The sequence below is a fragment of the Nothobranchius furzeri genome, chromosome 11 (genome assembly GCF_043380555.1).
Source record: "Nothobranchius furzeri strain GRZ-AD chromosome 11, NfurGRZ-RIMD1, whole genome shotgun sequence".
NCBI classification, from domain to species: Eukaryota; Metazoa; Chordata; class Actinopteri; order Cyprinodontiformes; family Nothobranchiidae; genus Nothobranchius; species Nothobranchius furzeri.
The window spans coordinates 70680339-70824517 of NC_091751.1; the positions used below are offsets into that span (position 1 = coordinate 70680339).

The 144179-nt window shown below is 46.0% G+C and overlaps 4 protein-coding genes and 1 long non-coding RNA gene across 13 annotated transcripts in view; 1 reads left to right on the forward strand and 4 right to left on the reverse strand.

Annotated features, from left to right (window-relative positions):
* Positions 1-11965: 11965 nt before the first annotated feature.
* Positions 11966-12261, reverse strand: LOC139061892 (uncharacterized). Its single transcript, XR_011515534.1, has 2 exons — positions 12177-12261; positions 11966-12100 (listed from the first exon to the last, which is right to left on the reverse strand). It is a non-coding gene; the product is annotated as an uncharacterized lncRNA (long non-coding RNA).
* Positions 12262-23721: 11460 nt separating this feature from the next.
* LOC107397019 (polyamine-transporting ATPase 13A3) lies at positions 23722-78351 on the reverse strand. 9 transcript variants are annotated; one of them, XM_054734431.2, is made up of 35 exons: positions 78242-78351; positions 75971-76182; positions 75832-75896; positions 75654-75723; positions 73301-73450; positions 69990-70163; positions 69717-69896; positions 69551-69621; positions 66592-66675; positions 66437-66506; positions 66224-66331; positions 65971-66049; positions 65736-65867; positions 60076-60243; positions 59831-59988; positions 59556-59744; positions 57909-57970; positions 45768-45918; positions 45527-45631; positions 35657-35807; positions 35428-35548; positions 34191-34315; positions 33956-34119; positions 30808-30906; positions 30653-30732; positions 30536-30578; positions 30327-30436; positions 30148-30244; positions 29962-30034; positions 29703-29880; positions 27892-28067; positions 24610-24698; positions 24416-24496; positions 24228-24311; positions 23722-24093 (listed from the first exon to the last, which is right to left on the reverse strand). In XM_054734431.2, the coding sequence occupies exons 2-35, from the start codon at positions 76148-76150 to the stop codon at positions 23911-23913; spliced, it is 4050 nt and encodes a 1349-aa protein (XP_054590406.2). In that variant the 5' UTR covers positions 76151-76182; positions 78242-78351; the 3' UTR covers positions 23722-23910. The 9 variants fall into 9 exon arrangements, 7 of the variants coding, with proteins under 7 accessions (XP_054590406.2, XP_054590403.2, XP_054590405.2 ...); XM_054734428.2 differs by having other exon boundaries at positions 66224-66358; XM_054734430.2 differs by having other exon boundaries at positions 65977-66049; positions 66224-66358; positions 78242-78350.
* On the reverse strand, positions 31118-33102 carry LOC139073190 (protein SON-like). Its single transcript, XM_070556141.1, has 6 exons — positions 33076-33102; positions 32077-32233; positions 31844-32029; positions 31536-31760; positions 31264-31488; positions 31118-31218 (listed from the first exon to the last, which is right to left on the reverse strand). The coding sequence occupies exons 1-6, from the start codon at positions 33100-33102 to the stop codon at positions 31118-31120; spliced, it is 921 nt and encodes a 306-aa protein (XP_070412242.1).
* A 13518-nt stretch (positions 78352-91869) lies between the features above and the next one.
* Positions 91870-109502, reverse strand: LOC107397018 (nucleolin). Its single transcript, XM_015976874.3, has 12 exons — positions 109389-109502; positions 109022-109082; positions 108712-108831; positions 107822-107893; positions 107594-107717; positions 107294-107451; positions 99746-99872; positions 99510-99661; positions 99306-99429; positions 99105-99229; positions 98891-99017; positions 91870-92254 (listed from the first exon to the last, which is right to left on the reverse strand). Exons 1-12 carry the CDS (start codon positions 109401-109403, stop codon positions 92095-92097), a joined length of 1365 nt encoding a protein of 454 aa, XP_015832360.3. The 5' UTR covers positions 109404-109502; the 3' UTR covers positions 91870-92094.
* Positions 109480-144179, forward strand: part of gk5 (glycerol kinase 5) — a 35492-nt gene continuing 792 nt past the window's right edge. Inside the window, exons 1-17 of the mRNA XM_015976873.3 lie at positions 109480-109566; positions 109801-110051; positions 113256-113349; positions 114123-114198; positions 114305-114398; positions 118505-118636; positions 122068-122143; positions 122407-122468; positions 122546-122619; positions 126004-126064; positions 127243-127369; positions 127437-127541; positions 127667-127761; positions 138993-139096; positions 139184-139243; positions 139368-139501; positions 144143-144179. The exon at positions 144143-144179 is cut by the window's right edge and continues 792 nt beyond it. Of these exons, the coding sequence (XP_015832359.1) occupies positions 109926-110051; positions 113256-113349; positions 114123-114198; positions 114305-114398; positions 118505-118636; positions 122068-122143; positions 122407-122468; positions 122546-122619; positions 126004-126064; positions 127243-127369; positions 127437-127541; positions 127667-127761; positions 138993-139096; positions 139184-139243; positions 139368-139501; positions 144143-144179 (1457 nt within the window). The 5' untranslated portion in view covers positions 109480-109566; positions 109801-109925. The remainder of the gene's footprint in view (positions 109567-109800; positions 110052-113255; positions 113350-114122; positions 114199-114304; positions 114399-118504; positions 118637-122067; positions 122144-122406; positions 122469-122545; positions 122620-126003; positions 126065-127242; positions 127370-127436; positions 127542-127666; positions 127762-138992; positions 139097-139183; positions 139244-139367; positions 139502-144142) is intronic.

Genomic DNA, 144179 nt, shown 5'->3' on the forward strand with positions numbered 1-144179 from the left:
GGTACAGTACATGCGAGTGAAATTCTTGTGTGCGAGCTTCACAGCAACAGTTGTGCAAAAATACAGTAACGTAAAAACAAGTAAAATATAAAAATGGCTAATCTAAGTAATAATATGTATAGTATGTAAGGTATATACATTACTAAATGTGTGTGCTAGTATTTTTTCTACGTGTGAGTGTGTGTATAGTGTGTATATACATGTTTTACAAATGAATAAAGTAAACAATAAGATGAGAGATATAAAATACACAGAGGCTGGTATGTGCAGAGCAGAGGCATTAATGTACAGTATGGAGTGTGTAATGTTGGAGTTTCAGTAGTGAGGGTGAGGTGTCTGCGCCGTGTTCAGCAGTCTGATGGCCTGATGGAAAAAGCTGTCTGCTGGTTCTGGACCGGATGCTGCAGAACCTCCTTCCTGATGGAAGTAGTCTGAACAGTTTATGGCTGGGGTGACTTGAGTCCTTGATGATCCTCCCCGCTTTCCTCAGGCACCGCTTCCTGTAGATGTCCTGGAGGGAGGGCAGCTCACCTCCAGTAATCCTTTCTGCACACCGCACACCCAAGTGAGCCTAAACCTAAAAAAGCACCTATAGAACATGTGTGCATCTACTATTTTTTTTAGAGATTTTATTTTCTTGACTTCCTAAGTTAAAAAAAATTAATTTTCTTCTTAAACATACCCCACCTCTCCTTCAGTCCCTTCAGGTGTTTTCCAGGTGTGACTGATGCTTTAGACTGGCTTACCTGCGAGGACTCTGGTTCAGTCTCTCTGCCAGAAACCAGAGACCTCCGAGCTTTGGCTCCTGTGATGGAGGTTCCACTTTTATTTGCTCCTGAACTCTTTCCTGCACTCACTGATGGTTTTTCTTTAACCTTACATCCATTATTTTCCCTCTGACGATGCGGGGTTGGCTCGTACGAGATCCCGGAGGACGTGCTTGGAAGAGCTTCATTCACACTTGTCTTCTCATATGAAGATCTTCCGTCTTCATCCTCACCTGAACTCACGTTTTCAACGATGCTTTCTTCTCTTCTCTGAGATGTTTTACATTTGTTCACACAATCCCACAACCTTTTAACCGCATTTGCATCTAATCCTAACCCATTAGCTACTTCTTCTATAATATCTGACCAATTTATGTCTACATCAACCTCATCCAGTTCCTTTCCTGAGCTGGAGGGCGAGCTAGCAGAAGCCCCGTTGTCACAGACCAGATCCTGTAGACCAAGCTCCAACAAAAGTTCATCAAATTCATTTAGCCTCTTTACCTCAGCCTGCCCACTTGCAAGTCCATCTTCCTCACTCAGTTCCTCATCTGAGCTTAAAGATCTTTCATCTTCATCCTCACCTGAACTTACGTTTTCAACGATGCTTTCTTCTCTCCTCTGAGATGTTTTAAATTTTCCTGCAACATCCCACAACACTTGAACTTCATTTGTATCTAACCCTAACTCATTGGCTACTTCTTCTATAATATCTGACCAATTTATGTCTACATCATCCTCATCCAGTTCCTTTCCTGAGCTGGAGGGCGAGCTAGCAGAAGCCCCGTTGTCACAGACCAGATCCTGTAGACCAAACGCCAACAAAAATTCATCTAACTCATTGAACCTCTTTATCACAGCCTGCCCACTTGTAAGGCCACTCGTGTCTTCAGGCGATAAATCCACATGGACCTCTAAAACGGAGCTAATTGTCTCACCTGCATCAGAATCATCAGGCTTGTTATTAAATCTGTCCTCCTTAACCAAAGATGTTTCCTCTTCATCATCATTTAAAGCATCCTGTGTTTCATCCTCACCATCAGAGAGACAAGAGTCGGGCGACCAGCTAGGAGAAGAATTACCTTCATCTGGTTTCTGCTCTGAAACGAACGTTTCAGCCGCAGGGCTCGCAGACGTCGAGTATTCAGCGTGACTTTCGTCTTCAGGCAACGAATCTTTGTCTTCTTGTTCGGAGCAACTAGTTTCGTCTTCATCATAACTTTCAAAGCTGTCGGAGAGCAAATCATCGTTTTCCTCTGAATCTGAAGATGTGTCGCCCTCACTCAGTTCTCCTTCTGAAAAAACGGACGTTTCGTCGTCTACGTCCTCTAAACCTTCATCAGTAGGAGACATTTCCTCATTTTCTTCTAAAGAAACTGATATTTCATCTCTTTCCTCAAAGTTCTCCTCTATAATTGTGGAAAGACCAATCTGATCGTCATCCTGATTCTCCCAAATAATCGTAGTCCGAGACAGACCAACGTCCTCCCCCCATTCGGTATCAGGATAAGAACCACTGAGAGGAGCTCCATTTTCACAATTTAGCTCCCTCACATCTGTTTCTAACCCGAGTTTGCAACCCATCCCTTCGTCCATGTAAGGCAAGTCGCTGTCATCGTAAGGCAACGAGTCGCTTTCTGGCTCAGACCAGGTCTCACCTGCATCATGAGGCATTTCAGAGCCGTCAGACAAGTAATCGCAATCTTCTGCTGAAACCGGAGATGTTTTCGCTTCTCCTTCCATAAAAGCCTCTAATTCTGTAAAACTGGGCGACGTTTCCTGCTTTTGACCTAAAGAGAGCGAGTTTTCATCGTTCTCATCGAAAAGCTCCTCGGTAGTTACAGAACAGTCGCCCTCACATAAACCCATCCCTGAAGACAAATCTTCTGACTGAATTTCTCCAAAATCTTGCTTTAAAGCATCTGTATCTGGTTTATCCCAGGAGAGGTCGTCTTCTGAATGAAATACCGACAGATTACCTTCAGCGGACTTTACAGACGAGGAATAACTCGTCTCTTCTGATGCTAAACAGCTTCCTGACGTAACGCCGTCGTCCCGAGAAGCCGACACATCTTCAAAAGAAGAGTGGAGAAAAACAGCTTCTGGACTAAAGGAATATCCGTCATCTTCACCAGACGTTGCAGACAAGTCGTCAAAGCGTTGTTCAGAAAAGTCCTGAGCAGGGATCGGTATTTCTGCTGCCTGGTCTCCGGACGCCGTCTCTAAAACTGCGGCTAACTGTTTTTCTCTGAAAACCACAAACTTTTCCTCATTTCCAGTCAAGTCTTCGCTGGGAGACTTCGAGCCAGATTCTCTAAATTCAAACACATCCAAGTCTGACGTAGTTACTTGATCTGACGTAAAATCAGAAAATGGTTTTTCAGTCCGTGGTTCTGTGTCTTCATGGGCCACAGAGACGCTTGTCTGGTGGCCAGAATCCTTCTCTTCATGGAAAACCGATGGTTCGACATCTCTGAGTAGACCAGTTTCTAATTCCAGTCCAAAACCACCGTTGCTTTCATATTCTGGTTTCTCTAAAGTGGATGAACCGTCTTTAGTTTCCCCGTAAGGATACTCAACATTCGCTTTCAGAGAGAGAGAATCCATCCCTTCGTTATCTGTAATCGATGGTTCGACGTCTCTGTAAAGACAAGTTGGTTCTTTGAGTTCAGGGCTATTAAATTCAGACTCCGGTTTTCCCAAAGTGGATGAAACATCTTTTATTTCTCTGTAAGAATATTCAACATTTGCTTTCAGAGAGACAGAATTCATCCCTTCATCCTCTGTAATTGATGGTTTGACATCTCTGAGTAGACCAGTTGACATTTCGGGTCCTGGGCTATTAAAATCAGACTCTGATTGTTCTGTAGAGGTTAAATCCTCTTTTTCTGCGTCTCTATGAAAATATCCATAAGCGTTTCTAACCGCTTTAGTAATTAGAACACCTGCTACCAACCCAGTAACAGCAAAAATGGCTGTACGGGTCGTTAGGAGGTTACCGAATCCACGCATCCTTCCTGGAAGCTCTGCTCGACTGACTGATAAAAGGGGTTCTAGCGCGCTATTTATAGGCTGGCACGATGACGTCACAAAGGGACGTGATCAAAGGGTGGAGAGGATCAAAGGGTGGAGACAGTGGCGGTTCTACATCGAATTACTCCCCGGGCGAGGCCCCCTTTGAGCGAAAGCCCGGCCACCAGGCGCTCGCTCACGGGCCCCAACCCCAGGCCTGGCTCCAGGGTTGGACCCCGGTAACCCTCCGGGCCGGGTACTCCGACTCTTCGTTTTAACCGCCATGAAAGATCCTTCGAACCGTTCTTTGTCTCACCCTTCACCTAAGACCAATTTGTCATGGGAGACCCTACCAGGGGCACTAAGTGCCCCAGACAACATAGCTCCTAGGATCATTAGGGCACTCAAACTCCTCCACCACGATAAGGTGACGGTTCAAGGAGGAGTAGTCACCTCGCTGGCGGGGAAGGAGCCGGAGCTTGTGGCAGAGGTTGAGCGGTACCGGCTAGATATAGTCGGACTCACCTCGACACATTGCATTGGCTCTGGAACCCGAGACCTGGAGAGGGGTTGGACACTCTACTTTGCTGGAGTTGCTCCGGGTGAGAGGCGGAGGGCTGGGGTTGGCTTTTTGTTAGCCCCGAGACTCTCTGCCTGTGTGTTGGGGTTTACCCCGGGGGACAAGAGGGTAGCTTCCTTGCGCCTTCGGGTCGGGGAACGGGTCCTGACTGTTGTTTGTGCTTATGGGCCAAATATCAGTTCAGAGTACCCACCCTTTTTGGAGTCCCTGGGACGAGTGCTAGATAGTGCTCCATCAGGGGACTCCATTGTCCTGCTGGGGGACTTCAATGCTCACGTGGGCAATGACAGCTTGACCTGGAGGGGTGTGATTGGGAGGAACGGCCCACCTAATCTGAACTCGAGCGGTGTTTTGTTATTGGACATCTGTGCAAGCCGCAGTTTGGCCATAACGAACACCATGTTCGAACATAAGGATGCCCACCGGTACACTTGGTACCAGGGCAGCCTAGGTCACAGGTCGATGATAGATTTTGTAGTCGTATCATCTGACCTGCGGCCGTATGTTTTGGACACCCGAGTGAAGAGAGGGGCGGAGCTGTCAACTGATCACCACCTGGTGGTGAGTTGGATCAGATGGCAAGGGAACATGCCGCGTAGACCTGGCAGACCCAAACGCATAGTGAGGGTCTGCTGGGAACGCCTGGCAGAAGAACCTGTCAAGACGGTCTTCAACTCCCACCTCCGGCAGAGCTTTGACCACGTCCCGAGAGCAGTGGGGGACATTGAGTCCGAGTGGGCCTTGTTCCACTCTGCGATTGTCGAGGCGGCTGTTGCTAGCTGTGGTCGTAAGGTGGCCGGTGCCAGTCGTGGTGGCAACCCCCGTACCCGCTGGTGGACACCAGAGGTTCGGGGAGCCGTCAGGCTGAAGAAGGAGGCCTACAGGGCGTGGCTGGTCTGTGGGTCTCCGGAGGCAGCAGACAGGTACCGGATAGCCAAGCGGGGTGCAGCAGTGGCAGTTGCCGAGGCAAAATCTCGGGCGTGGGAGGAGTTTGGTGAGGCCATGGAGAAAGACTATCGATCGGCTCCAAAGAGGTTCTGGCAAACTGTCCGGCGCCTCAGGAGAGGAAGGCAGCAACTCGCTCACACTGTTTACAGTGGGGATGGGGAGCTGCTGACGTCAACTGAGGCTATAGTCGGACGGTGGAAGGAATACTTTGAGGAGCTCCTCAATCCCACCAATGCGCATTCCGAGGAGGAACCAGAGCTGGGAGGCCTGGGGATGGACTGTCCGATCTCGGGGGCAGAAGTTGCTGAGGTAGTCAAACAACTACACAGCGGCGGAGCCCCGGGGGCGGATGAGGTTCGTCCTGGGTATCTTAAGGCTATGGATGTTGTAGGGCTGTCATGGTTGACACGTCTCTACAACATTGCGTGGTTATCGGGGGCAGTTCCTAGGGAGTGGCAGACCGGGGTGGTGGTCCCCATCTTTAAGAAGGGTGACCTGAGGGTGTGTTCCAACTATAGGGGGATCACACTCCTCAGCCTCCCTGGAAAGGTCTACTCCAAGGTACTGGAGAGGAGGGTCCGATCGATAGTTGAATCTCAGATAGAGGAGGAGCAATGTGGTTTTCGTCCTGGCCGTGGAACTGTGGACCAGCTCTATACCCTTGCAAGGGTGATGGATGGGGCATGGGAGTTTGCCCAACCAATCCACATGTGCTTTGTGGATTTGGAGAAGGCTTATGACCGTGTCCCCAGGGGCACCCTGTGGGGGACGCTCCAGGAGTATGGGGTGGGTGGCTATCTGTTAAGGGCCATTCAGTCCCTTTACCAGAGGAGCGTGAGTTTGGTCCGCATAGCCGGTAGTAAGTCGGACCTATTCCCAGTGAGGGTTGGACTCCGCCAGGGCTGCCCTTTGTCACCGGTTCTGTTCATCACTTTTATGGACAGAATTTCTAGACGCAGCCGTGGTGTGGAGTGTGTCGAGTTTGGTGGCAGGAGAATCTCGTCTCTGCTTTTTGCGGATGATGTGGTCCTCCTAGCTTCATCCAGCTCTGACCTTCAGCTCTTGCTGGGTAGGTTCGCGGCCGAATGTGAAGCGGCTGGGATGAGGATCAGCACCTCCAAATCTGAGACCATGGTTCTCGACCGGAAAAGGGTGGCTTGCCACCTCCGGGTCGGGGGAGAGGTCCTACCTCAAGTGGAGGAGTTTAAGTATCTCGGGGTCTTGTTCACGAGTGAGGGTAGGAGGGATCGGGAGATCGACAGGCGGATTGGTTCGGCGTCTGCAGTGATGCGGACGCTGAGCCGATCTGTCGTGGGGAAGAGGGAGCTGAGCCAGAAAGCCAGGCTCTCGATTTACCGGTCGATCTACGTCCCAATCCTCACCTATGGTCATGAGCTTTGGGTAATGACCGAAAGAACGAGATCGCGGATACAAGCGGCCGAAATGAGTTTCCTCCGTAGGGTGGCCGGGCTCAGCCTTAGAGATAGGGTGAGGAGCTCGGACATTCGGGAGGGACTCGGAGTAGAACCGCTGCTCCTCCGGATCGAAAGGAGCCAGTTGAGGTGGTTTGGGCATCTGGTCAGGATGCCTCCTGGACGCCTCCCCGGGGAGGTGTTTCGGGCATGTCCTGCCGGCAGAAGGCCCCCGGGTCGACCCAGGTCACGTTGGAGAGGTTACATCTCCAATCTGGTCCGGGAACGCCTTGGGGTCCTGCCGGAGGAGCTGGTGGACAAGGCCGGGGAGAGGACGGCCTGGAGCTCCCTAGTTGGGATGCTGCCCCCGCGACCCGGACCCGGATAAGCGGAGGAAGACGACGACGACTATGAAGTTGTCAGAATGTAAAGCACTATACATTATAAACTGTATCAAAATATATAGAATCAAATATACAAAAACAAACAATAACTAAATATTAAGAATATATGAACATAATAGATAATAAATATTCTAAATAGCAAAAATATTTCACACGTAACAAACTAAAGATAATCACTACAGCATTGCACTTAGAATAGAAAACACAAACTAAAATCAAAACCTAACCTTGATGCAAAGTCATCAATAATGTCATCATATGAAATCTGCTTCCCTACTGAGTGATTGATACTAATCAGAGCCAGGTTAGTGAGCCGCCCCTGAAACATAGGTGACCTCAGGTATGACTTGATCAAGTTTTGAAAAGCTCCTCTCAGCTTGAGCCACAGTGACTGGCAGAGCAGTCCAAAAGTTGGGGTAGATCTCCAATAGATCTCATGATCCATAATATTTTAGAATTGCCTCTGAAATTGTAATTTAAACTGACATAAAAAAAACTGTAGACTACCAAAAATGTCAACTTTTACAGAACAAACCAGGTAAAAAATAATCAGTGCAGCCATCTGCAATAAATAAACAGTTAGTGGTGACTGGGGTGTTTTCTTCTGCTTGTACAGTTGTTTTATTTATTATTATGTGAACATGATCAACTTGTGTGTGTTGTTGTTCAGGCAGGCCGCAGGCTGCAGTGAGCATTTAACAAATCCTAGTTTGAATCAGTAAAAAACGATTCAAGGACTTTTTTCAAACCATTTGAATATTCGTTTCAATATTTCAGCCCTATTAGCTCTGTTAGCAATTAGTTGACTGCATTTAACCGTTAAAATCCCAGTTAACTGGTTCAAAAAATTGAAAACATGCATCATGAGAGCTACATACCTTTATCTTTCTCCTCTTTTTTCTTTTTTTCCCCCTGAATCGGGCACCTGGTGGTTTTAGCCTTTTTATGTTCATCTCTTCAGTTTGCCTCCTGACTCAGTAAGTTTCCTTTAGTCAGGACTAAACTATTTGACCTTGATGGGGGGTGACCACAAAATCGTTTTGTTTTTCCTTTTTTTATTCGGCCATTTCACACAATTCAGAGAAACCTGAAAGAATGATAGGCCTGTGTTTATGATATTATGAATGAAATATGGAAGAACATCAAGATGTGATTGACTTTAGCCATGTTAATACAGTTGATTCAGCCCCTGCACGCTCATTTCATTTGGGAAAGACGCAGAGGTGAATTCCCCCGCCGCACCCCTCCCCTTCCTGTTCTTCATAGACACACGGAGCACGTGAACGTTCTCAGTCAGCAGGAGCGCCTGCAGCTGCAGGGGGCGCCAACTTGCTGTTTCCAATCCAGACACTGTCATATGACAGATAATAGAAAACCTCGGTGCGGCGCAGATTTCCTTTTTTTTTTTTTACTCCGCGCTTGTGCGCCCCTTTTGTGTCATGAAAAAATGCCGCCCCGGGCAACTGCCCTGTCTGCCCGTGCCTAAAACCGCTACTGGGTGGAGAGGAGCACGCAGACGCAGTCAGCAAGCGTCACGTGCTTCAGCGTTTGTGAGACCGTCGTACACGTGACTCCATTTGCTTTATAAGCTTTAAGGAATCACGTGTTAACCTCAGATTGTTTCATGGATTTTTTTTTTTACTTTAAGCAACCGAATGACATGCGCACATTACTATGTAGATTATTAGAATAAACAAAGTTAATTTAGCATTTTTATTAGATCTCATAACTTCCTCGTGAGCATAAAGTGGGTGTAAACTATTAAAAGCGGGATATTTAGGTTAATAAAATAGAACTGAAGTGTTTTCAATGTGCATTTGTTTATAAGCCCGATAAACTGTATACCTTCTGAAAATGTAAATTATACTGTTATTTTAATTATTCTGATTTTTCAGATCACGACCGTTGTTAACAAGTCCCTTTGTCAGACATTTATTTACTGAAGAGTCACATGTAGAATTTACTAGTATTAGTTATTAGAACCAGTGAATCCATAACCCAACTGTCATATTTCTGATGTTGCCTCAGCTGTGACGTTGATGGACGACGCACCGGACAAGGCAGAAGACGGGAGTTGCCGGATTCTGAGGGCGTGGTGATTGGACGCGCTCTCCGCTTTGCGGTCACGACGAGATCCCTTTGATCTGCTCAGAAGTAACTGATGAGGTGAAAAAGTAAGAATCCAGGCAACAGATTTTCTGGAGAGTTTAGAGGAGATGCAGGAAGATGAGAGACAGACAGGACAGGAAATAGTTAAATAAAAACAAGAAAACAAAAAGTGTTGAAAAGTAAAACGTAGGCAGATTTATCTCCACTACACGTTTTTACCAGTAAAAAACAATAAGTTCTACACATGTAATAATTATACATCTGATACAATTCAGATCACCTTCAAAACTCAGTCACACACCCAGGGCCGTGTCAAGACATTTTGGGGGCCAAGGCAAAATGACCCCCCCCCCTCAACTGGGTTCCCCAGAGGCCTCTGTGTAATCCATACCCTCTCCAGGAGTGTTAGTTATACAGTGTTTATAAAAGCCCCTCAGACATCACTGACATGTTCTAATATTATCAGATGAAAAACTAAATTATCAGACATGCTGTCTCATCTGCTGCTTTTCTAAACTTGCAAAAAGTAACAAAACCATTTGAAAGCCAAGCACCGGTAACAGTTAACAGAATAAACAACGTGGGCGCAGCAGCGCGGTGTAGCCTGCACATTTTGTTATATAAGTTGCTCCGGAGTAGCAGGACCGGCCAGACTATGAAAAAAAATGTGATTTATAGTCCGGAAAATACGGTAGTTATTAGTATTTGAGATAAATTAGCAGGCTAAATACATTTCATATATTTCCAAAACGTAATACTTGTTTGTATCTTGTACAGCCAACTAGCCTTTATTCTGGACTCAGTACAATTCACCAAAAGTAAAGAGACATCATACAGATGAAGTAAGCACAAGATAACTTACTGGAAGAAACAGAATTATTATCATCAGAACCAGAACAAGAGAGCCTGATAACAGTCATGTGAAAATAACAGTTAAAAAGTATGTATGTGTAATAGAAATAAAAATATATTAGAATCAGTGTAACTCACTGTGATCCAAACATTAATCAGCCATAGCTGATTAGCAATCATGAAATGAGGTCTGGGAGTTTTTAAGTTTCATTCTTTTATTACATTTTTTTCTGAGATCTGTTAAAAGGTCACCATGGCAACCTGTGTGTCTCCATCAGCTACACAACGCAGCAAGTGTAAGTACCAAGTACCTGCCTCGACCACTTCATGAATGGTTTTGTACTTTAAACAGCTAGGCTCCATAGCCGTTTGGATCATCGGTGACAGCTGCGTGAGCCGTGGTGCCCAGAGAGCTGCAGAGACCCTCAGGCAACCTTGGCCTCCCTGACGTCCGTGTCTCCTGGTTCGGTTGGGGCGGACTGAGGTGGAAAGACCTTCTCCCCTTCTTTTTCAACTCCATGCATGGAAGAGCAGCTCCTGATCTGCAGTGTGAATCTGTGTGACACGTATCAGGTGGTATGGATGGCTTGTGCCACTATTATTAACAGATTAAAATAGATTCTAAAACCAAGGCAAGCAGTGCAACCACAGAAGCAATTTTTAAAAAAAGGGAATTTATTCTAAAAGCTCAGATAATGATGCCCAAAGGACAAGGCAGTCCAGTCCGCCCCCGCATGCACTCGCCAGGTGAACCCTCTACGACCCCGCCCTCCTGCGGTGCACGTCGTCCGCAGGGATCCACAGGCTGGACAGCCGGTGGATTCAATCCTCCTCGGTCCCTGTGGCACACAAAAACCTCCGGCAGTCAAAGGCCCCACAGCAACTCCAACCACTGCCAGGCACTGCTCAAATACTTACTCGCAGGGGCAGAGTAACTCTGCCCGCCTGCCGTGTTGCGCTCCGTGCCTGGCCCTCCGGCCGCGGATCTCTTTCTCCGCCGCTGCTACGGTTGGGTGCGCGCCACACAGGTGTGGAGGGCTGCTGCTTCTCCTGCCGCTGATGCTGTTGTCCGTGCCTGGTGGATCTCCTCCCCTGCTTGCGGGGCTTGCGGCGTCCGTCTGGCTCCGGCGAGTCTTTTTCCTTTCCCCTCACCGTCCCCCCGTCTCCACATCCGCTCGCCTCACTGCTTCTTCACCCTCTGCTCTGCCACAGTTTATTCTCTGCCAATCCACACTCCGCTCTCAGGTGTGGGCAATTAGGGAGGATTAACACAGAATGGGCTGCACGTTGCAGCAATCTTTTAAAACACCCGAACAGTTAAAAATCAACCTAAAAACACCACATCAAGCAAAAAAAACATGCAATATAAAACATAACAGAACAACATTTCCACTCTGTGACATCTGGTGAACATGAAGGAGGACCTGCACCGGCTTCACCTTCTACACCCTCATATCACACTGTTGAGAACTGTTCTTCCTTCACAACCCAATGTTCCACTCACTCTGCAGCTCTCGGGGCCCCTTTTATTATTTTAAGTATTTTTTAAATGTCCCGACTCTTTGTGTCCTGTTATTTTATAAAATGTGACGTAAAAAAATAAATGTTTTTGCTCAATTACTGGAATTTCTTTGGTTAAGACAAAACAGGAAGAATCATTTATGCCAAGTTGTTTCTACAGCAGGCCTGTTTTAAGTCCAACAGTTTCTTAGCAGCCAATAGAAATGTGTTCTTTACTAACTTTACTTGGTTTAAAAATCTTACTAAAATAAACAGAGTGCCGTATTGCAAAACCAAATCATACTTGTTATGTAAATATTAGCTTTGTAGATACTTTTTACAGATAGATATTTGTGTGCTAAAAAAAACCATAAACTTAAATAATTTGTCATTCTTTATTGAAAAACAACAAAATACAGATGAGTGACTGGCCACCAGCTGTTTTTGTTCTCCTGCCAGATGAGATGATGGTCACAGGTGTGAGGATGCACCTTCTGTTAGAGGAGTGCAGCCTGGCTGAGCAGGAGAGAAGGAAAAACCACACAGAGTAGAATACTAACTAATAATTACCATTTCTTGTTGTGTAGCTCACCTTACGTGCACTTTAAAACCTGGACCTGTGCCTGCTCCCAGCATCCCGTTTGTCTGGTCTTTGGAACTGGGCACAGAGAGGTTCTGGAACAGGAATTTTGTCTGAGTACTCCTGATATGGGAGAGGATCCACCACCACCGAGTCGAACAGCAGGTCCATAAGCTTGTGCAGGAGGAGCTGAGGGTGGGGCTGTAAGGCTGGGATCAACTGACGACACCCGGTGTCGGTACAGGATCTGCTCGGGTGCAAGATCGGCTCGGGGTCCTTCGACTGCCGATGACGTCAAAGTACGGCAAACCCACTCGGACAAAATACACTACACACCTATACTGCTGGAAAGAATTTAGCAGTTTCGTTATTAAAATAATGTTTCTTAAGACGTAAGTTTGTGTTTATAATGGTATTTGTAAAATAAAGCACTATATTTTATTCATAATGTTGAAGTCCTCTTTGAGCACATCCCTTGAAGGATCATAGGTATTAGCAACACCTGTGAAATTGTATTTGCAGGAAAGAAGTGTGTCCCGTTTATTGAAGTATTTTGTGTTTAGAGTTTTTGACGTCTTGTCCATGCGTAGTTCAGTTACGCTCATAGCTGCTAGCCAAAACTCTGGAGTTAAAAGTTTTCTGGCTTTACTAAAATACCTGTCTGTACTTATTTGATTGATGGTATTTTTACTTTCTATTAGACTCCAAATGTAATCATTTGGCACGTTTCTAATTCATTATTTGCAATAATGTAATCGGCGATATTAGCATTAGCATTCCTATGGGTTTTTACATGTATATTAGCATAGCGCTAACCACTCGCTGCCAAATTGCAGCCTTTGAGATTAGAAAATCTCCTGGCTTTACTAAAATATCTGACAGTACTTATTTGATTGATGGTATTTTTACTTTCTATTAGACTCCAAATGTAATCATTTGGCACGTTTCTAATTCATAATTTGTAATAATGTAATCGGCGATATTAGCATTAGCATTCCTATGGGTTTTTCCATGTATATTAGCATTGCGCTAACCACTCGCTGCCAAATTGCAGCCTTTGAGATTAGAAAATCTCCTTTTGTCACATCGCAATTTAATTGCACATGCAGTTAATCGTTCAGCCCTAATATACATGCAGCTCTATGCTAAAAGTGTATTTTCAAAGAGGTAATGATGGATTTCTTTGTAAAAGTTGTCCATCTTTCCAATAGAAAGATTTGCCTGGACCAACGTAACGTGATTACGTAATTCCGTAAGGTTCATGTTCAGCCAATCAACTACTTAGACGTCATCGGCAGTCGACGGACCCCGAGCCGATCTTGCACCCGAGCAGATCCTGTACCGACACCGGTCGAACTAGCCACAAGCTAACCTGATGCTAACCTAAAGCTAACACGGAGGTGGGAGCTAAGTTAATGGAGGTAGCAACCTAGCTACAACCGGAGTTAACTGTGCACAACACCAGAGCTTCTGAGTCAGAGATACGCCGGGCTGACCGCTGGGTAAAACCGGGTGGAACACAGAGGTCTCCGAGACCTCCACAAGCCGGCAGCCGTACAGCAGACAAGCGCCGCTGCGATCTGAGATGCGCAGAGCTGCCGCTGGGGAGAACCGGGTGGAAAGGTTTCCATCCCAGAGCTCCACAAGCCGGCAGCCCGCACAGCAGACAGAGATGCGCCGAGCTGCGGGGAGGGGAGAACGGGTGGAAAACATCGGTCTTCCGAGAGCTCCACAAGCCGATAGTGGGAACTCAGCTCCACCAACATGTTATATTTCAGCCCATTTTCTAAAGTGCAGCATTATGTTAAATGCACTGGGTTTTACCCTATTACATTTACATTTCATGGTTAAACAGTACATGTTAAAATCTAAGCTCAGCTCAGCAGTGACCTAAAATACATAAATATAATTTTACTTACCAAAAAAAAAAAAATGAAGTGGAGACTCCTTGGACGCTCTATTAGTGCAATTAATGCCACAGCAAGTCATTTTGTCCAACAATTGCACAAAAAATATCCAAAAAGAACGCACAAACACTACAACTAATGCTCTAAGGTGAGAGACTGAAAATGGCGGAACAGCTTCCAGGCCAGGCCGAGGCTCTACTGAGGCCTTTCCACGGAGCTAGCTCTGCGGTCACGTGGGTCTGATGCTCATTAATTATACAGAATTTTAGGCTTTTAATACACTTAAACAGAAGAGTGAGAAAAAATTCACCCCCCTCAGAGTTGTCATGAGTGTAAACTAGATCATTTAAACCAAAAACATGTTTTGGTACCAGGCTGTAAACATGTTTATTTCTGCTGTGAAATTGGTATTTTTAACATGGGAGTCAATTAGGATTTGCTCGCTTCTGACACCAGCCCCTAGTGGATGAGGGTGGAACTGCAATTTATTTCATTTCCGCGTTGGCTTCATTTTCAGACCCGAATTATGGGGGCTTGGTCCATCCCAGACTAAAGCTGATATATAGTTATACTTATTAATAATGCTGAAATCAGCAGCAACATCAGTGGAATCCAAGCTCCCATAATTTGGCTGCCGCTTGTGGAGGTCTCGGAGACCTCTGTGTTCCACCCGGTTCTCCCCACCGATCAGCCCGGCGCATCTCTGACTCAGAAGCTCTGGTGTTGTGCACAGTTAATTCCGGTTGTAGCTAGGTAGCTTCTTCTGTTAGCTTAGCTCCCACCTCTGCGTTCGCTTTGGGTTAGCTTCTAGCTACATCGCTTCAGTTTGACGGGTGTCATCATTTGATCCCAGCCTTACAGCCCCACCCTCAGCTCCACCTCTTTTCCCTTTTATGGAATTGTCTGGGCTTGACAGAACCTGTAACACAGTCAAAATGGCGGTGGTGGCCACCTCCCTTTTTGGCACAAAAACTTATAATTGGAGCCTATGGACACGAATTGCCCAGTATAGATGTCGATGGTGGAATCAAACGCTCCTGGCTGCAAATGAAGATTAAATACAAACAATGTTAAGATGTAAATCCAATTAGAACTTATTTTTGAAAGTTTAAACTCCACATTTATTAATCATTTAGTCATCAAGAACAAAATTGCAGCTGCAGCTACCGCTGTGGGCTGTGCATCCTTACCGTAAAGATGTCAGTTGTGCACTTTTAAAGTCAAAACTAGGTCCGTGTATTAGGGATATAAATGCTGACGACACGTTTTTCTGAACTTTTGCATTACAACAACCATCAGAGATCATGTTCCCAACAGCTTTTATAGGATTACGTCATGATAAAACTCCTGACTTGGTAAGTGTTGTTCAGCTTAACGCTGACCGTTTCCCACATTCTCCTCTCAGACCACTTTGCATCAGTGAGCCTGGCGCTCTGCAGGCAGCAGCCACAGGCCTACTAAATCATGTCCCATCAGCTCTGTTCGGTGGGCTGGCTGCTCGGCCACAATCAGCCCTTTATGATGCAGGTGGCGATCAGGACGTGAGATTTGTAAAACAATCCTGACGTGTATCGGTGTGGGAACTTTGGGATGGGAAGCCAAGGCCTGACACTAGTGACTCATTCACTTCTTTACATGATGGCTGTAGTTTAAAACTCCCGCTGGAATATCTTCCTGGAGCTCCAAGCCTTCCTTTAATTTACCTGAATAAGCACAGACGAGTTCCTGGGAGGAAGTTCCTTGGAGGGCAGGTGGCAGCAGCCTCCATCACCACCTGGTGTGCCCCCCCTTCCCCTGGGCAGTGAAATGAGCATCCCTATCACCAACTACAGCAGCATCCAGCTTTCAGCTGCTGGAATGACGACGGGAGGGACAGTCTCTCCTTCTCCCATTTTAATTCCTTCATAAAGACGTACTGGGGGGTGGGCAAGGGTGGGGGTTCCCTTAGCAACACCCCCCACTCAGCTTTTGTCCCCCCTCCCCGACAGCAGTTTCTGCTCCAGGAGCCTTAGACAAGGCGTCCATTAATTGTGGGCCTGTGAGGAATACACATTGGACAATAGGTCCAACAGAGTGTCCAGCCCCCAGACAAGGCTGGAAACAAGTGGTACAGGAATCCGGCAGAATGGAGCCGTCCCGGCTGATGTCACTGAATACATTTACCTACCTCACAGCGCATTCACTCCGGGCTTTGTGTCATCTGGGACAAAAATAAAATCGAAGGGATGGGGGAGAGATGTAAAAAGGGTAGAGGGCATCAGATTAAACCCCGGGTGAGATAAGAGAAGGCTGAAAACAGAGGTTCAGCTTTTTCTGTCCTTTCAGCTCTGTTTATATGGCAATGACGAGCGGATAAAGGAAAGTGGGATTAGACGACTCATCCAGGCTCACGTTTGTCAACAACAACCTGAGAAGTTTCAAGTTAGCTTATTCCAAGTCAGTACACCGGCTCCAGAGGGGATGTGTTGGTACGGCAGGGATGGGGCACCATAGCAACTGGCATTTCAGCAGAGCGGCCTGCCATCTGTCACCGAATGTGGTGGGCTCCTTCGTTTAGAAACAAGAAAAGAAAAACAGCATTAAGATGTTAAACTTGGAGGCAAAGCACTGAGACTGAAGTCTGATTAAACTCGGGGTCCCCCCCCCCCCATTGAAAGGAGACGCCCATCCTCGCCTCATCAAACTGAAAAACGCTTTAAGAAACTCCAAGAGGCCTCACATTTAATTTTTAAACCCAGACATGAAAGTGTTGCCTAAACCACATTCAGCGGTGCAGACTCTTCAAAGCTCTAGTTAGCATGTAGATTATATGCATTTTGGTGCATTGTCGAAGCATCTACGTGTATTTACATGTTAATCTGTCCAGGGATACCGGCCGACTGAAAAGGTGTCGGGGCTAAGTTGGTGAACTGGGCACTTTCTCTCCGTGCACTACGGGAATGTGATTTCTTTGTACCGTCGGAGTTCAAACGCATTCCTGTCAGGCCATGGATATTACCAGGACTGATTCCCCACATCACAGCAACCTACAGACCTGTTGATCCGGGCCAATGGAAGACCTCCTTGTCAGCGAACGAAGGCTAAAATAACCCGTCTTCTAGTCGCCACCCTCGTCTGGGGCCCGGCTGGTGCCTTGCCGTGCGGCTCGTGTTCTCGTCCGGGCTCGGTCCAGATCCAAAGTGTGTTTGTGTTGGCAGATATGAATTTGAAGCTGGCCCATTCTTGCCACTCAAGATGACTCACAAGACCAATGTTATGGCCACTTGTGCAGTGAAAGCAGCCTGAGGGATGCCTTTTCAGCTCTGGAGGACCTCTGGCTGAGTCCCATTCAAGCTGCAGATCATCCTGCTCCTCTCAGAGGGAGCTGTCCTTCTGGATCCTTGTCCCAGGGCCTCTCTTCTTCACCTGCCGGCTTAGCGCTCATCACTTATGCACATAATCCCTGGTTAGTGCATGTGATCCACCGGCTTGGGCCCTGAACCACCCCCCAAGCCTCACCAGCACAAATGCTTGCTGGGTGGCCATGGCAACACCCGTCTTCTCATGACAGTTAGGCTTCAGTCGTGGCTCTAAGTCCCTCTCCAGTCACAGGCTGATTGTGTCCTGCCCTATCCCTGGCTTTGCGTTTCCCCTTTCTCCCGTTGTTCCCATGCTTTGGCTCAGCTGATGCCGAGGCGAGGTCGTAACTGTGCGACGGTACGGCCTCACCAGGGGCCACCAACCTGCATCGGCCCGATCTGACTGCAGCTTAAACGGGGGATTTACAATCGCTGCAAATGAAGCCCTGACCTCATTTTATTGTGAGTCTGGTCAGGAGAAGGAGATGGTGAGATACATTTGTGCGCTCCTTTTCAGCGCAGTCGCTGCAAGGCCTCCGAGTGCAGATCACCTTACCCACGATGCAAGCCTGCAGCCTCGACCATCCGTTTGTTTAAAGTGCTGGAGATCGAACGGGCCCTCGAGGGAGAGGGGGCCAAACAGCCCTGAGATGCTGTGTGGCCCCACGCTAACAAGCGCCGCAGTGATCCAAAGCAATCCTCCCCCTGTGTGAACTCCATGTGAGAGGCGTCTCCGTCCATGCCCCCGCCACCTCCGCACAAGGCCCTCCATTGACTTCTAACCTGACGAGAGACCACGGCAGACAAAGAGCGGCGGGGCGGGGCCCGTCCTTCCAACAAGCCTGTGAACAAACGTTAACACGGCTGCAACTGTCCACCCCCTGAATCACTGGATTTATTGACCAACCACAGAGCCCTTTCAGGCCGAGACGGACTGATAAATGAAGGGGGGGGGGGGGGGGCAGTGACGCCACGAAGGCCTGGGTAGGGAGCCCATACTGGGGAGAGGGGCTTTGTGACCGTCTGGTGGGTGACAGACCTTTTACCAGATGAGCGCGCCTTTGTGCTATCTCTAAACTGAGGCCCGCCGTGAGTGAGCATCGGGTTGGCCTTGTGTCCCGACTATTAATCAACACCGAGGCCTGCAGAGTGTCCGGGACTTTTCTAAAAACTGAAGCAAACTTTGGAGGTCCAGAGAGGACCTGAACGCTCTGACTGGAACTGCCGTTAACACAGAAGATGAAACGCTCTGCATCCAAACCCTGACAGCAGGCGCCCGCCACGTAAAACCAGCGTTGGTGACAGAAGGAAGAGAACCGTGAAAGCGCACACGGCCGAGCACAAGCTGGAGAAAACCTTTCTGGGTGAGCTGCTGGCTGCGAGGAAGAAAGAGTGTGTGTTTTAGCTTCTTTATGTCGACCTGCGGTCTCCGTCTGCTCGCCTGACAAAACCAAGAGAATACAGCAGAGTGCACAAAACCCACGTTCCTCTGTAGAGCGGCAGCTCTTTCTGCAAAACTGCACGGCCAAAAGATGATCCTCTTGTCAGACACACATGAATTCATGATGCCTCCTCATCCTCATCATGAATATTCCCCCAGAAAGACTCTTCCCTGATCTGTGGGACATTCCTTTCTTTCTGGTACAAGCGAGGAGCCCCTTCCCTCTTTCAGTCCCCCCTAAATCCAGCCTTTCACAGCCTGCAGGCCCTGATCTCCACATGAAATGATACCCCTCTTTCTCCTCCACTCTTGCACCCTTAAGGCCCATATGCCAGGCAGTGAGGAGGCTGGGAAAGCCCATAATTGATCAGTGAGTCTTGGCTGAAAAAGTGTGACCAGGGTCAGCCCCCCACGACGTCTGCAAGGCGGCTTAATGCACCCGTGTACGTGGATTTCATGGGAGTTCTGCAGAGCAAACACCAAAGCGGTTCTTTAAAAGGAGCATTTCACTGGAATTACAGTTTCCATTAGTTTAAGTGGTTCATAACCGGAGTTAAAATCAGGTCATGGGTGTGGAGATGTCAGATATTTACTCCTGTTTCTGTGTCAAAGTTACAGTCCACCCCAACGAGCTGCTCTAAGACCAGCTGGTAGCTCACCACTCCTCAAGTAACTCAAATTCTCCACACCGAGGCCCTTCACATAGCGGTAATTATCATTTTTACAAAGAAAAAAGCTTCAAAATAATTGGAATTAGTCTTTAAAAGTTTAATAATGCCAAATTTCATGTGATCTCCACAACACAGCAAAGTTTCTGAAGCTAACGGCTCCGGTCAGCTGTTGGCTCTTCTACAGGAAGAATAGGAAACGAAGCTAACGCAACAACCATGTCAGGAAAGTCAGCCTAACGGTCTAGCAGCTGGTTGCATTAATGCAACAATTTTAGAAATCATCCATAGAAAGATCAGTGCCTGAAGGAGGCGACTGTTGGTAAAACATCCTGTTGACAGTCGGCTGTAACCGTTCACGAGACGATAAGAGAATCACAACAGTTCATCCGTTTTACTCAAATATTTCTTGCATCTGAAGTTTGTAGCTCAGAAGAAAGAAGTTGAGATGGTTTCAGCAAACAGGAAAACACACGTGAAGGTGACGTGTCAAACTGTGGAATGCATGACTGACGTGTTTCTAATGTGAAGCTGGACAAAGGAAGCAGGCTTCACATCTGGGAAACCACGATTTCACATATGAACACGACGAACCACCATGTTGAACACTTGTTTAGCACATTTCCATTTGAATTTGATATAAACATTATCCTGGGATGGGGGGGGTGTTAGGGTTGTGAAACGTGCTCTGCACACGTCTGAAGCCTTTTTTGTACAACACACACCATGCCGGCATAGCGTGGCACGAATTTGCGGCATTCATTCCGCCTCGCTTGGTAGTGATATTACGGTAATGGTCTGTCTTATAAATGGCTGTTGCGCCACGATGCAACAGAGGGCGGTGTCATGATGACATGGGCAGTTAATGCCGAGCAACTTTATTAAAAATGAAAGTAAAGACGGGCAATAAGTTTGCTTTTAAACAAATCAGCAGAGACGGCAAACGGGAGCGCCGCGGCGCTCCGTGAGCGTCGCTCTGTTGGAGCTGGAGCTCAGATCTTCAGAGACCGCACAGGGACTGATGGGGACGGACGCCTTTAGGAGCAGCTTGTTACACAACCTAACCATCGCAGCTTCAATCGTAATTAAAAGCACGTGATGTTCAAGATCAACAGAAGTCCATCGCAGTGCTGGGACCGCCCCCACACCCCCTTTATGCCGCCATCGCCTACTCTTTTACAAAAGGACACGATTGTGCCACATTACCACCGTCTGACCACTCATTAACGACATAAGGCGCCCTGATGCCGCCATGGGATTGGGCAAATTGACGGCATTGTTTTGTATAAACAGCTTGAGTGTTTCATGCAGGCTGAACATGAAAATAGTCTCCTACACCTTCCTCCTGCATCAGCTGCTAACAAACGGTGAAACTCTAGGATTAGAAAAACCCGACAGGTCTACGTCACACTGTCGCTTAACATTCATGGGCTCAACCGTCAAGTGTTGCTTTTGGTGGGCGTCTTAATCCTACTCTACACCGGAAGCATCAGCGGCGTGGAACGGTTTACTCGCGACTATCGCTGCACACCAGTGCACACGGGGAGCGTCTCCGCCGCCAAGCGGCTTCTTCGCTGGGCTCCGTGCTCGACTTGCTCGACCCGAGTCAAAGCTATCGTAACTCGGTCAAGTAAAGAAGCTGCTCAAACTACCAGAAAGACTCAGTCATATCTTTCCAAGTCGAGACTGTTCCGGCACAGCCAAATGCAGCAGTGTCACGTGATCAGGGAACCGTAGCTGGACTGGATAAAAGCCACAGGACTTTGGCTTGGGCCACCATGAGGTCACCTTATTATTTTGATGCACTTCTGATGCAGAATTTTTGCTCGTGTCTTTTAAGTTAAAGAAAAATCTGAAACACAATTTGACAGAATAAAAATTCAGTGTCATAACTTCAGCGTGTTGTTGGGAACACGAGCGTCCGTGCAGTGCTGACTCGTGTTTCTGCGAACTTTGAATTTGTGAACTGCACTTGTTCTGTTTTTGTTGTGCTGCATCCTTGACAAGAGGTACTAAAAACTAGACTACTTTAAATGTATATTAACAAATAAAGTGCAATTGACACTAATTCAAATATACCAGAGACAGATTGTGGAAAAGGCTAAATACTCAGAGGAACCTCGCCTTGATGTCTTGGCCCCGCCCCGGTTGCCTAGGAGATACGTCATCAGGTGCCGCACAGACGTGTTCCAATCGGGTCCAATGTTCACGTTCTACCGAGGCGTGTGTTCTCCGTTTGTTAGCCGTTTAGCTAGGTGAATAAGGATACACGGGAGGTGTCTTGTAGCCTAGCCTTGGTCAAAAATTACCCAGAATACACCGCAGTATTTTCAAATGGACGGCGGATCAGAAGCCGGCAGCTACTTCGGGGACAATTTTCAAGTTTAAAAGTAAGTCAGCTAATTTAAAATGTTTTTTTTTAGATCCAAAGACGTTATCTATGGTTGGTTAGTTGTTTAGCAGTTGCAGCTTCAGTGGCTAGCGGGTAGTAACTCACTTATATATTTAATTTAATAAACATATACACAATTCAAAAAGTAAAAGGCACGTTATATATTTATATTGAAACTAATACGTATAAAATATAACGTTATCTCCCGTGTCACGTGACGTTACGTGACTGCCGTGGAAGCCGCGGTCACTTGACGCAAGTCTGTTCCATTCCAATAGAGCTCTGGGAGTTGACGTCACTTCTCCCGGCATGCAACAGTTCAAATCGAAACGGCGCCATATTGGCAGGCAGAAGCCCGCAGCTGGACTATTTGTTATTGTCAGAAAACTCAATCAGACAGGAAATACGGTAGATTCCTGTTGTGCCCCAGGATGCAGAACAGACACGGACGACATAAGGAATGAGTCATCTACAGGATTCCCCAAGATCCGGAGCGCCGCAAACGTTGGATCATTGTAATAAAACGCGCTAGTGACCGGGCTAAAATGAAACTGTGGGATCCCGAGAGTAAAGGTTTTCGCTTATGCAGCGACCACTTCCTATCAGGTACTTAAACCAACGTTTCCTCAACTGTGTATGGTATTTATTTTAAATGCTTTTATTACGATTCTTAGTGGGCTTCCTAAACTTATTATGGCGTGGCTTTTTCTGTCTTATTACTCATAGCAACAAGTAAACATCACGTAAAACGTTGCCTCGTGAGTTCTGCGTGCTGCCGTTTACGTGTTTTATGATCACAGCAATTAACCGGCTAAGCTGTATTTCATTTTTAAGCAATGGTTGATCAATTGTCAGATCACACATAAAAAGCACTTTGGATTGCTATTATCTGTCTCACCGAGACCGATGTCACACAGATCCTGAGACGCTCCTGCCTGACATATTTATTTTATTCACGGAAAAAAATCAGACTAGTGATTTCTCTTGGTGTTCAGTTTATACATTCAAACAGCACAGCACTCTATTTAAACTACTTACATGTAAATCTATGTTATTTATCCATCCATTTTCATCCGCTTCTCCGGAGTCGGGTTACGGGGGCAGTAGCGTCGAGAGGCCCAGACTTCCCTCTCCCCAGCCACTTTGGGCAGCTCCTCCAGGGGAATCCCAAGGCGTTCCCCGGCCAGGTCCGGTAAGAAGTCCGCTCCGACAGCTTCTGGCATTTTTCAAAAGTATCCCAGGGGCACGGTAAGGGTCGGAGATGTTTAGTCTATTTAATTTCTGACTATATAAAACGATTTCTTTGGTTTTAAAGTGTGAAGTAAACTCAGACGAAGTAAAATCCAAGCCGATCCCGTTCATGTTTACGATCCGTGTTTGTTTACCCTTTTTGACTGCCAATATGGCGTCTACTGACTGAGAGTCACGTGGGGTCCAGAGCTCTATAGTATGAATGTCGATGGTTCCATTTAACTGTTTTCTTTGGCCAAGAAGGACGGTGTCCTTGTATGCAAGGCGCCTGACATCGAGAAACGCCCAGAGTTTCAACGCCGTGTAAGATGTTGATTTTATTTGTTTTTATCTTTTTTCTTCAGTTGTTTTCTCTGTTTAATATATTTAAGAACGGTCTGTTTCTATGTTCTATTTGTATGTGTGTTTTTATTCTCATTTATGTGCTGTTTTTGTTTACCCTATTTTACTGTGTAGCACGTTGGACCTGTGCTGGGTGCTTTATAAATAGAGCTGGACTGGATTTGGGATTTCCAGATTGATATTTTGGGTTAGTGTAAAAATTCTCCGGGGATGAAACTGAAATGTTTTGCCACAAATAACCAGACCGACGGGAACCCTGAATGTTGTTGGTGATGGGTAGAAATATGAACATTTTCTTATCTCCAGCTTATATTTACTGAGATATGAGATGTCACATTAAAAAGTCAAACGGGAGAAAGGGTCAGAGCGAGGGTCAAGTCGCTGCTGCTTTTCGACTCAGTCGGGGGTCACAGCAGGTCAGAGACACGAGACGGTGGCACGGCGGCGTAGGTGATGGTGGAGGGTTTGGGGGGCCAGTCGGTGTCCTCCTGCAGCTCCAGAGTCAGACGCCTGAAGAGACCCCTCGGGGACTTTTTCCTCCGACAGAACACCCGGGAGAGGACGGACGCCCCCCAGCGGTCATTGGCCTCCTGTAAACACATCAAACGTGACAACAAAGAACAAACTAGAACCTTCAGTGGGAGGTTCTGTAGGTGTTCTGTAGGGAACACGATGGAGAAAAGATCAAAGCTCTAACATGCAGAGAGTCAGAGATCAGCATCACCTGTGGCGTGTCAGCAGAGCAGGACTCTGGCCCCTTATTGTCTCTGAAAACAAGCCTCCACAAGATGATGTCAAGGATCAAAATCTAGTGGGATTTTAAAAATCGGCTGATCAGGAGGACAGAAAAAGCCTCAAGAAGGAGTTTGATTCATTCAGACAGCAGCTAGAAGGAGCGCGACAAACGCTTACCTCCAACAGGAAGGACACAACCACATTGGCTGCAACAATGACGACCAGAGTCACGCGCCAGTCATGGGGAACACACACGATCTGGGGAGGAGGTCCAATGAATGCTGCATGAATAATCCAGCAAAATGCTCAAATGAACATGTCTCCAGGGTTGTTGGTTCAGGAGCAAAAGGGAGCAGGAACGTAACGTTCACCTGTAAGAATCTGTCGATGGCGGGGATGGGGTACAGCATGATGAAGAGGAGGAACGCGTAGAGACCGACACAGGAACACACGAAGGGCCCTGATGGGAGAAAACCACAATCAGACTAAATACGCCATTATTCCATCTGATAAACTGGGATCACAAACTAGTGGGAGACTCTGATTTGCACCAGAATTCCCAGGAAAACCCACTAAGGCTGCCTCGCCGAGTAGGAGCTCACTACACGTGCACCACGCATCAGACGGGGAAAATTCTCCTGTCGTTGCACGAACTCTACAGGCTTTTCGTTGGGAAACGTTCGCACAACCTACGGGAGAATCTAATTCATTGTGACTCAACAATTGTGAGCGTTTGTTGTACAAGTGTTGCATCAACAACAAAAGTAATGTGTGCGCCACAATTACCCTACAATTATAACTGAGAAGGTTCTAGATGTCCATCCGCAGCGTTCAAACGTGCAAAAAGCTGAAAATTTCACAAGACTGATTTCTTCCCTCCTCACATCTGGAAGTCAGAGAGAGAAACTGGAGGCAGCTTTGGGAGGAGATGGCAACAGAAGTGCACACAAAAGCTTTTTACCTGGCCGTCCCACTCGACCTGTGCATAAATAACACGTCTCACTCCTCTGGCTCATGAAAACTAACCTGGGAGGAGCAGGGACCTTCTCTAACAACGAGGGCCCTCGTTCATCAAACGTTTGTAGAAACTGTCCTATATTCCTTCCTATGGATGACATTTACAATGTTCTTTGATCACATGATGTGTGAACATGCAGCCGCCTCTCGTGCACGTTTCACAACCATCTGATAAATCCCACCTGTGCATACCCAGATGTTCCTATCTGATCATTTACATACAGAAACACCCTCAATTAACCATATTTGGTCGTGCTTAGCAATGGGTACTGAATTGGGTACTTTTTAAGGTACCAACCGAATTCCATAGTACCGACTGAGCACCGATTCACGTCATTTGAAACGGTGCCTCGTTTCGGTACCCGTCCTTCATAACGAGAACTTGCCTAGACAGCTGTGCATGCGCAAGAGCGTTATGTCGTCGGTCGCTGCGAGCCAGTTGTAAACAGAGCAGCATGGTAGAAAGAACGCACGCTAAAGCTTGGGTCCACTTCACTACATGTGATGGGTAACTGGGTGATGATGAAACCAGCGACAACGATCTAAGTGAGACATCCTCATCTTAATCTGCTCCGGTAGGTAAATAAAATGTTTAAGATAACGTTAGCTTGATATGCTAGCTTCCGTTCTGCTAATGGTGCGTTCGCTTTCTCCTCGGAACTCCAAATTTCCGACTAGAAGAACATGAACGCGCTCTAAAGTTTGGCTTCACTTTACTAAATGCGACGGGTGATTGGGTGAAGATGAAACCAGCGACAACGATCCAAGTGTGAGGCATCATCGTTTTAATCTGCTCCAGCAGCTAAATAAACTGTTTAAGATAACGTTAGCTTGATATGTTAGCTTCCATTGTCACCGTTGTTATCAGCTAATGGTGCGTTCGCTTTCTCCTCGGAAATTCTAATTTCCCAGTAGGAAAAATCAAATGAGAAAGGACGGCCAAAGGAATGAAGATACACAGTAAATTTAGTTCACAGTAAAGATGTTTGCTTCAGTTTAATTATCAGCTTATAAAACTACAAGGACGACGTTAAAATACAAACAGTTGTATGTTATTTATCGTGATATTTATCAAATATGGTTATATATTGAGAAAATATATATTTAATTATGTAAGAGCATTAAAATATTAAACACTCAAAATTATCTAAAATTGGTACCGTTAAGTACCGGTATCGATTCCTAGGTACCGGGAATTAGTACCGAATCGATTCAAATGTCAAAGGTACCCATCCCTAGTCATGCTACGTCCTCAGCTCAGGAGGGGATTCCCTGGGTTTTTATACCTCAAAAAATGTTACTGACAGAGAGATCGAGCCGCTGGCTGAGAAACAAACACGTTACGTAGGTTTTAAACGCAGTCGGGACAGAGGAGAGGTCCCAGTCAGAAAAAAGTTACCGGAATCTGATCAATTGTAGGGTCATGGGTTGTCGTTTATATTTAAGAAGTCCTTCTGATTGGAGTTTGTTTGATTTGGACACGTTGTCTGAGTGCGCAGCCTCTACTGAGCTGTCCTTCAGTCTGGTTACCGTGGCAACGCGGCGTGTATGATCGGGGAGCAGAGGAGGTTCTGGTGGTTTCTCGTGGCTGTAAAATAAAATATGAACTGGAATCGGACTCGTGCTCGTACTCGTCCTCCAACACAGAACAGCCATGATATAAGGTCAGATTCCCGTCCATCACATGGGTCTTTTATTGGTTTTAGCACCAGTTAAGTAAAAAAGCTGTTTTTCCACCACCATCATTATTTATTGAATAAAATACTTTATGGCTGAGGAACAGCTGTGGAGTACCGCGGCTCCCTTGTTCTACCACTAGGTGCTGCATGCTCAGAGCCGTTCTTATATGTAGGGACGTTTCTACGCACAAGTACAAATTGCAAGGGCGCCCCCAAGGGGTGGCCATGGCCACCTCTAGAAAAGCGCTGACCCCCCAGGAAAAGTCAGTTTTCATAAATCATATTCATGTTCAGTCAAAGCATATATTGATCTTGTTTATTCAAGACATAATTGTAAAACAAAAATAAATACAATTAATAAGTAAAGAAATATCAGAACAAATACATATGTTTAACGCTGCTCAGAAGTTTTTATCTCCATACTTTTTGTAAACACAGCAACAGGCGAGTTAACCTAAAAAAATAAAATAGTAAATTAAATTTGGAATAACATTTTAAATAATTGAAATGTACTTTTCCGAAACGTTTGTGTTTGTAAAATTTGAGTTAAATGTTTGGATACGTACTGCTTTTCTAATAAATATGAATAAAGGAGCAATGCAGCACATCGCCACGGGCTAAACTCTCCCAGAGTTACCACAAGGTTCAACTTGCTGTGCCACCCACCCCATCCAGCCACCCCTATCAAAATTTTCTGGAGGCGCCCCTGGCAAATTGGTCAGGTCCAGTCCTACCCACGAAGTTCGCTCAGATGTGTTCGTAAGTACGGGCGACAAACGAGGGCCCTTGTATCGCAGCCTGTGACTCCAGCCTGGAAACGGAGAAGCCTTGCAAGCAGTTCAAGACAAATTAAAAACTCACTTGTGAGTGTTGTTGGCAGCTTGTGTGCAACTGCACTGGACCAGTGAGATACTGGTTTCAACCCATTACATAGAAAACAAGCTGAATAAGTCTCACAGTTCTTGTAGCTGGGCTGTCTGAAGGGTCTTCCCTTGGAGAAGGTGATGGCCACGGCCAGGTACTGGAAAGAGGAGATGTAGAAGAGCGAGGTGTTCTCATAGTTCCTGATGTTTTTGGGGTCTACAGGAGCCGTCCTGTTGAGGCTGTGGGAGATGCTGGACCTGTTACAGGCGCTAAATGACAAGAGGACATGTTACGTGAGCTGAGCTGCTACCTCCCTCCACTCATCATCATCATCATCATCGACCTTTTTATGAAGTGCTTTGCGTCAGCCAGGAGGCGAACCAGAGAGCTGTACTTGCACAACAGCCTTTAAAACCACTGACCCATGCAAGGGCCCACAGCATATAACTAGAGACAAATAAAAGCCGAGTACTGCTGAGATCCTAATGGTGAGTGGTGGGGGATCAGAGGTGCCACACACTCTGGCGGTGGCAAACCATCTTTTTTATTAGCGTCCACCTTCAGATTGGACCATTTTTTTTATATCCGCCACAGATCTCTCTGAAGAAGTCAGCATTGACGGCTTCAGCAACGCTGCGCCACTCCGTGGATTTTCTCTTATTTGTTTTGCAAAAACACTTCCTTTCATTTCTCCACCTCACCCACAGGTACCTCAACTTCTGCTTCTGTGAAATAGCGCCTCCTTGATCTGCCTTGATCTACGGTCACCATGTCGTTGGCGGAGCGCTGCAACAGCCGGCTTATGTATATGCATGAGATCCACAAGGCACTTTGCATTGACCATTTATGGCAGAAAGTGGGAGTGGCGAGGGCGGGATGTGACTAAAAAGAAGCTGAGAAATATTCTCGTTAGTCTCCGATTCATTAAGCGGAGATTGCGTGCAGCTGTGCGTCCTCCATGTTTGATAGATCACCAACCTACTTGGTGTAAGTACTTTTGTTTTGCTGAGCTTAAGTACGGTTTTAGTAAGGATTCTACGCCGTGTTTGCTAAATGAGACCCTTGGTCTTTCAGCGGAATAATTTTAGCGGCATAAGAACCATCCTTTTTCCAGATCAAACCATTATTTTTTTTATCTGCAAAACAACTCATCAGACGTGGAACGACCAGACCCCAGGGGGTATCTCCTGACCAGCTGATTCATGTTCTAAAGGAAGCTCCGACCGTTGGATACCAGAAGTCTAACTCCATTCGACAGCCATGTCGAGCCAACTTTGCCAGACAGCTAGGTCGCCACGGGTACCGTAGCTCTGCACACTGGCGTTGGGTGGGTTTAATTAAACAGCCCCAAATCTGCCAGATTATTTCATAAGCCCAGACATCACTCGTTCCTACGACACTTAGACTTTAATAACATCCAAGATCATGTTTCGAAAAAGTTTGGTTATTGTCTCAGTTGATATTACCTTAAATCGCCGTTTCCAATCATTTGCCCCGCATCATCATTAGTAGCAGAATTATAATAAATTCATTTTTATAAACTATATTTTTCTTCTGTGTCAAATTATTATAAAGAGTTGTTTCCCCGACAAACCCAAAGTACCTACTTATATCATCAATCACATATGAAAGCGTTCGATTATATTGATTATCCATGTTTTTATGGAGGATTAGAGTTTATTGAATACCTTGAACCACTTATAAAATATTACAACGCAAAAGCACATTCAACACTGCACACAGTAGTCATCAACCAGAACCACAAGACAATACTTTAGGACCCAAATGATCAACAAGTCCCATCAGAACAGACAGGAAGTGAGTGACCAGACGGGTGGAGACTTTTATTTTGTAAAAATCCCTGAGATTGAATGATTTCCGGAACAAGACCCGGTGGCACTCACTCCGACTGAGGTGTCCATGTCTCGTACCAGCTCTGCTTCTGGACCAAGAAGAAAACCAGGACCTGGAAGGCCAGGCAGGTGGTGATCTGGGTCAGAACTGAGAAGAGCAGTGGGGCGGAGATCAAGCTGGAGGGTGGGCGGCGCCACACCAGCTCCTTCCACGCTGAATTCAGACTCACTGAGATGGAAAACAAAAGTAAGCTGTTAGAGGGTCATCCTCCACCTCCAAACTCCAAAAGCTCCTCATCATGTTGCTCACTGGTAAAGGCGATGATGAGGATGATGACGAGGTCAATGAAGAGGAACTGGAAGTCTCCCAAGTTGCTGAAAATCTGAAAAATAAAAAGAGAATCAGAGACGAGAGGTTCATTGAGCCTGTACCGTCTTTATCAGAAATCCTCCCAGAAGGTTCCTCCTGAAGGTCAGACACGAGTCCAGGACCTACCCAGTAGAGCAGGATGACGCTGATGTACTGGATGATGCTGTAGAGAGCCATGAACTTAAAGACGCAGAAGGAGGTGATGAGAGCCGCTCGTCCCTCCCTTAGAAAGCACACGTGGAAAGGAACGGTTACTCAGGCTGCAGAAGTTTGGGAACGTTTTAAAAGTCTGCTCAGGACTCCACCTGATGAGGGTGGGAACGCAGGAGATGTTTGAGGTGGAGGAGGTGAACGGAGAAGCAACTGATGCTTCCAGCTCTGACAGAGAGATCCCACCGTGAGCTCGCTTCAAGGCCTGGGGGGGGGGACTTCATCTGTTTTATTCTAGTCTCCATGTGTGATCACAGATTTTAGACCTGAACTGACCCAAAACCCCTTTTAGGTCCATACTCACGCCACAGTCGTTGGCGCCGTCGCCACACATCCCGACGGTGTAGCTGGAGGGTCGGAGGCAGACACGTGAGAGAGGAACAGGCTGACACAGAAACACTTCAGAAAGACAGAAACTCACTCCATGCCCTGCAGGACCTCCACCAGCTGAGTCTTCTGGTCTGGAGCCATGCGAGCAAACACTGTGGCTCTCAGGGAGAGCTGCAGCGCCCCCGTGTGGAGAGAACAGCGTTACTGCAGCAGGACAGACACCTGAAGTGTCTCAAAGCTTCTTACCTTCTGCAGCAGCTCAGGGAAGTGCTCTGTGATGACAGCAAAGGCTCTGCCGCTCACAGCAAAGTGGTACGCCTCCTCATCCACGTTTATCTCTGCAGTCTGAAGGAGAAACACAGAATTCACAGGATATTTAGTATTTTACTGCTGATGCCTTATTAATGTGGGAACACCTGTAACCTTTTACCGGGCGGCTGAAGCACAGTCGAGTTCCTTTATCTGTTTGAAACATGAACGTGCCTAAAAACCATGAATAAATTAAAAAATCTACAAAAGCATTTAGTACCAAAAAACACCTTTACTTTGCAGCCAGTTAGCTAGCTAGGTCCAAGAGCTGAGTCAGGAACCAATTAGGAGCCACACACCTGAGACTAGAACACACCTGAGACCAAAACACACCTGAGACTAGAACACCTGAGACCAGAACACCTGAGACTAGAACACCTGAGACTAGAACACCTGAGACTAGAACACCTGAGACCAGAACACCTGAGACTAGAACACCTGAGACCAGAACACCTGAGACCAGAACACCTGAGACCAGAACACCTGAGACTAGAACACCTGAGACTAGAACACCTGAGACTAGAACACCTGAGACCAGAACACCTGAGACTAGAACACCTGAGACTAGAACACCTGAGACCAGAACACCTGAGACTAGAACACCTGAGACCAGAACACCTGAGACTAGAACACCTGAGACCAGAACACCTGAGACCAAAACACACCTGAGACTAGAACACCTGAGACCAGAACACCTGAGACTAGAACACCTGAGACCAGAACACCTGAGACTAGAACACCTGAGACTAGAACACCTGAGACCAGAACACCTGAGACTAGAACACCTGAGACCAGAACACCTGAGACTAGAACACCTGAGACCAGAACACCTGAGACTAGAACACCTGAGACCAGAACACCTGAGACTAGAACACCTGAGACTAGAACACCTGAGACCAAAACACACATTAGACTAGAACACCTGAGACCAAAACACACCTGAGACCAGAACACACCTGAGACCAAAACACACCTGAGACCAGAACACCTGAGACTAGAACACCTGAGACTAGAACACCTGAGACCAGAACACCTGAGACCAGAACACCTGAGACCAAAACACACCTGAGACCAGAACACACCTGAGACCAAAACACACCTGAGACCAGAACACCTGAGACTAGAACACCTGAGACTAGAACACCTGAGACCAGAACACCTGAGACCAGAACACCTGAGACTAGAACACCTGAGACCAAAACACACCTGAGACTAGAACACCTGAGACCAGAACACCTGAGACTAGAACACCTGAGACTAGAACACCTGAGACTAGAACACCTGAGACTAGAACACCTGAGACCAGAACACCTGAGACCGCTGCCAGTAAAGCATTCTGAATGGTTTTCTGAGAGCCATAAAACTAAAGCCCAACTGCTTTCTGTTCACAGAACCGGGCCTTACTGCACGTGTCCATTGTTGTATCATCCATGTATCTGTATGTCATTTACATTCATTACAACGATAAGAGTTAACAGGACTCTGGATGACTAAAGACAAGAAAAATGCTAATTATTATAAATAACATGTAGTAAAGAAAGACATGAAGAGTAGAGAGAATCAGATTAGCGAGCTATTTCATATCAGTGGGAATTTGCTTTGATGAACTGGTGCAAACATTCAGTACAGGCCAAACGTTTGGACACGCCTTCTGATTCTATGTTTATCTTCATGACCAGGACCGTTTATAAAGGGTGCTAAACACCTCTGGGAACTCCTTCAAGACTGGTGGAAAACCATTTCAGGTGACTGCCTCTTGAACTCATCAAGAGAATGTCGGGAGGTCAAAGCAGCAATCAGAGTAAATGGTGTCTATTTAGAAGAAAATAGAAAATAAAACACGTTTTCAGTTATTTCACCTTTTGGTTTAGTACATAACTCCACGTGTGTTCATTCAGAGTTTTGATACCTTCAGTGAGAACCTCCCAATGTAAATGGTCATGAAGATAAAGGAAACACATTGAATGTGTCATGGTCTGCATCTGTGTCTTCCCCATGTGTCTCCTTATGTCCTCCATCCCTCTTTAGATTCCCCTTTTGTGTCTCATAGCGCCCTCATGTGTCCTTTGTCTGCATCTCTGTTGTGTGTCTTAAGTTGTAGCCCCAGCCTCTTGTTCCCCAGTTCATTGTATGTGTGTATGTGTTTGTGAGTTCTTCCCTTAGTCTTAAGGTTTAGTTTTGTGTTTTATATAGTGTCAGGTTTACCTGCCCTCGACTGGTTCTCTTCCCCATCCAGATAATTGTTGTCACCTGCCTTCCTCCAGCAGCTCACTCCGCACACCTGCTTCCTGTTTCCCTAATTGCTCCTCCCTGTCTATATAAGCCCTCCTTGTCTCATTGTTCTTGTCGGTCCATTGTTGTTGTCAGCGTTATTTGTTCTGTTCAGTCTGCTCGTTCCTCTGGTGTTGTTTTTGACTCTCTGGATTTTGGGATTTTTTGGCTCACTGCCATTTGGATTTATTTTTGTTCTTCCTCAAAATAAAGGATTTTTACTTTACATATCCACTCCTGCCTTGTGTCATCCTGGGTTCTGCATCTTAGGTCCTAACCTCCTGCTCCTAAACGTGTGTCCACACCTTTGGCCCGTACTGTACATAATACATAAAACGAGGAAAACACGAAAACAATGAAATAACCCCCTTTTCCCTGTTCCCCCATGGAAAACTGCTGCCCGTCTCGTCCCCACCTCTTGTAGTAATTCGCTGTTTGTTTCATAAATATAGAACATTTGTAATGATTTCAAAAGTAAACTTTCTTCTGCTAAAGAAGACCCGCTCTTTATTCCGGTCGCTGTTTAAACATGGGACTACTTTCTCTGAGCGTAACCAGAAAGTAGTAAAGCGGCTCTCACGTGATCGTTTCCGGTTTTGGGCTCCCTCTGGGTGTGTAGGTCGAAGGCTTCTAGGGGCACCCGTTATCCTTTCAGGTGAACCGGTTTCCCCGTCATTTGAACCCTGTATCCGAGTCCGGATCAGGAGGTAACGTCAGATTCGGATCGAGTCTGAAACCACTTGATCAGGACCGATTTCCGATCGGCTCTGGACATCCCCACTTCTATTGTATGTGTTGTCTCTGTTAGACCCACCTGATGGTCCTTGATGGTTCGAGTGGCGTTGTTAGTGTAACGCCAGGTGATACTGGCAGGGCGGGAGTCTTTAGGAGGAGCAGCATCCGCTATGATGACTCTCTCATCAGCGTGGATCATCCCACAGTCTCGAGCCACAGAGATGGCCGTCAGCATGTTGTCACCTGGCAGACAAGGAAGACGACACCAGTGAATTGTTGCAGTAACCTCAACCCAACACCATCACGGAGGTTACCTGTGACCATCAGAAGGCGGATGTTGGCTCGCTGTAGTTCACGTAAAGCACCAGCTGTCTCCACTTTGATTTTGTTTTGCATGATGATCAAACCCAGGAAGTTCATGTTGGTCTCAATCAGGTCCCTTAAACAAACAAACAAACAACACACAACAGTTTCATTTACCTGTTGAGACTGAGATGGTACAGATACCTAATCCAGTCCACTACAGAGGGACTTTGGTTGAGAAGAAGATTCTGGTTTACAGTTCAACAACTCAGGATGGGTTTGGTTTGGTGGGGAGCTGGTGACCCAGATGGATCTCTTTGGTTTGGTCCTCATGTCCTCCACTGAAGAGGCAGAATCTGAAAACCTGGAGCAAGACAAGTCCATCAAAAAGGTGGAGGTCTCTGAGGGAGTTAAATGGTGGAGTGGGGAGCATCCTGAGATGCTGAAGGCTCTGGATGCTGTAGGGATGTGATTGTTTGACATATCTTCATTGTTCCATGAATCATCAGGACGGGGATCCCAGTTTTAAAAAGGGGAACTAGAGACGATCAGATGGATCCCTCTTCTCAACTTCCTTCAGGAATTTGGAGAGAACGCTTCAACTGATTGTTGAATTTTATATTCAGGAGCAGCGTGGGTTTTGAGTCCTGGATCAGTTTAACAGACCTTCACCTTTGTGGAGGGTGCTAAGGTCAGTTGTGATCTCTACACATCCAAGGTAGGAGCTCCTAGTCCAGTTTGATGCCAGCGATCCAGTTCATGAAGAGGAGGGTGTGTTTTAGGCGTCTTTAAGCAGTGAAGCCGTCAGCAAGCACCCGGGCGGTTTGAGCCAGGAGACTGCTCGTTCAAATCCGAGACCATGATGGAATACTCCCTCCGGATTGGAAGGGATTTGGTTGGGAGAGATCCTCAGAGAAGATCAGGTATCTACAAATCCCATCCAATGGGTTCAGATGGGTTTATGATCTTGTCCCACGTTTTCCACACACTTCTGTTTGTGCTTATATTATGGGATGTTAATATGTGATTCTCTCTGCTTCAGACCTGTTATTTTAGATTGACCAAAACTAAACCATCAGTAGTTGTGAGTCAGACAGGTGCATTCAAACCTGGTCAGACACCACGATGACTTCTTAAAGATGAGATAAAAACGTCATCAGAAAATAAAACAAACATCAAACATGTCAGGCAATAGAAGAAAGGGGGAGGAGCCACGTGTCCAGTGATTATCTGACATTACAGACATACCTGCTGAGGTTCTGGACTTTGTGCCATGATAGTTTGGACTCTAGCTGTCGGTGTGCCAGGGCGATAACCCTGAAGCCCTGCCTCGTGTAGCTCTCCAGGCTGTCAGAGAAATTCTGAGGGACTGAAGGACAGAACCACACCCACATGGGATCAAACGTACAGAGATGCCTGAAAACATAGAGAAGTGTGGATCCCAAAGCTTCAACACACAGCTGAACGAGTGTCTGACCTGTGAGTGGTTTACAAAGGCTGGCCACGACCTCTGGCGCTCCCTTCAGGAAGGCCTCCATTTGTTTTTCCCCCAGCCTCCGGACCACCACGCTCATCCTTTGGAGTGCCGAGGAAAATGGGAACTGACGCACGATCCCGATCTCACAGGACTGTGGAGTGAATGTTAAGGTTTCACTATGCAGACACATATTTGACCCCCTCCCCCCACAACCACACACACAAACACACACCACTTTATCGACCCCCACCTTTTTGACTGTCCCTAAAGGTGCATCTGAAATATCTTCCAGTTCTTGTACAGGTAAAGGTATGTGGTATCAGAGGTGAAAAAGTGTTGACCTACTCTCGGGGGCTCGGGGGCATGACCCCAGAATAAAAGTTTTGATATTTCATATTTAAAAGCATCAGGCTGGTATGAATGTATAATAAAGAATCTATGGCATTATAATATTATATCTGATTGATTAAGGCCCGGGATCGATTAAAATTAACTAATTACTCAAAAATCTGAAAAAAATGAATCACTATTCATTTTTTTTATTTCCAGAAAAAGCAAGCAATGAACATGCAAAAATATACAAGAGAGGTTTGTTTTATTTAGAAAGTGCATAACTTGTGTGTAAAATCACTGAATACTGTCTTTAACTGAGAAAACCTAAAATGAAATCTAGTTTCTGTTAAAAACGTTGTTGGAAAAAGTCTGTTGTGTAAACAATGAACAGGAAATAAATCTAGCACAGTTAGCTTATGTTATTCTATGTAAATGTCATTTTCCACAGCATCAGTTGAACTAGGATTGCCAACTCCCCAAAAAAATAAATAAGGGACACCTCACTGGCATGGCCCCCAAATGCTTTGATACGGCCCTCAGTAGGACCGAGTTTTGAAGGTGATCTGAATGTATGGAATATATGAATATTATGAGCTAATAAATAATATTTGCTTTATAACGTTAAAACGTGCAGTGGGATAAATCTACCTACATTTTCCTTTCCAAGCCCTTTGTTTTGTTTTCCTGTAATTATCCTGTCCTGTCTGTCTCTGGTCCTGCATCTGCCACAGGGAGATGCGGGATAGTTCTCCAGAAAAAAACGCTGCCTGACCGCGGCCGTGGAGCACGGGTGATGAGTGTAGCAGGGACGCGCGTCGGCCACGGATAAAAGACAGAAAGTACCACAGCAGTTATGAACGATCGTGTGTTAAATGTATTTTGGTGGCGCCGCTTTGAGGATGTTACTGTGGCCGTGCGCAAGACGCAGATGCCGGTGGAGCGCATGAGCGCTCTGCCTCTGTTCATCTTCTCCGCTCGAAAGAATCCTCGATGCTGAGAGTCCATAACATGGGTAGAAACTTGATCTTGTTTCAGGCTCAGTAAATGATGGTTTAGCAATATTGTCCAGGGGGAAATTTGGAGAAATTTTGGAGAATGGTGGCTCCGGGTTGGAGAGATGATCAAATTATGTCATTTACTTTTGTAGCATGAATGTCCTGTTTATGACCTAACGGTCATGATCTGCTGCGTCTGCTCGAGCAGAGACATAAAGTCTCCGACAGGCTAATCTACATGAGATAGTGGCCAAGGTCTTTCATGCACTCTGCTCATCTGACCTGCTTTACCAAGCGAAAACGAGGAACTATTCTGATAAATACATAATCAACAACTCTGTTATTACCAATAATAATGTGAGCCCAATGTTCAATCAATCTGTGAAATGACAATGTTATTACTTGATATTATAATCCTGGACATTTGCACTAGACACTGATGACACGTAATGTTAAAGTCACACGACACATTTCCTTTTGTCTGATCCAATCAGAACCTTCGTTTCTGGGGCGGGGCGTGGTTTTCTGTGGTGTTTGTATAAACCCTCTTTTTCATGTCAAATTATGATTCGCCAGTAAACCAAAATATGACAATTATAAAAACTATCCCACGCCACCTTTTCTTTAGTTCAAGCGTTCTAGAGAAGTCTCGGACCGGCCATCCGGACTTCCTCTTCAGCCAAAAGAACCTCGACAAGCTGGATAAAATCTGTTGCAAGTTACACCTGACTGCAACGGTTCCTTCAGAATAAAAGCTGAACCTCACGACCCCTTCAGGGTCTTGGAGATGCCAGTGAACCTGTCGTGACCTGGAAGCATTCCAAGACTAGTTTGGTTGGCACCGCTGCCTTTCTTCCAGCTTCAGTACCAAAGAGGGTCCAAGAGGACCTCGACATTCTGGATCTAACGTGGGCTTCCCCTGGGGTACGTAGACCGACAGATGGCGTTTCATGTGTGTTATAAATCTCCTACTAAAGTTTAGAGTGAAATATTCACTCCCACTCAGAACTAAATGCTTCTCCGGATCCGCTGGTTCTGAATAACATTCCACACACACACATCATCATTCATCACGTCTCACTCCACCTTAGTCCAACACAGAGTGTTTAAGTTAGTCTAGTTTAAATTGTGTAGAAATAACTTTCTTAACTATTATAAACCTGACTCTCTCTCTCTTTCCTTGGAGTTAATACGAAGTGTCGCTTAATCCCTGCAATAAAAAGTTCTGATCTTCTGGTTAAAATATTCAAAGATCCATCAGATTGATATTTCATATTTCATCACTCGTAAACAAGACCCCAAAATACTCCACTGCAGGACCTCATCCCTGACCTGGAGAAGGTATTCTACCATTTTTCAGACTCAAGTCTTGAATTTAGAGAAGGTAATTGTCATCCCAGCTGCTTCATACCTGGCTGCGAACCTCTTCAGTGAGAGCTGGAGATCGCGTTCTGATGAAGCCAACTGGGCCACGTCATCGGACTCAATCCTTGGGCCACAAAAAAGGATCCCCTCAACACCTTGGCGGCACCTAGAAATCCTGCCCATTAAGTTATGAACAGAATCGGTGACAAAGGGCAGCCTCGGCGGAGTACAACTCTCACATGGAAACGAGCCCGATCTACTGGGGTAACCACCACCCCGGTCTGCCAATCCAGTGGAACTGCCCCCGATGTTCATGCGATATTGCGGATCCGCGTCAACCAACACAACTCTACAGCATCCAGATCCACAAGGAACTCTGGGCAAATCATGTCCACCCCCCGGGGCCCAGCATCAGAGATTGGAGAGCCGAACCTAAGGTACCAGGACTCTGCTTCCTCACTGGAAGACATGCCAGGGGGATTGAGGCGGTCTTTGAAGTATTCCACCCACCCTAACCCTATAAACAGTGTTGGTAGAAGACTGCTTTCCCCTCCTGAGGAACCGGATGGTGGACCTGAATCTCCCCAAAGCTGTATGAAAGTCTTGCTCCATGGTCTCACCAAACATGCTCCGTCCATGCCCATGTTTCTGTAACCACCCAAGCCACATTCTGCTTGGCCTGCCAGTACTCAACAGCTGCCTCTGGAGCCCCACAGGCCAAAAGACCCGACAGGACTCTTTCTTCAGCTTGATGGCATCTGTAACTGTCGGTGTCCACCAGCAGGTTCGAGGATTGCCACCATGGCAGGCATCAACAACCCTGTGGCCGCAGCTCTGGTCGGCTGCCTTGACAATTGAAGCATGGAACACGGCTCACTCGGACTAAATGTCCCCTGCCTCTCCCAGAATATTTTCGATGTTGGAGGTGGGAATTTAGACTTCTTCTGACAGGAGACTCTGAAATATGTTCCCAGCAGACCTTTACAATACGTTTGGGCCTGCCAGGTTTGACCGGCATCCTCCACTACCATTGAATTCAACTCACCACTAGGTAGTGGTCAGTTGAGAGCTCCGCCCCTCTTCACCCAAGTGTCCAAGACATGCGGCCGCAGATCAGATGAGATGACAACAAAGTCAATCATTGAGCTGCGGCCTAAGGTATCCTGGTGCCAAGAGTACATACGGGCACCTTTATGTCTGAACATGGTGTTCATTATGGACAATTAAATACCCCCAGCAGAATGAGGGAGTCACAGGAAAGAGCACTCTCCACCACCTCCTCCAAGGACTCCAAAAAGGGTGGGTAGTCTGAACTGCAGTTTGGTGCATAAACACAGACAACAGTCAGGACCCATCCCCCCACACGTAGGCGAGGGGAGGCTACCCTCTCATTCACCGGGGTAAACCTCAACATACAGGCACCAAGACAACTAGTTAGCCCACCCCTGCTCAGCGCATCTCAGTCAGGGCAATTTCAGAGTTGTAGTATGTCCAGCCTCTCTCAAGAAAATTGGTTCCGGAGCCAGAGCCATGCATCGAGGTGAGTCCGACTAGGTTGAGAACCTCTTAACCTTGCACACCAACTCAGGCTCCTTTCCCATCAGAGAAGTACCAAGAGAAGTACCAGTCCACGTACCAAGAGCCAGCTTCTACAGCCGAGGATCAGACTGCCAAGGTCCCTGCCTTCGGCCATCACCCATCACATATTGCACCCCGACCCCTTTGGCCCCTCCCACAGGTGGTGAGCCCATGGGAAGGGGGACCCGCGCTTCTTCTTTGGGCTATGCACGGCCGGGCTACATGGCTGAAAGCCTGGCAACCAGGTGCTCGCCAATGTGCTCCACCTCCAGCCCTGGCTCCAGAGAGGGACCCCGGTGACCCATGTCCATGAGAGGGAACACTGTTTCCATTTGTATTATTCATCATAAGGGCTCTGTGGGCTACACTTTGTCTGATCCCCCACCTAGGACCTGTTTGCCATGGGTGACCCTATCAGAGGCATAAAGCCTCAGACAGCTTAGCTCCTAGGATCACTGAGACACTCAAAACCCTCCACCACAATATGATGGCAGCCCAGGGAGGAGTAAAATAAATCCGCATGAGAGTAATTATTAAGAACAGAGTCCCCTCTCCTCTGAACACAAGTTATAGAAGTGCTTGCCTCATCCAGTATCCATCATTTGTATTGCACCGTTTCGTCTCAGCCGCCTCGTTGCAGGGACAGGCCCCTCCCAAGCACGGGCTGGGAGCCCACTGCCCCCCACCCTTACATTTCCCACCACCTTTAAGCAAAACTCACTCCCTTTTAACCGTAAATGTTTTCATAAACAAACATAACTACTATGTGACGTAACTCACCTAAGCCTTTAACCACTCATGGTTATACACATTATCTTACAAAGTCCTTCAGATAACCAGGTGTTCTTCGCTCTCTCTCTGAACGTCTTGATTCCAGTACTTTCACCAACACAGGGTCAGACGGAGTTCCCAAGGTAGGTGACATTACAGGTAAGTCCTTAACATCAGAACTTCTCTCCTCAGATCACGGCACGGGTGCTGCTCCAGAACCTTCAACCTCCTCCTGTGTAGTGTCTGGAACCCTCACATCCCTTCTCTCTCCCTCTCTTCAAGTAACCCCGGGTCGGTCACCCGAGCTCTTACTTGATCTACGTGTCTTTTCACCACATGTCCTGTTCCAACACCAACACTGTAAGATAAAGGTCCAGTCACAGACTGGATAATTCCAAGGATCCATTTTGGTGCATAGTAATAATTCCTTATAAGCACATCATCTCCCGGAGTAAATCCTCTCACCTTGCAATGAGGGTCATGATCTGTTCTCTGTTTCAGCTGTTTGTTGCGAACTTTGGTTTTCAGATCCGGAACAACCAAATCCAAAGTAGACCTCAGTTTACAGACATGAGTTCAGCTGGGGACAACCCAATTGTAGCATGAGGAGTAATCCTGTAGCTAAACAAGTATCGGGACAGTCTAGTTTGAATGGTTTCTTCCTTCAGTTCCTTCATTCCATCTTTAAAGGTTTGTACCACCCTCTCAGCTAACCAATTAGAAGAAGGATGGAAAGGTGCAGATCTCACATGCTTGATACCATTTTGTTTCATGAAAATCTCAAATTCTGCACTGGTGAAACACGTTCCATTATCAGACACCAGCATTTTTGGTATTCCATACATATTAAAACTTTGTGTAAGTTTCTCAATGGTAAATTGGGAGGCACTAGTTTTAGTAGGGTAAATGTTCAACCACTTGGAATGAGCATCCACGATAATGAGAAACATTTCTCCCAGAAACGGTCCAGCGTAATCCACATGAATCCGGGACCAAGGAGATTCAGGCCACTCTCAAGGATGTAATCGTGCGGAGACAGGTTCCTTCGGATGTTCTTGGCATTGGGAACAAGCTTAAACTGTTCTCTCCACATCTTGGTCCATTCCCGGTCACCACATGTACGATCTCGCCAGCCCTTTCATTTTAGTCATTCCTGTGTGAGTTTGATGTAACAACTTCAGCATTACCCCTCGTCCCTTAGGGGGAATAACCATACGAGCACCCCAGAGAATACAGCCATCTCTTACACTCAACTCCATTTTTCTCTTAAAATACGGTTTCAAGTTCGGATCATCCATGTCACAGTTAGGCTATCCTTTTAACAGGTATTCATAGACTTGAGATAAAACAGGTCTTTGGAAGTCCACCTCTTGATCTGTTCCACATTTATAAGTGACCCCTCCAAAACATCCATCATTAACACTTGCTCAGCTTTCTCCTCTCCTTTTAACGTGACCAGAACCGGCAGTCGGCTCAACGCATCCGCATTTGCGTGATGTTTGCCTGGTTTGTACACCATGTTGTACTTGTATGCACTCAACTTCACAGCCCAACGTTGCACTCTTGGTGATCCCATTTGAGGAATAGCTTTCTTCTCGATGAACAAGTAGATCAATGGTTTATGATCCGTGCACACTGTGAAGCAGCGACCATACACATTCTTGTGGAACTTCTCTGTTCCAAAAATGACTGCAAGTCCTTTCTTAGCCAACTGCGAATATCTGGTTTCGGCTGGTTGTAAGGTATGAGAAGCAAATCCAATGGGTCTTTCACTTCCATCTTCCATGATGTGAGATAAAACTGCACCCACTCTGTAGAGTGACGCATCGCATGACAAAATGAACTCTCGGTCAGCTGAGTAATGCTCAAGCACATCCGATGAATGCAACAACTCTTTAGCTGCTTCAAATGCTTCCTCTTGTTCTTTTCGCTATTTCCATGTGGCATTTTGTCGTAATAACTCGTGCAACGGTGCCAATGTGGTAGCCAGGTTTGGAAGAAATTTGTCATAATAGTTTATCAGTCCCAAAAAAGATTTAAGTTCACTTACATTCTTTGGTGTGGGAGCCTCGTGGATTGCTTTAACTTTCTTATCCAAGGGGTGTAATCCTTGTGCGTCCACTCTGTACCCTAGGTACTCCACTTCGTCTCTCAGGAAAACACATTTGTTCCTCTTCGACCAAAGTTCTGCCTCACTTAGTCTTGTCGGTACTGCATCCAAGTTCTTGAGATGATCAGCTGTATCCACTCCACGGACCAAAACATCATCCAGGTACACGGCCACCATGGGTATTCCATTTAGCAAGCTCTCCATAGTTCTTTGAAAGATTGCGGGGGCTGAAGCCACACTAAATGGAAGTCTGTTGTACGTAAACAACCCTCGGTGCATGTTTACTGTGAGATACCTTTTCGAGTTCTCGTCCTTGAGTATTTGCTGGCATGCATGACTCTAACTTAGAAAACGGAACACCTTTAAACAGAGATTTCAACAAATCCTCCACTCTGGCTATCGGGTATTGCTCCAAAGTTGACGCTATATTGACAGTTAATTTGTAAACTCCACACAATCAACCCCAACCGAGCCCTCTGGTTTTAAAATAGATACAACCGGTGCTGCCCACTCCGAGTACTTCACTGGTTTGATACCTTGTCCTTCAGCAACCTGTCAATTTCATTGTCCACCTTAGCTCTCATAGCACAAGGAATCGATGTGGGACGATAAAAATGTGGAACTGTATCCTCTTTCACATGGATGGTAGCTATTGTGCCCTTTAAAGTGCCCAACTCCTCCTTGAAAACTTCCTCATGGTTTCTCAAGATGTTTTGTAAACTCTCCTCCTGTTTGTTATTTTTCTCCACCGAGACATGATGTATTTGTCGGTCCGAGTGTCGAGCTTTTATTTCCTCCCAACTTAGTTTAAGTTCCTCCAGCCAGCTTCTATCTGAGAAGGTAGGTCTGTCTCCTTTCACGACCAGTAGGGGGAGTTTGGCTCTTTGAGTTTTATATTTCACTCTCACTTGTGCGGCTCCCACCACTTTCACTGCATCTCCAGTGTAAGTTTATAACTTAATCTTGACTGGGTTAATCTGAGGACATTTATTAAATCTCCATGTTGCTTGAAATGTCTTTTCGCTCATAACGGTTAGACTGCGTCCGGTGTCAGTCTCAAACTGAACTCTTTTCCCATTTATTTTCATATACTCGGTATACGCATCAACTTTTCTCATGTTAAAGTCACTCATATTCCCTAAGCTGAACTTCATGCTTTGTAAGGGAAAACATGGCAACCCCCTAGCCGGCTGATAAGGAAAGCTTTATAACTGAAACCTTCCCTGCAATGTGACAGTCACAGTGGACTGTTTTGTGATTATTTGATTGTCCAATTATTACATAGTTCACCTTTAAACCTAAAATGTTGTTTTGAATCCGGCTGTAAACATGTTTACTTCTGCTGCGAAGCTGGCATTTAAAACGTGAGATTAAACGAGGATTTGCTCACTTCTGGTGCCAGCCCCTAGTGACTGAGAGTGGAACTGCAATGTTTGCCTCTTCCATGTTGGCTTCATAAAATTCCCAGGATTGTGGGGGGTCTGGGGCTGAGTCGAAGGCCTTCTGAGGATTCAACCAATCAGCTAACAGCTCATTATCATATTCATGTCCTGGCCGAGTAGGAGGTAAACAGCTCTTTTCATAAGTATTTTGATGTTTTTGTTGTTTCAGAATAATTCCTAATAAGATCTCATAATTTTCTGATTAATTCTGTTGGTTTATTTTCTAAATCAAAGGGACTGTCTAATACTCATTTTCTGAATTTAGCAGAAAATCACATTGTTTGTTGTTTTTTTAAAATGGTTTCAACAGATTGTCACAATAAAAATATGTATAATATATAAAGGTTAGAGGTCACTACAAAACCAAATTTTAAACTGTTACAAATCTGAATCCCGCGAGGAAATTGTACCACGTAGTTAAAAAACGTTCCGCGTGTGGCAAGGAGGAGAAACGAAGGCCCGGGCGGGATTCGATCCCCAGACTCCCAGGTGAGAGTCACGCGCGCTAACCAGTCAGCGAAAGGGACATCCCCTTGGCCAAGTAGCCAGGGCGCATGATCAATCGAGACACAGTGACAGGACGCTCACACTGTCACACGTGTGAGACACAACTGCCAGTTTGGAGGGCATGGCTCAAAAGTTTTTGTAAACATTGGACTTGCAGCTGATTTGTCACTATAAGTCACATGACCAGCTCCAAAAGTCATCTCGCAATGCGTAGCCGTGAGCCGCCACATTTGACAAAAAAAACTCTGTCAGGGACATGGACGTAATTTTTGGGGGGGATAGGGGGGGACATGCCCCCCCCCCCCCCCCCACTTTGTCCAAAGTCAAGTTTTGACCCCTGCACTTTCTACCATCCAAAAACAATATTACTTTATATTAAATGGACACCGGTTGAGCTCTAGGACCAAGCGAAAAACAACAGTTAGTGTTGAAGCCTGTTTCCCATTAGAACATACTGCACAGACCCCCCCTGCACTGCTAAAGTGAAAATTACATCCACGGTCAGGGAAGTCTGAAGTTTTACACAGTTTTCTGGGAGTGGAATTACCTAACGGTGTGATTGTTTTTGTTTTGTTTTGTTTAGAATCACCACACCTTAAACATACCTGCTGGGTTAAGGTTAGGAGTGGGATTAATTTTATTGGGATTGGGATGGCAGGTAACTATCTCTCCTTGCTTTCTGGGATTGGGATAAGATGATTTATTTTACAATGAGAGTGGGTTAGGAAAGCAAAGGAAATATTTTCCCATTCCACCCTCTAATTTATACCTGATTCTGGTTGGCTTCAGCTTTTGGGCTCTTGGGAGGTCGAACCACCGTTGGCATCAATGGATTGTGGAGCGCCGTCTCATCTTCTGTTGGCTCCTCTAAGATCTAAGTGAGACAATAAGCCAAAGTACTACGATGAAGGAAATCAGGAGGAAAACTGATGAGGCAGAAGAAGTCTAGTAATTTTTGTGGATGTGTGTGTCCCAACAGCTCAAAGCACATGCCATACACCACCACTCACCCAGCCTGTAGCAGCAAACATTTTCAGGTCTAACGGGTCTCCAGAGAGCTCTCCCTCTATCTTAGTCAGCGAGTGGCAGGTGGCCATGCAGGCCACAAACGTGGTGCTCACCATATGTTCCTCAACTACTTCAGACTCTGGAGGACAAAATCTGTGATGGAGACAAACAATAAAAAACATTTGAGCATTACATTATTTGCACTCGGGTTGAAAACGCAACTAAAACCCTTTCCTGGGTCTTCATCTACAAGCTCTTGTGTTTCCTACTAAGACAAAATATCCACTGAACTAAAGACAGCAACAAACACCCAAACAGATGTATGACAGGGTATTAACTTTGAACTTTGACCCATCAGAAGAAATAAAGGATGATTATATGAAAATGGCAAGTGGGCAGTGTCAGATATCTAGGGGTGGTCCTTCTCTGAGAATTCTCTAAAATGTATGAAGTGGGTTAGGGTTAGGGTTAACCCTAACCCTAACCCTAACCCAATGGCTCTCTTAATATAGCAACACAATCAGATATGCAAAGATGAAATACTATACATTTTTAGACCTACACTGATTCAATTAGATTAAATATTCTCCCTCAACTGCTCTACTGGTTCCAGTGTTTACCAATTTTCATACCTCAAAAACAGTTTGTAGTGTGGGAAAGACTACTGTCAACATATATTTGAAAAGGGAATAAAATCCAGATTCGAGTACAAGACCTTACAATAGAAGAAAGATATGGGAGGTGGGGGTCTGCCTTGTTTACAAGGTGCACAGTTGAGACCATTAAATTGTTTGTGTTCTTCAGCTTACACTAAGGAATGTGGCGGGGACAAATATTAAAACAATACCAGTTAGGGCCTTATTAGCAGACATCAAATTGCAGAAAAAGATCAACATGACTCGCGAACCCATTTCATGTGTAATGACAGCTGCATGGACTGAAGCAATTAGGATCTGTAGCTTGGAAGATGCTTCAAAAATTCTAAGACGGTGTGAATATGAATCAGACTTTATCAGCATGATGATAGACTTAAGAATAGGATTTTAACTGGGTCGTCTGACTATCATCCTTTTATCCACAAGGGGCACTGCAACCTTTTGAATCCCTGCAAAGAAAACATGGACTAGACTTCTAATATCTTCAGGTGTCTTGAGATCAGATGCTATATTAACCAGTCCGCCGTTTCCACGTTGGCGCCACAAACATTCTGAACCCTCTTAAAACCCATGTAGGGCCCATTAAAATCGATGTGGGCAAAGATCTCTCTGGGCAAACCCTTGTGGACAGTTGTATCACTGCCTGGTTTGGTAACTGTGCCATCTCTGACTGCAAGACACTACAGCGGATAGTGGGAACAGCAGAGAAGATCATCGGAGTCTCTCTCCCCTCAATTAAGGACATCTACACCACATGCTGCATCCGCAAAGCCACCAGCATTGTGGCTGATTGGTCACACCCCTTTCACACACTCTTCAACCTCCTGCCATCTGGAAGAAGGTACCGAAGCATTCGGGCACACACATCCAGACTGTGCAACAGCTTCTTTCCACAAGCCAATCGGCTCCTCAACATAAAGGGGCTGGACTGATAAACGCGCGCATGCGCACACGCACACACACACACTCATGTTTTCTTTGCATGTTTTTTTATGATTCTTTACCACCTACATACTAAGTATGTTCACGGTTTTTCTTTTTTCCTTTGTACTACCTACTTAGAGAGGACATGTCATGTTAGGTCAGTCTGTTCTGTCCTTAGTTAGATAGTTTAGTGATTTCCCTGTTATTTTATGTTGTAAATTTATGTTGCATGTAGCGCCTTGGTCCTGGAGGAACGTTGTTTCGCCTCACTGTGTACAAACCATATATGGCTGAAGTGACAATAAAGTCTAATTGATTGATTGATTGATTGGTTGATTGATTGATTGACTCCAACTTGTTCTTTCTGTTTCAGATCTTTATTCTGGGCTATTGTTGGCCACAGCCCACACCTTAACTCCAAAAAAAAAAAAAAAAAAGTTAAAGTGACAATATGTAGTTTTTACCATTAATCTCTGGAAATATCCATTGAAATGTTGTAGCAAATGACTTAAAAGATATCCAGTTGTTGAAAAATATTGAAAGTTTCATAACCATGTTTCATAACCATAAAAATCCGTTCTAAAATAAATGGAGTTTGGTCTAAGTCTCTGGGCAACACCATATTGGATGCCATGTTTCCTTCTACGGAAGTCTGTGAGGACAAAATGCATTTACTGATTTGTAACAAATGGTTACAAAACTTTCACCATTAATAAACATTGTTGCTTTACACATTTACCTCCACTCATTGCCAGTGATGAAAGGGAATCTGATGTTCTTGTTATTTTGCTGGAAGTTGCACTCCTAAGGATTTTTGACCCTAATGGCCATCTGTTGGTAAGATATTTTTGAACACAAAAACAATGCTTGCTTGCAATGATTTACGTATGTACTGTCCCCCATCACCAGGGAAACTACACACTGTCACTTTAATGATCTCCTTTCAAACTATCTCGTTTTTTCTTTCTAGAAAACCTAATCGGAACTCTTCACACAACCGGCCAAGAAAATCCCCTTCAACATAAAAGTCCAACCCTAACAAACCTTAACCCGTTATACTATGGTAAAACAATGTAAAGTGTGAGATATACAGCCTTAATTTGCGCACTTATACTAGCTATAATCATAGTTTGAAATGAATTTAAATATCATGAAACATTTAATATTTACTTTTTTTAAGCCACTGGCTTCTTCCTGTCTAGCTGCGCTGCTTCAGGTGAGCTTCTCATGAGACAGTCCGAAGTAGAGGAGAAAAGTCTGTGTCCCGCCTTTTTGACAGTCTCCAATTTCAAATTAATTCCTTGTCGCCCGTTTCGAGTTTAATGTTTGTGTAAATTGTGGATAAAGCAGGAGGCGGGACTTAAATGCAGATTTAGGTTAAGAGAGCGTGGAGCGCGCTCACGTCAAACCAGCAACACAAAATGAAAGGGCAGGGTGAGTAAAGATGATCAATAACTGCATAGATAGATGAGCGGAGAAAATATCTTATTTTGAAATTTCTGAGGTGAAGTAACATTTCAGGAGCGAATAAGAAGAAGGGAGTGTTCCCGTTTTTGGAGGGGGCGTTCTCGTTTACAAACCAAAATGCACATTTTAGTGGTTGGACGGACGATATTGCACAGGCAGAGAGGCACATAAGGGGCGGGACTAACCAGCTCAAAAGTAACCTCTCAGAAAAACGAAAGTAATGCCGATTGTACCGCGGGACGCTGAATTTTTTTTTAGCTGGAGTCAAAAATGGCGTCTGGCAATGGCGCAAACATCTTTTTTAAAAGAAAGGATTTTAGCACTTCTGGTTGTGGTTTTAAATACATGTCCAAGTCATTTAGAACAGAGGAAAGCGCCGCAGCGAACTCCGCTTCAGAAGCTGTCTTCATTGTTTGTAAGAAACTGAGTGTTGCTGTGTGTGACGTATGCTGCTTAAGGTTGGTTTATGCTTGACGCGTCCGCGAGGTCCGCGCGGAAAAGTTGCGTCATTTTGCGTCATTTTAACAATCACGCCCCTCCACCGCGCCTCCGCACGGCCCAGAATTTCCGCAACGCGCACCTCGGAAACTTTCTAACCACGCGGACGGTCGGACGCGGAAAAACATGGCGGACCGGCAAGAACTAGTATGGCAGAGGTTGGTAAATACAGACATTTGTATGATTCAGCTCTCAGAGATCACCGTGATCAACATGTTGTTAATAATTCTTGGAGAGAAATAGCTTGCACTGTCAGAAAAGACGAGAACGCTGTTAAAAATGCTAGAATGTCGTGTTGTAAACAACAGTAATTTTTACTTCTACTATGGTGTAGTGTTGGATGCATGCCGTAGAGCTCCATGCTGCCCCCTACAGTTTGGGAGAATATTGGCTCACCGCAGAGACGAGCCGCACGAACCATAAACGCTGCGAGTTGTGAAGCGCGTTCCATCCGCGAGCCGCATCACCGTGCGGAAAGTGAATGTGTCAAGCATAAACCAAGCGTTGATTGGCTCAGTTGGAATTCTTAGGGGGAGGGGTTATTTGAATAGAAGAGTTCCCAGACCCAATGATTCCCATAAGGAAGCATGGGGGTGACTGGTCAGGCTAGGAAATTGCAGCTCCTTCTGACAGGAGACTCTGCCAGATGTTCCCAGCAGACTCTCACAATTTGTTTGGGCCTGCCGAGTCTGATCGGCATCCTCTCCCACCATCGAAGCCAGTTGATAGCTCTGCCCCTCTCTTCACCAGAGAGTCCAAGACATACAGTCACAGATAAGATGACAAGACAACAAAGTCGATCATCGAGCTGTGACCTAAGGTTTCCTGGTGCCAAGAGCACATATGGTGTCTATTATGGACAATCCATGATGAGCACAGAAGTCTAATAACAAAGACTCAGGGTGTTTCTCAATGTCAAGGAACCTTGCCTTGATGTCTTGGCCTCGCCTCGGTTGCCTAGGAGATACGTCATCAGGAGCCACCAAGACGTGTTCCAATCGGTTCCAATGTTCATGCTCTACCGAGGGGTGTGTTCTGTTTGTTAGCCGTTTAGCTAGCTGAGCAAGGACGCACGGGAGGTGGCTTGTAGCCTAGACTTCGTCAAAAATTACCCACAATACACCGCAGTATTTTCAAAAGAACGGCGCATCAGAAGCCGGCAGCTACTTCGGGGACAATTTTCAAGTTTAAAAGTAAGTCAGCTAATTTAAAATGTTTTTTTTAGATCCCAAGAAGTTATCTATGGTTGGTTAATAGCTTAGTAGTTGCAGCTTTGGTGGCTATTGGGTAGTAACTCACTTATATATTTAATTTGACAAACATACACAATTTAAAAAGTAAAAGTCTCGTTATATATTTATATTGAAACTAATACGTATAAAACATAACATTATCTCCTGTGTCACGTGACGTTACGTTACCGCCGTGGAAGCCGCGGTCACGTGATGCAAGTCTGTTTCATTTAACCGTTTTCTTTGACCAAGGAAGAACAGTGTCCTCGTAAGCAAGGCGCCTGGTCTCGCAAGACATCGCCTCACAAGGCCAGGCGCATTGACATTGAGTCTCACTGTCGTTGCCCACAGGAGCATTGAAGAGAAGGAGGAAGTCACCAGAAGAAGCGCTCTCCAGCACCCCCTCCAGGGACTCTAAAAAGGGTCAGTAATCTGACTTGCAGTTTGGTGCATAAGCACAAACCACAGTCAGGACTGGTCCCCCCACACATAGGCGGAGGGAGGCTACCCTCTCATTCACTGGGGTAAACCCCAACATACAGGAACCAAGATGGGGGGTAACTAGAATACCCACCCCAGCTTGGCGCCTCTCAGTGGGATCAACTCTAGAGTGGTAGAAAATCCAACCCTCAAGGAAACAGTTTCCAGTCCACGTCTCCTCTTTGGGCCGTGCCCAGCCGTGCTCCATGAGTGAAAGCCCGGCCACCAGGCACTCGCCAACGTGCCCCAACTCCAGGCCTGGCTCCAGAGAGAAGCCTTGATGACCTGCCTCCAGGCAAGGGAATGCTGTTCCCATATATGTTGGTCATCATAAGGGCTTTTTGGGCTGCACTTAGTCTCATTCCTCACCTAGGGCATGTTTGCCATAACTTTTACATTAATGATTCCCTTTAACATAAACACACAAATTCTGTGATGGTGAGTTTAAGTTATCAATAGACCCTTTTACTACCTACGTCATCAAAAGTTGCGCGCGCAGCCTGGCAACGAGAGTGAAGGCTTCCTCATTCACACTCGATACTAAAACAGCGTTTTAAACCCTTTGTTTTGAAGTTCTGAGCACATAAAAATGTCGGGTTGTTGCGTGTATGGATGCCAGAATCGCTTCTCTTCAAGCAGTGGACTGAAACTTTACAGAATTCCGATGGGAGCACATCCATTTCAACAAAATCGGAGGCGTCTGTGGCTGCAGGCCATCAAAAGGGTTGATGAAAACTCGACGGAAAACACGATCCGAAATGCTCGAGTTTGTAGCGCCCATTTTATATCAGGTAAGGTAATTATGTACTAAGATTGCATATAAATTTATACGCTTTATTTCATGCTTCAAATTAACATTTCATTTAATTCATCTGTATTTTCCCACTGCATATTAGTATAAACTGTATCTCTCTAAAATTAACACGATTGTACTCTGAGCACGCTAAAAAAAGAAACCTATGCTATACTCACCCTGCCATGCAGGTACGTAGTTCTCTGGTTTGTTTACTATGACCCAAGCCTCGTATGTAGCAGTCTTGTGTCCTTGTCTTTGGCTAGGAAGGACTTCTGCCTTCAAGACGCAAAACTCAGAGTCTATGTGGTGATATTTTACTTTCTGTACGTGGCCACAGACAACATAGTTGTATGCATCTAACGATTTGTATGCCCGTAGCTTCTCACGTGTGTACTTACTGGGCCTCTCCACTAAAAACGTATATATATATCGGGCCACTGGGTGATATCCGGCCACGCACCTACATCTTCCACCCATTCCGTAATGCCACAGGGATCCGGGAGTCTGTTGCCATTCGTTAAAGTGAGTTTAATAATATAACATTCAAGATTTGCCGGTGATAACCCCGCAGCGTAGCTTGATAATGCCTGACACAACGCCGTTCTCTGTCACCAAGCTGCGCGCGCATTCTCTCTGGCGTCATATTGTTTACAAACAGTAAAAGGGTCTATGGCTCCAGCTACACTAGAATAACCCAATATACCTGGCTGCCATCAAAATTAATCATCCCATAAAACTGGAATGGCTCTACTCTGCCAGGCCCTGATTGGTCGGCCAACTCCCCTGAAATATTGCTGTTGTTGGAAACCAAGGTGAGGTCACTGCACCAGGCTCCTCAAACCAGATCACAGGCTAGTCTGAAAACATTCATTCTCTCTCACGGTTCTGTCTGTACTATCTGATTTCGGTCTACCTAGCATTCGAAGTGTTCAACATCAGAATCAGATTTTTTGCCATGTAGGTGAGAGGCTCATCTACTAGGAATTTGTTTAGGTGGCAAGGTGTAAACGTACACTCAAGTCAAGGTCAGGTCAGGCAGTATTTACATTAGGATACATCAAATAATCAAAAAAGAAACATGGCCAGAAAGCAATCATAAACGATTTGAAAAATGCTATGAAAGTCACTCCTCCTTGGACCGTCACCTTATCGTGGTGGAGGAGTTTGAGTGCCCTAATGATCCTAGGAGCTATGTTGTCTGGGGCACTTAGTGCCCCTGGTAGGGTCTCCCATGACAAATTGGTCTTAGGTGAAGGGTGAGACAAAGAACGGTTCGAAGGATCTTTCATGGCGGTTAAAACGAAGAGTCGGAGTACCCGGCCCGGAGGGCTACCGGGGTCCCACCCTGGAGCCAGGCCTGGGGTTGGGGCCCGTGAGCGAGCGCCTGGTGGCCGGGCTTTCACCCATGGGGCCCGGCCGGGCCCAGCCCGAACCGGATACATGGGCTCGTCCAACTGTGGACCCACCACCCGCAGGAGGAACATGAAGGGTCCGGTGCAATGCGAATCGGGTGGCAGACCAAGGCGGGAGCCTTGGCGGTCCAATCCCCGGACAAGAAAACTAGTTTTTGGGACATGGAACGTCACCTCGCTGGCGGGGAAGGAGCCGGAGCTTGTGGCAGAGGTTGAGCGGTACCGGCTAGATATAGTCGGACTCACCTCGACACATTGCATTGGCTCTGGAACCCGAGACCTGGAGAGGGGTTGGACACTCTACTTTGCTGGAGTTGCTCCGGGTGAGAGGCGGAGGGCTGGGGTTGGCTTTTTGTTAGCCCCGAGACTCTCTGCCTGTGTGTTGGGGTTTACCCCGGGGGACAAGAGGGTAGCTTCCTTGCGCCTTCGGGTCGGGGAACGGGTCCTGACTGTTGTTTGTGCTTATGGGCCAAATATCAGTTCAGAGTACCCACCCTTTTTGGAGTCCCTGGGACGAGTGCTAGATAGTGCTCCATCAGGGGACTCCATTGTCCTGCTGGGGGACTTCAATGCTCACGTGGGCAATGACAGCTTGACCTGGAGGGGTGTGATTGGGAGGAACGGCCCACCTAATCTGAACTCGAGCGGTGTTTTGTTATTGGACTTCTGTGCAAGCCGCAGTTTGGCCATAACGAACACCATGTTCGAACATAAGGATGCCCACCGGTACACTTGGTACCAGGGCAGCCTAGGTCACAGGTCGATGATAGATTTTGTAGTCGTATCATCGGACCTGCGGCCGTATGTTTTGGACACCCGAGTGAAGAGAGGGGCGGAGCTGTCAACTGATCACCACCTGGTGGTGAGTTGGATCAGATGGCAAGGGAACATGCGCGTAGACCTGGTAGACCCAAACGCATAGTGAGGGTCTGCTGGGAACGCCTGGCAGAAGAACCTGTCAAGACGGTCTTCAACTCCCACCTCCGGCAGAGCTTTGACCACGTCCCGAGAGCAGTGGGGGACATTGAGTCCGAGTGGGCCTTGTTCCACTCTGCGATTGTTGAGGCGGCTGTTGCTAGCTGTGGTCGTAAGGTGGCCGGTGCCAGTCGTGGTGGCAACCCCCGTACCCGCTGGTGGACACCAGAGGTTCGGGGAGCCGTCAGGCTGAAGAAGGAGGCCTACAGGGCGTGGCTGGTCTGTGGGTCTCCGGAGGCAGCAGACAGGTACCGGATAGCCAAGCGGGGTGCAGCAGTGGCAGTTGCCGAGGCAAAATCTTGGGCGTGGGAGGAGTTTGGTGAGGCCATGGAGAAAGACTATCGATCGGCTCCAAAGAGGTTCTGGCAAACTGTCCGGCGCCTCAGGAGAGGAAGGCAGCAACTCGCTCACACTGTTTACAGTGGGGATGGGGAGCTGCTGACGTCAACTGAGGCTATAGTCGGACGGTGGAAGGAATACTTTGAGGAGCTCCTCAATCCCACCAATGCGCATTCCGAGGAGGAACCAGAGCTGGGAGGCCTGGGGATGGACTGTCCGATCTCGGGGGCAGAAGTTGCTGAGGTAGTCAAACAACTACATAGCGGCGGAGCCCCGGGGGCGGATGAGGTTCGTCCTGGGTATCTCAAGGCTATAGATGTTGTAGGGCTGTCATGGTTGACACGTCTCTACAACATTGCGTGGTCATCGGGGGCAGTTCCTAGGGAGTGGCAGACCGGGGTGGTGGTCCCCATCTTTAAGAAGGGTGACCTGAGGGTGTGTTCCAACTATAGGGGGATCACACTCCTCAGCCTCCCTGGAAAGGTCTACGCCAAGGTACTGGAGAGGAGGGTCCGATCGATAGTTGAATCTCAGATAGAGGAGGAGCAATGTGGTTTTCGTCCTGGCCGTGGAACTGTGGACCAGCTCTATACCCTTGCAAGGGTGATGGAGGGGGCATGGGAGTTTGCCCAACCAATCCACATGTGCTTTGTGGATTTGGAGAAGGCTTATGACCGTGTCCCCAGGGGCACCCTGTGGGGGACGCTCCAGGAGTATGGGGTGGGTGGCTTTCTGTTAAGGGCCATTCAGTCCCTTTACCAGAGGAGCGTGAGTTTGGTCCGCATAGCCGGTAGTAAGTCGGACCTGTTCCCAGTGAGGGTTGGACTCCGCCAGGGCTGCCCTTTGTCACCGGTTCTGTTCATCACTTTTATGGACAGAATTTCTAGACGCAGCCGTGGTGTGGAGTGTGTCGAGTTTGGTGGCAGGAGAATCTCGTCTCTGCTTTTTGCGGATGATGTGGTCCTCCTAGCTTCATCCAGCTCTGACCTTCAGCTCTTGCTGGGTAGGTTCGCGGCCGAATGTGAAGCGGCTGGGATGAGGATCAGCACCTCCAAATCTGAGACCATGGTTCTCGACCGGAAAAGGGTGGCTTGCCACCTCCGGGTCGGGGGAGAGGTCCTACCTCAAGTGGAGGAGTTTAAGTATCTCGGGGTCTTGTTCACGAGTGAGGGTAGGAGGGATCGGGAGATCGACAGGCGGATTGGTTCGGCGTCTGCAGTGATGCGGACGCTGAGTCGATCTGTCGTGGGGAAGAGGGAGCTGAGCCAGAAGGCCAGGCTCTCGATTTACCGGTCGATCTACGTCCCAATCCTCACCTATGGTCATGAGCTTTGGGTAATGACCGAAAGAACGAGATCGCGGATACAAGCGGCCGAAATGAGTTTCCTCCGTAGGGTGGCCGGGCTCAGCCTTAGAGATAGGGTGAGGAGCTCGGACATTCGGGAGGGACTCGGAGTAGAACCGCTGCTCCTCCGGATCTAAAGGAGCCAGTTGAGGTGGTTTGGGCATCTGGTCAGGATGCCTCCTGGACGCCTCCCCGGGGAGGTGTTTCGGGCATGTCCTGCCGGCAGAAGGCCCCCGGGTCGACCCAGGACACGTTGGAGAGGTTACATCTCCAATCTGGTCCGGGAACGCCTTGGGGTCCTGCCGGAGGAGCTGGTGGACAAGGCCGGGGAGAGGACGGCCTGGAGCTCCCTAGTTGGGATGCTGCCCCCGCGACCCGGACCCGGATAAGCGGAGGAAGACGAAGACGAAGACGAAGCTATGAAAGTGGGCGTTGCCAGGAGGCACGGAGTGGCATGGCCATGTGTGGGGAATTTCCATCCTGGGAGGGGGGAGGGGGAGGAGACTGTACCAATGACGTGAAATTGTTCCAGCCCCAGTCAATCGCAAATTTAAAATGCAGTAGCCGCTGTTCAACCCACAGGGGGCAGGACTAAGATGTTTTAAGACCTAGATTCTAGATTTAATCCAGTTTACACAAACAAGTCAAAAATGCACAGAAGGATTACATTAGTAAAGACCCAATTACACAGCTCATGAGCCAAAAAAGTTACTTTGGGTTTTAGTTACTCGTTAATCTGTTTACTCTGTGTTCCTGTGCCGCTTTGCACATGTCTGATTCCAGCAGATGCATGTGAATGCAATAGTTGGTCATGTGTCTTTGATGTGAATTATAGGAATTTTAAAATCATTCCCAGCACTAAGGACACGTTCACACCTGCATTCGTTCATACCGTCTAAATGTAAGCCTGGCTGAATTTTTCTCTCCATGCAGTTCCTCAGCAGGTGAGAAGACAGGAATCTCAACGGGACGAAGAACTAAAGAACCAGACTGAGACCCTTCAGGGGAGGTGTTTGTTGGGTATTTTTATAATTGTACCTTTTTGAGGCCTAAAAGATGGCCAACTGTTGCTGTTCATGAAAGGTAGAGCAAGGATGTTAATTGAGAAGACTCTGTACCTCTGCAACTTGAGAAGGTCCGCCTTCTCCCCCCACCCGTTGGTGAATAAAGCCCCTGAAGAACTGGGAGCACAGGGGGAGTGACGTGGGGAAGCCTCGGAGGAGGTTTCTCTGCGTTAACTCTCCGTGTTCTGGAGACTCAGGGTAAAATGTCTTCCTTGTTGTCATGTGTGTTTATTTCAGGTTCCAGGGTTATGGAGGTTAAATATTATCTACCAGATAATTGAAGAATGCAGGTATACAGAGAAAGGCTGAGGCTGGAGCAGAGTGGGGGCTGGTTGAGTCATGCACATGGACATTACAAATAATCAATTTACTCTCTCTCTCTCTCTATCAAAGGGTGTGTCGTCCTTTAAGGTAATATGGGATAAAATCAAATTACCTAACAGTGTTCTTGGTTTATTTATGGTGTGTAAACATCCTCCTGTAACCAGATGTGTGTTGCATTCTGGGATGCAGGAAACATAAACATCAATAGCTACGGAGTGGCTCCAAGCTAGCTGAAGATCCGTTACCGGAGACCGATATCTGGCTAGAGTGCTGAACTAGGTCATGATCAAGACACACAACCTTCAGGTAACCCCTCCCCCAGACAATCAGCAGGTGTAACCCTCTCAGCTGGTTAGTAGTAACATGTTATTTCATTTGTTGTGTTTGTTGTGTGTGACAAGAAACACACCACGGGAAAAACACATAAACTAGCTCAATTATGAAGTGAGGTGAACTTATGAAGCACCTTGTAAAAGTTAGGTTTATTTTCTTTACCAGTTATCCCAGTTAGAGTTTTTGTCGGGGTTATGGGTAACTGTTCTGTAAAACCTCTGTGGTTGATGTTTTACAAACTCTTGGGGTTTTCGTCATGATGTAAAAAATAAATAAACATAAGAAGCTTCTGTCCTACCTGCTGTCTTCTACCCTCTGAACTCCCCACAGGTCCAATCCGTCCTCAGTGAGAGTGCCAGTCTATGGGACCAGAAACAACAAGCTGTACCAATCCAGGCTGTGAGAATGTGGATTTAGGCTCTTAAACTCATTTTCTGTATCGGAGCTCATTTCATTTCAAAACTTTATTAAACAGGAAAAGATTAAAAACAATCGGGCCTGACTCAGTTTTAAACTGCAGGTTCCTGTTCTGCAGAGCATCAAACTGCAACCTCACAAGCATACACACTAAAGCAACACGAAGCAATCATGCAAACACCCATGATCCAGAAAAGGCAGCAAGACGTTGCAACTCCACCTTCAGCAGTGTTTACAGGTGAAACCGTCCAACAGAGGGGAGATGAATTCTCGTTTGAACTGAGGTAATGTTGGTGCAGCCCTGATGCCATGGGGAGTTTCATTCCAAACTTTAGTCCATGCATAAAAGAACGACCTCTGGCCGTAAGAATTCCTAAAGGCAGGCAACGGCAAAGGTTCACTGGTGGCGGACCTAGTAAAGGTTGGTTTATGCTTGACGCGTCCGTGAGGTCCGCACGGCTCCGTGCGGAAAAGTTGCGTCATTTTGCATCATTTTAACAACCACGTCTCCGCACGGCCCAGAATTTCCGCAACGCGCACCAATTTCTAACCACGCGGACGGACGGACGCGGAAAAACATGGCGGACCGGCAAGAACTAGTATGGCAGAGGTTCGTAAACACAGACATTTGTATGATTCAGCTCTCAAGAGATCACCGTGATCAACATGTTGTTAATAATTCTTGGAGAGAAATAGCCCGCACTGTCGGAAAAGACGAGGACGCTGTTAAAAATGCTGAAATGCCATGTTGTAAACAGTAATTTCTACTTCTACTATGGTGTAGTGTTGGATGCATGCCGTAGAGCTCCATGCTGCCCCCTACAGTTTGGGAGAATATTGGCTCACCGCAGAGACGAGCCTCATGAACCATAAACGCTGCGAGTTGCGAAGCGCGTTCCATCCGCGAGCCGCATCACCGCGCGGAAAGTGAATGCGTCAATCATAAACCAAGCTTAACTCGCATAGAGCGTACTACCCCTAGGATCCAATGCCTTTGGCAGCTTATTAATAGAAGGTGAAAATGCATCATGGGAAAAAAGATGGTGCTGTTTGGTGTTGGTATAACCTGTCAAGAGTTTAGCAACAACATGGATCCCAGCAGGAAACATGGGTCATAAACTCGGACCCAGAGTCATTTCTCATAATCCGTATTTATGCAGGAAATGTTTGATAATACTGGAAGTTCCCAGACCCAAAAGTAGAAGTTTTCCAGTTGTTGTTCAGTTAAAGGATAAACAATAAGTTTATTTACCACATAACATAAAACGTTCAGCTTCAAGGTTTTACTACAATAACATTCATTTGTTTTACTCAGTGAACAGAAACATTAAAACATTTACGCAATAAAGAGTTTAACTAAACACTCTGAAGTCACAAGCAGCTGGATCTGGATTATGTACCACATCTGGGAGTAATAATGATATTTCATGAACATAAAAGTGTTGAACAGTGCATAATCACAACTCTGTCTGGAGAAATTAACCCCAACTCGGTCAACCGCGGTAAAACAACGAGAGAATCGGGCTACCTTGTCAAAGCAGACCAGGTTGAGCTGGCCACACATGTTGATCCTCTGGGGGCTGATGCAGAACACGCCAGCACGTTTCAGTCGTCGCTGAGCGTACACGACACCAGCGGTCATGGCTGCTGGTAAGGCCGGCGGGACGGTGATGGTGACGATGTCCAAAGATTCAATGATAATAGTTTTAGCTGGAACCTAAATAAAATCATAAAAAAACAGCGTAAAGTTGAGATTGGACGCGTTACAGATGATTTCCACCTCCTGGGAGAAAGCAGTGACACCTTGCTGATGATGCTGAGGACGATGGTGTAGATGAAGCCGATCCCGGCGACCCCAACCAGGCACAGAAGGAACAGGTAGGCATCTCGGTACAGCTTAAAGTCAGTGGGTTTCGGGTAGAGGATAGAGCGCACCAACTGGCCTTTTTCTGTGCTAAAACCTACAGAAACATCATTTTCCTGCTCAAATTGTCGTGTTTTTGTATTTGAAGGCTGAAAGAGTACAAGGGGGTCTCTGCTGGCCTCACCTGTTCGGACCACAACAGCCTTCACCAGTTCACCTGCATAATATCGGGTCTGGATAACACGAGTACCACAGAACAGTGTGTGTCTCTTATGTTCCTCCATGTTGTAACACCTGGCCGCCTCTTCACCTGTACTGGGCAGACTGGTTTTGGTCACTGGAACACTCTCGCCTGAAAGAATTTATTGAAAAGAAATAATAAAACAGGGTGAGGGAAATCGAATCTGCGAAACCGTAACTGATGTTCTCCCGGCAAGGCTACTGACAGAAGTTTTTTCTGTAGCGGGTGATCACATACTGCAAATTGTAAATAGCAGCTTGATATCTGGGGAAGTCCCTACTCCCCTAAAGCAGGCGGTGGTGCGACCTCTGCTTGAGAAATCAGGATTGGACCCAACAATCTTGTCCAATTACAGACCTGAATCTACACTCCCTTTCATCTCAAAGATCATAGAGAGGGCTGTGTTTATCCAACTGACGTCTATTCTACAGGAATGGGAAATTGGAGAATTATTTCAATCTGGGTTTGAACCCTTTCATAGCACTGAATCCGCACTGCTTAAGGTCCTTGATGACATTTTATTGGCTAATGATTCCGGTGATGCTGTGGTTCTGCTGCTCTTGGACTTGACATCAGCCTTTGATACCATTGATCACAGTATCCTAATAAACCGGCTGGAGCGGTCTGTGGGCTTTACGGGCCAGGCACTTCAGTGGATACGATCTTACTTGACTGGGAGGAGTTTTTGTGTGAGGTTGGGGGACTGTTCCTCCGATCTGGCTGAGCTGCCTTGGGGAGTCCCCCAGGGATCGATTTTGACCCCACTATTATTCTCCCTATATCTCCTACCCCTGGGTGAACTAGTCCGTAAACATGACGTGTCATTCCATCTATATGCTAACGATTGCCAGGTCATTTTTCCAATTAGGCGTGGTGGTTTATGCACCGTTCAACCTCTGTTGGACTGCCTGGAGGACATCAAGCTATGGTTGGCTCAAAACTTCTTGTGTTTCAACGAACACAAGACTGAGGTAATTCTGTTTACGCCACCAAAGACCCTAGGAGGTGCTCAAGGGCTTGATTTTTCCCCTCTGGCACTGCATCAGAAGGCGGTGGTCACTAACTTAGGGGTAAAACTGGACGCAGAGCTCAGATTTGATGCTCAAGTGAACGGTATTGTGAGATCTTGTTTTTTCATCTACGCCACATTGCGAGAATTAAGCCTTTTCTGTCACATAGTCATTTGGAAACTGTAATCCATGCCTTTGTTACCTGCAGGCTGGATTATTGCAACTTGCTATATGCAGGGCTTAGGCAAGCTCCAATAGCACGCCTCCAGGCAGTTCAGAACTCGGCTGCTCGGTTGTTAACATCTACCAGGAGGTCTGAACATATTACACCAGTCCCACGTGCCTTGCATTGGCTCCCTGTCTTTTATCGCATCAGGTTTAAGGTCATCCTGTTTGTGTTTAAGGCGTTAAACTCAGGGGCTCCTAAATACCTTTCTGACATCATCCACCAACATGTCCCGGTGCGTTCCCTTAGGTCGGCTGACCAGAGTCTACTAACTGTGCCTAGGTACAGCCTGAAGTCTCGTGGGAGTCGTGCCTTTTCAGTACTTGGACCAAGTCTCTGGAATGAGCTGCCAGCTGATGTAAAGCAGGCCAAATCATTAGAAACCTTTAAAAGCAGACTAAACACATCTGTTCTCGCTGGCGTTTGGACATTGAAGTTGGGGAAAGTAGGCCGGATATGGATTGCGAACTTGCACTCAGGATTTCGTATTGTATTTTAAATGGATTTCTTAGTGTATTTCTAATGGATTGCTCATTGTATTTAAAATGGTTCTATGTCTGTCCTATTGTGGTGCTTTTTACTGGTGTACAGCGCTTTGTTTGTCCATTTTGGCCATGTGAAAGCACTTTATGAATAAAGTTGAATTGATTTGAAATTTTTTTAAGCATTAGATCAAGACTAGATTAGTGCAACTGCATCAAATGTCTGTGGGACCCAGTCCTCCATTACTCACTACCAACTGGCTCAGATTTCTGCTGCTCACCTTCTCACAAATGCATCAAGGCACTGCCACATCACCCCCGTTCTCGCAACATTTTCAGCTTCCATTTTCCTTCAGAATCCATCCATTCATGCATTTTCATCTGCTTATCCAGGGTTGGGGCATGGGGGCCACAGCCTAAGCAGAGAGGCCTCTCCCCAGCCACTTACCCAGCTCCTTCACAGGAGGTCACTGCCGAGCTGAGATTAGATTTTAACATGTACTGTTTAACCATGAAATTTAAATGTAATTGGGTAAAAAAATATCCAAAACAGAATACACAAACACAGAGACTCAAAATCCCGGAGCAGTTTCCAAGCCAGACCGAGGCTCTACTGAGGCCTTTCCCCGGAGCTAGCTCTGTGGTCACGTGGGTCTGATGCTCATTAATCATACAGAATTTTAGGCTTTTAATACACTTAAACAGAAGAGTTAGAAAAACATTCACCCCCCTCAGAGTTGTCATGAGTGTAAACTAGATCATTTAAACCAAAAACATGTTTTGGTACCAGGCTGTAAACATGTTTATTTCTGCTGTGAAAATTGGTATTTTTAACATGGGAGTCAATGAGGATTTGCTCGCTTCTGACACCAGCCCCTAGTGGATGAGGGTGGAACATGGAATATGTGCTACATATTAAGTATATTCAGTGCAGAGTATTGTTCCTGTTAGTGTTTAGTGTGAGATGATAGTAAATATTCCCTTTCTTTCTCCAACAACTTTACCTGATAGTAAGCTAACTTTAGGCAAACCAGCAGCACAACAAATATTTTCAAATAAGACTCACAAACCTGAGTCAACACCAGTCTCATCAAAGCTGGGGTTCTGTCGCCGTACTTTTGGTCTAAAAAACGTCCTTATGTCCATCTTCACTCATGCGTTTCAGGCAGAGAGTGTAGAAGAAGCCGGCTGCTGAAGGGCTTCTTCTTCAGTGGTGGAGGCTCAGGCAGGCTGTATACAAACTACTGCCAGCTGCTCCCTCTCTGCTGGACTTTGGTACTGCATGTTACTTCTGCGATTTAGATCCGGGGCTTTTCATTAAACATCCCGGGCTTCAGCCCAAGTAGCCGGGCCTACCGCCACCCCTGATCTGCAACATCAACCCCCCCCCCCCCCCAAGGTCCTCAGCATTGGTGAAACTTCCAACCCTCACACTTCCTCATTGGCACCAAAACCTTCAGCCTCAATCCAGACTGCAGAACAACATTCTCCACGTCTGTCAGGATGCTGAATGCTGGGACATGTTGTTTTGTGAACGATAAAGGCTTGTGTCCCAGTCCACAAGTCTCACAACAAAGAAAAACACGAGTTCACGACCAGTTCCAACAATGATTACAAAGATAGAAAATACTTGGCAGGGTGGAAGATCAAGAGTGAAGTCACCTGCTGATGTCACCTGATGCACCCTATACCTGTCCGTCGAAGACCTCGTGTCTACACTGGAGGGTTTGTGTGATTTCTCTATAGGGGAAACTCCACCTTCCAAAAGTGAAGCCTATGTCGAAGTGACAAGATTTTAGTTCCTTCCTCATCCGCTAGGGGCTGGCTCCTGCAGGAAGCAAGTTGCCATTGACTCCCATGTTAAAAATACCAACTTCACAGCAGAAACATACATGATTACAGACTTGTTCAAAAACCATTTGGGGTTTAATAGATCTTGTTTCCGACTTCGGGAGTATGGGGTACCAGGCCCTCTGATACGGGCTGGTAGGTCCCTGTGTAAACGGTGTCAGAGCTTGGTCCGCATTGCCAGCAGTAAGTCGGTGAGAGTTGGACTCCGCCAAGGCTGCCCTTTATCACCGATTCTCTTCATAACTTTTATGGGCTGGATTTCTAGGCGCAACCGAGGTGTTGAGGGGATCCATTTTTGTGGCCTAAGGACTGAGTCTCTGCTTTTTGCAGATGATGTGGTCCTGTTTAATTAATCATAACGTGATCTCCAGCTCTGTTTGGAGAGGTTCGCAGCCGAGTGTGAAGTGGCTGGAATGACAATCAGCTCCTCTAAATCCGAGACCATGGTCTTTTGTCAGAAAAAGGGGAGAAGATCTTCTCAGAGTCATGAATGAAGTCCTGCCCCAAGTGGAGGAGTTTTGAATTTTTAGGGTCTTGTTCCTTTCAACCACATGAAGTTATGCAGTGTGATCTACAGCGATGTTAGCTGAGGTCTTTATCCTGTCTGTAGGAAATTCTTCATCCAGTTCCATGATCTCCCTTTGAAATTAAAGAGCAAGTCACCCCCCAAACCAACTATTTATTTCTGATAAACTATATAAATGCGTGTCTAATCATGCTGCAGACACGTGTAGTCAATGGTTTTGCACTTTAGTGCATTTTAGTTAAAGTTGAAATCTTCTGCCTAAAACTGTCAGTGTTGTGTCGTTGTCAGGTAGAAACTCTGCACCGCATTTGAATTTAAATCTGCCATCGCTATTGGCTAAGAGGTACCCTAGAACGTTAGCTGGTACCATATGATGTCACAATGTTGTTGTGAGCGTGTGTGTGTGTGTGTGTGTGTGTGTGTATTTGGTAGCGGCTCCGCCCTCTCGGTCTGCTAGGCAACAGCATTTGTTGCACTTTTCAAACAGAAAGTGGGAGTGGAGTAATACTCTGGTAGGGGGTGACTTGCTCTTTAAAGGTATAGCAAAGAGTCTTTTTTCTTCCGGGTGGTCTGTTGGGTCCATTGTTTTGCTCACATAAATTTGCGTTTTTTAACCGCGAATAAATAATAGCACCTTAAAATGAAAATGATCAGCTTATTACTACTGTGGAAAGAACAAACAGGATTTATTATCTCCAGTATGCTGGTGGAGCTTCTCATTCATCCAGGTCACGGTAAACCAAAGGGTTCAAATGAAGTCCCGTTGCCTTCATTTGAACCCGTTGGATTATAATCTCCAGTCTTTTAGTGAATTGTCTCCCCATCTTCAAATCCTAGTCACTGCTAAGGTATATAGATACGATGTTATCTTGAAATGTGTCTCACTGTTCGGTTTGTTTTACGCAGTTTTTTTTGGTCGTATCTTGTATCTCTGTTCATCACTTTGATCAGCTGTCATGCTATTTTGTTACAAAAATAAACTTAGTATGGTGCAGTATATTGTTGTTTTAAGTAGTTCATAACTGTGAAAACAGACAGAATTTCATGATTGTTAAAACACATAAACTTTAGTTTCCTATCACTACATGGCAACCCACCGAATCTCAAACTGCAGTAACCAAATCTGACCACAGGACGTCACTATTACTCAATTCTTACATAGTTTACCTTTAAGCTGCCTGGCCTCACCTCGGATAACTGCTGCTACCTGATTATTCCGTCCTGTGTCTGTAGAAAACTGCATTCTTCAGTAGGTTGTATGCATTTAGTGAACTATTCCTGAAGGATCCGAGGCATTCCCCGGTCACAGAGAATATACAATCCCTCCAGCAAGTTCTGGATCAGTCCTGGGATCTCCTCTCAGTGGGATATGGTGGGAAAGCATCTGACAGAACTACGCTACAGCAGCAGGCACAGTCCTCTCTTTATGCGCCCCCAAGTCCTCTCATAGCTACCAGCATATCTCAACGAATGAAGTTTAAAGCGTGACACACATTATATGTCCTCACCTGTCAGCATGCTCTCATTAACAACACAGGTTCCCTGGAAAAGGACAGCGTCACAGGGCATCACCATCCCATTGGCTGGAACAGCAATGACATCACCGGGTACAAGCTCTGTTGACATGGCCTGTTCGATATCTGGGGTGAACGTAACAGAAGAAGGGAAACAAGTTGTATTCTGAAAAAATCTGGTATACTTGGGTCTGAAGAGGAGCGATGTGTGATGATGAACAGAATTTACTCTCGCCTTTATCTCCTCTGCACACGGAGACACGGACCACGCTGTGGGCGGCCACCATGTCATGCAGCATCACATATTGCTGAAAGGAGAAAGCTGCTGACTCAGACGGGAAGGAAAGCGTGTCTGGTGACACATCGAACGATCTCATGGTGAACCCATCAGATTGTCTAATGACTTGTGGAGAAACAAGAGAATTCTGCTCTGCAGATGCAGAACATCCAATAATAGTCTCATGTAGTCAGGTGTGACTCACCTTTCTAATGTTATACAAGGAGGTAGCTATTGATACGACAGACATGAAAACGATGGCCGTGGCATAGTAGTAGTAATCTTCAGCACTCCACAAAATGACACTGAAGAGCTGAAAGATGTAAAAAGGGTTCAACACCTGATGGGAGGCAAACAGACACCTTAAGGAGCAGAACTGGTTGGTAAAAGAAACTTCCAGAGCAGACGTCTGACTCACCTCCTTAATGAGGAGCTGAAACAGAGAGGGAACTCTGACAGCGATCTCATTCTCCCCAAAAAACAACCTCCTGAAACGATCCCAGACAACGAGTTCACAACCAGACGCTTCCTTGGCTTTTCTAACCAGTAAAACCCGGAGAAGTGCTGCGGTACCTAAAGTCCTGCAGGGTTTTGGAGAGTCCAGAGCTGTGTTCAGAGTGGATGCATGCACAGCTTACCCTCACATCCTCCAGCCCTCTGGAAACAAGACAGGGTTTTCATTTCAACTGCAGTCACACCGATTCTTACTGTTTACAACTAACTCATAATTCACCCCGAAATCTTCATTTTATTAGCCGTTAGTCTTCCTTAAAGCCGATCAAACAAGACTTAAAATGTATAAAATGCCAAACATGCAATAGTTTTAAACTAAAACCACGGACAGGTCGCATTGATTGTCGCTCCCACAGAGTCCGAATATTATTTGATGTTTTTTAGGTGCATTTTTGTGAATTACCTTCTTTTGCTCTGAGTGTTCGTTGCGCTTCTGGAACGGTTGATTTGGACAATAATGATTTTGCGAAAAGCTGGTAAGACACCAGTGATTTTTAGTCCACCTCGCAGCCTGCTACCGCCTCGTGATGCAACCGCACGCCAACCAGGACTATCCGACACACCGTCTGCTGAAAAGTTTCATGAAGGCTGAACTCCTACCTGAGATTCGGGGGAAACTGAACTCATTCGCTGCTGCATTTACCACTGTTTTTGCTGTTTTTTAAGAGTCACAGAACGTTGCGCGCTAGGATGATGTCGACAAAGCGGAGGCTCACCTCTTACATCAGGAAGAATTCGCACGTCGTTGTAAAATTGTGATCGGCAGAAGCTTTTCCGGTTTGTGCCTCACTTTTTTTTTTTACAGGAATGGCCCAAAACGATCTCCTAACACAGGGACTTTCTGCTTCCCGATCACATGACGTACGCGGATGAAGATCGACTTTAGAGCTGAGATGTTTGATCTCACGGTGTGGGGGCTCGTCCGACGCCCACACAATAAAAAAATGCAAGTGACGACTTTAGTCGTCATTGGCAGTGAATGAGTTAATGGACGATATTGTTCATCTCCTAGCTAAAATGGAGGTCATGTGAAAGGAGGTGGCTGCGTTGGAAAACAAATGTGAGATTTCGAGTCCAGGTCCCGCAGCGATAACATACGCATCATTGGGGTGCCGGAGGACAACTGCTGCAGACGTCTCTACGTTCCACATCAAGGCCTTTCAGCTTGAGATGAACTGCTGGTGGACAGGTTTTATTGGTCGTTGGCTCCCAGACTTTCCGCGCCATGATTGTTTGGTTACATTACCACGTGGACAGTCAAGATTCTACAGAAAGTCAGGGGCTGCAACAAACACGGATACACAATCTGGTCATCTCTGTCGTCCCTGACCACACTACCAAAATCGCCCGGGCTTGTGCAGCTTTCAATAACATTCTGCACCAACTTTGAAGCACTGAAGGACCTTGGTTTGGTTTTTTTCATCAAGCTAAGCTTTGCATCACATTCCAAAGAGTACAACATGATTTGCCCATCTTTGTTTACCTTATTATGGAGGACAACACGGGCTTGTTAAACTCCACCCACAAGCTGAGAGACTTCTACTTTCCTGAGAAGTCTGTCGGATTTATATGTGAACACTATTTCAATTCAATTCAATTCAAGTTTATTTATATAGCGCCAAATCACGACAAGAGTCGTGTACAGTCGGTAAAGACGGCTCTCCCTTGCCCTGCCTCCAACATGCCTCCATCTAAAAGGCTAGGTTATCCAGAGTTATCTCTGTAGTTATGCTGCTATAGGCTCAACCAGCTGGACGATACACTGACCACTTTCCACACTCTACTGCTTTCTTCTACAATCTGCTCTTTAACTGTATTATTTCCTGCTATTTCAGCTGTTAACTTTATTTTCTCTCTAAGTGTTTTCTCCCCAGAAGAAGCTACAACGATGTTCTGCTGAGCTGTGGTGGCCTCATGGAGGGGGCCATCGACTAGCACACTGCTGCTAACCACTTAAACATTCTCCCTCTCCTGATAATAACTTTTTACTCTCTTTGACGTTGGATGTGCTACTACTAGTTTACCCGTTTATTTATAGATCCACTAGGATAAATACAATAAAGTTTATCTCTCACCAAATAGAATATTTACTAAGACATCACAATGTAACCATAGAAACACTACTTGGGGTGTGTGTGTGTGTGTGTGTGTGTGTGTGTGTGCGCGCGCGTGCGTGCGTGCGTGTGTGTGTGCGTGCGTGCGTGTGTGTGTGTGTGTGCTCTGTCTTCTCGATCCCCAGTGAGTCGTGCAGGATGGCTGCTTATACTGAGCCAGGAGGTTTCTTCCTGTTAAAAGGGAGTTTTCCTCTCCACTGTCGCTAAATGCTTGCTTAGTAAGAGGACTAAGTAAGAGGGGGTTATGTGAGAGACACTAATTGTATAATCAAGTGTGTAATTTGATCGTTTGTAAATCAAACTGAGTTATGCACTCAGGTAGATCATTTGGTGAAGCATCTTCATTAGGTTGACATCAAAAGTTAACGACGACGTTTCAAAGAGTTTTAATCTCATCTGGTGTTGAGAACATCCACACATACAGTCTACACTAGTGGTTCCCAAACCTTTCAGCTTCAGACCCACAAAATACAAATCATGAAGACACGTGCCCTCAGATCTCACTGATGTGACAATAAAACATGAATAAAAGGCTAAACAATTAAGCTCATATTCACTTATATCCATGTATGACAACTTCGTTGAGGTTTTGTAACAATTATGCTAGAGACATAGCTTCAGCAATTGTTCCTTGAATTTTATTTCCAAACTCTGGACCCCCTGTGTAGTCCTTGGTGATCCATTTTGGGGTCCTGACGGCAACTTTGGGAACCACTGATCTAGACCAGGGGTGCTACATCCTGGTTCTGGAGAGCCACTATCCAGCAACTTTGAGTTGTTTTCTGACCTACCACACCTGGTTTTGTTCAGATAAACAACAAGTGTCTGCAGAGCTTGAATCTTTCAAGGCAGTTTTTTAGTAGAAAACCTGCTACATACTGTTTTACGTGAAGTGGAGGACTTACTGATATAATTCAAAGTTCTGCATCACATCGTTCCAGTAGTACTTAGCACTGTGGTGTGTGAAGTATTTAATCTAAAAGCAGAGAGAATGCGGGGGTGATCAGATGTAAACAGACTTCAAACACATCTTTAACCTGAAGACTACACTCCTATAGCTCCAGCTCCTACCTGAACTTGCTGATGTTTAGGGAGCTTTTCATGATGAACTTGGTCTTCAGAGCACATTTGGTAGTCTACTTCTTTATTTGGAAACGGAGTCTTTGACAGCAGATCCAAATCGCTGAAGGGTGTGACCCCAGGCGCCTGAAGGACTTGCACTTTAACTCTGAACCACTGCTTAAACTCATCCTGTGATCATCACATGAGAAAAGGTTTCAACAGCAAATGTATAAAAACAAGTCTGGGAAATGAACGTTAAAGCACCGAGGCATGTTTTCCTACCGTTGTTCTGAGCAGCAGCATTTGAGCATCCCTCAGCGAGGTGTGTGTGCATGTGCCTTTGACTTCCCATTCAGGCAACCAGTAGAGCAGCAGCAGTAAAAAACCCCCAGAGCAAACAGCCCCCACACCCACCAGGACCATCTTCCACAGACAGGGGCGGTATCCCCATACCTCCTGCACAAAAGCATGCTCATGTTAAATCATCCACAGGCTGGACTCTCAGAACAGTACAGTACCGAAACATCCTCCCAGAAGAACTCCTCTCATCAAAAAAAAAGCGTTTCACACAAGAAATAAAATTATTAGATTAAAATTGCTGTTCTCTGATAACGTCAATTTAAATAATCATCAGAAGCTTGCAGAAACCTTTGTTTTTTTACATCCTATAATTTTGCCACTTAGAAGCGATATAGATTTATTTTAATGCTGACAAATTTAGCCTTTTTCAGATGTAAAATAACTAATTAATGTTAATTCATGTCCATAATTCTGCTTTGGAATAAGCCGAACAATAGCTTTAATTTAGTAGTCCCTATTGACTCCTTATTGAGCCTATGGGTGGATTATTTTACAGAGCAACTGCACACCATCAGAAAACGTAACTGCACCCTGAGTCAAGATTTGAAAAATGCTATGAAAGTGGTCGTTGCCAGGAGGAAGGAGCGGCATGGCCAAGTCTGGGGAATTTCTAATTTGGATGTCATCTGCATAAAGATGGTAGGAGATTCCTTTAAAAGGAGCTCAGGTAGTGCTGAAGAGGAAGCAGATAGAGGAGGAAGAGCAGAGGCCCCAGCACAGAACCTTGTGGGACACCATGGGTAAGGGAGGTGGTGGAGGACCTAAACTTGGAGATGGCCACAGAAAAGGAGCGCTCAGAAAAATAAGAGGAGAACCAGAGAGCAGTTCTTGATAGGCCTACCCAGTCTCTCAGCCTCTCCAGTAGCAGGTGATGGTCAACAGTGTCAAAGGCTGCAGTCAGGTCCAGCAGGACCAGAACAGAACAGTCCCCTGCATCACAGTGAGTCAGAAGGTCATTAGAGACCCTAAGAAGAGCTGTTTCAGTAGAATGAGCTCTACGAAAACCTGACTGGAAGCTATCATAGATGTTATGTTCATCAAGAGCAGCTGTGAGTTGTTTAGCCACAACCTTTTCCAAGATCTTGGAGATGAACGGAAGTTTAGAGATGGGTCTGAAGCTGCTGTGACAGTGTGAGCATCCTGTCACAGTGTCCCGACTGATCATGCGCCCTGGCTACTTGGCCAAGGGGATGTCCCTTTGGCTGACTGGTTAGAGCGTATGACTCTCACCCGGGAGTCTGGGGATCGAATCCTGCCCGGGCTCTCGTTTATCCACCTTGCCACACTGCTATGGAGAGAGGGGTCGAGACTCTGTTTTTTAAGAAGCGGGTGGATTACAGCGTTCTTAAAGTAAGCAGGGACCTGACCAGAGACCAGAGAAGCATTAATTATAGAGAGCACGCTGGGACCGATGGACTGAAAAGCACTTTTAAACAAAGATGAGGGTAAGATGTGGAGGGGGCATGCAGAGGTCTTCATAGAGTTAACTAGTTTGGTTAACTCAGGCAAAGAAACAGGAGCAAAGCTATCTAGGATGATGGGCCTGGTTGGAGTCGGGAGAGGCGGCGATAAGGCTGAAGGAGAGATGCTAGATCTAACCTTATAGACTTTGTCCACAAAGAAAGACAGAAAGTTCTCACAGTCTGCAACAGAGTGGATGGAGGCTGTAGGAGAGGCAGGAGAGACGATGCTGCTGATGGTGTTAAACAGCACCTTGGGGTTCCCTTTGCTCTGGGACACCAGGTTGGAGAAATAGGAAACCCTGGCGTCTCTGACTGCAGAGTTAAAGGATGTCAGAAGATCCTTTAGGTGCAGCAGATGGACGTGGAGATGGGTTTCCTGCCACAAACGCTCAATTTTTCTGCATTGTCAAAATGCCACCCAGAGCATGGAGACCCCAGCCCATCTTCCCAGGGCCCAAAGCAGCAGCATCACAGAGCCTCACGGAGTCCGAAGCCACCAACCCAGCCCCACCCCAGCAGAATATCTACACCCATCCCTGCATTTGCACAACTTCCGGACTATAAAAGACATAGGACATCCAGGTAAGGATGGGTCCTCCCCCTCCTGGACTTCCCCCTCCCCTGTGATGGGACAGCAGAGGAGCCAAGGTCTACCCGAGGCCCCTGAACCCGTGTCAGGCACCACTGCATGTTCCTGCCCTCTCCCCGGCAGCATTCATGTCAGGACCCGACCCCCAAGGCCCCACCCAGATCCCCCCACGGGGCCGGCCACACCACACCCCGAGCCCCCAGGCCCCCACCCAGACCCGCCATGGGGCAATGCAGCCGCCGGGTAGTAACCCATGGCCACCGCCAAGACCTCCAAGGGGCCCCACTCACACCACCAGCAGTCCACCCCCCGAGGCAACCCAAGCACCTCCAGAGGGGGGCAACAGCCCCCCAGTCCCAGACACCCCCAGTGAACCCACCTCCAAGGAACGTCCAGATACTCCAAACTCAGACCCTCCACCCCCCCACCCACATCATCCCGCAGGACAATATCAATGGTCCCCCGTCATCGCTGTGTGATGGAACCGATCAAAGGAGCCCAGAGAGATTGATTTGAAGTGGAAGCAGAGGATATATCAAGTGTAATATAATCTAACTAAAGATTTCTATACTGGTTGATGCAAAGAGTTTCTCTATTTTTCCAATTCAAGAGGATAGTTTTCTTAGTGATGCATATGGCAGTCAAAACCATGTGAGCCAAAGATATTTCAATCAGGACATCGTCCAGGTTTCCCAGTAAACAAAGAGAGGGGGTGGTTAGGATATGACATTTAAGACACTTTGACAGGTCTTCAATACTCTACCCCAAAATTCCTGGACAGGTGGACAGGACCACAGTGCATGAATGTAATTGTCAGGTTTTTAGAGAATTAGATCATTGAGCAGGAAGGACTTATTGTTAACAGAGCGGGTATTTAATAGAGCCATGCTGAGTGAGGTGGAGGAATCAGAAACTACAGAAACAGCTGGAGTTAGTGGACGTAAATTAGCAGGGTTAGATCCACGGTGTTTATAAAAACCACTCATGGAGGGAACAGGAGAAGCCACTGAAGAATGAGGATAAAAAGATCTTGGAAAACTTGGACGGAGAAACCGCACCGCAACGTGGCCTGGCGGCAATGCGGAAGTGGCGCTCAAGTTGCCAAACAAAGGACAAGAAGCTAGAGGATCACACCAATGTTTACTAGACAAGCCACGCTTTAAGAGAAGTCTTATTCTCACCTGGATTCCTGCTCGTTTACCTCTTTTCCTCCGACATTTTCCCTGGACCGTATAAACATCGCTGGAGGCGCCCTGGTTGGAATTGTTGCTTGGCTCCGGGCCAGTGCGCCGCTCAGGTAAACAAACAGGGAGGTACGTCCTCAGTGCATCCTGGGCGATCATGAACGAACGGAAGGACAAAAGAGTCTGGCAGTCATAGGAGATGGTAGCAGGGATGCTACTGAAGAGGATCGCAGACAGGAGCAAGGTGGAAAAGGGGAGGTTAGTGGAGAAAAGTTTGAAAAAGTGGCCGGTGACCGCGGCTAAGCCAAGCACAGGCGCCATCTTGTTACTGACCGGAAGCGGAAGAGCGGAAGAAAGGGTCTGCAAACTCTCCTGTTCACATAACCTCACCCCCTGAGAATTGTAGCCGAGCCAATCAGCACTGAGTATCGTACATCACACACCATAACGCTGAGTTAGTCATAAACATGGCAACTGAAGCGGAGTTCGCTGCGGCTCTTTCCTCTGGTCTAAATGACTTCAATGTCTTTAAAACCAAAAGAAGCGCTAAAAGCCTTTCTTCTTAAAAAAAAAAAAGATGTTTGCGCCGTTGCCACACGCCTTTTCTTACTACAGATAAAAAACTGCCTGCGAGTTACCAGACTCTCTCTGTGCAGAATTAAACAGAGGACGAGTCTGGCAGGCCAGGCTTTGAAATTGTTCCAGCCCCAGTTTAAAATGCAGTAGCCACAGTTCAACCCACAGGGGAAAGCACTAAGACGTTTGTGGACCTAGATTCTTGATTTAATCAGTTTTACACAAACGTCAAAAAATGCATTGAAACAGAAAGATTACATTTGTAAAGACCCAGTTATACAGTTTATATGCAAAACAAGTTATTTTGGGGTTTAGTTACTCTTTAAGTTTAAGAGCAGATGTCCAGTATTTCAGTAGAGGCATTACACTCACCTAAAGGATCATTAGGAACACCTGTTCAACTTCTCCTAAAAGCAATTATCTAATCAACCAATAGCATGGCAGTTGCTTCAGTGCATTTAGGGGTGTGGTCCTGGTCAGGACAATCTCCTGAACTCCAAACTGAAGGCCAGAATGGGAAAGAAAGGTGACTGAAGATATTTTGAGCGTGGCGTGGTTGTTGGTGCCAGACGGGCCGGTCTAATATATAACCCGTGTTAGCGAAGGAAATTCAGATGAGCCACAGAACTGCGTGTGTTATCGGGACGGTAATTCAAACTCCTGCTGACTTTATTTGCACGCATCAAATTGAAATCACTAACACTAGCATACGAAGTCCTGGGTGGTATGGCTCCCATCTACCTGAATCCCCTTGCAACGGTCATCAAAGGATCTTCAGCTAGCAGTGCCTACACCACGCTCAGGACAATCCAGACTCTTTTTAAGTGTCGATCCCCAGATGTGGAGCGACCTACCAAGCACTACCAGGTACGACAAGAACCTTGTCTGCTGGTGGTGGTCAGAGGGAGCTGTGGCGCCAGTGTTCAGCAGGCCTCGTCTCTGTTAGCGCACCCAGGGCAGCTGTGGCTACATCGTAGCTCGTGTGAATGGGTGAATGACTGATGGTGTGGTGAAACTGAACGTGTGCATGCAGCAGAACCTATGACAGCCATTGGGACTGCTCCATTTCCACCTAGGAAGCGTTTGAAGTCTCTTGTGTGGGAATAAACCTAAAATATCTGAAATATTCCCACCCAGCAGTTGTGAAGCACCTTGGGGGGTTGTAGAACCCCAACAAATACAGGCCTAACCCTAACCCACTTACCCTTTTATCCAAAGCTGTACCTTTAAAACCATGCAACATGCGTTTCATGTGACACTTGACACTACAAAATCTAACAGCCAAGCTACTAGAACTAAACTATAATACTAGAAGTTTTGCTGGGACTCTGACTCAACGCTAATGCTAACAACAGCACAACTCACTTGAAGCTCGGCGGCTAATCTGAGCCCCGACTGCTACAAGGCTGGTTGAGACCGGTTGAGACCGCGGTGCTTTTATAAGCTACAGCCACAGATGCTACGTAGTACTTTTCTGAAATATGTAGCATTGTTCTCGTTAGCCATTGGCTAAAACCGACTCAAAATAAATGTGTTTTATACTTTTGAGCTGAAGAGGGCGCTAGACTGACGTTTTTAGACAGAATTTAGAGTTTTCAAAGAAAACGCATCAAAATGCAAAAATAATAACTACACACGTCTGCAACACTATTAGACACTCATCTATACAGGTTATCAGCACCAAAAAAAAAAGTTAATTTAGGCGTTACTTGCTCTTTAAACACTGCCTTGGGTGCTTGGGCAAATAAATAAATGAATAAGAAGTTATTTTTACCATCTCTTCCTCCAGATCCTGGTTTAATAACTTCCTCTCTTCACTTTCCCCCATTCTGTCAACACATACGCTGAAAGAAAATACACACATTTAACAAACCAAATCAAGTCTTACTTTGAACGTTTCCTCGACGAAAACAATGAGCCTTCAACACTGATTGATCAGTAGTTAAACAAACCTTGACCAAGAGCATAAAGAGTTCAGTTTTACGACTCCAACAACAATCAACTCCCTTGTTCCGCGCTGGAAAACAGAAAAAACGTAACGCTGAAAAATCCCTAAAGTAGTGAGGGTCAGACACAAACAGGATATTTTACCTGCAGGATCGACAGAGCAGCACAGCATCTTTCCACTCCGACTCGCTGTCCTGCTGACGCTTTAGATTCGGTTTTTATTGACAGAGTTTCACAACTCTTACGATCAGTGTGACTGTGGAAGTGTTCTAATCGATGATCCAGTGCAGGACGGGCCATAATACATAGAAACCTTTGCCCCATGCACACATGTTAACGTTCAATAGGAGTCACACCTTTGGGGCATAATAAAAAATATCAACACCTACAAGCTAAATGTTGTAGTTTTTATGGTATCATAGAAAACATTCCTATTTCTGGAGCTGAGGACTGGAGATGAGTTGTGAAAGTTTTCTCAAAGAAAAAAGACCTGAGGCAGGTCTTCAAAATAAAAAACAAAAAAAAAGTGCCATTTAGGAGAGCGGGGGTGATATTAGTTAGCTTCTTAAGGGTACAAGAAATAGCTTCTAGGTCGCTTCTGTTTACAGCTTTGGCTCTTTCCGAAGCGCTGCTGCATTTATCTGACCAGTGCTGAATTACAAATGTCGGTGGTGCAGCGTTAGCATCGCGCAGACTGGTCAACCCCACGGGCTCTCAGGGTGTTGAAGAAGAAACCAACTTTTTTATAACGCCTCCGAAGATAAAAATCACGGCATGCTTCACATGAACAAAAATGTCAAAATAAAAATCATTTAAAAATCATGAAAATAGGAAAAGTAAAAATTGTGACTAAAAATGTGAGGAAAGGGAAACACCGAAGGTCTCAGTCATCCACACATGTTCCTCTTCCACTAATGACTCTACCCAGTAAATGAATGTTTCTGTAGTAAATCATCTGTGAACATGATAGAATGGTTATCGTGTTTTTGTAATCACAATTTTATCTCTTCCCATTTGTAGTTTTTAATCTTTTTATTAGTAGTATTTTTATTTATTTTATGACATCATATTTGTGTCTTTGTGAAGCACCTCGTGACTCTGCTTGAGACGTGTTAGATGAAAGAACGTTTCTGTATTAATATTAGGGATTCATCAGAGCTCCTCTCTGGAGAAAACGCACTGAAAGGAGATCCGCCTGGAGCGTTGCTGGGATTTGGGATCCTTTGTGGAGCGACAGATAAACCGCACAAATCCGAGTCCAGTCCAAGTTTTATTTTACAACCCTCAGAACCTTCTCTGCTTCCCCACATACCCGTTTCCATGGTAACCAGACTGAACACAGCCGAGACATTTCCAAATAAAGCGAACTCCAACTAGAACAACTCCTCAGATGTAGATGAGAACCCGTTACGCTACGATTTATCAGATTACAGTTTTTATTTATTCCTGTGTGTGTGTGTGTGTGTGTGTGTGTGTGTGTGTGTGTGTGTGTGTGTGTGTTAAGGTTGGGTGATATGATCTAAAATTAATATCATGATATATTGAGGATTTCACCTGGATAACGATAACCGGACGATAACTACAGGTATGGGCAGGAACAAAAGTTGTCCACTAGGTGGGGCTGTCACGTGTATTACATTGAGTCACATTTTTATATGACTCAAGGTGGTACAGCATCTTAAAGGGACACGAATGTTGCCAACCTACACACATATCATTTCCTTTATTATCAAATGTAGTGACATGAGAACATTTTTCTTGATAAGAGTCAAAAATTTCGATAACGATAAATTTTCGATTTATTGCCCAGGATTAGTGTGTGTGTGTGTGTGTGTGCGTGTGCGTGTGCGTGTGTGTGTGTGTGTGTGTGTGTGTGTGTGTGTGTGTGTGATTGATTCTTGAAGTACAGCGAGGATACATTGAATTAAGAACTGTGACTAAATGTCAACAGTTTGATAACATTTGGACAAATGCATCGTTTGGTTCAGTGTGGCTGACTCTCTCTCCACTGCAGGAACCTTTTCCTGAGACAAGGCTGGTAACCGGGCAGCTATGGACCACCCTGCTGAGGAGTTTGTGATGCGGAGAGGCTGGAGCAGAATTGTGAGTCTCGCAGATAAATCACAACCACAAATTGGTGCATCTCTTATAAAAAACGGTGACCTACTTAAATAAAAGTCGCACTAACTGAAGCTCACAATCATGCTGTGGCCCTGCAGACCTGAGCCAGCAACAACACGTTCTTCTGGTATTCACGTCTCCTGGGAACCGGAGCTGTTGCACAACCAACTTTCTCTCCAAAAACGCGTTTGGAGCTTGGTTTTTACCAGAATGGAACTCTTGCTGAAGTTTCGCAGACAGACCTAACACAACTCTAACCAACCAGACGTGTCTTAATCCCAAGCAGCGACTCACCACCGTCTCCTTTTTCTGGGTCAGAACCGAACCGAACCCCGATGGAGGTTCGGATGCCCCCTGCGGATCCCACAGCCTGCAGCCCGGACTAATGGGACCACAGACCCCACGGCCGCTGGGCGCAGGAAATGCGGTCGTGCAGGATCGGCTCGGGGTCCTTCAACTGCCGGTGACGTCACATGACTGCAACTCTACTCGGCTTTCACACACACGTTTTCAGCAGTTTTGTTAATAAATTATTGTTTGTTAACACCTAAATGTTTTCTTTATAACTGTAATTTGTTAATAAAACACCGTATTATCTTTGTTTTGTAAAGAATGTGAAACTGCATAAAACCAACATCGGACTGACAAAATATAGAACAGTTCTTAAATGGGAAGCCATATGTGTTGTGGAGTTCGTCTGTATATTTCCTTAGTTGTTATCTAAATACATTCTTTGACTCAAAATATTGCTTGGTGTCTTTCAATAAAGTTCTTATGTTTTATTTTGCCCCATTTCATCAACATCAAGAGCTTTTGAGGCTCACCGTTTATCATTTGCTTTTATTTTACATTTCCTTTAGAAATTCAAACATATTTTCCACAAAAAGTGTTGATTTTTGGACTACAGGACTACAACCGCTAAGACTACGACCGCAAGTTTGTTCTGACCAATCAAAATCATAACGTGATAACATAACTTCCGTAAGCTTCATGTTCAGCCAATCAACTACTTTGATGTCATCGGCAGTCGAAGGACCCCGAGCCGATCCTGCACCCGGGCCGATCCTGTACCGACAGCGGCACAAAATTAGCTGGAGGTAGCCGCCACGCTAATTTGAACGCAGGAAAAACCCTGCCAGTTAGGAGACCACTGCAGTAGTCCAGCCGACTAGAAATAAAAGCATGAATACGTTTCTCTAAGCCTGGTCTGGACACGAGACCTCTGACTCTTGATGTTTGATGAAGGTGATAAAACGCTGATTTAGTTACAGCCTTAATATGTCCAGAGAAGCTCAGGTCTGAGTCAGTAACACCAAGATTTCCAACCTGGGTCTTTGTCTTTATTCCCCTGGAGTCTAGCTGAGCAATAACATCCATCCTATCCTTCTTGTTGCCAAAGACAATAACTTCAGTCTTGTCTTTGTTTAGCTGAAGGAAGTTAGACTGCATCCAGTCGTTTACGTGTTCTAGACACTGACAGAGTGAGTCCAGTGGCTGACAGTCACTAGGTGATAAGGCTAGGTAGATCTCGGTGTCATCAGCATAGCTATGATAGGCGATGTTGTTATTAAGTATGATCTGACTCAGGGGGGAGCATATATAGATTAAAGAGCAGTGGTCCTAGAATTGAGCCTTGGGGGACCCCACATGTCGTGGTGATCCGCTTTGATTTGTGATCTCCAATAGAGACAACATAATCCCTGTCTTTGAGATAGGACTGGAACCAGCCAAGCACTGTGCCTGATAGTCCCACCCAGTTTGTGAGTCTGTCCAGAAGGATGTTGTGGCCCACATATCAAAAGCTGCACTGAGGTCAAGCGTCATCAGGACAGATGCTTTACCTGAATCAGTGTTGAGACGAATGTCGTTTAATACCTTGATCAGTGCAGTCTCTGTGCTGTGGTGCTGTCTACAGCCTGACTGAAGACCGTCCATAATGTTATTTGAGTCAAAATAGTTGTTTATTTGGATCATTACCACCATTTCAATGATTTTTCCATCAGAGGGAGATTAGAGATCAGTCAGTAATTACTGTGTAACTACACTGAGGGATCTAGTTTCCTCTTCGTTAGAAGGGTTTCACAACAGCAGTTTTCAGTGATGAATTCCTGACATTAAGGAGCAGTTAACAGTTTCCAGCACCTCAGCTTTGAGGCAACTAAAAACATTTTTAAAGAAGCTTGTAGGCAGGCTGTCCAGACAGCAGGTAGAGGCATTTAGGGCCTTTACTACGTCATTCAGTGTTTTAGTACTAATCGGGGTGAAAGTTGGCACTCTGGCCATGTTGTTGCTGCGTGGTTGTGTCAGTGGTCTGGTTGTGTTCGCTGATGGAGAGGAATGAATGGCTGATCTGATGTTTGTGATTTTTCATTGAAGAAGGATGCAAACTCATCACATCTGGTCTGAGATATGAAGTCCGGGGCTAACTGTGCTGGGAGGTTAGTTAGCCTCTAGACAGCAGCAAACAGAACACGGGAACTGTTAATATTATCATTGATGACTTTTGAGAAAAAGGCTTGTCTCGCCTTTTTTATCTCCACGTTATAAGTACGCAGCTGCATTTTGAAGGTCTGACAGTGATCTGGTTAGATTACTTTTCCTGAATCGGCGCTCTGCTTTTCTACATTCTCGCTTTTGATTAGTAACAGATCTAGTGAACCTCCATGGAGCTTTCTGTTTGCCTGAAGTTAGTTTGACCTTTTCAGGTGCGATGGCGTCAAGGACTCGAGTGTTTTGGAGTTGAAACTGGCTAAAGCGTGAACCAACGCAGCTGGATGTTGGACGCGTTGATAAGTTCATCTGTTCGGTAAAAGCTGATTCAGTGTGGTCACCTATGACCCTTTGTTAGTGAACAACTGTAGATTGAAGTGTAGCAGGTGAGACTGATATAGATAGGCCCACATCTTTAACAACAACGTTGGACACATCAACGTCCCAAGTTAAGATTAGGTCGAGAGGGTGGCTCTGCTCGTGTGTTTGAGCATGGACGATTTAAGGTCAAGCAACTCAAGCATATCAAGGAGGTATTCCGCAGATTTGCTGGTAGCATTATCATCATAAACATTAATGTCAACGCTTATCGTGAGGTGAGCGTAATCCATAGTGATGACAGAAAGGAGCTCAGTAAAAGGGTCTGTGGAAGCTCTAGAAGGCCCTGGTGCTCTGTAAATGACGAGCATTAATATCTTAGATGTACCTTTAACTTCGAAGCAGAGATATTCAAAGAGTCATAGTAGCAACACATTCACTGTTTACAAATAAATGCGTCTCTGAAGATAGAATTAGATGGATTAGGTGGATAGGGAGGGGGAAATCTGACTCATCTCACGGATGGATAAGGTCTTACGGTGGCCCCGGCGAGCAGAGGGGGGAGGAGGAAGGGCGTAGAGCTGTGAGGCTGTTCGTAATCTTCATGTTTGGGAACATTCAGTGTGTTATCAGCAGCTGTAGCTTGGCTGGTGTGACGTGGTGGTTCGTGAGAGTAGGAAGATGGTGCTGAAGATGGTGTAGTCCCTACACCCCCAGCAGGTCCCTGAGGTTCAGTGATCAAAGCCTACTGGTTGTGCAATGCACCAGGCTAAAGGTCAAAGGTGACAGATCATCTGCTGCTGTGGCCCCCAGACTCTGGACCTCTCTCCCCCTGAGCCTGAGATCAGTGGACTCAGTGGTCTCCTTCAAAAAGCAGCTGAAGACTCACCTGTTCAAGCTGGCTTTTGTATGACCTTCTTCACCTCTCTCTCTTTATTCTGCTCTCCCCACCTATTCCACCTTCCTCAGGATCCACTGATTTCCCTCTTTCCTGTTCACTCTCTCTCTTTCTTTACATTTTTAATCACAATTGTCTATTTGTGCTCATTTTAAATGTATTTTTTAACCATTTTCTAAATTCTTTTGTATATTTTTACTTCTTTTTTTTTGTGAAGCGCCTCGTGATTTTTATCTTGAGAGGCGCTATAGAAATGATCTTTTCTTCTTCTTCTGCCTGCTGAAGGCATTTCTCACGCCTTTCCTTGTTGGGGGAAGTAGAAACACGGAGCACGTGAGCTAGGTTGGAGGTGAAAAGTTAAACTCCAGATTAGGGGTGGGCAATATAAACAGTATAAGGTAGAAAATAATGATATAAAATTGGGTAATGATAGGTTTTTGGCTCTACCGCGATAACACATGATGTCACTAAGATGTGCACCCGCGCCGACATTGGAGCAACAGAGTGGCGGTGACTGGAAGCTTGTAGCGGGAGGAGGAGGAGGAGCATCCTACACTTTTTGGACGTCTTTTTTCTGCTGCAACATGTTTTCCACATGAGGATCTTTTAAAGCATGTCATTTTATATCAGAATCAGAAATCAGAATCAGAAAAGGTTTATTGCCATTGTCAGTGAACAAGCAGTTCACAAACTAGGAACTTGTTTCGGTACTAATGTCTTCGTCTTCGTCTTCCTCCGCTTATCCGGGTCCGGGTCGCGGGGCAGCATCCCAACTATGGAGCTCCAGGCCGTCCTCTCCCCGGCCTTGTCCACCAGCTCCTCCGGCAGGACCCCAAGGCGTTCCTGGACCAGATTGGAGATGTAACCTCTCCAACGTGTCCTGGGTCGACCCGGGGGCCTTCTGCCGGCAGGACATGCCCGAAACACCTCCCCAGGGAGGCGTCCAGGAGGCATCCTGACCAGATGCCCAAATCACCTCAACTGGCTCCTTTCGATCCGGAGGAGCAGCGGTTCTACTCCGAGTCCCTCCCGAATGTCCGAGCTCCTCACCCTATCTCTAAGGCTGAGCCCGGCCACCCTACGGAGGAAACTCATTTCGGCCGCTTGTATCCGCGATCTCGTTCTTTCGGTCATTACCCAAAGCTCATGACCATAGGTGAGGATTGGGACGTAGATCGACCGGTAAATCGAGAGCCTGGCTTTCTGGCTCAGCTCCCTCTTCCCCACGACAGATCGGCTCAGCGTCCGCATCACTGCAGACGCCGAACCAATCCGCCTGTCGATCTCCCGATCCCTCCTACCCTCACTCGTGAACAAGACCCCGAGATACTTAAACTCCTCCACATGAGGTAGGACCTCTCCCCCGACCCGGAGGTGGCAAGCCACCCTTTTCCGGTCGAGAACCATGGTCTCAGATTTGGAGGTGCTGATCCTCATCCCAGCCGCTTCACAATCGGCCGCGAACCTACCCAGCAAGAGCTGAAGGTCAGAGCTGGATGAAGCTAGGAGGACCACGTCATCCGCAACAGCAGAGACGAGATTCTCCTGCCACCAAACTCGACACACTCCACACCACGGCTGCGTCTAGAAATTCTGTCCATAAAAGTGATGAACAGAACCGGTGACAAAGGGCAGCCCTGGCAGAGTCCAACCCTCACTGGGAACAGGTCCGACTTACTACCGGCTATGCGGACCAAACTCACGCTCCTCTGGTAAAGGGACTGAATGGCCCTTAACAGAAAGCCACCCACCCCATACTCCTGGAGCGTCCCCCACAGGGTGCCCCTGGGGACACGGTCATAAGCCTTCTCCAAATCCACAAAGCACATGTGGATTGGTTGGGCAAACTCCCATGCCCCCTCCATCACCCTTGCAAGGGTATAGAGCTGGTCCACAGTTCCACGGCCAGGACGAAAACCACATTGCTCCTCCTCTATCTGAGATTCAACTATCGATCGGACCCTCCTCTCCAGTACCTTGGAGTAGACCTTTCCAGGGAGGCTGAGGAGTGTGATCCCCCTATAGTTGGAACACACCCTCAGGTCACCCTTCTTAAAGATGGGGACCACCACCCCGGTCTGCCACTCCCTAGGAACTGCCCCCGATGATCACGCAATGTTGTAGAGACGTGTCAACCATGACAGCCCTACAACATCCATAGCCTTGAGATACCCAGGACGAACCTCATCCGCCCCCGGGGCTCCGCCGCTGTGTAGTTGTTTGACTACCTCAGCAACTTCTGCCCCCGAGATCGGACAGTCCATCTCCAGGCCTCCCAGCTCTGGTTCCTCCTCGAAATGCGCGTAGGTGGGATTGAGGAGCTCCTCAAAGTATTCCTTCCACCGTCCGACTATAGCCTCAGTTGACGTCAGCAGCTCCCCATCCCCACTGTAAACAGTGTGAGCGAGTTGCTGCCTTCCTCTCCTGAGGCGCCGGACAGTTTGCCAGAACCTCTTTGGAGCCGATCGATAGTCTTTCTCCATGGCCTCACCAAACTCCTCCCACGCCCGAGATTTTGCCTCGGCAACTGCCACTGCTGCACCCCGCTTGGCTATCCGGTACCTGTCTGCTGCCTCCGGAGACCCACAGACCAGCCACGCCCTGTAGGCCTCCTTCTTCAGCCTGACGGCTCCCTGAACCTCTGGTGTCCACCAGCGGGTACGGGGGTTGCCACCACGACTGGCACCGGCCACCTTACGACCACAGCTAGCAACAGCCGCCTCGACAATCGCAGAGTGGAACAAGGCCCACTCGGACTCAATGTCCCCCACTGCTCTCGGGACGCTGTCAAAGCTCTGCCGGAGGTGGGAGTTGAAGACCGTCTTGACAGGTTCTTCTGCCAGGCGTTCCCAGCAGACCCTCACTATGCGTTTGGGTCTGCCAGGTCTACGCGGCATGTTCCCTTGCCATCTGATCCAACTCACCACCAGGTGGTGATCAGTTGACAGCTCCGCCCCTCTCTTCACTCGGGTGTCCAAAACATACGGCCGCAGGTCAGATGATACGACTACAAAATCTATCATCGACCTGCGACCTAGGCTGCCCTGGTACCAAGTGTACCGGGGCAGCCTTATGTTCGAACATGGTGTTCGTTATGGCCAAACTGCGGCTTGCACAGAAGTCCAATAACAAAACACAGCTCGAGTTCTGATTAGGTGGGCCGTTCCTCCCAATCACACCCCTCCAGGTCAAGCTGTCATTGCCCACGTGAGCATTGAAGTCCCCCAGCAGGACAATGGAGTCCCCTGATGGAGCACTATCTAGCACTCGTCCCAGGGACTCCAAAAAGGGTGGGTACTCTGAACTGATATTTGGTCCATAAGCACAAACAACAGTCAGGACCCGTTCCCCGACCCGAAGGCGCAAGGAAGCTACCCTCTTGTCCCCCGGGGTAAACCCCAACACACAGGCAGAGAGTCTCGGGGCTAACAAAAAGCCAACCCCAGCCCTCCGCCTCTCACCCGGAGCAACTCCAGCAAAGTAGAGTGTCCAACCCCTCTCCAGGTCTCGGGTTCCAGAGCCAATGCAATGTGTCGAGGTGAGTCCGACTATATCTAGCCGGTACCGCTCAACCTCTGCCACAAGCTCCGGCTCCTTCCCCGCCAGCGAGGTGACGTTCCATGTCCCAAAAACTAGTTTTCTTGTCCGGGGATTGGACCACCAAGGCTCCCGCCTTGGTCTGCCACCCGATTCACATTGCACCGGACCCTTCATGTTCCTCCTGCGGGTGGTGGGTCCACAGTTGGACGAGCCCATGTATCCGGTTCGGGCTGGGCCCGGCCGGGCCCCATGGGCGAAAGCCCGACCACCAGGCGCTCGCTCACGGGCCCCAACCCCAGGCCTGGCTCCAGGGTGGGACCCCGGTAACCCTCCGGGCCGGGTACTCCGACTCTTCGTTTTAACCGCCATGAAAGATCCTTCGAACCGTTCTTTGTCTCACCCTTCACCTAAGACCAATTTGTCATGGGAGACCCTACCAGGGGCACTAAGTGCCCAGACAACATAGCTCCTAGGATCATTAGGGCACTCAAACTCCTCCACCACGATAAGGTGACGGTTCAAGTTTCGGTACTAATGTGCTACATATAACATGAATAATAAATTTCAAAAATAGAATAAGTAGAATAAAATATAATAAACTAGCATAAAACATTCAGCTATAAAAAAGGCAGGTAATGGTAACATGGCCGGTAACGTGACGTTGTGTCAAGTACCGAAGACGAGCATGGTTGTGTGTTTATAAGCTGTTCACAAGTCTAACGGCAGATGGAAAGAAGCTGTTCTTATGGCAGGAGGTTCTGGTCTGGATGGACCGTAACCTCCTGCCTGAGGGAAGCGGCTCAAAAAGTCTGTGTCCCGGGTGCGAAGGGTCAGCTGCTATCCGACCTGCACGCCCCCGAGTTCTGGAGACGTACAGGTCCTGGAGAGATGGAAGGCTGCAGCCAATCACCTTCTCAGCGGAGCAGGAAAATCGTGCTTAAGGATTTCTGACTCCCTTCTCCTGATATTAGGATGTGACAGTGTGAGCGTCCTGTCACTGTGACCCGATTGATCATGCGCCCTGGCTACTTGGCCAAGGGGACGTCCCTTTGGCTGACTGGTCAGCGCGCGTGACTCTCACCGGGAGTCTGGGGATCGAATCCCGCCCGGGCCCTCGTTTATCCACCTTGCCACAATTAGCACCAATGTGATTAACGAGGTTTTTGGCTGCCGGGTGTTTAGCTGCTATTCTATCTGTGATATCAGGAATCGTGTCCTTGGTGAAACTATAAGTAAAGTTCACATATTTCATGTGAAAGTCGCCCGTTATCAGAGTCCAAATCTCATCAGAACTCTTCTGCTGTTGGTTCTGGTTTCTCACCCTGCTCTGGGACGAAGAGGTCGAGAGCGTCTCCCGATCCGGCTGGTTCAGCAGCGGCGTAAGTCTGTTTTACAGCTGAAGGCCTGTTTGATGGGATGTTCCTCTGGTGTCCCTCGTTTCGCCAGCCTGTCGATGTTGTGTGCTGCTCTGTTCATTATGAGGTCATGAAGGTAACGCTGGCCAGCCATTTCCATCCGTGATGTCATGGAGTTTACCGCCTCTTGTTCCCCATGGAGCTGACTTCACCAAGGGTGTTCCAGGGAGGGGTGCTCGGAGACTTATTGAGAGGCACGGCGGTGCTGACCAACTGTGGATCATCCGGAGTCCTGCGACCTTCGACCAGAGGAGGTGGGAGGGTGTCGTTATCTCCAAACTGATCATTTGTCTCCCAGTTGAATTCTAGACCAGAAATACACAAAGAACTACAGGAAGTTCTCACCCATCATTTTCGTGGTCCTAACACACTCATATACACACACACACGCACGCACACACACACACACACACACACACACACACACACACACACACACACACACACACACACACACACACACACACACACACACACAGTGGATTCAAATGTGAAGTGAACGTACACGGGCACATCAGAGAGACTATGTTAGCCCCTCCCATACCCACACATACTACAAAGCAAGTCTTAATGTTGTCTAATTCAACTATATGAAATCACTGGTGCAACTATGTTAAAGGTGCAGTATGTAGGGATCAAGTGAGAATTTGACAGTGAGAAAATCCCAAAAGAGTCTGATGTTTCAGTCATTTAGGAAGGAAGTTTCTACTGAAACATGTTTCATATCCCACTGCCAGCTGGATTGTATGTTTTTCTCCTAAAACAAAGGATGGACGTAACTACTGTTTACCATCAGTGAGTGTGGGGGGCGTGTCTCCTGGGAGCTAACGCTGCAGCGCCCACTGTTGTAATTTGACGACGGCCGGCAAAAAGCTCCAGAGTTGTTTAAAGTGGTTGCAGTGACCACATTTCACCACAGGATGCCATTTTTACTTAATTTCTACATAATGCACCTTTAAACATGTTTCTATTCTTTTACCGGAGGCTGTGGTTGGTGGATGGGGAGCCTGGCCTAAGAGGACCAGGCTAAACACAGATGTGCAGCACTCCTGCTGATGCCACGGCCGTCAGACGTGATGTTGTTGGTTAAGTCGGTGGTTCTGAGGAGAAGACAGCCCCACATGCCCGATCTCACCTCTCTAACTGCAGAAGAGGAGCTCCAGATAAAAGTTCTACAAAGCTGTCCTCTTTCAGGGGTTTTAGATCATGGAAAATTTCAATTACCATTTAAAAAATTCTCAACACAAGTAACAGATAAATGAAGGCAAAACAAGTAAAATGAAGTCCTTTAAGCTGTGAGTCCTTTTCTCTCTCTCCCCGTGTCCTGCCCTGCTGTAAAGCAGCCAGAGCTGATGTCTGAGTACCGAAAACAGTTTTACTCTCACAGGTAGAGCGTTACAGACTCAGCTATAATCCTCCACCTGATATCTAGACTTTATTAGAGATGCCTTTGGTTGTTTTTAAAAGGACACAGAGATGGAGATGAAAGAGAATGGAGGAAAGGAAAGGAAGAGATGGGGGAGAGTTCACAAGAATGAATAAAGGATGAACAAGAAGCAGCTTCTAGATCTGCAGAAAGGGTGAGAGAAAAGGGGACACACAAAAACCTGTCATGAGCTGGGGTGAGTACTCCTGTTCTCATAACCATCTGTGAGTCTCTTGCCAGGAGAGGGAGTGGCCCAGCTGTTCCTGATCAGCAATCAGCGGGGTGCTTTCCTATTTAAGGTGGATAGTGGACACACTTCGACGCTGGAAGATTGCCTCAGTTTTGGTAGTAACCAGCCACTCGTGTTATCTCTAGTGTTCTTAGGATAAATGTTATTTGTAGTGTTTGCGCTTATATTGGATTTACCCTTCCTCAGGATTCCTGTCGACCTCCTTGGATTCTGACCTCTACCAGGATTCGGATATTCAGCACACGGACCATATCACCACCCTCCATAACCCACCTCTCATCTCACCCAGTGCCCCATCCACCAGGACGCCCCGCTTCTCTCCACCTCTGCTCCTTCTCCTGCGCTTCCCCCGGCTCTCTACCTCTCCCTCCTCCTGCCAACACATACACCCCCCCCCCCCCCCCACAGTAAGTCTGCTGAACACCTCTGCCTGTCTACAATGGATTGTGACACCAGAACCTTTGCTCACCTGTGTTCTCCCTCCTCCAGACGCTGAGCTGATTGTTGCAGTTTCAACCACAGAATTATCTGTGCATCTTAAGTTTCCCCTTATAAATAAATCATTTTTTCATCCATTTTTTGGTCAGTGTTGTGTTCTGCATGTCTTGGGTTAAGTACCTTCCCCCAAACATGACAAAACCCAACAGAACCAGAACATCACTAACAGTTCTGATGGTTTGTCGTGTTCTTGTCATCCAGACTGTTCTAGTTGTTCTCTCACTCTCTTAATTTACACTCACCTAAAGGATTATCAGGAACACCACACTAATACGGTGTTGGACCCCTTTCGCCTTCAGAACTGCCTTAATTCTACGTGGTGCTGATCCAACAAGGTGCTGAAAGCATTCTTTAGAAATGTCGGCCATATTGACAGGATAGCATCTTGCAGTTGATGGAGATGTGTGGGATGCACATCCAGGGCCCGAAGCTCCCGTTCCACCACATCCCAAAGATCTCTATCGGGGTGAGATCTAGTGACTGTGGGGGTCGTTGTTGTACAGTGAACCCATCGTCATGTTCAAGAAACCAATTTGAAATGATTGGAGCTTTATGGCATGGTGCATTATCCTGCTGGAGGTAGCCATCAGAGGACGGGTACATGGTGGTCATGAAGGGATGGACATGGTCAGAAACAATGCCAGGTAGCCCGTGGCATTTAATCCATGCCCGATTGGCACTAAGGGGCCTAAAGTGTGCCAAGATAACATCCCCCGCACCATGACACCACCACCACCAGCCTGCACAGTGGTAACAAGGCATGATGGATCCATGTTCTCATTCTGTTTACGCCAAATTCTGACTCTACCATCTGAACGTCTCAACAGAAATGGAGACTCATCAGACCCGGCAGCATTTTTCCAGTCTTCAACTGTCCAGTTTTGGTGAGCTGGTGCAAATTGTAGCCTCTTGTTCCTGTTTGTAGTGGAGGTGAGTGGTACCTGGTGGGGTCTTCTGCTGTTGTAGCCCATCCGCCTCAAGGTTGTGCGTGTTGTGGCTTCACAAATGCTTTGCTGCGTTCCTCGGTTGTAACGAGTGGTTATTTCAGTCAAAGTTGCTCTTCTATCAGCTTGGATCAGTCGGCCCATTCTCCTCTGACCTCTAGCATCAACAAGGCATTTTGGCCCACAGGACTGCTGCATACTGGACGTTTTTCCCTTTTCACACCATTCTTTGTAAACCCTAGAAATGGTTGTGGGTGAAAATCCCAGTAACTGAGCAGATTGTGAAATACTGAGACCGGCCCGTCTGGCACCAAAAACCACGCCACGCTCAAAATAGCTTAAATCACCTTTCTTTCCCGTTCTGACATTCAGTCTGGAGTTCAGGAGATGGTCTTGACCAGGACCACGCCCCTAAATGCACTGAAGCAACTGCCTTGTGATTGGTTGATCAGGCTACCCACAATCCACTGCTGTTGGAGAAGGACTCAAGTTCCTTTTCTGAAAATATGAATTTTCTAATGAAATTAGTTTTAGGACAATACGTTGATGCTCTGAATGTCTTAGACAAAGCAACAACTAATTTAAATTTACTTCAAATAACTGTTGGTTGATTGTTTAAAAGTTGTTAATAAAGGTTTTTGAAAAAAAAAGTATCACAGCAACAGCGTCCCAGCATGCAATGTGATCAAAGATGCAATGCTCCCTGCCTCAGTTCGGCAATCATTTTCACACTTGTGTACCACGCACTCCAAGCCTCAACTGTGAACTTTCTCCACGTGCACTTTGCTGAATGCCGCAGTGCGAGTATTGCTGGGTTTCACACGACGTTTCATCTACGCCACCAAATGAAGATGGGGGTCCGGAAGTAGCTGGTGCTGCACTTTTTACTTTGGTGACTGGGCGTTAAAATGCTGAAATTCTGTACGGTCTGCATTGGAGTGGCCACCGCATGTTTCATAAATCAGGATTTTGACCATTCATACAAACATTCAAAATTTTGTTCATAGGAACGAATTTAGGAATATTTCTACGAATGAGAGCCCAGGACTACAAATGCGCTTCACCAAAGTGACATCACTGAACCACCCAGAAAAACAGGGAAAAGGGCTGCAAGTTCAGCAAACTTCAAATCCTCCTTTCAGGAGGAAAAAACCAACAGATCTGGCCATGTGGTAAGTAGCAGCTACGCTAGGGGAGAGATTTGGTGGTTGCCTCACATATGCGACGTACCGACGTCTGATTAGTAGGCATGCTAATTACGACCTTTTACAAGCTGATAAATCTCGAAGTACGTGACTGGTGTGGTCGAAACACCAATCATTACTTTTCATTTAAACTGAAGTACAACATATGTGCCATCCAGGGCCTAAGGCTAAGCGATTAGAAAATAGCGTTTTTTGCCCCGTTGACTTGTATTGTGTGGCAGTGTAAGCGTCCTGTCACAGTGTCCCAATTGATCATGCGCCCTGGCTACTTGGCCAAGGGGGTGTCCCTTTGGCTGACTGGTTAGAGCGTATGACTCTCACCCGGGAGTCTGGGGATCGAATCCCGCCCGGGCCCTCGTTTGTCCACCTTGCCACATTTGTAACGTTCTTCCGGAGACCCATGAGCTGACCAGAAAGGGAGGAGATTCCCTATTGCAAACACAGGATTTGCATAAGACTGGAATGTTTTCCTTCAAGCTTTGGCACTGCTAACAACCGGCGTAGATTGTCTCACGAGTCTCCCGCATGCACAGCCAATCACACTAGCCATGTGTTACGTAAGTAGGACTCGAGAACGTCATTTAACCTTTTCTGCACCTCTGGTAATGAGGCTTTGGTAACAGGCTTGTTTATTAGCAGAGGCAGTCACATTATTGGTGGTCATTGCTGGATATTGGTGGAGACACGCCACCCCTGTCCCTTCCACATCTACGCCCTTGCTCATCAGTAATAGAGGATTTAAACCAAAGAGCACCGTTACGACAGAAAAATCCAACAAACCCCAGTGAAACCTTTCAGTCTGAAGTAAAACAAACAATTTGATGTAATTCAACTTCATGGAGAACCTTTGTGACCAGAGCCCAGTGTGGTCACCCTTTCAGCTCCTGCGTTATATCCGGGTATTACATCATCGGACATTAGTACCCAATAAACACATGTAATGTTTTATTCTTTATTATTTTTACCTGTTTAGGTTCCCATAGATCAGCACCAACATTTTAAGGTGTTTTATTCTTTCATGGGAACCTTCATGCTGACCAAAAGGTCATGATTTCATTCACTTTTAAAAACTCTGCTTTACACGTCTACATGAGGTGTTTGCGAACAACAGCAAGTTTGTCCTTTTATCCCTATCCTCTCCTGTAGGGTCATGACCCTTTGGATCACCCACTAGGAGGACCCACTCCAGTAGCCCGGTGACCCGTTTGAGCCTTAGAATGGGCGTAGTCCACCGTCACTTTGCTGCCGTCTATCTCACAGTCCTCCATCGTGCCTTTGGCAGCTTTGCAGCTCTCCTCGTTGTCGAATTCTACAAAACCAAACCTAAAAAGACAAATATAAGAATAAATATAAGTGACGGAAGAAACTTTAAATCATTTTGATAAAGGTAGCACATGAGAGCATCTTCTAATCCTAGGAAGACCTCTACACGTCCCGCATACAACTCTACTAATATGACTTGTTCGTGATAATTTGTTTTCAATGTCGATATCCGGAAGCCTGGTTTATAGTACAACACTAGATGTGTAACGGTTCACGGGGGGGGGGGGGGGGGGGCGTTGAACCGTTTCGGTTCGGTCCACTTGCGAACTGTTTCAGTTCATTTTCTGTTAAATAATGAATTATTTTGAGTGATTTGAGTGCAGCGGATAAAAGTTCCTAGGCGAGTTTCTGCACAGACGCTGTATTGAGTGACGCATGATGGCTGCACACGCCCGGTCTCCGTTTAAAAAAGGTGATCTGATAATTCTGATCAACGCCTTTCAGCAGCGTTGCAAACTCAGCGACTTTGCCGCTGTTCCTAACGACTTTTTGACCCCCTCAACGACTTTTTTTCCAAAAAGCGCCTAGCGACAAACCTAGCGACATTTCTCAGGACCCGTTGCTACTTTCTGTAGAACTTTCTTGTAGATATTCCTACAGATTAGCAACAAAGAAACCATTTGCACTCTGAACCGTTCTCCCGGGAGTAAGGAAAGAGAACGATAATCTGCACATGTGCACGAGGACTGACCAATCATAAACCGTTTTCGGCCGGGCCGATAGGAGCAGCTGCAGAGCTGGAGACCGTCGATTTACGTCGGCTCACGCTTCTACTAGAGACGGCGCAGGCGTCAACCTGCGATCTCTGGTTCTGCAGCCGTCAGACACTTTGGCTTTTCCTGCATTTGGCAAATACAGACATCGGGACTTTCAACTACCGTCCCGCTTACACACGCAGCTCTGTGGCTCATCTGGATTTCCTTCAGTGACACAGGGATGGTTATACCATGAGACACCCGCTCCCTTTTGCTCAGTGTGCCGTTATAATCACGATGGAGAGAATACACAACAGAGAAGTAGAGAAACTATGAGGTGTAAAAAAAACTGCTTTTTAGGAAAATGTCTGTGAGAATGAGGAGAGCAGGAGGTCTGAGTTATATCCTGCAACAGAACTGTTTGGATCACCACACCATATCTGTCTTAGGCCTAGTCCACATGTAGCCGGGTTTTTTAAAAACGAATATCCGCCCCTCCAAAAACTTGCATCCACACCACCTCGTTTTAAAAAAAAACTCTCCACACGTACCCGGATAAATACGTTGTTAAGGACATGCCAGACCTGTAGGCGGCAGTACTTCCCCCGTTCTTAACCTCGTCCTCCGTCTGTGGTCTTCCGCAAGGAGCAGTAATTCCGCTTGCAAAAACAAACAAGCAGAAAGCGCTTGGACCATTGATGGATCGGGTAGTGACAGAGCGCAGCTCTGAGGGCATCCATGCTGTCGGCTAGTGTAAACACAGGTCGCACACGTGATGTCAGCATTTTTTTGTCGCGGAAAGTGACGTTGTGGACCTTAAAACTCCGGTTTTGTCCGTCCACACGCAGACACCCAAAACGGAGAAAACGCAGATCTTCACTTTGGCCGGAGTTTTTAAAAAGATCCGTTTTCGTGTGAAAAAACTCCGTTTTCGTGTGGATGGCAGGCCAAAACGTAGACAAATATCTACGTTTTGGCAGATCTCCGGCTACGTGTGGACAGGGCCTGAGTGTCACTTTATTGATACTTTTGGAATTTATTGTACATATCAAAGAAATTTGGCCATTTTAATCATACTAATAACTTTAACACATAACATAGTTTTTATTATTTGCCTCCCTTTTAGTCATATTATATATAAACATTTCCCATGCTATGGGGAAAATGAAGGCCAATGTGGCGTGATGACGCCATCAATATGTAAATTAGCACGTGACGTCATCTGGCGACATCTAGCAACTTTTGGGGGGAACTTCAGCTACTTTCAGTCAAAAACAGTTGGCAACACTGCCTTTCAGAGCGGATTAAACCAGCTGGCTGTTGCTGCTACTGGAGCCCGTAGAGACGCTGAACGGAGCGTCGTCCCCCTCCCTTCTCTCACACTGCAGGCACGCAGCGGCAAAAGTGTAAACACGTCTGCTGAATTTTCCAGTGACTATTAATGTAAAGTTTTCATCCTACAACAAAAACACGGCGCGGAGGAAGCTCGTTATTTAATCGGAGTTTTAAAGGAGAAACTGGACGGTGTGAGGGGAGTTTTCAAGGCTCGCAGCAGAAATAAAAACACGGAGCACCAAAGGTCAAACACAATGAGCGTGACACTCAAAGCTGCGTAAATAACCTGTGAAATTGTTAAGAAAATGTGTAAACAATGTCATTATGATCTTATTAACTATTATTATTTGAAGTTTCATCATTAACAAGTGAGATCTAGTGTGAGGCTGCATGGTAGAATTAAAAGCTGGTTTAGATCACTTCACTAACGGCATACTAGACCCAAATGGAGCGTTCCAGCATTTGAGTAAGCCACTCATTTTTACACTCATTTATTGTTTTATTGTGGAGGGAGCAATGGGTTGTTTAACTCGTTTGCAGCTGCCTATGTGTGTGTGTTCAGAACATGAGTAGAGGGTTATTAAAGCAAATGCAAGTCTGTCTCGGCTAACAGATTTATGAGCAACGACTGGTAAGCAGGGTTATCTGTAACTGACTGATCCTGTCCTGGAATGCCTTTGAGTGTTTGTAGAAGCGTGATTGTGCGAGTCAATGGGGACTGCCCCCTCAGATGATTGTGTCACTGCACGGAGGAGACGTCAGAGATCTTATACTTGGGTCCACCTTTTGTAGAACACCTCTCCTCAGGAGCCAAACACTTCATTCTTATGTCTGCCTGGATTTGTCACCTTTTTCCTATCATTTATTAACAGAAATAATTAAAGACATCATGGTAGATCAGCAGCCTGTGATGACGCCTGGTTCTGCTCACTATAGGAGCCGCTTCAGATAAAAAAATAATAATAATATACACACACACATATATATGTCTGTGTATATATGTATATATGTCTGTGTATATATGTATATATATATATATATATATATATATACATATATACACACACATATATATGTGTGTGTATATATGTATATATTTATATATATATATATATATATATAAATATATACATATATACACACACATATATATGTGTGTGTATATATGTATATATATATATATATATATATACATATATACACACACATATATATGTGTGTGTGTATATATTTATATATATATATATATATATATATATACATATATACACACACACATATATATATATATATATACAGTGGGGCAAAAAAGTATTTAGTCAGCCACCGATTGTGCAAGTTCTCCCACTTAAAATGATGACAGAGGTCATTATTTTACATCATAGGTACACTTCAACTGTGAGAGACAGAATGTGGAAAAAAAAAATCCATGAATTCACATGGCAGGATTTTTAAATAATTTATTTGTATATCAGGGTGGAAAATAAGTACCGTAAATCCTCGAATACAGGCCCGGCCTGTATTAGACTCAAGCTCATCAAGCTCCAGGCCTTTATTGGAAGGAGGGTCAGTATTAGAGGCAGGCCTCTATTTCTATTTGAGCAAAATGAACTAATGGTTCGCTGGAGTTTTTAACAATTAAAATTGCGCCCACATTTTCAAAGTTAAACACATTTCTTTTAACAACGGTAGTTTCTGCTTCAGCCCTCTCCCCCCTCCCCCTGCGCAGCGGCCGCAAACTCACTGATGCGCCTGCAGCCTCTCGGAGTTCCTGCTGCTCTAAACATTAAAATAATTATTTCATTTTCTGTTCCTCACTTCTGATTACCTTCAATGGTGTCTGTTTGTTGCAACCAGCAGGTACAAAAACTAACTTGTTTTTATTTGACTATTTTTCTGTCCTGCCTGTTTATTATCTTCCTGCATCTCCTCTCAATCCTAAAGAGAAACTGCTACCTGGGTTCATATATATTCACCTTATGAGTTACCTTTGAACTGCAGTTCTAAAAGATCTACCGACCGCAAAAACAGCGGAGTGCTCGCTGCTTGCCGGCCGCATCAGTGATCGGTGCGCCCCGCTCCACAGCGAAACGCATCAGGCGCAAATAAAAGACAGAAAACATCAAAGGAAATGAACCGACATGAACGATCGCGTGTTAAATAATTTGGCAACACCTGATTGTTACTGTGGCCGTGCTCAGGAGGCAGATTACCGACAGCAAAAACAGCGGAATGCTTGCTGCTTGCCGGCCGCATCAGTGATCAGTGCGTCGGAGGACAAGGTGATGTGCCCCGCTCCACAGCAGCGAAACACATCAGGCGCAAATAAAAGACAGAAAACATTAAAGGAAATGAACTGACATGAACGATCGCCCCCGTACTTGCTTGTTACCACATTCCACCCGGCCACAAGAAGAGACCGGCCATTATTCACCTCCGCCAACTCCGATACCGGCCAAAATTGGAGACCCGGCCTTTAATTGAATACTGGCCTGTATTAGAGGATTTACGGTATTTGGTCAATAACAAAAAATCAACTCAATACTTTGTAACATAACCTTTGTTGGCAATAACAGAGGTCAAACGATTACTATAGGTCTTTACCAGGTTTGCACACACAGTAGCTGGTATTTTGGCCCATTCCTCCATGCAGATCTTCTCGAGAGCAGTGATGTTTTCGGGCTGTCGCCGAGCAACACGGACTTTCAACTCCCTCCACAGATTTTCTATGGGGTTGAGGTCTGGAGACTGGCTAGGCCACTCCAGGACTTTCAAATGCTTCTTACGGAGCCACTCCTTTGTTGCCCGGGCGGTGTGTTTGGGATCATTGTCGTGTTGGAAGACCCAGCCACGTTTCATCTTCAAAGCTCTCACTGATGGAAGGAGGTTTTGGCTCAGAATCTCACGATACATGGCCCCATTCATTCTGTCCTTAACATGGATCAGTCGTCCTGACCCCTTAGCAGAAAAACAGCCCCAAAGCATGATGTTCCCACCCCCATGCTTCACAGTAGGTATGGTGTTCTTGGGATGCAACTCAGTATTCTTCTTCCTCCAAACACGACGAGTTGAGTTCATACCAAAAAGTTCAACTTTGGTTTCATCTGACCACATGACATTCTCCCAATCCTCTGCTGTATCATCCATGTGCTCTCTGGCAAACTTCAGACGGGCCTAGACATGCACTGGCTTCAGCAGCGGAACACGTCTGGCACTGCAGGATTTGATTCCCTGCCGTTGTAGTGTGTTACTGATGGTGACCTTTGTTACTGTGGTCCCAGCTCTCTGCAGGTCATTCACCAGGTCCCCCCGTGTGGTTCTGGGATTCTTGCTCACCGTTCTCATGATCATTTTGACCCCACGGGATGAGATCTTGCGTGGAGCCCCAGATCGAGGGAGATTATCAGTGGTCTTGTATGTCTTCCGTTTTCTGATAATTGCTCCCACAGTTGATTTTTTCCACACCAAGCTGCTTGCCTATTGTAGATTCACTCTTCCCAGTCTGGTGCAGGTCTACAATTCTTTTCCTGGTGTCCTTCGAAAGCTCTTTGGTCTTGGCCATAGTGGAGTTTGGAGTCTGACTGTTTGAGGCTGTGGACAGGTGTCTTTTATACAGATAATGAGTTCAAACAGGTGCCATTAATACAGGTAACGAGTGTAGGACAGAAAAGCTTCTTAAAGAAGACGTTACAGGTCTGTGAGAGTCAGAGATTTTCCTTGTTTGAAGTGACCAAATACTTATTTTCCACCTGATTTACAAATAAATTCTTTAAAAATCCTGCGATGTGAATTCATGGATTTTTTTTCACATTCTGTCTCTCACAGTTGAAGTGTACCTATGATGAAAATTACTGAACTCTGTCATCATTTTAAGTGGGAGAACTTGCACAATCGGTGTCTGACTAAATACTTTTTTGCCCCACTGTATATGTATATATATATATATATATATATATATATATATATATATATATACATATACATATATATATACATATACATATACATATATATGTATATATATACATATACATGTATATATATATACATATATATGTATATTTATATATATACGTGTATATATATATATATATATATACATATATATATGTATATGTATATATGTATGTATATACACATATATATGTATGTATATACACACATATATATATATATATATATATATATATATGTGTGTGTATATACATACATATATATATATATATATGTATATGTATATCCCCTATATATTTGCTTCCTGATTACGTGACGTGTGATGTACGCGGATGAAGATCAGCTTTAGAGCTGAGATGTTTGTTCTCACGGTGCGGGGGCTCGTTCCGACGCCCACACAGTTAAAAATGCAAATGACAACTTTAGTCATCATTGGCAGTGAATGAGTTAAGGTTAATGTTTAACAGCTGGCCAGGGAATGCCTTGGGATTCCCCCGGAGGAGCTGGTCCAAGTGGCTGGTGAGAGGGACGTCTGAGCCCTCTCAGACTTCCTCCTGTGTAGGCTGCTGCCCACAACCCGGCTCCAGATAACCGGAAGAGATTGGATGGATAGAGTTACGGGTCAGATTCGATGATCGTTTATGCCACCAACCTCTTAGACGTGCCCGTGTCCTTGTCTATGGCGACTCTCGCACCGACTGCTCCTTCAAAAACACTTTGAAGTGTTTCCGCTGACGTCGTTGCGGCAAGGCCGACCACAAACAAGGTCTTAGACGAGACTATATGGGAAACAAACCTTCAGTCAAACTGTAAACAAACCCATTTATATGGAAACACTTCATGATATCAAACTGAATGACAAAAACCTTCAGGCTTTCTCCTTCTGTGGCGCATTTCTACTCTAACAGCCTGTTTGCTGATCTTGACATCTTTGGACGATTGTAAAGCCTTTTCAGCGTCCGCCACCGTGAGAAACTCCACAAATGCATATCTGTAGGGGAAGAGCTGGTGAGAGGTTTCAGACATTTTTACTGGTTTAACAACATAAATCAAGTACTCAGACTCACCGTGTCTGCTTGTCTTTAACCTTTAGACTGATGCCAACTGCTTTCTTAAAGACTTTCTTCAGTTGTTTTTCTGTCACACTTTTAGGTAAACGGCTCACAAATAAAGTGTTGCCAGCAGGAGCAGCTGCAAGAATCAAAATGGCACCGCTAGAATAGGAACAAGAGTAAACTCTGTCTTCCTGCAGCTGAAGTGCAGATCCTCACCTTGTGTGCTGCTGCTGTCAGCTTCAGCAGCAGGAGCTCCTCGTTCTCCAACACGGTCCACAACCAGATCCCGACCCTGGAACTTTATGTGTTGTTTTTTCTTCAGCACTTTGGTAGCAATGGTTTGGTTTTGGAACTGCACAAAAGCAATGCTGCAGAAAAATAACAGACCTAGTTAGATGACGCGCCACGCTTAAACGTGTCACTAAACTTAAGAAGTTCTTTCTAACTCTCACCCCCGGCTCGGATTATTGGTTCCACCAGGAAACCGAACAGCGATCGCTTTTCTGAAGACTTTCAGGATGTCTTGTTTTGTTGTGTTGTATGGAAGGTTCTTCAGGAACAAGCATCGGCCATCTTTGACTAAGAAACACCAAAAAGTTCTCACATCATGTTGGCTGAATGTCTTATCCTAAAGTAGAAGAAGCTTCAAAGGTACAGAGATTAGGCTTGGGTGGTATCCAAATTTTGATACTGTTAAACTTCCTCCACATTTTTTCAGGGCATACGGCATTACTGTTACTAATCCAAAATTATGTCTTGTGACATTACCTTCACCGTTCAGAAACGGAACCTCAAGTAAGAAAGTAAGTAAGTAAAAGTTTATTTATATAGCGCCTTTCACAGATATAAATCACAAAGCGCTGTACAACATGATAAAGATCAGGGCAAATACCTAAAACCAATAAAAACATCAGAAAAACAATAGCAGTGACAAAATAGAAAATAAAATCATGAGTATAAACAAAGTGAAGGTGTGAACCCGAACAAAGCCATCATTCTGAAACATTTAGGGAGGGAACGCCTGGATGAAAAGGTGAGTTTTTAGATGATTTTTAAAGACCTCTACAGTGTTAGAGAGACGGAGATTTGAAGGTAGACTGTTCCAAAGTCTGGGGGCAATAGTCTGAAAGGCCCTGTCCCCTTTGGTTTTCAGTCTGGTTCGAGGAACAGCCAGGAGGTTTTCAGATGTGGATCTAAGGTTCCGAGAGGTGGTGTGTTGGGATAAAAGCTCAGATAGGTAGCTTGGAGCCTGGTTGTTAAGAGCTCTATAGGTCAGGACTAAAACTTTAAACTGTATTCTATATTCTACCGGGAGCCAGTGGAGGGACTGTAAACCTGGAGTGATGTGAGCTCGTCTGCTGGATTTGGTTAGGAGTCTGGCTGCTGCATTTTGGATGGCTTGAAGGCGTGAGAGGGAGGTTTTGCTGAGACCAGTAAAAAGAGCGTTACAGTAGTCTAAGCGTGATGACACAAAGGCATGGATGATTTTTTCCAGATCTGCAGTAGAAACCAGTTTACAGACTTTTGAAATGTTTCTCAGTTGAAAGAAACAAGAGCGGGAGATGGTTTTGACGTGTGAGTCTAAACTTAAAGCTGGATCAAAAATAACTCCCAGGTTTCTAATGTTGGCCTTGGCTGATGGGCAAAAAGAGGCAATTTCCTGCTCGATTTTTGGCTGAAGTTCCGGGGGTGCAACGATCAGGGTCTCTGTCTTGTTAGAATTTAGGACAAGAAAGTTGCTGGACAGCCAGTTACTGATCTGGGTCAGGCAGAGTACAAGTGTGGCCAGCCTGTCCAACTGGTGTGGCATAAAGGACATAGAGAGCTGAATATCATCAGCGTAGGTGTGGTAGGAGATGTCTGGGAAAGACTGAATGATGCCAGCTAGGGGAAGAGTATAGAATACGAATAGTAGAGGCCCTAGAACTGAACCTTGTGGGACCCCGCATGTTGGAGAGACAGTATCTGAAGAGAAGGTTTCGGACTTCACTGTGAATGTTCTGTTGGTGAGATAAGAAGAGAGCCAGTCTAGAGCAGAACCTGAAATCCCAGCCTCTATTATCTCAAGCACTATTACTGAAAAAACAACGTAGATAAAACGCAGATTATTACAAAACATTTCTCTGGAAAAAACTGCCTTTTTACTTTTCCTGTTTAAACGTTATGAACCAACAACTTTCCCTGCAGTGCTGAAAACCTGCTCCGACGGTGAACTTGTGGCACAGGTATGCAGGTTTTTGGGATATGCAGGAACGGGCGTTATTGCAAGTGTGTGTGTACGTGTAACCAGTTTGCCCCGCTTGTTGATCACAGGAACGGCGCTGCTGCTGCTGCTGTGTATTTGTTTGTATTCACGTTTATCCTTTCTTTGATGTAAAAACTGCATTTAAAAGTTATGGAAACGCTGTGTTTCTCCGCTATATGTGTGCGTTTGTTCAGTTTCATCTCTCTAGTCTGTTTAGATACACAGAAATGATCTCATTTATCAATCGCAGTGTTTTATTTTGAAAATGTTCTCTTTGTTTTGTTGAATTTACCGGCCTGCCTCTTCTGCTTTGGTTTGACTTCCTGCCAGAATTGACATGGCTCACGAAAAAATAGAACTCACGCCGAAACGATCGCTGCACGGCGCGAGCCTTCATGGCGCTTCGCGGCTGATGTGACCGAGAGCGTAGGTTAACAAGGGCGCCGATTAGAAGCGCTAGTCGTTCCGCGGCGCGTCGTCGCGCTTCCGCCTCTGGTGTGTTCCGGGCGTAATTCCACCAGAAAATTGACTTGAATAACAGGCTTCAAAATAGGCTGTTGTTTCATCTCCGGAGCGTTTCTCTGTGGTGCGGACGGGACCTGCGCCGCGTTGTCACCTTTGTTATTGCACAGGGAACACTCACTGACGAGGAAACGCCAATCGACACAACACCGGCTCTCTTTTACCATTTGCTTGAAACCTGAAAATACTTCCTAACTACGGAAGTTCTTTTTTTGTCACCAAGTCGGTTAATTCGCGACCGGCCATCTTTCTCTCCGTCTCTCTCTTGGTGGGTCTCTCTGTTCTCCACGCTGTCGGATGATGACGTCATTCATAAACTTTATGGAATGTCTCCGAAGGTTGGCCATAACATATTAAACTATCTAAATAAAAATAAAAATTCAACCATACATCCGTTTAACAGCCACACAGCAGTAGCTCAGGATGTAGAGCGGGCTGTCCAGTTTTCAGAAGGTTGCCCAATTTTCAGAAGGTTGCAAGTTCAACGCCGACTCTGAACGCTGCTGTTGTGTCTTTGGACAAGACACTTACTCCACCTTGCCTGTTGGTGGTGGTCGGGGGAACCGGGGCGCCAGTGTTTGGCAGGCCTTGCCTCTGTGAGTGCGCCCCAGGGCAGTTGTGGCTACATTGTAGCTCATCATCACCAGTGTGTGAACGGATGAATGAATTGTGTTGTGACACGCCTTGGGGGGTTGTAGAACCCTGAATGGCTCTATACAAATACAGGCCATTTACACGTTAAACGACTGCAGAACAAAATCCTGGTCATATAGGGAGCCTAACCCCTACCTCACACTGGAAGCATCAACGACATGCTTCAAATAGAACCCATGATATTAGACTATAATGGACTATATTTGAAGCTGTGACGTTCCACGTGATAGGTGTGATTCAAACCAGCCGCGGTGCGAAATTTGTCAGGTGCATCCCAGAAGTGGCTCGTCTAAGACAACGTTAGCTTGATATGTTAACTTCCATTTAGCTAATGGGTGCATTTGCTTTCTCCTTGGAACTCCGAAATTCTGACTAGAAGAAAGCGAACGCGCTCTAAAGTTTGGCTTCACGTCACTAAATGAGATGGACTGTTGGGTGATGATGAAACCAGCGACAACGATCCGAGTATGAGGCATCTTAATCTGCTTCAGCAGCTAAATAAACTGTATAAGATAACGTTAGCTTGATAGTTTAGTTTATGTTTACATAGCTAATGGTGCGTTCGCTTTTCTCCTCGGAAATTCCAGCTTCTGAGTAGGAAAAATAAACTGTTTCAAATGAACGGCAAAAGGAATGAAGATACACAGTAAATTTAGTTCACAGCAAAGATGTTTGCTTCAGTGTAATTAGGACCCACCATCAGTGTTGCCAACTCAGCGACTTTGTCGCTGTTCCTAACGACTTTTTCACCCCCCTCAACGACTTTTTTCCAAAAAGCGCCTAGCAACAAACCTAGCGACATTTCTCAGGACCCGTTGCTACTTTCTGTAGAACTTTCTTGTAGATATTCCACACAGATTAGCAACAAAAACCATTTGCACTCTGAACCGTTCTTCCGGGAGTAAGGAAAGAGAACGATAATCTGCACATGTGCACGAAGACTGACCAATTTAGGGATGGGTACCAAATTCGGTACTTTTTAAGGTACCGACCGAGCACCGATTCACGTCATTTGAAACGGTGCCTCGTTTCGGTACCCGTCCATAATAACGAGAACTTGCCTAGACAGCTGCGCATGCGCAAGAGCGTTATGTCGTTGGTCGCTGTGAGCGAGTTGTAAACAGAGCAGCATGGTAGAAAGAACGCACGCTAAAGCTTGGGTAAATGGCCTGTATTTGATATAAAAAATGGCCTGTATTTGATATAGCGCCTTCTAGAGTCCTGGAACCCCCCAAGGCGCTTTACAACACAATCAGTCATTCACCCATTCACACACACATTCACACACTGGTGGGGATGAGCTACAATGTAGCCACAGCTGCCCTGGGGCGCACTGACAGAGGCGAGGCTGCCGAGCACTGGCGCCACCGGTCCCTCCGACCACCACCAGCAGGCAACGTGGGTTAAGTGTCTTGCCCAAGGACACAACGACAGCGACAGACTGAGCGGGACTCGAACTTGCAACCTTCCGATTACGGGGCGAGCACTTAACTCCTGTGCCACCGTCGCTTCACTAAATGTGATGGGTAACTGGGTGATGATGAAACCAGCGACAATGATCTAAGTGAGACATCCTCATCTTAATCTGCTCCGGTAGGTAAATAAAATTAGCTTGATATGTTTGTTTCCGTTTCGCTAATGGTGTGTTCGCTTTCTCCTCGGAACTCCGAATTCCCGACTAGAAGAACATGAACGCGCTCTAAAGTTTGGCTTCACTTTACTAAATGCGACGGGTGATTGGGTGAAGATGAAACCAGCGACAACGATCTAAGTGTGAGGCATCATCGTTTTAATCTGCTCCAGCAGCTAAATAAACTGTTTAAGATAACGTTAGCTTGATATGTTAGCTTCCATTGCCACCATTGTTATCATCTAATGGTGCGTTCGCTTTCTCCTCGGAAATTCTAACTTCCCAGTAGGAAAAATCAAAGAAAAAGGACGGCAAAAGGAATGAAGATACACAGTAAATTTAGTTCACAGTAAAGATGTTTGCTTCAGTTTAATTATCAGCTTATAAAACTACAAGGACAATGTTAAAATACAAACAGTTGTATGTTATTTATCGTGATATTTATCAAATATGGTTATCCATTGAGAAAAATATATATTTAATTATAAAAGAGAATTAAAATAATAAACACTCAAAAGTATCTAAAATTGGTACCGTTAAGTACCGGTATCGATTCCTACGTACCGGGAATTAGTACCGAATCGATTCAAATGTCAAAGATACCCATCCCTACCAATCATAAACCGTTTTCAGCCGGGCTGATTCGCCGAAGACAAAGGTGCAGCTGCAGAGCTGGAGACCGCTAATTTACATCTGCTGCTGCAGGCTCACGCTTCTACTAGAGACGGCACAGGCGTCAACCTGCGATCTCTGGTTCTGCAGCCGTCAGACACTTTGGCTTTTCCTGCATTTGGCAAATAAAGTCAACGGGAGTTTCAACTACCGTCCCGTTTACACACGCAGCTCTGTGGCTCATCTGGATTTCCTTCAGTGACACAGGGATGGTTATACCATGAGACACCCGCTCCCTGTTGCTCGGTGCGCCGTTATTATCACGATGGAGAGAATACACAACAGAGAAGTAGAAAAACCAGGAGGTGTAAAAAAACAGCTTTTTAGGAAAACTTCTGTGAGAATGAGAGCAGGAGGTCTGAGTTATGCTATGGGGAAAATGAACGCCAATGTGGCGTGATGACATCATCAATATGTAAATTAGCACGTGGCGTCATCTGGCGACATCTAGCGACTTTTGGGGGAACTTCAGCTACTTTCAGTCAAAAACAGTTGGCAACACTGTCTACCATCACACAGTTTATAAAACTACAAGGACCCACCATCACACAGTTTATAGAACTACAAGGACCCACCATCACACAGTTTATAGAACTACAAGGACCCACCATCACACAGTTTATAGAACTACAAGGACCCACCATCACACAGTTTATAAAACTACAAGGACCCACCATCACACAGTTTATAAAACTACAAGGACCCACCATCACACAGTTTATAAAACTACAAGGACCCACCATCACACAGTTTATAAAACTACAAGGACCCACCATCACACAGTTTATAAAACTACAAGGACCCACCATCACACAGTTTATAGAACTACAAGGACGCACCATCACACAGTTTATAAAACTACAAGGACCCACCATCACACAGTTTATAGAACTACAAGGACCCACCATCACACAGTTTATAAAACTACAAGGACCCACCATCACACAGTTTATAAAACTACAAGGACCCACCATCACACAGTTTATAAAACTACAAGGACCCACCATCACACAGTTTATAAAACTACAAGGACCCACCATCACACAGTTTATAAAACTACAAGGACCCACCATCACACAGTTTATAAAACTACAAGGACCCACCATCACACAGTTTATAGAACTACAAGGACCCACCATCACACAGTTTATAAAACTACAAGGACCCACCATCACAGTTTATAGAACTACAAGGACCCACCATCACAGTTTATAAAACTACAAGGACCCACCATCACAGTTTATAAAACTACAAGGACCCACCATCACACAGTTTATAAAACTACAAGGACCCACCATCACACAGTTTATAAAACTACAAGGACCCACCATCACAGTTTATAGAACTACAAGGACCCACCATCACACAGTTTATAAAACTACAAGGACCCACCATCACACAGTTTATAAAACTACAAGGACCCACCATCACACAGTTTATAAAACTACAAGGACCCACCATCACACAGTTTATAAAACTACAAGGACCCACCATCACAGTTTATAGAACTACAAGGACCCACCATCACACAGTTTATAAAACTACAAGGACCCACCATCACACAGTTTATAAAACTACAAGGACCCACCATCACTACAAGGACCCACCATCATAGTTTATAAAACTACAAGGACCCACCATCACACAGTTTATAAAACTACAAGGACCCACCATCACTACAAGGACCCACCATCATAGTTTATAAAACTACAAGGACCCACCATCACACAGTTTGTCCAGAGGAGGAGGAGTACATGGAGCTGGTTTAGTTAGTGAAACACACAAAATATTAAAATACACACTGTTGTATGGTGTAGAAGCTTGCTTTAGTTTCATTAGTAGTTTATAACACATATTTATTCTAGAGGGCATAGAAGAGGATCAGGAGTCCATGGAGCTGGGTTTGTTTGTCGTTAAAGGTTTTCATATTGAAGAATTTCGTACAACACTAAGCTGATAAAATATAAACTGTTGTATGTTATTATTATATTCATCAAATTTGGTGAAATGTTTGGAAAATATTATATATGTAATTTTAAAAGGGCGATTTAAATCATTATTGAACACTCAAATGTATTGAAAATTGGTTTCGTTAAGTACTGGTATTGATTCGTAGGTACCGGGAATTAGTACCAGATCGATTCAAATGTCAAAGGTACCCATCCCTAGATAAAGCACTTTCCGGTTACTTCAGCGATGCATCAAAGTACTGTACATCAAAATATTAAAACTTAACATATTGAGCAACAACCTTTAGGAGGAAAAACATTTTTTTACCTTTTCTCCTTAGTTCAGGACATTTAACATTTTCTTTCTTGTCACTTCTAACTTTTGCTTGGGCGAGCTTCACGGGCATATCAAGTATTGTCTCCCCGTTTAACGTCAGAGCTTTGGTCAGGTCCATTTTTGAGCTCATGTCCACAAATGCGTGTTTTCTACAAGAGCAGAAAAAAAGTTCAATCGTCTGAATTTACAGCGCCTTGGGCTTCCCGACAGGGTCGCTCGCGGAAGGCACTTTATAAATAAAGCTTTGATTTGATTTACAGAAACATTAAGGAAGCAGAGAGCCACACTCACCGGTACCGGTCTATTCGGATGTCGTGAAACAGAAGACCATTTGTCACAAAGTAGTTTGCTATTGAATCTTTGAGTTCCTGTGAATTTTTAGACCGGTTCAGGTTGCCCACATAAAGACAAAAACCTGGGGGGAAAAAAAATTTAAAAACAATTAAAATGTGTGAAGACAGTCCTTCAGACAACTTAAACAACAGAGACGTTTCTACTTGTTGTAGGATAAATTCCTACCATCGTTGAGGAGTTTAGTTTTCTTTGAAGGGGAACGCTCAGCGGCAGGGTCAGCTTCGGGGATTTTTAAAGCTGAAACAATTCATTGAGAAGCTAAAATCAGAAGTTTTTATTGCCATATGTGTGCCAAGTCACAACATTAGGAAATTGCTGCGGTATTCTGGTGCAGAAGGTAAGATAGAAAAAAAAATTTATTTAGAGATAAGCAAATTTAAGAACTAATAAAACACTCATGATAAAATTATTAATGTAAAAAGTGGCAAGAATTAGAGAAGCAGCCATCTACTCCGTGTAGGTATTAATCTGAGTGTTTGTTGAATGGTTCAAGCACAGCATCGGGTCACGTGACTGGGACCAATCGATTTGAGTGGGCTGCCCTAGGATGTTCATTCAAAAGCTAAAATCACTCAATTATTTAAAAGAAACACTTGAGGAGGAAATCTTAGATAGGTTTCGTTAAAGTCATGTGACAATCCTGCTCAGGATCACAGTTTTCATAGACAGTTATTACTGTTGAACAGCATGAAGAGTGTGTGCTGGAATGAAATGAGAGAGAGAGACAATCAGACATGAGACAAAAACAGATCTGTTTCTGATTTAATCTGAACGCCTCAGAAAGAAAACCAGTCCCCATGATAAGACCAGCCCTGAACGTGTAAACTCTAAGTTTGGTTAAAAAAAATAAATAAATAACAATCATCCTCACATCTTATTCCAGGAAACACCTGTGCATGATCTGGCGATTACTGTAAAATGTTCTGAAAATTCATTTTTAATATATATAAGTAACAACTGAATCAGTTTTTAGTGGCGTGCCAAACAGCATATGAGCAGCTTTTCCAGTACAAACATCTGTTTGAGTACCTGCAAGCTGCAATAGGACTGCCTACCTTGCTCCAGTTCCCCTTTGGCAGTCTGGTCTGCGTCACCACACACCTCCTCATCCTCCCACGACACACTGACAGTAGGCATCTTTCTCTTCACTTGGATGGAGCCGCTCATCTGAGGATCTAAACAGAATGTTTTATCACTGATACAAGTCAGCATGTACTGTTTACACTAGGGTGTCTGTTTCCCAGCACGTGCTTCGGCTCGTGCTGTCTCGGGATGCTCTTATAAAATTGTAGAAACTGATGTTTCTTTATTAACTAAAATCGATGTTTATTTTATGTGTATATACAATTAATGTACAAGACTTGCCCGCAGCTGTGTCCTCGCCGTCCACATTGGGGGTTTTATTGTTTTCTCCACGCTTTGCTCTCTGAAATTAAGAACGTTCAAGATTACGTCCAGAAAATAGTCTTGATAATGTGCCGTACCATTCGGAACACGGTGTCAGAAACACTGATAACTCATATTACACAGGCGTGTCACCGTTACACCACGAAACGGCTACATCACACCAAACTGGTTAAGCTGTAACCTAAGCCACGTTAACAGCTCGTCGTTTTTAGCTGACGCTAACAGGTAGCTTGCTGGTTTACAGCGACAAAAACACGTAATTTTTTTATTCACTCAGACCGCTCCAAAGCTCTTTGTTAAAAACATATTATACACTCATTCTTACACTTCTCCTCGCCATTTATTCTCTAACAGCGCACGGAATAGCAATAATAGTCGCACGTGTGTGGTAACAGTCCCAAATATCCGGTATCCACTGCGCATGCGTGCAGCGTAGTACGGATGCCTACAGGACAGGGAGGAACGCGATTAGCCCGCTCGCCTTTCTAAGCCCCTCTTCACAGGTACAGCTGTTGGCGTTATGAACTAAAACCGGGCGAATGTTTGTTGTAAAACAAGTGTGTTGTTTGTACGCTAATTACCGCTCAAATATCAAGTTATACGACTTAGCCGCGAAACCTTTAGTTTCTGTCAGCGTCTCTCTGTTGATTGTTTGACTTGAATGGCTCCGGTTTGTCGCTAACACGGAGTTAAACTTTGGCCTCAGATACAAACTAGCTGAATGTTTGCTTGAACAGGTTGAACTGGACGTTCAAGACGCCAAAGTCCAGGGTGGCAGCCCCAGCATGGAGCAAGCCCGGTGAGCGAACTCCCGTGGAGGAGCCGGGATTCGTCTGAGGAGCTTCTGTTTGTCCTGCTCACCATGGGCAGTCGGAGGAATGGCTTCATGAATGAACGCTTTATGCTGTCCGTGGATGTGGGAACGACATCCATCAGATGTCACGTCTATGACAAGCAGGCAAACATCCGAGGATCATGCACCAGCAGGGTAATGCCAGCACCACCTTGTTTCATTAGAGATGCACCCATTCTGGGTTTGAGGGCTGGTGTTGATGTCTGATTCTCCTGCATCGCTGGCTTGCTGCTATTAACGATTTTAGTGATTCCTGTTTATCTCAAATGACCATAATTAACACACCAGTCATACATTTCTGAACAAAGCTGAAGTTGGTTCCTTATTTAGAGTTTTTATTTTGAAATTCTTTGACTCCCTGAGCATTTTTTGTGTGCTTTCATTATAGAGCTACAACACCTAGTCTCGTCAAGCGTGGACCAGATCAGTGTTTCCCGACCCCGAGCCTCAGGGGACACTGACCTGCGTGGCTTCCATGTCTCTGCTGCAGCACACCTGATTTAAATGGCCTCCTCAGGAGGACATCAAGTGTTGCGGGTGCCTGTTAATCAGTCCTCTGGCAGGTTAATGTCAAAGGAGATAAAACAGACAACAATATACAATTAGATGAAACAATAAAACAGAACAGTTAGGATAAGGTTGCACAAAAAACAAAAATAAAAACAAATCAAATGTCATATATGATTGCATATTTGAGCTTCCAGTAGCCACACTTTTCTTTTGAAAGTAGCAAAACTTGAGCTTTCCTTCACTGGAGTAGGAATGCTTTTCCAGATAGTTGAGCCCTGGAGTGGAGGAGCTCACAGTCACCAAGTCTACCTGTAGCTCGAGTTACTCTGGAAGAGTGGTTCTTTTACAAGACACACCATGCTGGCAAATCGGCGTAATATTACTGCAATGGTATGTCTCATGGTATGCCAGCATGGTGTTGCACGAATTTTGCGGCATTCGTTCCGCCTCGCTTGGTAGTAATATTGCGGTAATGGTCTGTCGTATGCGCCCTGGCACATCAGAGGCAGATGTCATGATGACGTGGGGAGTTGTTGCTGAGCTCCGGCTGGCAAATGTATTGAAAATGAAAGTAAACACGGGCAATAAGGTTTGCTTTTTGAACAAAATCAGCTGAGATGACAGACTGGAGCGCCGCAGAGCTCCACGAGCCTCTCTGTTAGAGCTGGAGCTCAGATCACCAGAGACTGCACAGGGACCGATGGGGACAGACGCCTTTAGGAGCTGCTTGTTAAAAAAACCTAACGATCACGGCTTCAATCGCAGTAAAAAGCAAGTTATGTCCAAGATAAACGGTAGTCTGCGGCAGCGCAGAGTCCGCCCCCACACCCCCTTTATGCCGCCATCACCTAATCTTTTATAAAATTGCCGCTATTGCGCCAAATTACCGCCTCGATCTTATAAACGACCTTTATCCTCCCAGGGAGCCGCGGCAAATCCCGTTTTGCAAACGCTCTGGTCCTGTAAAGACACCTGTGATTTTTGAATAATAAAATCCATCAACGGGGGAGGGGCTACTACACCATGAATAACTTTATAGAGCAGGCAAGCAGATTTAAAATGTTGAAAAGCTAGTAGCATAGTTAGCATAGCATAGTTTATTTATATAGCACATTTAAAATGCAGCATGGGAGCTGCCCAAAGTGCTGCACAGGCTAAAACAAAACACACCCATTACAAGGAGCTAAAACAAAGGATAAAAATCTCAATTAAAAGCAGAGAAAACATGAATACTAAGAACACATTAAAACAATGACACAATAAAACACTAAAACGAGTCACTGTCTAAAAGCCAAAGTGTAAAAGTGTGTCTTTAAACGAGATTTAAAAACCGCCAGAGATGGAGCCTGCCAAACTCCAATGGGCAGTGAGTTCCATAGCTTTGGGGCAGCATGGACAAATGCTCGTTCACCCCGCGATTTGAGTCTCATCCGCGGCGTGTACAGCAGCAAAAGGTCAGCCGACCTCAACGAGCGGGTGGGCACATATGGAGTGAGAAGGGCAGAGAGGTAGGGAGGTGCCAGGTCATTGAGTGCTTTAAAAACAAAAGTCAGTAACTTAAACTGCACTCTGAAAATGACCGGGAGCCAGTGAAGATGTTCCAGGACAGGGGTAATGTGGCTACTTCGTTGTGTACCTGTCAAGAACCGGGCAGCAGCGTTCTGAACAACCTGCAGCCGATTCAGGGCAGAGTCCGGAACACCAATGAGGAGGGCGTTTGCATAGTCCAGGCGAGAGGTAATGAATGCATGAATGACTGACTCCAAATGCCTCCGTTTCAGGATTTGTCTGAGGTGAGTAAGGCGGCGAAGCTAGAGTATATTTACCCAGAATCGAGCAGTGATGATGCTTCATTGGCCTCTTGTCCAGAATTTTCACTGGCAGGACTCAACAGGTCTGATAACCGATGAGGCGGTAAACGTTCAGCTGGTGACGCAATAGCCAACGTGAGACAGTGTAAAAATGTGCCTGCTGCTTTACGCTCTTTTATGTTTACAATTGTACAAGTTGTAATTTACAGTTTAGACAATATTTTGCACGTTTTCTAAAAGATGATGTTGAATCCAGCCACACTCGGAGGTATTTCTCCTCCTTTCAGAAACACCCGTGCTGGTGTCAGTCTTGATGCTGGCGTGGAGAAGAGCATGCACACTGTGTTGTTGATGAGCATTTTAATATTAATAGAAAACATGTTTACGATTCCATATAGCAGCTTTTTGAGGAGAAAGCAAATCTTAACATTAAATAGCTCTTCTAAACCTAGACGTGTGTGTGTGTGTGTGTGTGTGTGTGTGTGTGTGTGTGTGTGTGTGTGTGTGGATATGAAACGGTTGTTGTTAAAGGCTTAAATTGATATATTTAATGTTAAAATGTCTGTGGTACAAAATAGCTTTTCAATAACATTTAACATTACACTTCAGCACTTTATTGTTTTATCGTGGGTCAGAGAGAAAACAGCACATACTTTACAATCCCCGTCGACGTCGAGAGCGAATCTACACCAATGGGCGCAGCTCAAAAACTAGACAGTAGTCTGGGATGCAGTAAAACTACAATAGTCTAGGTGTTGTAGTTCTATAATTCAAGCAGATCAAGGATGCTCAGGGAGCTGAAGAGTTGGTTGGAATTGCCCTTCAGGAAATTCCAGAATCTGAAGCCTTAAAATAAAATAACATTAGCTTTGCCGTTTCCCTGGTTACCCTAAACTGTAGCTGTGGGTGTATAAACCTCCACAAGGAGGCTGTGTGAGTTAGCCCCTCTACAGACCTCAAACAGTGTCGGGTGTTTTTCTAGCTGCCCTGCTCTGATTTTCTACCCCATTCCCAACAGCTGGTCCCCATTTACCCAGAGTTGGGGCATGTGGAGATGGACCCAGAAGCACTGTGGCAAGGTTTCACCACTGTGGTCAAGGGAGCAGTGCAAGGTACAGCTGCATCACCCATCCAGCTGCAGATGGATGGCATTTACTCCACCACAAACACTTCCACTGACCAAACTTAAAGAGCAAGTCACCCCTACCAGATTCTTACTCAACTACCACTTCCTGTTTGAAAAATGCAACAAATGCTGTTGCCTAGCAGACCGAGAGGGCGGAGCTGCTAACAAATACACACACTCACGACATTGTGACATCATAATCTACCATCTAACATCATAGTGTACCTCTTAGCCAATAGCGATGGCAGATTTAAATTCAAACGCAGTGCTGAGATTTTACCTGACGACGGTGCAACACTGACAGTTTTAGGCAGAATATTTAAATTGTAACTAAGATGCACTAAAGTGCCGAATTATTGACCATATTTGTCTACAGCACGATCAGACACTCATTTATATAGTTTATCAGCAAAAAATGTTGATTTGAAGTGACTTGCTCTTTAAGTATTGATGTCAAATGTGAAAGTAGATGATATCTAGTTTGTTTCTGTGATAAGGTTTATTATAAAGAGAGACCTGAGATATGGAGACAGCACATTTTTAAATGAGTCTGGTTTTATCACTCGTACAAACGCGTCGGGGGGGGGGGGGCTCGCAGAACATGACCACGTGTAATTTTCCCTTCTTGGTGGGTCTCTGTTTCTGTCACTCACGAGTCAGGTGTTATTTACACTTGGAACGGATATATTTATCTACCTAACTCGGTACGTGCGTGTGTGCGTGCATGTGTGTGCGTGCGTGTGTGTTTTCATGATAAAGATGCAGGAGCTCAGATGCGTCAGATGGAGGCTCTCGGCATTTCAACTCAGAGAGCGACTTTCACCACCTGGGACAGGTAGAACCGTTTTCTGTCAGAATGCTTTCAGTGACAGTTTGCCAAAAGCTTCCCACGCTTGTTTAAATGTTGCTCTAACTCACACACTTATTATCCTACCTGGCAGGAAAACTGGGACTCCCTTTCACAACTTTATCAGCTGGCAGGATCAAAGAGCTGCAGACTTGGTGAAATCCTGGAACACATCCTGCACAATCAAAGTTGGTCACATTCACTTTTACTGAGCAACGCTTGGAGTTGAAGGCCTAAAATATTAAATCTGGAATTGAAAAATGTTAGATTATTTTGAGCAGACTTTAGGTAATAAAAGTTCATAAGTTGTTTAAATCAGGGGTGTCAAACTCATTTTAGCTCAGGGGCCACATTGAGGGAAATCTAGTCCCAAGTGGGCCGGACCAGTAAATAAAAAAAACTTCAGATTGTTTTCTTTGTTTTAACACAATCAATATAAAACAAGGCTGGAGCCTGAGGACAATGTATACAAAATAGTACAAGTACAACACCTGAAGTGTACTTGAAAATTTGGAAAAAATTAAAAATCAATAAATAAAAAATACATTCCTTAGTGATTCAAAGAGCTTACAGATCACATGGCTAGATCAGTTTCTTTTTTTTTTTTTTTTTTTTTTTTAACGTGTCCTGTCTGGCTGTGAAGCAAGCAGAATTGATGTCTGAATGCTGGTAACAAGCCTTACAGTTTTACTCTCAGGTGGAGCATCAGAGCATCTGCTTTTAATGTCGCACCTGATATTTAAAACTTTATTGTTATTGTTTTTGAATGCTTTGTAATTTCGACCAGACACGGAGAAGGAGGTGAAAGAGAAAGGAAAAGAGAAAAGGTGGGGAGAGAGGGGGTTAGGTGGGGGGGGGATTCAACAAAAATAAACAATAATGAACAAGAGTCTGCTTCTAGACCTGCAAAATGAGACGAGAAAAAAGCAAAACATAACAAAAAAATGGGACACAACACCAATATAACAAAATCAAGCTATCACTGCGTCAACTTGATGAAGAAATATATAATCAATCATTGTTTAACTAAACAGTCACACGATAATATACCACAGTGCATTGAGTGCCCACCATAGTCTTAAGACATGTGTTGAACGTGCCCAAGCCCATACTTATGAGAGCACCATGTGAGCACCTGTGTGTGTACACGCGCTTGTTTATGTAAGGTTTATCTATAGGAGCGTCCAATAGAGAGTGTGAGGGACCACAGATCTGCCCCCCAAAGACGCGTAGGAGACGGGGGGGAGCTCCAAGTCCCAGAGATCCAGGCGCTGCCCCAGAACACAGGAACCCCAAGGAGCCCGCAACCAGAAAGGCCCCCGCCCCCCTCGAGAGGCACAGAGGATCGCCCCGGGGGGCCACAACCAGCAGCCGGCAGAGCCCCGGGAGATATCAGCGGCAAGTCCTCAGGCCTGCCCGCAGCCTCCCACCCCCTAGCCGGCCGAGTCCGGGACCCAGCGACCCGGGACCCAGGGGCGACCACCCCCGCCGGGGACCCAGCAGAGCCCAGGGACCCAGACCCCCCCAGGCCGCCACCGGGATTGATCAGGCAGATGCCAAAAATCTTAAACTCCCTGACCCGGGAGCCACGAACACTCAGGCAGACCAAGGCATCACACCCACACCAGGTGTGACAGGGGGGAGGGGAGACGAAGATCTATATCATCAAAGGAGGTCCCAGGAGAAGGGAGGAGTCAAAGGCCCCACCTGACATATACAGTCATACACAAACACAGTCACACACTCCCTCCCTCATGCTCACACATGCACGTACAACCAAAGACTTACAAAAATACACGCCGGACACCCATTCATGCTCCCCATACACACCCTATTCACTCTGGTCCCGGTAATGCTGCACATGGGGTACAACCACCACCGGTTACCAGAGTTTGACCCTTTCTGCTGGGGTGCTGATGAGCAGGCTCCCCCGCCCACCGCCGAGCACAGCAACCCACCACCCCAGACCCCAACCAGACGGCCAGATCTCCCGGCTAGATCAGTTTCATGCAGCACTTAAAGTATATTTGACTCATTTTACTTTACATCTTTTTGCTTTCACCAGAACATCAACATCACAATCACATCCTGAGTGGCGGCCAACTTCAGGATGTGATTCAAGTTCTTGTGTGAGCCTTGAGCGCAGCTTTGTTTTATTTATACTCATTACAGAGAAAACTTGCTCACTAAGATACGTTTATTTTCACTCTACATTGTAAAGTATGAAAATAAAGTTTACACAACCATCTCGCGGGCCGGATTTAACCCGCTTGCGGGCCGGATCCGGCCCGCGGGCCATATGTTTGACACCCCTGGTTTAAATACACTGCCCCACCCAAAGAAATGTCACATTCTCTCGTTGAACCACATTGGCGTTGTTTCAATAAGCTTCTGCAATGTCACCAGAGTTATTTCCATCCAGTGTTGCATGAATGTTTCACCAAGATCTTGTAATGATGATGTAAAGCTTGGTTTATGCTTGACGCATTCACTTTCCGCGCGGTGATGCGGCTCGCGGCTAGAACGCGCTTCACAACCTGCAGCGTTTATGGTTCGTGCGGCTCCTCTCTGCGGTGAGCCAATATTCTCCCAAACTGTAGGGGGCAGCATGGAGCTCTACGGCATGCGTCCAACACTACACCATAGTAGAAGTAGAAATTACTGTTTACAACATGGCATTCCAGCATTTTTTACAGCATCCTCGTCTTTTCCGACAGTGCGAGCTATTTCTCTCCAAGAATTATTAACAACATGTTGATCACGGTGATCTCTGAGAGCTGAATCATACAAATGTCTGTATTTACCAACCTCTGCCATTCTAGTTCTTGCCAGTCCGCCTTGTTTTTCCGCGTCCGACCGTCCACGTGGTTAGAAATTTTCCGAGGTGCGCGTTGCGGAAATTCTGGGCCGTGCGGAGGCGCGGCGGAGGGGCGTGGTTGTTAAAATGACGCAACTTTTCCGCGCGGAGCCGTGCGGACCTCGCGGACGCGTCAAGCATAAACCAACCTTTAGAGTCTAATCGCTGCACAAAGCCTTCTCCAGCTCATCCCAAACATGCTCAATGCAGATAAGGTCTAGACTCTGTGGTGGCCGATCCATGTGTGTTTTGTTATTGGACTTCTGTGCTAGCCATGGATCGTCCACAACGAACTCCATATTCAGACATAAAAGGTGTCCATGTGTGCTCCTGGCACCAGGGTACCATAGGCCGCAGCATGGTGATCGACTTTGTCGTCGTTTTGTCTGATCTGCGGCCGCATGTCTTGGATACTCGGATGAAGAGAGGGGCGGAGCTGTTAACTGACCACTACCTGGTGGTGACTTGGCTCTGATGGTGGGGGATGGTGCCGGTCAGATGTGGTATTGTGTGGGAAACCGACTGCTGTGTGGTTGTTTTTAATATTGTAAAGCGCTTCATAATTAAATTTGATTTGATTATTTTCAGACAGGGGCAACACTTGTTTTAGGTTTTGTGTTGAAATAAGTCCAGGACTACAAATGTGCTTGACCTAATTACAAACTTTTACAAGCTGATGAATCTCAGTATGTGACCAGCGTGGTTGAAATACGTATCATTACTTTCATTTGAATCGAAGTACAACGTGTGTGTGATTCAGCGCGTACGGCGAAGCAGATCAGAAAACAGCTCTTTTAGCCCCGTTGACCTGCATTAATTTTTTGTTCTTCCAGGGACCCATGAGCCAAGGACTGTCAGAATTTACCCCATTCACTCTATTTACCCCAGTCACCAAGACATTTGTATACTTCTATTCATCCCAAGCCCTATCCCTCTGTTTAAATGGAGTAATCAGATCAGCATCTATCCAAGGTCAATGATTACCTTTAACTGTAATATTTGTCCACGGGGCATGCTCTTCAATAACTTTCATGAATTCAGAATAAAAGAGCCCCCATGCAGTTTCAACGTCGGGTAAGATCAACACCTCCTGGAGCGGCTGGTAGCTGTAGCCAACGACGGAAGGAAAGCTAGTCTTTGTCTTTAATTCATCATAAAACCTTTTAGCGTCTGACCAACAATAACAAAACAAATGGCCAGATTATGTTTTAGTTGTTCTGAATGACGTAATGATGGGCCTTTGGATTCATCTTTAGTCACATGATTAGTTTTATTAACAGAACATCTGACAAACATGGTGATCAGTGCTGAACGTCTGATCCAAGGTCAGACGATGTTGTTATCGGGGATGAACCCAAACCAACCGGCCCACACCAAAGGTTTGGACCGACAACTATGTCCCCCCCAGACGTGATCCCTCTTGTCTTTTTCCAACAGATAATCCACGGAGTGATGAAGATGGTTTACTTCCTGACCCGACAAAAACGCTCCCTGGCAGCGAGTGTCATCGTGTTTTCCCCCCAACACGTCACCTTCCGCCTGGTGTGGGCTCTGGCACACTACAAGCAGGTGTGTGTGTGTGTTTGGGTCATGTATTTTGTTTTTTGTGTGCAGTTTATTAGTTTTACTGTATTAGCTAAGATTTCTACTTTTATCCTTAAAATATTTTCTTTTCTTAAAATATTTTAGATTATTAATTCCTGTCTTAATTTAAATAAAAGTGATAAACTCTTTAAAGAGAATTTATGCGTCTCCGTGGAGAGTCTCTGACTTTGGGAACCAGCTTGTCTGGGGCACAGATGAGGATCTCAGTCTTATCTTCATTCAGCTGAAGAAAGCTCCCACCATCCAGGTTTTGATAGAGTCTAAGCAGGTGTGTAACAGCTGCAGCTTAGACATCTCATGGGGCTTAAAGGAGATGTACAGTTGGATGTCATCTGCATAAAGCCTGATTCATACTTATCCATCCGAGTCGGTGCAGAGCCACACAACGTCATTATGCTTTGATGCAAGGGCTCTCCGACGGTCTCACAGAGGGTGACATGCCCAAAATTTTAAACATCCATCAAAAGTGACGGATACCGCAAGCTTGTGATTGGTCAGGACGCCGCTTCCTGTATATTCATCAACAGCACTGTTGCAGCTCCGTAAAAAATTTAACAGATATTTAGCAGCAGACCCAGAACAGATTGAAGAATGCATCGCAGAACCAAAAATATGAACATTTATTCACTCGTGAGTGGAGGAGTACAAAATATGGCGCAAATGAGGACGGAAACAACGGGAAAAATGGGTTTGGAGGTGGAGACCGCATGAAGAGGTGGAAGAGAATGAAGTACACATTTGCCCGTGTTATAAATAGAGGTGGGAAAAATGATTGATTCTAAGATGCATCGTGATTCAGCCGTGCATGATTCCGCATCGATGCAGCAATGTGACATAATGAGATTCTCTCCCTATGTCTATGTCGGGGGTCGGCAATCCGCGGCTCTGGAGCCGCATGCGGCTCTTCCATCCATCTGATGCGGCTCTCTGTGCTTGTAAGATAATGAATGGATATTTAAATAAAAAGCTTTATATTTTACTGCATTAATTTTACATCTGTATGCCAATTCTAAATGTAAAGATTGTCTGCGTAAACCTGAACAGGTCCAACCCGGTCTACTGTGAGACCGGGTTGACGGGTCACGCTTGTGCGTAATCATAGGCGCTTCCTGAGCTGAAGAGATTCTGGGATTCTCCTCAGACGGCTCCTGGATGTGTCGCCACATTGGAGACAGGAACAAGCGCTATTCAGCCAAAGTTTCATAGTCAGGGAACATTTTCTAAGTGACAAGTCTCTCTGAGAGTCAGGGTTTGGAAAACTCTCGCTTCTGTCGGAGGAATCTTCCCGCATGCGCTCTGGTTCTGCGACGCGCTCCAAGCCTCTCTCCACATCTTCAGCTCGCTGTGGACCTTATGTAGTAAACGCTGACAGCGAGCTGCGCTAAGCAGTGTCCAGCTCAGATGTTCAGAAGGAAATCTTTTCTTGAGTGATTTAGCTACATCTGCGATGTGCGAAACGAATAAAATGTCAGTTCGTCTGCATGCGTCGGTGTAATTCTTTCTATTCTTTCTCCGTCAAAATAAACTGTCAAATACGGGAACTCTCCGGTCAACACAAGCCCTGCTTTTAACTGTTCTGTTTTCTTGTGAAAATTGTTACAAAGAGATATAATTTAACTTGATTACCACCAGAGCCAGGCGCACTGCTCCGGTATCTCGTCACTGTAAATGAGGGAAAAACAAAATGATCGGATCCTTTTCTGACCTTCCCCACCTACAAAGTTTAATTACAACAATCAAACGTGACAGAGCCTGGGTTTGTATTCTGAACAGTCTAAACATGTTTTAAAAAGAAACGTATGACAAAAGTGGCACCTGCTCAGTAACACCACCAACAGGGTGAAAAATATCTAAATATTGTCGGCAGAGACGGGCTACAACTTCTGGATCCACTTTATATAAATCGTTTTATTGATTATTGTCTTATGAAAGATAACTTTGACGTACACGAGCGACCGGTACCGGCTGCTGTCACCTGTTGTGAGCAGCGCTCTGCTGTCTGAGGGTAGGCCCCGCCCACAACGCCGCGGCTGCTGTGTTTCCCAGTGTTTTCTTTACTGTGGGAAACGGGTAATAATGGCTCTTTGATGGGAACAGGTTGCCGACCCCTGGTCTATGTCTATGCAGGACAATAAAGTTTTGAGGTTTTACAATTACTTCTGAGGGCAGAGTTGCAATGACATGCTGTGTTGCCCTAGCACCAATTTAAAACAGAAAAGGCAGACAGGGATACAGGGCCAACATTACCAGTAATCAAAGATGTACCCGTTACATTTAAATCGGATGTCTGGGCTAAGTTCGGTTTTGGTGATCCTGGATGTGAAAGAATCACTTAACACAGTATTTGTTTACTATTTTTAAGTTCAGTAATATTCTATCTTAAAGCTGCTCTACCGAAAACATTATTTCTTATATTATTTAAGTAATTATAGGCAGCACACTTTAAACATTATTGCTCACTATAGTGAATAGATCAATGTTCTGTTTTTCAGGGATTTCGAAATCAAAAAGAAATTGAAAACTATTCTACTGCTTTTATTAAGTAATGAACATTTTTGTGTGAAGAATCGTGATGCATTTCAGACTCAAATCGAATCGTTAGGCAGATAATCGGAATCGGATCGAATCGTGAGGCAGGTAGAGATGCACACCACTAGTTATAAAGTCTCTAAAATAAATAAACACATTAGTAAATACACTATCCTGGCCGGATTCATGAGTGTTATAGTGGCAAGATACCTCATAAAAATGCTCCGCCCTCTGTTGTCCTGGCAGGGAACAGCGACACTCCGCTGCCTGAACAGAAGTTCGAATGTGAAAACCTTTCCGACACTCTGTGTGCCTCTCTCCGTTGCAGAGCTCACGGGGAAGTATAAATCAGGCCTAAATATGGTAGGAGATTCTTTTAAAGGAGCTCAGGATGTGCTGCAGGAGAAGCAGATAGAGGAGGAAGAGTAGAGGGCCCAGCAAAGAACCTTGTGGGACACCATGGGTGAGGGAGGTTGTGGAGGACTGAAACTTGGAGACTGCCACAGAGAAGGAGACATTTCAGCTATTAGACTAAGGTGTTAATGTAGTTGGTGATGGGAACGACAGCTCTCCTGTCTCATGGAGAGGACAGCAAATTATGAAGCTTTTAAAGGTTTAAGTTTAAGGTCAGGAGGCAAATTATTCCAGCGTGATGTTCTGAGGCTGCTTTTAAATCTGCAGACGTTTGTGGTGCGTATTTAGGTTAAAGCCTCATAAATTAGGCCAGGAAGCGTTTTATATAATTGGGTTCCTTTAAAAGCAGACCTGCTGGGCTGCAAGTACCAAACGGCTGATTAAATCCCAGCAGGCTGTGTTTTCCTCTGTTTTCATCCCCTTCTTCAAACTCCTCGTGGTTGTTTTTCCAGGTTCGCCAAGCGATTAAGGAAGACACCTGCTGCTTTGGAACAATAGACACCTGGCTCCTGTTCAAACTCACTAAAGGTTGGTGGCAGCAGCTACACCCAGCCACCTCCGTCAGCACCGTGCTGTATTACTATCAGACGTGTTCGGTTGATAATCCATCAGAATATTAGGAGTTTTATGGCCTGTAATCTTCCTGCGTCACCAACTGCTTGAAATGTCTCAAGAATGTTTCAGTTGAGCTCTGCAGGAGAGGAAGTAGAACATAACCAGCGTGACCTCCTGCACATGCTACTCTTTGGAACCTGTTTAGGTGTGATTTGGTGTTTTCTTGTCATTTTTAGGAAGCGTCCATGCCACCGACTACTCCAATGCCAGTTCCACAGGGATTTTTGACTCCTACCAGGTCTGGAGTTATTTTCACGTCATTCTGCCAGATTGGTTGTGTGTCGTTTGGTCTGATTGGATGACTTGTTCTGACAGATGTGTTGGAGTGGATTTCTCTGCTCCCTGGTGTCTCTGCCTCTCTCCATCTTCCCTGAAGTAGAGAACACGGGGTGAGTCTACTGTCAGGAGCTGGTTAAAGGGTTGGGATTTCACATTGATCTGCAGAAGCTCTCACCAGACCCACTAAACAAGAACTCTGAACATGAAAACTGAATTTCAGCTTTTCAACTGGTAAATCCTTGTTTTACAACCTGACGTGTGTAAAACCCAACAACAATCTGTAGAGCTGCGCATCAAATTCGATTTCGTTTGTTTTTTATTTCATATAATTACTTTATTTTTATGCGTTTATCTACGGATTAGACAACAACAACCACATGTGTTATAAGACAGGTAGAGTCGTAGGCAGCCTAAGTCACGCCCACCTACGTCAGCACCACGGGTCCCCGGAAGAGCAAAAAACATGAATGCAAGTCAACGGGACTGAAAACGCTATTTTCTAATTCTGCTTATGTTCCATGGATTTCACACATGATGTCCGTGAATTTTTAAGACACATTTTGATACCAAGAACTCGCTTATTTTAAAATGGGGAAAACACAATTTTAGGTTTTGTGTGAAAATAAGTCCAGGACCACAAATGCGCTTCACGAGAGTGACGTCATCGAACCAGAGACGGAGAAAGCTGAAGGAAAATGGCTGTAAGTTCAGCAAACTTCTCACAGGAGGAAAGAACCACCATAAATCTGGTCACGTGGTGAGTAGCAGCTACGCTAGGGGAGAGGAGATTATGTGGTGATGTCACAAATGCGACGTGCCGTTCTCTGACTTGTAGTTATAGGAATTAAAAACTTTTACAAGCTGATAAATCTCAAAGTATGTGACTGGCGTGGTGGCAACTCACATTACTTTCATTTAAATGGAAGTACAACATTTGTGCGATCCGGGGCGTGAGGCAAAGCGGGTTAGGAAATAGCTCTTTTAGTCCCGTTGACTTGCATTCATTTAATTTGTAGTGAACTTACCATTTCATAACTTTATTGAAAATGACCAATAAGATGTGATGATTCCATATAAATATGAAATCTCAACCTGATGGATCTTTGAATGTTTAGTCAGAAGATTATAATTACTTTTACTTGTTCAGGGACCATAAACACACTTCGTATTATTTCAGACAGAGTCGGTATATAGTTTATAAAACCAATTTAATTATTTTTCCTAAACTAATAATTATACATGACAAGATATGAATAATGAGATGTTATGTAATAGATATGACATGCTGTGTGTGATAGATGTTTTAGCAAAACCATTCTTTGTATCAGAGAGTTTGTGAAGTCTGGGCTGTAAAATAATTTGTTGTTTGTGGGCGACGGTGGCACAGGAGTTAAGTGCTCGCCCCGTAATCGGAAGGTTGCAGGTTCAAGCCCCGCTCAATCACTGTCATTGTGTCCTTGGGCAAGACACTTAACCCACGTTGCCTGCTGGTGGTGGTCGGAGGGACCGGTGGCGCCAGTGCTCAGCAGCCTCGCCTCCGTCAGTGCGCTCCAGGGCAGCTGTGGCTACATCGTAGCACATCCCCACCAGTGTGTGAATGGGTGAATGACTGATTGTGTTGTAAAGTGCCTTGGGGGGTTCCAGAACTCTAGAAGGTGCTATATCAAATACAGTATTTGTTTACAAACTAGAGAGTTGTTTGTTTGAAAACCATCCGACGCAGTCTGTGCCAAGTCTACGCACCCTTTGTGTGGAGATTCTCTTGGGATCAAGGGGGTCAAGAGGTCGTGATGGACACTGCCAGTGGAGTGAACCTCTGATATCAGGAACCTGTAGATTAGCTCCGATAGGACCCGTCTAGTCTGAGATCTCTCCAGGTGACAGCTGGAGTTTGCTTCTAAGTCTATTTTTGGCTCTTAGAAGAGCCGTTTTGTCTGATATCACCTGCAGCGTTTCAGAGAGGCTTTGGACTGGAGGTCAAAGGAGAAGATGGTTTCAAAATTGTTTCTTCCCTGATTTGGCCGAATCGGGAGTCGGCTAGAATTAACCGGGAAGTAATTCTTGTTTTAATAAACTCATCGTTTATAAATTCTGGCGCATTCTGGCAAATCAGAATGTGCCATGTCTCGAGGGCTTTACCAAAACTTTCCGTCGGAAGACACGCCTTGTTCAGATACAAAGGTGTTTAACTCTTTGTGAATGAGAATGTTTTAAAACACTTATGTGAAGTGACTATTAACATTAGTAAGTATCTTATTATAATGTGTGTGAGTGTAGAAAATGATTAACTTGTTAAATCAAACACATACTGATCTGATGTAGATAAGATCTGAAACGGATCATTGCAGGAGCAATATTCATTTTAAAGCCATCATTGATTTAAGCACAGATTTTTCTAACATTTGATTTAAACATCTTGTTCATTCAACACATATGATTATTTAAGCTTATGAGTCTTAAAGTCATGTAGGCTTCAAGTAGGTTTGATTTTTATTTAGCGTGAGGAATTAGCGGTCTGGCTTTACGCAGAGACTGCAGGACCTTTGCAGGAGACCTTGACAGTTTTGTTATGTCTTGTATGCAAACAAGCACTGAGCAGAACTTTCTGGATTTGGAGGCCAGATAGATGGTGGCTTTATGTCTGCAAATGAAAGGTTATCTTGTGGTCAGTTAGGTGGTGCAAAATAAACCTCTTGGGATACGTAACCAATTGTTTTCCTGCGGACCCTGGAGCCGACCGGAAGGGGAGGAGACTACGCTCCCTATAGGAGTCTGACCTGGGTCTGTTACTATGGTAACGTGCTGGGTTTAGGTGTTTAGAGTTTTTTTTTATCAGTTATCAGACAGAATTTGGGGTTAAAACTGAATATAATCGGTGCAAAGAATAGTTACTACAAGAAATTTTAGCATCAGAACTTAAAGTTTGAATTTTTCTTTAATTAATCCCACTGAATATTTCCTGCTGTTTATTCTAAAGCCTTTTTGTGCTGCCTGTGAAAGCAGTCAACACTCTCTTCCTGTGTCAAATAGATTTTAGTGGGTAGAGAAAGGATTTCAGTATAACTAATTCCCAAGCTTTTCAAAGTATTCCCTAATGTAATGTGTGAGGCCAAGCGAACACCCATAATAAAACGCTCAAACGAGGTTTCCTGGCCTTAGTTTGACTAATGTCTTGCAGCTATGTGAGAGAACATGCTAATGGATTATCAGTGTCAAAAATAAAGGACTTCAAGTTGTTTAAAACAGGGCATTAGCAGCATGTTTAACAGTGGCTTAAATGCAACATAAACATGAATTAGTTTCATATCCAAATTCTTTGTGTTAAATTTATTTCACTAACTACTTTTTCTATTTAAGAAAGAACCCTAACATGTTTGTTTGGATGGATGTATTTATTGAGAGGAGGGTGTTGTGATCATGTTGACGATAAAGTGCTGCTTGTTCCTGCTCATAAGCACGTTAGATAATCCTCTGTCTGCTCTCTCCTTCATCAGCCATAACTTTGGTTCTACAGATCCGTCCATCTTCGGAGTTTCCATTCCCATTATGTCACTGGTGAGTCTCTGTGTTCAATTCCTTGGTACAATCTGTGAGATTGTGATTAATAAAACCCACATGAACCCTCATACTGAGGTCCCCCAGCTGTTACACTGTAAAAAGGACTTTTCCATGAATCATGTTGCTAATCAGCTGCACCTAATATGTTCCTCATGATAACAAGAGGATAAGATGCTCAGTTTGAGTGTAAGTAAACACTCTACCTTGTAAAAAGACGAGGTAAGAAGTTTAAAGTTCAGTTATAGTTCAGAAGGTTTTTTATTGGCATAAAGATTTAGCTCAGAAATCTTTGACCAAAACTATCTCACTTGTTACTTTAAGTCACGTATTTAGCTGTTAGGCTATTAGTCTCCAATTAACCTGCCAGGCATGATTTTGGTTTGTAAAAGAAAACTCAAAAAACCCACGCGTACATGAGAACACGCCAACTCCACGCGTACATGAGAACACTCCAACTCCACGCGTGCATGAGAACACGCCAACTCCACGCGTGCATGAGAACACGCCAGCTCCACGCGTGCATGAGAACACGCCAGCTCCACGCGTGCATGAGAACACGCCAACTCCACGCGTGCATGAGAACACGCCAACTCCACGCGTGCATGAGAACACGCCAACTCCACGCGTGCATGAGAACACGCCAACTCCACGCGTGCATGAGAACACGCCAACTCCACGCGTGCATGAGAACACGCCAACTCCACGCGTGCATGAGAACACGCCAACTCCACGCGTGCATGAGAACACGCCAACTCCACGCGTGCATGAGAACACGCCAACTCCACGCGTGCATGAGAACACGCCAACTCCACGCGTGCATGAGAACACGCCAACTCCACGCGTACATGAGAACACGCCAGCTCCACGCGTGCATGAGGAGAACACGCCAACTCCACGCGTGCATGAGGAGAACACGCCAGCTCCACACGTGCATGAGGAGAACACGCCAGCTCCACGCGTGCATGAGGAGAACACGCCAGCTCCACGCGTGCATGAGGAGAACACGCCAACTCCACGCGTACATGAGGAGAACACGCCAACTCCACGCGTACATGAGCAGAACACGCCAACTCCACGCGTACATGAGAACATGTTGACACATGCAGTTAGTTATGGTAGTGGGGGCTGTTTGGACGACTGCTGCCATAAACACTTCCACTGTCCTTCTGTCGTAGATGGCGGACCAACAGGCAGCTATGTTTGGAGAATGCTGCTTTGATGTGGGTGATGTGAAGATCACCATGGGAACCGGCACCTTCATGGACATAAACACTGGCAGCAAACCACACACATCTGTCACAGGTGAAAGATATTAATTTGTACACACGTGTTAGTCGGTACAGAGTCGTTACACCCCACCCCTGTACAGGTCTGTACCCTCTGGTGGGATGGAGGATGGGATCTGATGTGGTGTACCTCGCTGAGGGAAATGCAGCAGATACCGGCACGGCCATCAAATGGGCCCAAGAGCTGGGTGAGCAGTGACTGCTTCACACTGAGACATTTAACAAGATTCACTCCTAAATGACCTTCTGGAATCGTCCCCACTGGGATTCTTCTAGATTCCTGTAAGGTTACAGCTTGTGCTTGTTGTTGCAGGGCTTTTCTCTGACGTCCGAGAGACGAGTGTGATGGCGCACAGCGTCAGCGATTCAGATGGAGTATGTTTCGTCCCATCGTTCAGCGGCCTACAGGTAATGTTAATATTCGTACCAAAGGTAAAATGTGTATTTTCAGAATTTATGTGCTGTAGATATTTGTTAATCCAGTCTAGGAGCTGTTTTTTCTTTAGCTTTTACTCTAACACAGTTGTCTCTTTTTCCTTTGTTGCTTTTCTTCGGCCCTCCGTTGTGAACAGAACTGTAAGTGTTTCCTCTGAGTGTTTCTATGCAGACCTGATTAATAAAACTACTTCCCAGGGTTCCTACACAGTTTTCTTACGTTTATAGAAACCATTTGTGACAAGACCTGAATAGATGGGCAGAAAATTGCCGTAACAATCTCAATGTTTCAGTTAGAAAGTTCTGAAAGTGGAGGTTGTGTAGGAACCCTGCCTTCCCCTCTGATGGACCTTTTTCACGTGTAAACGCGCAGCTCTGTAGCCATCACCGAAGGCATCACAGCATGTTTAAGCGTTTGTTTCGTGGGTCACACAAATCAAGTTGTGTGGTTATAAACAGCAGTCGCCTGTGGAGCACTTCCGGCAGGATTATTAGATTATTCTGATGGATTATGCATCTGTGTGAAATCAACAATGGTGTAAAAGTTTCTGGTTTACATGAGTCAGTCTGATACATTTGAGATGGAAATCGTTCTGAGATATAATCCACTTTGTGACCCTTTTCAGACTAGCTGTCTAGTCGATGCAGTCAGAATTAATATGGCTCTAATATACTTTAATGCACTAGCCTTCATGTAAAGGCGAGGTAGCTTTGTTTATAGAGCACATTTCAAACACAGAGGCAATTCAGGGTGCTTTACTCTCATCAGGACATGATATGAAAACACTAAGACACAAATTAAAATACACACAGATAGAATTACAGTTTAGAGCTGAAGGAGAAGACAAAGTTACAGTGCAGATTACAGTGGAGATGATGCAAAGTAAGAAACTATGCTTTTAAAAGGCTGATGAGTGCATGAGGGTTTTAGTTGTGTTTTAAACATAGACTGTACATACTGGACAAACGGATTCCATAGGCTCCAATAACACGTTTTTTGTCCATAATGGGAGGTGGCCACCACTGCCATTTTGACCGTGTCACAGGTTCCGTCCAGCCCAGACAATTCCATAAAAGGGAAGAGACGAGGCGCTGAGGGTGGGGCTGTAAGGCTGGGATCGAGTGACGAACTAGCTACGAGCTAACCTGAAGCTAACCCTGGCTAGGGTCGGGGCAGATCTGAGGTCATGGGGAAGCTGATTCCATATGTGAGCAGCATGTTTGGTTCTGACCCGAGGTTCTTCCAGCTGATTGTTTCCAAGGGATCTCGGAGCCCTGTTGGGTGTATATACAGGAATGAGATCGGACATGTGCTTTGGTCCCATGCCGTTAAGTGATTTATAAACTAGTAGTAGCACTTTGAAATCTATTCTGTAGTTTACTGGTAACCAGTGTAGGGATCTAAGAACAGGAGTGATGTGCTCCGTTCTCTTAGTTCTTGTTAAGACTCTAGCAGCAGCGTTCTGAACAAGCTGCAGCTGCTTCACAGCTTTTCTGGGAAGACCAGTTAGGAGACCACTGCAGTAGCCCAGCCGACTAGAAATAATAGCATGAATGAGTTTCTCTAAGTCTGGTCTGGACACGAGACCTCTGACTCTTGATGTTTGATGAAGGTGATAAAACGCTGATTTAGTTACAGCCTTAATATGTCCAGAGAAGCTCAGGTCTGAGTCAGTAACACCTGGATTTCTAACCTGGGTCTTTGTCTTTATTCCCCTGGAGTCCAGCTGAGCAATAACATCCATCCCATCCTTCTTGTTGCCAAAGACAATAACTTCAGTCTTGTCTTTGTTTAGCTGAAGGAAGTTAGGCTGCATCCAGTCGTTTATGTGTTCTAGACACTGACAGAGTGAGTCCAGTGGCCGACAGTCACTAGGTGTAAACTCTGTGTTCTGCTGAGGATTTATACTTATTAATAAATAATCCTACCAGTGGGGTCTGTGGTTTAACCGTCACCTTATCGTGGTGGAGGAGTTTGAGTGCCCTAATGATCCTAGGAGCTATGTTGTCTGGGGCACTTAGTGCCCCTGGTAGGGTCTCCCATGACAAATTGGTCTTAGGTGAAGGGTGAGACAAAGAACGGTTCGAAGGATCTTTCATGGCGGTTAAAACGAAGAGTCGGAGTACCCGGCCCGGAGGGTTACCGGGGTCCCACCCTGGAGCCAGGCCTGGGGTTGGGGCCCGTGAGCGAGCGCCTGGTGGCCGGGCTTTCGCCCATGGGGCCCGGCCGGGCCCAGCCCGAACCGGATACATGGGCTCGTCCAACTGTGGACCCACCACTCACAGGAGGAACATGAAGGGTCCGGTGCAATGCGAATCGGGTGGCAGACCAAGGCGGGAGCCTTGGCGGTCCAATCCCCGGACAAGAAAACTAGTTTTTGGGACATGGAACGTCACCTCGCTGGCGGGGAAGGAGCCGGAGCTTGTGGCAGAGGTTGAGCGGTACCGGCTAGATATAGTCGGACTCACCTCGACACATTGCATTGGCTCTGGAACCCGAGACCTGGAGAGGGGTTGGACACTCTACTTTGCTGGAGTTGCTCCGGGTGAGAGGCGGAGGGCTGGGGTTGGCTTTTTGTTAGCCCCAAGACTCTCTGCCTGTGTGTTGGGGTTTACCCCGGGGGACAAGAGGGTAGCTTCCTTGCGCCTTCGGGTCGGGGAACGGGTCCTGACTGTTGTTTGTGCTTATGGGCCAAATATCAGTTCAGAGTACCCACCCTTTTTGGAGTCCCTGGGACGAGTGCTAGATAGTGCTCCATCAGGGGACTCCATTGTCCTGCTGGGGGACTTCAATGCTCACGTGGGCAATGACAGCTTGACCTGGAGGGGTGTGATTGGGAGGAACGGCCCACCTAATCTGAACTCGAGCGGTGTTTTGTTATTGGACTTCTGTGCAAGCCGCAGTTTGGCCATAACGAACACCATGTTCGAACATAAGGATGCCCACCGGTACACTTGGTACCAGGGCAGCCTAGGTCACAGGTCGATGATAGATTTTGTAGTCGTATCATCGGACCTGCGGCCGTATGTTTTGGACACCCGAGTGAAGAGAGGGGCGGAGCTGTCAACTGATCACCACCTGGTGGTGAGTTGGATCAGATGGCAAGGGAACATGCCGCGTAGACCTGGCAGACCCAAACGCATAGTGAGGGTCTGCTGGGAACGCCTGGCAGAAGAACCTGTCAAGACGGTCTTCAACTCCCACCTCCGGCAGAGCTTTGACCACGTCCCGAGAGCAGTGGGGGACATTGAGTCCGAGTGGGCCTTGTTCCACTCTGCGATTGTTGAGGCGGCTGTTGCTAGCTGTGGTCGTAAGGTGGCCGGTGCCAGTCGTGGTGGCAACCCCCGTACCCGCTGGTGGACACCAGAGGTTCGGGGAGCCGTCAGGCTGAAGAAGGAGGCCTACAGGGCGTGGCTGGTCTGTGGGTCTCCGGAGGCAGCAGACAGGTACCGGATAGCCAAGCGGGGTGCAGCAGTGGCAGTTGCCGAGGCAAAATCTTGGGCGTGGGAGGAGTTTGGTGAGGCCATGGAGAAAGACTATCGATCGGCTCCAAAGAGGTTCTGGCAAACTGTCCGGCGCCTCAGGAGAGGAAGGCAGCAACTCGCTCACACTGTTTACAGTGGGGATGGGGAGCTGCTGACGTCAACTGAGGCTATAGTCGGACGGTGGAAGGAATACTTTGAGGAGCTCCTCAATCCCACCAATGCGCATTCCGAGGAGGAACCAGAGCTGGGAGGCCTGGGGATGGACTGTCCGATCTCGGGGGCAGAAGTTGCTGAGGTAGTCAAACAACTACATAGCGGCGGAGCCCCGGGGGCGGATGAGGTTCGTCCTGGGTATCTCAAGGCTATGGATGTTGTAGGGCTGTCATGGTTGACACGTCTCTACAACATTGCGTGGTCATCGGGGGCAGTTCCTAGGGAGTGGCAGACCGGGGTGGTGGTCCCCATCTTTAAGAAGGGTGACCTGAGGGTGTGTTCCAACTATAGGGGGATCACACTCCTCAGCCTCCCTGGAAAGGTCTACGCCAAGGTACTGGAGAGGAGGGTCCGATCGATAGTTGAATCTCAGATAGAGGAGGAGCAATGTGGTTTTCGTCCTGGCCGTGGAACTGTGGACCAGCTCTATACCCTTGCAAGGGTGATGGAGGGGGCATGGGAGTTTGCCCAACCAATCCACATGTGCTTTGTGGATTTGGAGAAGGCTTATGACCGTGTCCCCAGGGGCACCCTGTGGGGGACGCTCCAGGAGTATGGGGTGGGTGGCTTTCTGTTAAGGGCCATTCAGTCCCTTTACCAGAGGAGCGTGAGTTTGGTCCGCATAGCCGGTAGTAAGTCGGACCTGTTCCCAGTGAGGGTTGGACTCCGCCAGGGCTGCCCTTTGTCACCGGTTCTGTTCATCACTTTTATGGACAGAATTTCTAGACGCAGCCGTGGTGTGGAGTGTGTCGAAAAGGGTGGCTTGCCACCTCCGGGTCGGGGGAGAGGTCCTACCTCAAGTGGAGGAGTTTAAGTATCTCGGGGTCTTGTTCACGAGTGAGGGTAGGAGGGATCGGGAGATCGACAGGCGGATTGGTTCGGCGTCTGCAGTGATGCGGACGCTGAGCCGATCTGTCGTGGGGAAGAGGGAGCTGAGCCAGAAAGCCAGGCTCTCGATTTACCGGTCGATCTACGTCCCAATCCTCACCTATGGTCATGAGCTTTGGGTAATGACCGAAAGAACGAGATCGCGGATACAAGCGGCCGAAATGAGTTTCCTCCGTAGGGTGGCCGGGCTCAGCCTTAGAGATAGGGTGAGGAGCTCGGACATTCGGGAGGGACTCGGAGTAGAACCGCTGCTCCTCCGGATCGAAAGGAGCCACTTGAGGTGGTTTGGGCATCTGGTCAGGATGCCTCCTGGACGCCTCCCCGGGGAGGTGTTTCGGGCATGTCCTGCCGGCAGAAGGCCCCCGGGTCGACCCAGGACACGTTGGAGAGGTTACATCTCCAATCTGGTCCGGGAACGCCTTGGGGTCCTGCCGGAGGAGCTGGTGGACAAGGCCGGGGAGAGGACGGCCTGGAGCTCCCTAGTTGGGATGCTGCCCCCGCGACCCGGACCCGGACCCGGATAAGCGGAGGAAGACGAAGACGAAGACGAAGTTAGGCTGCATCCAGTCGTTTATGTGTTCTAGACACTGACAGAGTGAGTCCAGTGGCCGACAGTCACTAGGTGTAAACTCTGTGTTCTGCTGAGGATTTATACTTATTAATAAATAATCCTACCAGTGGGGTCTGTGGTTTAAAATTGTTAAGTAACTTCAGGATTCTGGCAGGAAAACTGTACAAATTCAGTGTAACTATACTTAAACATATAAAGATAGACTGGGTTCAGTTTTTCATTTTTTTAAGAAGTGTTGTCCTCAGCAGCAGCAGCTGCTGCCTGGTCTGCTGCTGGTGGTCAGAGGGACCGGTGGCGCCGGCGTAGGGCAGGCCTCGCCTCTGTCAGTGAGCCCCAGAGCAGCTGTGGCTGTATAGCTCATCATCACCAGAGTGTGAATGACTGATTGTATTGTGAAGTGCCTTGGGGGGTTGTAGAACACTAAGGAGGTGCTACACTCCATATGTCACTCAAGACGTCTTACAGGGCAGCTACTGCTGCGACTACAAGATTAGCTGTGTTTTATTCAACTTTGTTCTCTCAGTGGAAAAATGGTGTCTGCAGCCAAAAGTCTGAGTCAAATGTCGGAGCCCTACATGCATTTCTAACTCGTGTAGCAACATTTAAGTCATGGGAACGGTTTGTAAACACTGCTGGATTGCAGAGAGTGACTGGAGGTGTGACTGGAGCTGCATGGCTAACTGTGTTAGCTCCGCTAAGGAAAAAAGAATTTGTGAAAGCCACAACATGCTCAGACGTTAAATCTAAAAGATGATCCACATATTCTGACGATTTATCCACATGAAAACAGCAGAGCTCCAGCATCAGCTGCACATTTCCTAGTGTTGGTTCAGACCGCCGTGCTCCTGGTGAGGTACAATAGCGGCGGCTGAGCTAGCGAGCGGCTGCAGGATTGCTTTGACCAGGAAGAGAAGTTATTCTGATAAGCTATTTTTCCAGTTATATCAATATGTACACGCAGCAATTAAACTGTTAGCACATAATTCTTTTTATTTATTTATTTATTTAGATGATTGTTTTGTACTGCAGAGCAGCCTGATGCAGCTAGCAGAGCTAGCTGTCTGTGAACTTGTCCACCAAATACAGAAATAAAACACGTACGCTTTAATGTAAATAAATGATACCGTCTTTGCTTCTGAAGACATTCTCCTTCCTTTCATGTCAACTTTGCCATCAGCGTCCATATCAACTTGCACCTTGTCTGACTCTTGAAAATGTCCAGCTGTGGGTTCACCTCATCGGCCATCACTTAGTTTATGCCTCTGCATCGTTACAGACACACACAACGCCATTAACCGTCCTTGTGAGGGCTCACTTTTCTGAACATCCATCAAAGGAGACAGAAAATGCAAGCCTGTGATTGGTCAGGATGCTGCTGTCAACAGCACCACCATTTGTGCTGTCAAAAACGTAAAGTGAACTGAAGATATCTGGCGGCAGACACGGAAGAATACCTTGTGGAAAAACTCTAAAAATAGGAATGTTTTATTCACTCATGACTGGAGGAGTGGATGAAAATGATGGTAAACGTGGGTTTAGAGGTGGCGAGCGCATGAAGAGTTGGAGGAGAATGAGGGACAGATTTGTCCATGTTAAAAAGTCTCTGAAATACAAAAATACACAGTATAAACACAATAGTAAATGTACTATGTTGCACTGGATACATGACAGAATATCCCGGAAAAGCGCTACACGCTCTGTTGTCCTGGTGGGGAATTGCTTTGCAAACACTACCCAGAAGACGGAGAAGCTCGAGAGCAAAACCTCTTTGTCAGTGCGCGTGCGTCTCTCCCTTGTGGAGCTTCGGCAGAAGCATCAACTGGGTTAAGTCGCTACCCTGTCCGCTACTGCGAAACCAATCATTTTCCCGAGACTAGAGCAGTGACCAATAAAACTGTGTATCCACCAGGTCAATTATTAAGTGTGCGTCCCAGTTCCCAGCATGCACTGCAGGGTGATGCACAGTCAGCTTAAGCCTAATTCATACTTCTCCATGAGCTCAGCGAGGAAGAGATGCACACGCGTTGACGGCGACGTTTCGTTCTCAGACTTCTCCGTCAGCTGGTAAGTGTTGCAAGACAATCCCCCGCCAGGACAACAGCGGGCATAGCGCTATTGTGGGGACTCCTGCCGGTCCACGACAGTGTATTTACTATTGTGTTTACATTGTTTTAAAACTTTTTACAGGAACAAATGTGTCCCCCATCCACTTCTTCGTGCGATCAGCACCTCTAAACTCCCGTTTCTCATCTTTTACATCCATGAATAAAACACTTGCTGCATATGTTTGTACTCGCAGTCAAAGGTGAATAAACGTTCACATTTTCAGACTTTCTCTGCAGTGCATTCTTAAATCTGTTCTGTGTCCACTGCGAAATATCTTTTTACTTTTTGAGGCGGTGCTTTTGACGTATTTACAGGAAGTGCCATCCTGACTAATCGCAAGATTTCGGTCTCCGTCACATTCAGTGGATGGTAAAAAATTGGGGCATGTCTCGGTCACCCTCTGCGAGCCCGTTGGAGAACCCTTGCGCCGATGAATGATGGCGTTGCATGTCTCTGTACCAGCACAAACTGAGAAGTCTAGGGAGCCTAAGTCACGCCCATCTACTTCTGGGGCTCTTTTAGCCCCGTTGACTTGCATTCATTTTTTCGTTCTTCCGAGGACCCATGAGCCGACTGAAAAGGGAAGAGATTTAGGCTCCCTATATGTCAGGCTTTAGCGCACCAACTTAGCTTTAAAGCTGCTATAGTAAATCTGCAGAACAAACTAGGTTGCATGGTCATGGAACACTCAGCCCTTCCCTCGGGTATCTTTCCTGAAAGGCTTCTGCCGAAACTGTAAACACACATTGCCAAATGAAACAAGATGACGCTTAATGCCAGTTGCCGTTCTCCAGGTCCACACGTCTTTTGTTGTCTGTGACTTCAGATGATGTTTTTGGGACTCTGGTAGTCGGTTAGGTAGCCAACTGTTTCTCCTTCTCTGATGTTATTGAGCGGAGAACCTCTTACACCAGTGGTGTTCTGTTGCTGAATACACGAATGTGTAATCGGTGGAGGACCCAGGGAAGTGCGGCGTAGAGCCCTGCACTGAAGCCCTAGGCCCTCGGGCCAACGACTGTGTAATTACCTCGGACACGGGCAGGGCCGGGCACCTTTATTTTTAATTGAATTCATTTAAAAAATTGAAACACTTGAAACACTTAAAACGCAGCCGTAGAGCCCTGAGCGGGACTGTTTTCTTCATCCCGCTCCTGCCCACTCCCGCAGCATTTCTAACCATTACCTCCTGCAACTGCAACGTGTGTGTTACACTCCCGCCCGCACCCGCAGCGTGCATGTCTTTTTTTTTTTTTTTTTTACCGTGTCCTGTCTGGCTGTGAAGCAAACAGAATTGATGTCTGAATACTGGTGACAAGCCTTACAGATTTACTCTCAGGTGGAGCATCAAAGCGTTTGCTTTTAATGTCACGCCTGATACTTAAAACTTTATTGTTGTTGTTTTTGAATGCTTTGTAATTCTGACCAGACACGGAGACAGAGGTGAAAGAGAAAGGAAAAGAAAAGGTGGGGGGAGAGGAGGAGTGGGGGGGAGGGGGGTCCACAAAAATAAACAATGAACAAGAGTCTGCTTCTAGACCTGCAGAAAAAGACAAAAAAAAAGCAAAAGGACAAAAAAAATGGGACACAACAACAATACAACAAGATCTACCTATCACTGTGTCCAGAACACAGGAACCCCAAGGAGACAGCAACCAGAAAGGCCACCGCCCCCCTCGAGAGGCACAGAGGATCGCCCCGGGGGGCCACAACCAGCAGCCGGCAGAGTCCCGGGAGACATCAGTGGCAAGCCCACCTGCAGCCTCCCACCCCCTAGCCGGCCGAGCCCGGGACCCAGCGACCCAGGGGCGACCACCCCCGCCGGGAACCCAGCAGAGCCCAGGGACCCAGACCCCACCGGGCAGCCACCGGGATCTATCAGGCAGATGCCAAAATCTTAAACCCCCAGACCCGGTTGCCACGAACACTCAGGCAGACCAAGGCACAACCCCTCACACCAGGTGTGACAGGGGGAGGGGGGACGAAGATCTATATCATCAAAAGAAGTCCCAGGAGAGGGGAGGAGTCAAAGCCCCCACCTGACATATACAGTCATACACAAACACAGTCACACACTCCCTCCCTCATGCTCACACATGCACATACAACCCAAGACTTACAAAAATGCACGCTGGACACCCACTCGTGCTCCCCATACACACCCTATTCACTCTGGTCCCGGTACTGCTGCACATGGGGTACAACCATCACCGGTAACCAGAGTTTGACCCTTTCAGCGTGCATGTCTACTCCCGCTCGCAACCGCAAAACTCGGAGAAATTATGACCTCACAATAAAAGAGATGTATTGAGTTTGCGTCCTCTCTGGTCCTGGAGAAAACATGTCACAACCCGCGGCTCTTCCTTCCATCTGATGCGGCTCTCTGTGCTTGTAAAATAATGAATGGATATTTAAATAAAATGCTTTATATTTTTCTGCATTAATTTTACATCTGTAAGCTAATTCTAAATGTAAAGATTGTCTGCGTAAACCTGAACAGGTCCAACCCGGTCTTACTGTGAGACCGGGTTGACGCGTCACGCTTGTGCGTAATCATATAGGCGCTTCTGAGCTGACGAGGATGTGAGATTCTGGGATTCTCCTCAGACGGCTCCTGGATGTGTCGCCACATTGGAGACAGGAACAAGCGCTATTCAGCCAAAGTTCATAATCAGGGAACATTTTCTAAGTGACAAGTCTCTCTGAGTGACCGGGTTTGGAAAACACTCGCTTCAGTCGGAGGAATCTTCCTGCATGCGCTCTGGTTCTGCGACGCGCTCCAAGCCAATCTCCACAACTTCAGCTCGCTGTGCACATATGCGCTGAGCAGCTCAGATGTTCAGATGGGAATCATTTCTTGAGTGATTTAGCTACATCTGCGATGTGCGTAGAACAAAATGTCAGTTCATCTGCATGCGTCGGGGTAATTCTTTCTATTCTTTCTCCGTCAAAATAAACGGTCAAATACAGGAACTATCCGGTCAACACAAGCCCTGCTTTTAACTGTTCTGTTTTCTTGTGAAAATTGTTGGAAAGAGATTAAATTTAACTTGATTACCACCAGAGCCAGTGCTCAGTTATCTCCGTGACAGTGAACGAGGGAAAAACAAAATGATCGGATCCTGCACGTCTTTTATCACATTGGTCAGGATTGACGCACTTTGTTTTCATTCAGTTGGTTAAAAAAAAGTCGGGCTCAGGTCGGGCCAGAGAATCCTGAAAACCTTTTCGGACCGGGTCGGGCTGGGGCTCCACCCCCTCGGGCCGGGCCGGGCCGGGCCGGGCCGGACACGGGCTCAGATTTTAGGCCCGTGCAGGGCTCTAGTGCGGCGGTGATTCCGACAACCGGACAGACTAGTAGTTGTTTGTAGTCCAAGACGTGTTTTTGGCAGAGTTTTGGATTAATCCGAGAGATCCAATTTCTTAATGTATTAAATGTTTTTATCTCCAAAATATGTTTATAGCTATACCATGATAAAGTGTTGTTGAAAGAAATAAGAAAAGGTTTTACAGTTTTTCTCAATGCTTAGACACATTTCTTGAAACTCTGCCTCGTATTCTCACAACAGTAAACACAAATCAGGACGGGGCTCTAGTGTACGTGTCTCTATATGTTTTAAGTGGACAAATTTAGACTAATAACCTGTAACATGTGGAAATGTCCACATTGTGGAGACATTTTGCTGCTCCACACAATGCTAAGTGTCCTAAAACTTAGTCTAAGAGGTATGGTGTGAATTAAACTTTAGGTTAGGGTTAGGTTAGGAATAGAACCCCATTGGTTAGGGTTAGGCACAGTTGAGTCACTAAAGTTAATGGAAATTAATGGAGGTCTACTCGAACATATAAATACGTGTGTGTGTGTGTGTGTGTGTGTGTGTGTGTGTGTGTGTGTGTGTGTGTGTGTGTGTGTGTGTGTGTGTGTGTTTTTCTTTAATTTAAGGCTCCGCTGAATGACCCAAAAGCTTGTGCCTCCCTCATGGGACTCAAACCTTCCACAACCAAAAGCCACCTGGTCCGTGCCATCCTAGAGTCCGTCGCCTTCAGGTGACTTGTTTGAAGGCACCGTTTCCATTTCAGCATCTTTATCCTTCTTCGTGCTGACCGACTTTTTCCTTTTAATTATCTTTCCAGAAACAAGCAGCTTTATGAGACGATGCTGAGAGAGACTCGCATTCCCATCACAAAGATCAGGTGAGGGTTTTTCCCAGTCCTACGCTGGTATCCTTGGGTTTAAGCCAGCACGAACCACTCTACTAATGGATGGTACCGCTTTATGTTCCTCTCATACTGTGCACTCTGTTCCTCTCTCCTTCAGGGTGGATGGAGGAGTTTCCTCCAACGACTTCATCATGCAGCTGACTGCGGATCTGTTTGGTAGGAAGCTGGTCAGACCCCAGCACCACGAGAGGTCGTGTCTGGGGGCGGCGTTTGTGGCCGGACTTGAAGCCGGTATATAAACACGTGAACAATGATTATGTTTTTGTTCGCAAAGTAGCTCATGACATGCTCGTCATAATTTGACGAAACTCTTAATTACAGAGAAAAAAAATACCCCTCTGTAAGTTTGTGCTGTTTTGTCACTCAACTCGTTCACTGCCAATGACGACTAAAGTCGTCATTTGCATTTTTTTTACTGTATGGGCGTGGAAACGAGCCCCCGCACCGTGAGAACAAACATCCCAGCTCTGAAGCCGATCTTCATCTGCATATGTCACGTGATCAGGAAGTAGAAAATCCATGTGTTAGGAGATCGTTTTGGGCCGCTGCTGTAATAAAAGTGAGGCGCTGACTGCTTCCTTTGGACCTCGGAGCCCTGCTGGGCGTAGATACCTGAAGGAGATCTGACATGTGTTTGGCCCCATGCCATTGAGAGATTTATAGAGCAGTAAAACTATTTAAAGTCCATTCAGTAGTTTACTGGTAACCAGTGTAGAGATTTAAGAACAGGGGGGACGTGCTCGGTTCTCCTGGTTCTTGTTGAAACTCTAGCAGCAGCATTCTGAATAACCTGCTGCTGCTTCACAGCAACTCGCTATATGCGGGGCTTAGGCAAGCTCCAGTAGCACGCCTCCAGGCAGTTCAGAACTCGGCTGCTCAGTTGCTAACATCTACCAGGAGGTCTGAACATATTACACCAGTCCCACGTGCCTTGCATTGGCTCCCTGTCTCCTATGGCATCAGGTTTAAGGTCATCCTGTTTGTTTTTAAGGCGTTAAACTCAGGGACACCTAAATACCTTTCTGACATCATCCACCGACATGTCCCGTTGCGTTCCCTTAGGTCAGCTGGCCAGAGACTATTAACCGTGCCCAGGTACAGCTCGAAGTCTTGTGGGAGTTGTGTCTTTTCAGCGCTCGGACCAAGTCTTTGGAATGAGCTGCCAGCCGACGTAAAGCAGGCCGAATCACTGGAGACCTTTAAAAGCCGACTAAAAACATCTGTTCTCGTTGGCGTTTGGACTTTGAAGTTGGGATTGCGTGGGCAGCATCACTTTGAATGTGTCTGGATCTGATTCTGGAAACAGGACTGATATGGATTGCGAACTTGTACTCGGGATTTTATTGTTGTGCATGTTATTGGTGTACAGCGCTTTGTTTTCCGCTTTGGGCATGTGAAAGCGCTTTATAAATAAAGTTGATTTGATTTGATTTTTGGGAAGACCAGCCAAAGACCATAGCAATAGTCCAGTTTGCTGGAGATGAACGCATGAATGAGTTTCTCTAGGTCTTGTCTGGACATGAGACTCCTGAGTCGTGCTATTTGATGCAGATGATAAAACGCTGATCTAGTTAACTCAGTTCAGGTGTTGCGTTCCACCCACCCATCCTAAGGGTCTACGTAGGGGGCGGGCGTATTATGTGAACGGACCCATCTGATTGGCCGCATATCAGAAGGGCTACATTTGATTGGTCAAATAATACTTCCGCGTAAAAAACAGAGCTGGTTTACAAAAAGTTGAGGTATGACACGGATGGAAATGTTGAACCAAACATTTATCGCCGTTTTTGACGTGCTTTGCGATGGGCCTATCGCACATCCTGTTATCGCGATGACGATAATTTTTCGATATATTGTGCAGCCCTAGTCAAAGGTCACGCCAAGATTCCTGACGGAAGGTTTGGTGTGAGAAGCAAGCTGACCAAGAGAGTCTCTGACTTTGGGAACCAGCTTGTCTGGGGTGCAGATGAGGATCTCAGTCTTATCTTCATTCAGCTGTAGAAAGCTCCCACCATCCAGGTTTTAATAGAGTCTAAGCAGGTGTGTAACAGCTGCAGCTTAGACATCTCATGGGGCTTAAAGGAGATGTACAGTTGGATGTCATCTGCATAAAGATGGTAGGAGATTCCTTTGAAGGAGCTCAGGATGTGCTGAAGAGGAAGCAGATAGAGGAGGAAGAGTAGAGGCCCCAGCACAGAACCTTGTGGGATACGGTGGTGGTGTAGATGACATTTCCTGCATTCTGGTGTATTTACACACGTTGTTACACCTATTTTAGCTACAGTAGTAAAACCTTAACCCAGTCACTACTGTTCACCACAAACCTCTCGCTCTTTAAAGCAGAAAACACTAAAAAAAAAAAAAAAAATAGAATCTTCCAATAAAATGTTGATTGTGTGTTTATTGTATGTTTATTCTGGTTGATAATAAGATCACCAGCAGGTGGCGATAGACTGAAAACTAATTTAATGAACCATTTTAACATTTAAAAACAACCACGCCTCTTTTTTTATATCTCTATTTAACAAAGCAACAATTTAATTTGTCCCAGTCTCAGTAGTATTACTACTAGTCTGATTGAAAATACAGATATCAGCAGGTATTTTGTTACTAGAACTTTTATGTAAGGATATCCAACTGGACAAACCCAAATCCTTAAAGACAATCTAAACAACATTTATTAGGCAGCTTGGATTTGTATAACAGTAATCTGTGAATCTGTTGTTCCAAGTAAATATTTATATTCCAGATATCCACGGTAACATTCTTACTCTCCATAATGAACACTTGAGATTTCTTAAATATAGTTACTCTTAGGACTAATGTTGTCATATTTCCCATTCATGTGTATTGGGTTTGCAGCAGGAGACTGAAGTACTGCCTGTCTGAGATGAAAATAGTTCTAGTTTAAATATAAGTTCAGATATTAGAATAAAATTACTGATAGCTGGATGTTTTTTTCAAAGTATCTATTTAAAATAAGACGCTTTACTGGTAACAGTTGAATTATAGGTGTTTAAAGTGAGTTTCTCCTAGTCATAGTTCAGTTAGCTAGTTTGTTTATCTGGAACATTAATTTTCACTAAGGACAACAGATTGGATCAGAACCACAGAACCAGTCTGGCTAATAAATGTTTAAACAGCTAGAGAGCCGTGCTGATGAATAACACTGACTAACTCCTCTAACACCTGTGCTGTGGGACTTTTTAACTTACTTTATGATTCTCACGTCCCCTCCATCGTAATCAAAGCTAAAGGCGATCCAACAAAGTATTAGTGTGTGAGCTTTTTATGGGCAGGGCGGCGTTTATAATCAGATTTATAATCAGATTAAACCACGTTAACGTCTAATCCAACAACAAAATAGCAAGTTTGTGCAGATGACTGAAGATCTTTCTGTCCCTGACCCATGTCTTTCTGTCTCATACTCGTGTCCTTCTGTCCCCGACCCATGTCCTTCTGTCTCATACTCGTGTCCTTCTGTCCCCGACCCATGTCCTTCTGTCCCATACTCGTGTCCTTCTGTCCCCGACCCATGTCCTTCTGTCCCATACTCGTGTCCTTCTGTCCCCGACCCATGTCCTTCTGTCTCATACTCGTGTCCTTCTGTCCCCGACCCATGTCCTTCTGTCCCATACTCGTGTCCTTCTGTCCCCGACCCATGTCCTTCTGTCCCATACTCGTGTCCTTCTGTCCCCGACCCATGTCCTTCTGTCCCATACTCGTGTCCTTCTGTCCCCGACCCATGTCCTTCTGTCCCATACTCGTGTCCTTCTGTCCCCGACCCATGTCCTTCTGTCCCATACTCGTGTCCTTCTGTCCCCGACCCATGTCCTTCTGTCCCATACTCGTGTCCTTCTGTCCCCGACCCATGTCCTTCTGTCTCATACTCGTGTCCTTCTGTCCCCGACCCATGTCCTTCTGTCCCATACTCGTGTCCTTCTGTCCCCGACCCATGTCCTTCTGTCTCATACTCGTGTCCTTCTGTCCCCGACCCATGTCCTTCTGTCTCATACTTGTGTCCTTCTGTCCCCGACCCATGTCCTTCTGTCCCATACTCGTGTCCTTCTGTCTCATACTCATGTCCTTCTGTCCCCCACCCATGTCCTTCTGTCCCTGACCCGTGTCCTTCTGTCCCTGACCCGTGTCCTTCTGTCCCCGACCCATGTCCTTCAGGGACAGTGTCCTTCTGTCCCCGACCCGTGTCCTTCTGTCCCCGACTCGTGTCCTTCTGTCACTGACTGGTGTCCTTCTGTCCCATACTCGTGTCCTTCTGTCTCATACTCGTGTCCTTCTGTCCCTGACCCGTGTCCTTCTGTCCCTGACTCGTGTCCTTCTGTCCCTGACTCGTGTCCTTCTGTCCCTGACTCATGTCCTTCTGTCCCTGACTCGTGTCCTTCTGTCCCTGACCCGTGTCCTTCTGTCCCTGACTCGTGTCCTTCTGTCCCTGACTCATGTCCTTCTGTCCCCGACCCGTGTCCTTCTGTCTCATACTCGTGTCCTTCTGTCCCATACTCGTGTCCTTCTGTCCCTGACCCGTGTCCTTCTGTCTCATACTCGTGTCCTTCTGTCCCATACTCGTGTCCTTCTGTCTCATACTCGTGTCCTTCTGTCCCTGACCCGTGACCTTCTGTCTCATACTCGTGTCCTTCTGTCCCATACTCGTGTCCTTCTGTCTCATACTCGTGTCCTTCTGTCCCTGACCCGTGTCCTTCTGTCCCTGACTCGTGTCCTTCTGTCCCTGACTCATGTCGTTCTGTCCCAGACTTGTGTCCTTCTGTCCCTGACCCGTGTCCTTCTGTCCCAGACCCGTGTCCTTCTGTCCTTGACTCGTGTCCTTCTGTCCTTGACTCGTGTCCTTCTGTCCCTCAGGCTTCTGGTCGACTCAAGAGGAGCTGAAGAAGCTGCA

What these genes read in the sequence shown, in the direction of transcription:
- LOC139073190 (XM_070556141.1), bottom strand. Translation starts at nt 33,102, where the DNA reads ATGGGGAAGAGAACCAGTCGAGGGCAG. An exon ending in CTCAGGTGTTCTGGTCTCAG is followed by an intron (nt 31,761 to 31,843) that starts GTGTGTTTTGGT and finishes TTTTGGTCTCAG; the next exon opens with GTGTTCTAGTCTCAGGTGTT. An exon ending in CTCAGGTGTTCTAGTCTCAG is followed by an intron (nt 31,489 to 31,535) that starts GTGTGTTTTGGT and finishes TTCTAGTCTCAG; the next exon opens with GTGTTCTGGTCTCAGGTGTT.
- LOC107397018 (XM_015976874.3), bottom strand. An exon ending in CGGCGAGGACACAGCTGCGG is followed by an intron (nt 108,832 to 109,021) that starts GCAAGTCTTGTA and finishes CATTCTGTTTAG; the next exon opens with ATCCTCAGATGAGCGGCTCC. An exon ending in GACACGGGCACGTCTAAGAG is followed by an intron (nt 92,255 to 98,890) that starts GTTGGTGGCATA and finishes TTGTCTTTTTAG; the next exon opens with GTTTGGTTTTGTAGAATTCG.
- LOC107397019 (XM_054734428.2), bottom strand. Translation starts at nt 76,150, where the DNA reads ATGGGGCAAAGGTTTCTATGTATTATGGCCCGTCCTGCACTGGATCAT. An exon ending in CAGAACTTTGAATTATATCA is followed by an intron (nt 66,676 to 69,550) that starts GTAAGTCCTCCA and finishes TCTTGTTTCCAG; the next exon opens with AGGGCTGGAGGATGTGAGGG. An exon ending in GCGTCATCCTGCTCTACTGG is followed by an intron (nt 30,035 to 30,147) that starts GTAGGTCCTGGA and finishes TTTATTTTTCAG; the next exon opens with ATTTTCAGCAACTTGGGAGA.